General features: G+C 43.8%; 3 protein-coding genes across 4 annotated transcripts; 1 reads left to right on the forward strand and 2 right to left on the reverse strand.

Annotated features, from left to right (window-relative positions):
* Nucleotides 1–41,323: 41,323 nt before the first annotated feature.
* LOC142095292 (uncharacterized) lies at nucleotides 41,324–100,715 on the reverse strand. The gene is made up of 4 exons (XM_075178249.1): nucleotides 100,637–100,715; nucleotides 93,674–93,778; nucleotides 48,724–48,894; nucleotides 41,324–45,069 (listed from the first exon to the last, which is right to left on the reverse strand). The coding sequence occupies exons 3-4, from the start codon at nucleotides 48,869–48,871 to the stop codon at nucleotides 42,128–42,130; spliced, it is 3,090 nt and encodes a 1,029-aa protein (XP_075034350.1). The 5' UTR covers nucleotides 48,872–48,894; nucleotides 93,674–93,778; nucleotides 100,637–100,715; the 3' UTR covers nucleotides 41,324–42,127.
* Nucleotides 100,716–118,074: 17,359 nt separating this feature from the next.
* On the forward strand, nucleotides 118,075–119,102 carry LOC142095506 (uncharacterized). The gene is made up of 2 exons (XM_075178451.1): nucleotides 118,075–118,687; nucleotides 118,759–119,102. Exons 1-2 carry the CDS (start codon nucleotides 118,075–118,077, stop codon nucleotides 119,100–119,102), a joined length of 957 nt encoding a protein of 318 aa, XP_075034552.1.
* Nucleotides 119,103–133,094: 13,992 nt separating this feature from the next.
* On the reverse strand, nucleotides 133,095–138,722 carry LOC142160590 (uncharacterized). Of its 2 annotated transcripts, none has more exons than XM_075215460.1 (2): nucleotides 138,605–138,722; nucleotides 133,095–134,677 (listed from the first exon to the last, which is right to left on the reverse strand). In XM_075215460.1, exons 1-2 carry the CDS (start codon nucleotides 138,687–138,689, stop codon nucleotides 133,176–133,178), a joined length of 1,587 nt encoding a protein of 528 aa, XP_075071561.1. In that variant the 5' UTR covers nucleotides 138,690–138,722; the 3' UTR covers nucleotides 133,095–133,175. The 2 variants fall into 2 exon arrangements, with proteins under 2 accessions (XP_075071561.1, XP_075071562.1); XM_075215461.1 differs by having other exon boundaries at nucleotides 138,598–138,695.
* Nucleotides 138,723–144,179: the final 5,457 nt, after the last annotated feature.

Below are 144,179 nucleotides of genomic sequence, written 5' to 3' on the forward strand. Positions count from 1 at the left end.
ATCACCAGGTGGTAGGCTTACCAGAGCAATGTAGATGGTAATAGGGTACTCTGGTAGCTGGGTGATCACGGACCAGGAAGCAGCAGATGATGAGATGCTCAGGAAAGTCTATGACTAGCAGCACTGGTAATATGGAGGTAATAGTACACGAGGAACTGTAGGACAAGGACACGTGAAGGTAGTCAGTGGTCTGCGGTAGCAAGTTGTACCACTGCTATAGTGAGGAGGAATGTCCAACAGAAACGAGGAGGTGATGAGAGTCAGCGGTCTGCAGATAGCAAGTTGTACCGCTGTCTGAGTGAAGGAATGGAATCCAAGCGGAGGTATCCGGGGAGTCAGTGGTCTGCGATAGCAAGTTGTACCACTGCTATGTGAGAGGATACTGGAACAGGTGATACTGGAAACAGGGATCAGTGGTCTGCTACTAGAAAGTTGTACCACTGAATATATATGTGAGGAGGTGCACGGGGAGAGACTGCAACACAGGATATACACAGGCACCTTATACACGATCCACAGTAACATGCACAATATATATATAAATGACTGAACAGGTCTGCAAATATAGAAAGTCTCTTGAAGTAGTCCAGCACAAGTTAACACAGTCAATGATGGCAATAGACTCAGCGGATAGCAGACTCCAGAGGAGAACCAACACAGTCCAGCAAGATATGCAATACACCAGCACAGTCAATGAGAAGTATGCATACCGTGGTTCAGAAGCAGGCAGTCAGATAGGAGTGCAGCGATACCTGAGCGGCAGGAGGCCGGCTGGATGAGAAGTCCCAGGATAGATGAGGCAGCGGTCTAGTAGGTGCAGCGCACAGGAGGTAAGTAGACCAACAGGGACACGAATCCACAGGAATCAGTAACACGTGGAACTGGACTCAAGGAGGACCCAGGAGAGTGGAGATGATCCAGCAGAGGAGAAGTTGATAAGATATAAATCCAATGCTGACAGGAGGGTAGACCAGCGGGACACGTGAAGGCGTGGAGAGCGGATCAGCAGTAGATGGGTGATAGCGCGGTCAGCAGCAGCAGGACTCTGTGGTACACGGAGGTAACCAGTAGCAACCAATAGTTGTCAGTAGCGATGGAACACAGGAGAGCAGAGTCGACCAGGAGCTGTTGATCACGGAGAGTAGCAAATGGCAATGAGAGCAGCAGTCTCGAGGAACCACAGGAGAGCTGAGAAGAGACTGCAGTGCACAGGGGCAGCGGATAGGAATCAGCTAACTTGTCACGATGATGAACACAGGCGAGTTGCAAGCTGGAGGCTGTAATGCACAGAGACAGCGGATAGGAATCAGCTAACAGTCACAATGATGAACACAGGCGAGTTGCAAGCTGGAGGCTGTAGTGCACGGAGGCAGCGGACAGAAATCAGCTAACAGTCACGATGATGAACACAGGCGAGTTGCAGGCTGGAGGCTGTAGTGCACGGAGGCAGCGGATAGGAATCAGCTCACAGACTTGATGAGGAACAGGTGAGTGGATGTGAAGTAAAGGCTGGAGTGCACGGAGGCAGCGGGTAGGAACCAGCAAACAGTCACAATGAAATATAATAGCGTGATGTGGTTTAGAGGACTGTAGTGCACGGAGGCAGCGGATAGGAATCAGCAAACAGTCACAATGATATATAATAGCGTTGAAGTGGTTTGGAAGACTGTAGTGCACGGAGGCAGCGGATAGGAATCAGCAAACAGTCACGATGATACAGTTGATGGTAGAAGTGGTATGGGAACCACAGTAGTAGAAGTGGTTTGGAAACCACAAAGGTAGAAGTGGTTTGGAAACCACAGGAATCAGCAGCGCTGAAAACACGAGGAATACAGGAACACCTTCAGAGACTCATAGGGAATGAGACTCCAAGATCAGGCAACGTGGTGTTGACCACAGGTGCTTAATATAGGGAGTGTTGCCTGATCTGCCAATTGAGTTAAAGGGACATACACTGAAGTATAGGAAAGGGCTGCGCATGCGCAGACCCTCAGGATGGAGGACGGCCACGGTTCCTAAATGTCCGGGAAGAGGCACTCACAGTACGGTGAGTGACAGCCACACAGTAACAACCCCCTGCTGGGCCTTTGGCCAGAGTAGGCATGCCACTTCATCACAAAACTTCGTTAGCACTTCCTGCTATCAGACTCCTTTGCACATAGGATTAAGAGGAAAATAACTGAAGATAGAGCCCTCTGTGCTATAAAATACTATCTGCAACAAGGAGGTCATAACAGCTATACAGCATAATTTACGGATATACTTCACAGTTCTGCTGCAAATGATTTAGGAGCTCTATATAAAGCTCCTTCCCTTTCAAATGTTACATTTATTAAGATACACTAATACTATTATTATTTAATAATTGTATGACGTCACGCCCGATATATTCAGTGAAATGCGTCAGGGGAGAGGTGGATGCTGGGTCCGGGCGCCACCGGATTGGTAAGGAAACAGAAGAAAAGATAGAAGAAAGAAGGCCAAGTATGGTAAGTAAAGAAAGGGGAGGTGAAATGGTGATAGGAAACAGCAATGGAGGAGAAAAAGAATGAAGGAGGGGGCAGTGTGAGGATGAAGAGAGGCAGCATGTGGATGAAGGAGGGCACAGAGTGTGTGTGTGGATGAAGGAGGGCACAGAGTGTGTGGATGAAGGAGGGCACAGAGTGTGTGGATGAAGGAGGGCACAGAGTGTGTGGATGAAAGAGGGCACAGAGTGTGTGGATGAAGGAGGGCACAGAGTGTGTGGATGAAGGAGGGCACAGAGTGTGTGGATGAAGGAGGGCACAGAGTGTGTGGATGAAGGAGGGCACAGAGTGTGTGGATGAAAGAGGGCACAGAGTGTGTGGATGAAGGAGGGCACAGAGTGTGTGGATGAAGGAGGGCACAGAGTGTGTGGATGAAGGAGGGCACAGAGTGTGTGGATGAAGGAGGGCACAGAGTGTGTGTGTGGATGAAGGAGGGCACAGAGTGTGTGGATGAAGGAGGGCACAGAGTGTGTGGATGAAGGAGGGCACAGAGTGTGTGGATGAAGGAGGGCACAGAGTGTGTGGATGAAGGAGGGCACAGAGTGTGTGGATGAAGGAGGGCACAGAGTGTGTGGATGAAGGAGGGCACAGAGTGTGTGGATGAAGGAGGGCACAGAGTGTGTGGATGAAGGAGGGCACAGAGTGTGTGGATGAAGGAGGGCACAGAGTGTGTGTGTGGATGAAGGAGGGCACAGAGTGTGTGGATGAAGGAGGGCACAGAGTGTGTGGATGAAGGAGGGCACAGAGTGTGTGGATGAAGGAGGGCACAGAGTGTGTGGATGAAGGAGGGCACAGAGTGTGTGGATGAAAGAGGGCACAGAGTGTGTGGATGAAGAGGGGCACAGAGTGTGTGGATGAAGAGGGGCACAGAGTGTGTGGACGAAGGAGAGCACAGAGTGTGTGGATGAAGGAGGGCACAGAGTGTGTGGATGAAGGAGGGCACAGAGTGTGTGGATGAAGGAGGGCACAGAGTGTGTGGATGAAGGAGGGCACAGAGTGTGTGTGTGGATGAAGGAGGGCACAGAGTGTGTGGATGAAGGAGGGCACAGAGTGTGTGGATGAAGGAAGGCACAGAGTGTGTGGATGAAGGAAGGCACAGAGTGTGTGGATGAAGGAGGGCACAGAGTGTGTGGATAAAGGAGGGCACAGAGTGTGTGGATGAAGGCGGGCACAGAGTGTGTGGATGAAAGAGGGCACAGAGTGTGTGTGTGGATGAAGGAGGACACAGTGTGATCGTGAATGGGCACAGTGTGATTTTTGTACATGTTGTTGTTTTATTTTGTTTGATCTTATTCCTCTTAATATTAGCTGTAAATTATTCTTTGACAGAAATATAATTGAAAAAATATATAAAAATATTCTTTTCCCTTGGATTTATGTGTATTATTTTTGCAAACAACTTACTAAGTATGTCTGTCCTGACCTAAATACTTATTACATTATTTTGACCCAACTACTTATAAAACAGGACTGCTCAGTAATTATTTTGGAGGGGTGCCTTGAATAAATTATGGGGACTCTAAGTGTGCCACGAACTGAAAAAGTTTGGGAACCACTGGCGTAGTATATAAAGAATGCAGTGTATATAAAGAGTGCATAGTCTGGGCCCCATCCCTTAGATCAGGACAAAGTCTTGCCCCACTAGAATCAGAACAGTTGGCAGATTGTTCTGCTCTCTTCTAACTATTCTTTCAGCGTTCACTACCTGCTGCTGATGTCGTAAGATTAGTTGCTGTCTGGACCCTGGAATGTTGGGGTCCTGTTTGGAAAAATGGATAGGTACATTAAATATGGAAAGCCTCGCAATGAGGACACACTCTAGCCCCCTCCCCCAACCAGTCTCAATGTTAAATCAATAACTCTCACGTTTAATAACTAGACTTCGCTCCCTGCAAACAGCCCTGACATAAAATAACAGTATTCACATTTACCAAATAAACGTATTCCCCCCAAATACATTAATTAATAGTATTTACATTTAATAAATACACATACCCACCCCTCCAAGCAGCCCAGACAATAATTAGTATTTGCATAAATAACTAAAACACTAAATATAACCCTTCTCCCCAAACTGAGCCACACATTACATTATTAGACTCAAAACCACCCAACATTAAATTATCCTATAGGCCCACCATCACCCAACCAATAAATTAATATGTCCTGCAAAGTATTAAATAGCCCATGACCCCCACCTAATTTACATTGAAATCACCCACCCACCCTCTCCCCACACTGACCTGCTTTCTTTCCAGCACTGCAGAGTCTTCTGTCTCCTTCTCTTGCTGCCTGCACAAATGGGACAGCTCACATGTCCTGTGGTACATACCTCATGTGTGATGAGGTCAGCAGGGGAGGAACAGATCATTAGGATCTGTGGCCACAAGTAATAGGATGTCTGTATACATCAGAGTTTTATGGTGTGAACAATAGATGGTTTAAGTTTTAATTTTCGTAATGATGGGCTTTATAGATGCTTTGTAGCTCTTTACTGATCATCTCTTCTCCGTTATTTGTTCTCTCCAAAACAACCTCCCTCGCCTTTTTCATAACACCACCCCCTATCCTTGCTTCTCTGATTGAAGCCTGTTAACCTGTTCTCTTGATCTAATTATTGAACATACAAAATGTAAAGAAAAATTAAAAAATGGCACAACTTGTGTTATCTCCTGTTCATGGCACACAGCCAAATACAAATAACATAAATCATATATCAATCTAATGAAATTTAATGTTGATAGAATTACAGATTCTATTAAATTTATCTATATTACTCTAATAATTCAAATCTACCTGTGTCCACCACTGGTGATAGATTTACAAGTACACATATGTTTTTCCACAGAGAGACGCCAAGAGGAATTTTAGACCCCGGTACAGCAATTTCTTGAGGTGCCCTCCATAGTTGACCTTAGTATTGACTTGTGTGCGCCCCGTAAAAAAGGTGTGAAAAGCACTCGACCACCACCCTACAGCAAAAAACTTGCATTGCTGCGCACACCATTGGCAGAAGTGTAGTGCCCGCTCACAGGAGTGTGACATATCTCCCGACAGGCAGAACAGAAGTTGTGAGTTTCAGGACAGCGGGACAGTGCCCTAAAAGCACTACATACGTAGTGGAAGGTATGTATATGTTATAATGAAACAGACAAATATTAAAAAATAATGTTTCAAAGAAAGACAAATATTGAAAACACACACAAAACACATATACAAGCAGAGGGGCACCTTGTCTCAGAATAGTTATACTTAACCTGTGTATCCGCATACTATTACTACCCTTAGTGAGAATATACTGTGCCACCCCAACCTTGGCTCCATGGGAATTACCTTTGCTGCAGATCAGGGGTTGGCTAAAATCTAGTCAAGCCCAGGTACGCCAGTTGTGCATTTAGAGAGATAGCTATAGATATTATATATATATTATTATTAGTAATGGAACCAACAAATAAACGGTCAGATTATGCCACACAGTGGTGGCCCCAAACATTGTGCCACACAGTAGTGCCCCCAAACATTGTGCCACACAGTAGTGCCCCCAAACATTGTGCCACACAGTAGTGCCCCCAAACAATATTATGCCACACAGTAATGCTGAAGTTCAGTTTATGCCACATTGTTCAATTTATGCCACAGTCCATATTATGCCACACAGTAGTGTCCCCAAACAATAATATGCAACATGGTACTGCCCCCAAATTATATTATGCCACACAGTAGTGCCCCAGTTCAATTTAATGTCCTCTCCTCATCCCTCTCCTCTCATCCCTCATTGTTACAATGACAGGCTGCCGCTGTGCTAACCTGTGGCCAAAAACAACAATGGCTGGCTCCTGAGTCTTTTGTTCTGCTCCTCTGAGCGGCAGCTCCTCCTCCGTGGGCGGGTCTTCTTCTCCGTTACATGTCATTGCCGGCAACAAGGTGCAGAGAGCCACGTCTCAGCTCTCTATTTAAAATCGCTCAGGACTAACGGTCTTCTGCTGCCCCCAGGGCTGGTGCAAGGATTCTCGGAGCCCTAGCAAAGCTTCAACTTTCCACCCACAATACTCACTTCCCAGCCCCTCACACATTTGAGTTTTGTAAAGTAAAAATTATAACTCTTACCTCCTCCTTGCTGACTGTCTGGCAAGGTTGTAGTTCAGATGCACGGATGTCTGATGCAGAATGCTGTCCAAACTCTACTGCTGCCCAGGAGCAAAAGCAGGATTTCTAGAGAGAAAGTTTTTCAAGATTTTGAAACAAAGCAATAAGAAAGCTTGTCACAATAAGACAGCAACAGACACTTTTTTTGATAATTTGCGCGGTGGCTAAGTGGTTAGCACTTCTGCCTCACAGCACTGGGGTCATGAGTTCAATTCCCGACCATGGCCTTATCTGTGTGGCGTTTGTATGTTCTCCCCGTGTTTGTGTGGGTTTCCTCCGGGTGTTCCGGTTTCCTCCCACACTCCAAAAACATACTAGTAGGTTAATTGGCTGCTATCAAAATTGACGCTAGTCTCTGTGTGTGTGTGTATGTTAGGGAATTTAGACTGTAAGCTCCAATGGGGCAGGGACTGATGTGAGTGAGTTCTCTGTACAGCGCTGCAGAATTAGTGGCGATATATAAATAAATGGTGATGATGATACCTTGTCATTATGACACCATCATATCCAAATATGTCACCAGTGTACCTGCATATGCCCTTCACTGTATCAGGTGTCCCCACATGCCACCTAGTGTTACAGAAAATGCCCTCTATGGCTCCACAATCTACCCATGTAACTTTATAATGCCCCCACATAATTCCACAATGTCCCAAATGGTTCCATAATGCCCCCATATTTCTCCATAATGCACCAATATATCTATGCCCCAATATCGTTCCATAATACCCCCTATGACTGAAATAGCTGCATAATGTAATTAATTCAGTAATATTATACAATTATATGCCCTCTCAGCCAGGTACTTAACTAACACGCAAAGAAAAAATGACTGCGTTGGCATTTGGATAGTACTGAGGAGTATAATAAGTACTCAACAGATGAAAAAGTTAGATTAAAAAAATAGTTACCTACTAGTGCAGGATATTAAGTAAAAAAATATTTTATTAATATATACAAATTATGGTTAGAACCATATTTATCAACCAATTTAAAATCTCCACATTTGATTGGAGCAAAGTTTATGTGCAATCAAAGTAGCTTCAACAGCAAGAAAATACTTTGTGTTATTGCAACAGGGCAGAACATACTAAATACAACTCCTCTTTAATTTTTAACGGCATATAGAGTTATATAATATATTTTAGGAGTTTAAGGAGAAAAGGCAGTTTATATGAAGTGAACAAAATTATTGTATTATTCCTCCAGGTTACTTGTGTTCTGGCTTTTTTAGAAGGACGTATGCCTCACCACCTAACTTATTGTTCGCCAATCAGAGATCTCTCTGGGTGAAGAGAAAAAAATTCTTACTTGCTGTAAACTTTTATAGAGGTATTTAAGTTTAATCCATTGCTGGTATTTGAAGATTGTCCACAGATCTTTTGATTGAAACTTGAAAATATGCTCAGTGTGGAGATAAATAAAACCTTGACATGTTTCTGTGTGTGTAGCACTTTCATCAGAAGGTGAAAAGGAGAATGTCCAATCCAAATTTAGACAGGTCGTAACCAATCAGTGATAATACATTATTAGACAAAGCATCTAATGCATACAAAAGACTGTGATAGAAGTGCTTAAAATATAAATGATATAGAATAAAGTTTAAACTTATTAAATAAATGTATCTATGGCGCTGACTTAAAAAATAATCATAATTTATATTAATACATAAATGAATTGATCTAATAAAGTAACTTTATATTTAGTGTAATAGTGATTACAACACAAGTTGAATATATGTTATACCACGCTGTATCTTTAAATCCCGTTCTTCAGCTCGGAGTTTATCCTGATTATTTTTCCAGCTTTCCTAACAGAAAGTCGGGGCCCTGGAATTTGACTGTTGCTTGAACATATTGCTGAGATTCAATATTGGCAACTCAGTATTTAATTTACATTCACTTTATATTTTATTTACTGTAAGTAAACAACATACTTGTTGCGACCCCTGGTGTCACATGTTAACTACTTGTTACCTGAAGCTGATTGTTTCCACCTGGAACACCCTTATCGGTCTAGGTAAGGCCATGGACACACTTATTGATCTACCCTAGATGTTGGGTCATAACGCCACCTTCCTTTAAACCTAGGATCAAGTATGGTTCCAAAAATGTAATGATCAAATTTCAAGATGCTGCAAACCCTTAGTACCTGGCGAAGTGAATAAAGAACTTGATCCACAAGGCCAAAATACTTTGCTGAATCGCCAACTTTCATCTTCTCCTTCAATTTCACAAGCGACTTTTCCAGCAGTTTGATTAGGGGTATGACTTGTCTCAGGCTAGCAGTGTCTGAGCTCACTTCATTTGTTACAATTTGAAAGGGTTTCAGTAACTTGCATAAAACTGTAAGGATTCTCCATTATGCTACCTCTCCCAAACTCATGGTTTGCTGTGTAGGCCTTGATGAATTGTTGCTGTTCCTCTAGTCGCTGAAGAATATAAAGTGTGGAATTCCACTTTGTTACTACCTTTTGCTTCAGTTGGTGTCATGGCAGATGACATTCTTCTGCAGCCGCTGCAATGTTCTACATGCGGTGGCGGAATGTCTAAAATGGCCAGAAATTTTATGGGCCACAAACAGCATCTCCTGCACTAACCTCTAATTTTTTAAGAATTTCTACACCATCAAATTGACTGTGTGCAAAGCAAGGTACGTGGTGAAATTCATCAATTTGTAAGGCACACACAATGTTTTCTCCATTATCGGCAATGAGGAATCCTGAGGAGAGCCATTTTGCTATCACATTTCTGACTTTTTCCAAAAGATTGACACCAGTTTCTTTGTGAAACCAGCGATATACAGAGTAGCTTGCCTGTGAATGACCTGGCAGTTAGTGCTAGGTCTACTATGCAGAAAGGATGAGGAGGATGATGGTGAAGCTACTGGTGCTGCTGCTGATGGCGATACACCTACCCAGAGGGCTGTCACGGTCATATAGTCTTTGTTGTGACCAGACCCGCTTGTCCACATATCCTTAGTTAATTGGACTGTCAGTACAATGGCATTTTCTAGGGACTGAATGACTTTGTGCTGACCCTCACAAACAACCTTCTTTAAATATAGATTTCACTGAATGACCCTTTCAATATATAAAAGTATTGAAAAATAAAAAAGATTAGAAGAAAATAATACAGCCTTTTTGGGGGGCGTGTAACTGCTGCTGAATCACACACGCAAACACTGTTCTCTTCTAAATTGTTTCAGTTGTCACTCTTCCACACAAGATTACTTTCACTAGAAAAACTTTCAAGTTTAAAAGAAAGAAATTAGATTCTGCTGCTACTAGTCTGATAGCAAAAGCACTGTTTTTGTCAAAGAATTTACTAGTTAGTTCAGAATGATACCTATCTAACTCAGTCTGTACATACTGTCTAGTATTATTATATATATGCAATGCATTAGCAACAACCAGTAGCCACTAGTCCATGTAAAGTGTATTCAAGATAGAAATTAAAAGCAATTGATCAGCAAACTATTGTAGCTGACTATACTCTAGAGAACTGCATTACAATAACCTCCCCCGTACATGCTGTCTCTTCTAAACTGGCACTGAAGAAAATGAGAGAGGACTTATATATATATATATGCAGCGCGTTTGTAAAAGAGATTGCCGGAAATTACGTATCGCCTCGTTTTGAGATCCGACTTTGGCGGGAGAAGCCGGGCCACAACGTGTTTTTTCTTCAATCCCCAACGTCGCATTTGGTTGGATTTCAATTAATCCAAACCACTCATCTCTAATACATAAATATAGGATATGAGGGAGACACCACACACAGTACACCAGGTACATAGCATTATTCTCACACCCAGATGTATAGGGTGTATATGTATATACAGGATATGAGGGAGACACCACACACAGTACATTAGGTACGTAGTATTATCCTCACACCCAGATGTATAGGGTGTATATGTATATACAGGATATGAGGGAGACACCACACACAGGGCACCAGATACATAGTATTATCCTCACACCCAGATGTATAGGGTGTATATGTATATACAGGATATGAGGGAGACACCACATACAGTACACCAGGTACATAGCATTATCCTCACACCCAGATGTATAGGGTGTATATGTATATACAGGATATGAGGGAGACACCACACACAGTACACCAGGTACATAGTATTATCCTCACACCCAGATGTATAGGGTGTATATGTATATACAGGATATGAGGGAGGGAGACACCACATACAGTACACCAGGTACATAGCATTATCCTCACACCCAGATGTATAGGGTGTATATGTATATACAGGATATGAGGGAGACACCACACACAGTACACCAGGTACATAGTATTATCCTCACCTCCCAGTGACAGAGGGCATTAGGTTGTATCTGGCATAGAAGCCAGTATGACATTTATGGATCAGTAAGAGGGGACATTATAGTATAATATGTTAGGAAGAAACTATATGACACCCCTGAAATAATACAGTCACTTTCAGCCTACCTGAGAGTCCAGAGATATGTGCAGACAGCTACGACTGATAATAATAATGTCCGTAACAGAATTAGAGGGTGGAAATAACATGAAGAATGTAGATTGCAGCAGTTTCACTTTCGCTTTCTCCCTCCCCCTCAGAGGATGTGACCAGCGACTCCCACCCTTATATTATTATCCCAAACAACAATCACTGGAGAAACACAGGATGGGAGGTTTTTTTTATCATCATCAACATCATGATTTATTTATTTATATAGCGCCACTAATTCCACAGCGCTGTACAGAGAACTCACTGACCTTCGTTAACGTTCTGTTTTGGGGCATTTGTGTGTTATCAAAAATAAAGTATAATGATTAAAATACATAGAAACCATTTGTTTAGGTTTCTATTGAAAGTCATTATTGCAAGTACATTGATAAATACTGCTACATGTGTTTTTGAATCATGCAATTTGGAACAATCAGTCATGTAAATGTTATTGTTCAGGATATGTTTAAATAAACGTTGTTCTATCCCGTGTATTGAATAGCAGAAGACCATTTACTCTATGAAATTTAATCTATCATTCACTGATCTGCTCTCAGTAGTAAAATAAATGATCTTTTCTGTAGTACAGTAAACTAATAGATTCATTACCTGTGGATAATGGTGTGGGACATCTATATAGTAATCTGTAGAGGGAAATAAGAAGCAATCTAAGTATATATATATATATATACTGTTAGGTAACAAACACTGTGCTGTAAAGTGTGATCCGTTATTATAATCTACAAGTTAACCCGTGCATGATACTCATGCATTCTAGTCAAATCAAGCTACTTAAGGTGTTAAAAAGGTTCTTGTCATGCATTTGGGCCTAGCCCAGGCCTCCTCAGGGGAAGAGCGTTACTTCCCGACGTAAGCGCCCTTTTTTAACGTGGTTTTGTCCACATGTCACCACCTCATCATTTTTCTCCATCACCTCATCCTTCATCTTTATCGCCACATCTATCCAGATGTCTATCCAGACACAGGGATCTCTCTCAGCGGTCCTGAGTATCACAGTCCTCTCACTCTGTCACCCCCGGCAACCACCAACCACTCCCCACTGTCACCCCCGGCAACCACCAACCACTCCCCACTGTCACCCCCGGCAACCACCAACCACTCCCAACTGTCACGCCCGGCAACCACCAACCACTCCCAATTGTCACTTCTCCTTCAAGAAATATATATATATTTTTTTTAAATCTTTATAAACACTTTTAACAATTAACAAATTAAATTAACAAATTAAAAACATCTTAGTATACCAAATCTCAGCCCTTTCTGAGTTTTTTTTCCACACACACTAAGAATTTAGTAGGTCAGTGTATAACTCCGCCCAGCAGGTGGCGCTGCAGCAAATTTCAGCCCTTTCTGAGTTTTTTTTCCCACACACACTAAGAATTTAGTAGGTCCCCTCAGTGACTCTCAACCTGTCATCCGTGCCCACCCTCTTGGGCCATAGTTACCTGCCTATACTCACTTTTCCCCTCCCTCCCTCTCTTTCATGCTGTGCCTGAGCCCCCAGAGTTATAGTGCTTACTGTTACTTGTACTGTGCTGTTTCACCTTGTACTGTGCCATTGTTTGTCCTTGTACGGCGCTACGGATACTTTGTGGTGCCCTATAAATAAAAATAATAATAATAAAAAAATAATAATATTAATCATATTAGCATGTGTGGTGATACATTGGATTCTATTCTGTTTACTAAAAAAAAAATGTAAAACAAACTTTTTAGAAAATAATGATAAATCCTTTTCCCACTCAAACCTGTCAAGGTACCTTGTTGGTGACAAAGATAGATCTCTACCCAAAATTTTGATATGTAAGGGACTCAAAATTCTTTCTGTGAGGTTGATTATCCTTAAAGTCTTCTAATAACGTGTTCCTGTTGTTCTTCCGTTGGTATTGAGGGGGCTTCCTGTCCCTCCATCTGCATCCTTTTTCTTATTCTTAAGTCTCTACCCCACCCCCATTTTGGTCTATGTCTATTCTTCCCCACCACCTTGATTTTTTGGACCTCTCCCTAAAAAAATCAGTCATTAGGGATTGGTCTCCCCTACTTCTAGGTGAATGATCTATAGTATCACCTTCAGAAGATTCCATTTCTAATGTACAGTATGCTGATGTTATTTTTTTAAATTTAGTGGTATCCCATTTGAATACCTTATTTTGGGTATAATCATGTTGATCACGGATGAATTTCCTACAATTCTTTTCAATTATAAATTTCTCAAACTGATCTGATTCATGTTCCAGTTCGTCATAGGACTTCTGCAATCTTTCTAGCCCTTCAAACTCCTAAAGTTATTCACTGATGTGACATATGTCCTCAATATATTTCTCTAGCAATAAGTTATCATATCTCATTAAGATGATGTTGCCCATTATTTTTTAAGTTCCTCATTAAAAAGTTTGAAGGCCGGATATAACCTTGGTCTGAGTCCTCTTGGAATAATTTTTTGTTTAAGGTAATTACTAAACATTGTTTTGTTCCAAAAGAACTTAATCTGTTTGAACAGAATATTTTTTAATTACATTAGATATTGAGACCAGTCCTTTAATGTACTGTTTTATCAAAAACATCTGATAAAAAATCAGCATCAGTATTGCCTTACCACCTCTCTTGTATTTTTGATAATTCACCACTTACGCTAAATGAGGTTTGATTTTTTCCTTTCTGTCCATTTGAAATGTAATTATTTCTCAATAAACCCGTGCTGGTGTGTAAAGTAGTGACAAAGGACCACTGGCATAAAGTTGCATGTCATTGGCTCCGTATGAAATTTCTAATCGATTTAATGACATAAAACATATATAAGAATTATAAGGGGGTTGCACCCACACATTAATTAACATTCATACAGAGAGAAAAAGAAAGAAATATGTGTCTTACAGGGCACTCAATGGCTTTTGAATCGTTCTATACATTGAAATTACCAATTGTATTGATATGCATTAAAAGGTGGAAGATTCTTATATTAACGCTACTATAGTTATGTTTTCTAGAAAAAATGTTAAAAAAGAAAATGTTAGAATTTATTGACCTTGATATGTGAAGTGTTAAAATGGCAGCTAATTGCTGTCAGGCCACATCACTACATTCAATAATATATGTAAAAATTGCTTGAACCACCTATATTATCTCATTCTTTTATTCAATATTACACAACTTGTGGGTTTATTTCATCATCATCAACATTTCTTTATACAGCGCCAGCAAATTCCGTAGCGCTTTACAATTGGGAACAAACATTAATAAAACAATACTGGGTAATACATACAGACAGAGAGGTAAGATAACCCTTCTCACAAGCTTACAATCCATGGGACAATGGGAGTTTGAAACACAAGGGCATGTGCTACATCATATTGCACAATGGACCAGCTAGAATGTAAAGGTAAAAAGTATTTAGTGGGCTTTGTGATCAGTCATACAGCAATGTTGGTCAAAAAGTGGTTTTCTTGTGTTAGCAGTGTAGAGGGTGGTAATAGGGTAACCTAGGGCTGTTAAGATGCTGGTTGAGGAATATTATAAGCTTGTCTGAAAAGGTGGGTTTTCAGAGAACGCATGAAGGTTTGAAGACTAGAGGAAATTCTTATTGTGCGTGGGAGGGAATTCCACAAAGTGGGTGCAGCCTGAAAAAGTCCTGTAACCAGTAATAGGAGGATGTTATGAGAGTGGAAGAGAGAGACTCAGATCTTTTGCAGAACGGAGGTGTCGAGTTGGGAGATATTTTGAGACAAGTGAGGAGATGTATGTCGGTGAGAATTTGTTGACGGCTTTGTATGCTAGTAGAAGAATTTTATATTGGATTCGTTAAAAAACAGGCAGCCAATGTAGAGACTGACAGAGTGGCTCAGCAGAGAAAGAATGGTTTGCAAGGAAAATCAATCTAGCCGCTGCGTGCAAAATAGAATTTAAGGGTTCAAGTCTGATTTTGTGAAGACCAGTAAGAAGGGAATTGCAATATTTGATGCGGGAGATGCTGAGTGCATGAATTAAGGTTATTGCGGTGTCTTGTGTCAGATATGTGCAAATTCTGGAAATGTTCTTTAGATGTATTTAACATGATTTAGATATAGAGTCGATGTGGGGAATAAACGATAGTTGTGAGTCAAGGATTACACCTAGGTAACGTGCTTGCGGGGTGGGATTTATGGTCATGTTGTCAACAGAAATAGAAATGTCAGGCAGGAAGCTTCTGTTTTTGGGTGGGAATATTATTAATTCAGTTTTTGAATGATTGAATTTGAGTTGGCGAGAAGACATCCAAGATGAAATGGCAGAAAGACAGTCAGTAACACGAGACAACACAGATGGTGAGAGATCAGGAGAGGATAGATAGATCTGTGTATCATCCGCATAGAGATGATACTGAAATCCAAAGGAGCTTATTAGTTTTCCAAGAGAAGTGGTGTAGATAGAGAATAGCAGAGGACCTAGGACTGAGCCTTGTGGTCTCCAAATGATAAAGGAAGCGGAGCAGAGGTGGATCCAGAGAAATTAACACTGAAATAGAGATTAGATAGGTAGGATGAGAACCAGGGGCCTGATTCATTAAGGATCTTAAATGAAGAGGATTCTTATTTCAGTCTCCTGGACAAAACCATGTTACAATGCAAGGGGTGCAAATGAGTGTTCTGTTTTGCACATAACTTAAATACTGCCTGTTTTTTCATGTAGCACACACATATCAACTTTAAATTTCAGTGTACAAATAAGCTATCAAGTATTTGTGTGCTACATGAAAAAACAGCCAGTATTTAACTTATGTGCAAAACAGAACACTCATTTGCACCCCTTGCATTGTAACATGGTTTTGTCCAGGAGACTGAAATAAGAATCCTCTTCATTTAAGATCCTTAATGAATCAGGCCCACGGATAGGACAGTGCCTTCAAGACCTAGGATTTGTTGCGTTTGTATGAAGAGAGTGTGGTCAACAGTGTCAAATGCAGCAGAGAGATCCAGGAGAATTAGAATAGAGTAATGGCCTTCAGTTTTTGCTGTGATCAAACTATTGACAACTTTGGTCAGCGCCGTCTCTGTGGAGTGTTGAGAGCGAAAGCCTGACTGAAGAGAATACAATAGGTTGTTTGCTGTAAGAAAGTGTGTGAGGCGAGTGTAGGCAATTCTCTGGAGAAGCTTGGAGGGGCATGGGAGCTGGGAGATGGGGCGGTAATTTGAGAGATATTTTGGGTCAGATTTTTGTTTTTTCAAAATAGGAGTAATCACTGCATGCTTGAATAGTGATGGAAAAATACCAGTAGAGAGAGCGAGATTACAGATTTTAGTTAGAGGGGGAATGAGCACAGGAGACAGGGACCTACTAATTTGTGAGGGAATAGGATCAAGAGGACAGGAGGTAGAGTAGGAAGATGAGAAGAGAGTAGAAACTTCCTCTTCATTTGTGGGATCAAATGAAGGGAGAGTGTCAGAGGGTGCTACAAAGGAATTTAGGTGATTGCTAGTCTAGGGAGATGATACCAATTCAAGTCTAATCTTATCTATTTTGTCCTTGAAATAGGAAGCAAGATCCTGGGCACAGATGGTAGTTGAAGAGATTTAAATGTGTTAAAAATGCGTTTGGGGTTAGAAGCCTGAGCATAGATGAGAGATTGGAAGTAGGTTTGTTTTGCAGTGTCCAGAGCATTTCTGTAGGAGTGGTAGATATCAGTATATGTGATGAAATCATTAGTGGTGCAAGATTTACGCCAGTGACGTTCTGCTTTACGAGAAAGTTTTAGTAGAGTTCGTGTTACTGTAGTGTGCCACGGTTGGCAACGAATTCTACGCGAAGTATTTAGTGTCGCTGGAGCCACTTGATCAAAGGCAGTTACTAGGGTTTGTTAAAAATGGGGTACTGCCCGATCAGGGGAGGAGAATGTAGAAATTGGGGAGAGAAGGTGTTGAAGAGAGGTGGAAAACTGTTGAAAATAAATAGAGTTAATATTTCTGCGGGTACGAGAAGGTTTGGAAGAGTTTCACAGCGACAAAGGTAAAGAACTGGGGGTGAGTGAGTAGCTAATAAGGTGATGATCTGAGAGGGGGAAAGGAGTGTTAAGGAAATCAGAAACTGAGCATAGTCTAGAGAACACAAGATCAAGACAGTGGTCATCCTGATGAGTAGCAGATTCAATCCACTGGGAGAGGTCAAGTGTGGAGGTTAGAGAGAGTAGTTTGGAAGCAGCATTAGAACGTGGATTAGCAATAGGGATGTTGAAATTACTCATGATGATGGTGGGGATATCAGTAGATAAGAAGTGAGGGAGCCATGCAGAGAAGTGTTCAAGAAATTGCTGGTGAGGTCCAGGGGGGCAATAGATCACAGCAGCACGCATAAAGAATGGGTTAAAATCCTAACAGTATGTACTTATTTCTTTTAATTCTTGACATTAACAATAAGCTGTCTTCCCACCATGTGTGTAATATCTAAATTATTGAGCAATAATTGGTTTCATGGATTAGATTATGTTCTGATATACATTAGTTTATACTACACATCCCCTCCAATTTTACTCTGCAAGCAGGAAATCAAAAGTCTGTTTTTCTGCTACATAGCGTTAACATTATTTCCCCTGCAAAATTTCCCTTATATATGAGGCTGTCTAGTTGTATGTCAATTAGTTTCTCTATTGCACGTCCCCTGCAAAAGCCTCTATCTATGATGGACTAATGCTCTATTCCTAAGCTGTACTTCATTGGCACTGATTGTATGAGAGTAATCCAAAAGCCATAGAGTGCCCTGTAAGACACTTATTTCTTTCTTTTTCTCCCTGTATATATATATATATATATATATATATATATATATATATATATATATATATATATATATCAGTATTGCATTTTATAAGATGCATGTATCTTTTGAGCCAGCTGGTCAGATTGAAATCAAGTACAAACAATAAAATTGATGATGTCTACTTAAGGCTACATAGAGGACATACATGTGATATGCCAGGTTACACATGCAAATGTAGATTTGACAACCATGATTAAAACACTGAGCTTTCCACAGTTTTCTCACTCATTTATATTATTTGTAATAAAATTTACAATTTTATTGTGTGTTAGTTATTTAGTTCTATTATAATACAAGGATTGGTAACCCTTCACGGGTTCCTGACCCCCCTTTTGCACCCACAATATAAAGGAGTATATTATTTTTAGTTAGGATTGCCTCCCACAGGTACTTTCTTTTCTTTTGAGGTTTTATATGCTATATATACTACAGGGAGAGCACCCTAGCAAGGTTAAAATTTGCCTTCATATCGGTGTATCAGTTATGATAAAATATTGTCTGTCTGTCTGTGTGGGTGTGTTAGGGAATTTAGACTGTAAGCCCCAATGGGGCAGGGACTGATGTGAATAAGTTCTCTGTACAGCGCTGTGGAATCAGTGGCACTATATAAATAAATGTTGATGATGATGATGATGAATATTGAAATATGATATTAAAGCACATTAAGAAGTGGGTTTCAAGTATACAACTTTTGGTGCGGAGGGTCTATACATGTGCAGTTTCATGTTTAAGGGCTGCTCATGCGATGTCAGCAGGACTCGTAGAAACACAGATAAGTTTACGTTTATTTTGCTTTGCTATGTTGAAGTTATTTAAGTGAGACATCAAACTGCTTTATTAAAGCCTCTGACCGGACTGTAATATTGCTATTGAGATGTGTTGTAACAGTGTCTGAAGGAAAAGTTTATTCCAACCAAATCTGCTGTATTTAAAGTTATCTGCTATCTAGAGAGCAATCATGTTATCACAAGAGTCTGTTTATATTGCATCAGAAGTTTGATTATATTGTGAAACTGCCTAAAATGGTTCCTGAAGATAGAGTTGCTAGTTGTCTAACCGTACAGTTGTTGGGAGAGATCTGCTTAGTTCATTAGATGGATTGCTAAGCAGACACAGTTCTTTACAGTGGAAATTGTTTATTAAGCAGAATTGTTGTTTACAATGAGCTCGGGAGTCACACATGCCTCAAGTTGTTTACTGATTTCATCTTGTACAAGTAAATAAACTTCATGTGGATTACAATTTACCTCTTTGAGTTCTCTCTATCATAAAGTGACCCTAGTCTGCAGTCATTTCCTCTAAATAATCTAACCTGAACAAACTGGATTAATCCTAGTTGCATCTCCACTGATTTTTGTGTGATAAGTATAATCTGTATATATGAACTAAAAGTCTATTGTGATTCATTTGTCTAGATAATCTGCTGAAGCATGTAGTGTAATGGTCTAATTAACTCATTATCAACCAATTGTCTCCCAAAGTATTTATCCAATGAAATTCATTTCACTGAAGCACAGTGTCTAAATTTTAAAGTGAGATATATTTTTTCAGTGAGCTATTTTTTCTGGTGATTTATTTTTGAATATTAGTGATATTGTGGAAACAAGATTTCTAAAATGTTATTTATTTTGTGACATGTTCAATAATATTGTATTTTGATGGTATTGCTTCCCTACACTACAGCTACTTATCTGCCACTGTGGTTAACCTTATGCCACAATCAAAGAGAATAAACCCACGAGTTTATGCAGGTTTAGCCCTGTGTTCCTTGTTTTATTCCAAAACAATTGTGTGCACCTCTGCCTCTCTACTATACCACCGGGCCTGTAGTATCCTTCATTACACTACTGAACATTTCACACAGGTGGCAGGACATTAAGCAACACCTTAAAGACAAAATCTGAGAGATTCGCAAACATGGGAGGGGGGGACAGGTGGTGCTCCGATGGTTTCTTTGGACTTCTCTGGATTCTCAGCATTGGCCTGAAACTGGTGCAGGATGTGGGACCATTAGACACTGGTGAGAGACATCCACAATTCACACAACAATCCCTTCAGCATTGATTTTAATGTGGTGACTAAATAAATATTGCTACACTAGTAAATGTTTGTGTAAAATATGTAACACTGTTTTATGTAATTAAGTGATCGTACATGTGAAGTTATCAATTTCAAATTATGCTATCAAAACCTTATCAAGGTACCTAATCATTTTATGAACACTACAGCAGTTATTTTGTATTATACATAAAACATTGTCAAGCAGGGCCTGATTAATGGTTCAGGCCATCCTAGAAAACACACTCATAGGGGGAGATTCAATGGCAGGCGATGTGCCATGCAGTGATATCCAGTTGTGCACATTGCCAGCCAATACAGTAAGAAACTTCACTAATTTTTCTGTCCATGTCTATGGGGTAAGAGGGAACATGAACCGAGATTCCTGCCATAACATTGGTGCAGAGATACATCGCTGAATTGAATGGCCCCCCCATAGGGTCCCTGTTTCCACGCCAGGCTAATATGCTCCATGTAAATACGAGCCCTTCTTTAGTTTTCCTGCTTCCTTTACCCCCCATCAATTTTTATGTTTTCGTGTTCTGGAAACTCATCTCCACTTGGCTTTTTAAATTGGTCACTACAATTTTGCACAGCTGGTTATCCAAGAGCCCTAGTCAGCCTATTGGATCACTAGGCCCTGTGGTAAAGTTTACTATGTATTTTCTGTGATTATTCCTTGGAAAATATCTAATTAAAATAGATGCATATATAAAATTGCAGTTTATGCATATCGCCAATCCATTTGGGCGTTTTCGTTTTCTCTATATTACCTCATATATATACATATGAAAGAGTGTATACATTTCAAATGTGAAATTATTAATGTGTGGAATAAAGTTTACTTGTAAACTAATCTACATATATGATGCTAAATGTTGGATAGATTAGATTAGAATGTTTATGACGAATGTAGAAGCCATGTCATGGACTAAAACATATATGATTTCAATTTTAATTTTTTTTTAGGTTCCATTATGTGAGCTGTACATGGTGAGGATCCCAGTGACGGTGGAGGTCAACCCCGAGCCAAAGAACCACATGACAGTGATGGTGATCAAGCGGTGCCTCAGGTCAGCCCAAGAACTGCAGCTCTATCTCTTGAGAGGGAATCCATGAACCTCATACAACAACTCATGAGCCAGATGAATGTGCCCAGTAACAACTTACAGAATACAATGAATGAGATATGTCACCACCTAAATGAAATGAAAGAGTCTAAGATCAAAATGCAAATTACTTTTGAAAAATTGTGTGGGGCAATAATTTGTTATTTGGAGAAGCAGATTGGTGTGATACCAGCCCCCGTGTCACCTGCTGCTTCGGGGAACCTGAGCAGGCAGATCCAGAGGCTGTACCATGCGGTGGTAGTCATATATTCAGTGGTGAAACTTCAGACAGAAGAAATCCCGATGTGAAAAGCCCGAATTTGAAAATAAAAATAATCCCAATACATGACATGAAGAAAATCTAGACAAACCTGTAATGTCGACATAGATAATGTCGCCATCTTTAAAATACCTAAACATGAAATGCAAACCCATAAAAATCCCGACATGTGAATAATGTTTGCAACCATTTAACGCGACTTAACATCCTGCCACCGTGTCTAACTCATTATTGTAAAGTAAATGACAATCCAATAATAATTAATATAGATTACATGAGTACATCTATTAAATTCTTATAACTCGTACAAACTTTGAAAGAAAGTCAAATTTAATCATGTAGATTACCAATAATAGAACACTTTTACACCCCATAGTGTTTTCAGTTTTTAAAGTATAAATAAGTCCCATTCTGTCATTAGCTCTGTTAAAATACTACGATGCCATCAGGAAAATATGGATGTATTTAAACCATCCTATGTGAGTAAGAGGATTTGTATAATATTGATACTTATTCGCGCCTCACATCAGCCCTAATAACATCTCTTTGCTGGTTGTTGTGGTGTCTTTGCTGATTTCCGAATCTCCTGTCTGCAGAGACCTGTTTCCTGATTCCGGTTTTATCGTGATGGGCTTGTTTTCAGCCTCAACTGCTTTTTTAAAAGCAATCCTTTTACTACTTTATTTCTTAAAATATATAAATTAGACAGTATACCTGGGATGCGTAGGAGGTGTGTTTTCCCACAGGAGCAGATAGAGGAAGAGCTACTTCTAGTGATGAAGAAGTGGACCAGAACTGTATTGTCCCTGAACCTTTCACAGTAGCTGCAACACCTGCATCACCTGCCATTCTGCAGGAGGAGAAGGAAGAGGACATGGAGGACAAGGAGCAAACTGAAGAAGACGATCCAGAAGAGGGTTCCAGCACTGCACACAAAGGACCGCCATTTACTGAGGCAGAAAGCAAAGTTTTCTTTTCACAGATACCGATTTGTCATAAAGGGCTCACCGTGTATGTTCCCATAACTTCACATCAACCTTAAAATATAAACATTTGCATGCAAATAAACACACGGAGACATGTATATCATTTATTAAAAAATGTCAGAACTTTTATTATTAGGATTTTATATTAAACTAAACCTATGAAAGGGCACTGCGGAGCAGCTCTCAAGCTGATAACACTAGATCTCTTTGGGGACTGGCGCAAACCGCCGTAAGTCCGCAAACCATGGGGAACAAATCCCTACATAACTTGCGCTGAGTTGGAGTCAGAGTGACTGCCCCTTTCAAACTTACGCTGCCCTCCCTCACGCGAGCTGAACAGGGACCCTCCTCCCCGAAGGACCAAAAGGAGTTACTGGTGCCTCTAAGGGGGCAGTGACCTACGACCAACTACCTGTGCGCCCACTAATCAGCCGCTGAACGCAGTGCCTTCCTACCACAACGTTAACACAAAAATACTAAATTGAGGAGTGGGTGGGTGGGATCTCGTGCTTCAAAGTGATGCAGAGCAGGAAGTACAGCCTGCTATATTCAATCAAGGTCCCTCCCACGGGAGCAACCATTGGTCGGTCCCCACCCTTTGTTAACCCCTTAAGGTAAGTGTTCAGCTTGCTATAAACCCTGTCGCCCTTTAAGTGCGTTCATCCTAAAAGCCTCACTTGTCATTATTGACACCCACTGTTATAAGTATTTTTAAAAATTGCCATTCTCCTTATTAAAATGATAATTGAAGAACTCTTATTAAAAGTCACCTATGTAGCAATACAATGATAGCTGTCATCTTATGCCTGTGTATTTTGTAGTCCATTAAATGTTGATGTCTCCATTCAGTTTTTAACTCCATTGTAATATGTAATATTATATATAAAGCCAATTTCATTTTTACATCTACTTTTTAAATAGTTCATTATTTTTTTGTTTAGACCTTTTTCTTTTCATAATGGGCAAATGTATTGGTATATAACTAAGGTGACACATATTTTTTTTACTGGTTATTCATGTTTAAATGAAAATGCTGAATTATTGTTATGGACTTTATCAACCAATTAAATTCATATTAAAATGCCGTGTATTGAATTAATATTTGTTTATGCTGATTTCTACATGTATTCTTATTTACATATTTGATCCTTGTATAATATTCATATTTCCTAATTTAAGTTATTGGGAGTTCATGAACAAATCTTAGTTCCAACGTGTCTCAAAAAAAGCCACCATGTGAGAATGAAGATATGGAAATCGATTTCCAAAGCGGCTACAGTGGTACATGGCACCTTTAGGAGTAAGGAGACATGTAAGAAGAGATTCTGGGATTGCAGGAAGCTCACCAAGGAGAAGATAGCCAAGTCAGCAAGATTGTCCGGCTGTAAAAATCGACCCAAGATCCAATTGAAGGGATTGCAGGAGAAGCTGAGGTATCATCTGACCACATCTGATGAAGATTCATCGCCTGTCAAAACCCACAAAAGACCTTCCAAATCTCATGGTAAGATTTGTAATTATGTTTTCATACAATAACTATATATATATATATATATATATATATATATATATATATATGTTTTCATACAATAACTAGCCATAAACCCACCTCAAACTGTAATCCAAGACTAGCCATAAACCCAGTTCAAACTCTAAACCAAGCCTAACCATAAACCCACCTTAAACTATGAACCAAGCCTAGCCATAAATCTGACTCAAGATCTCCTCTGAGTTATACAAGTTTTTTATTTTTCTGGCAATTGTCTGAAAAGGACATGTGTTTTGAGATGGTCCTAATTTCTTCAAATATGTAGTTAAGTAGGGTATAATATTTTCAATTTATATTCCCATATGGTAAGTTTCCATAAAAGGTTGTTATCACTTTTTGGACTTGTAATAGTGTCTTTTATATATGTTTGAAAATATTACTTTCTTATTTAAGAATAGTAGTTCCACTCCCTGCACACAGGGTTGTTACACCCTTTAATAATGTCTAGTACAATACTCAAAGTATACTAATTACTTCTAGTTTACTAATACTCAGCGCTTTCTGGTTAGAGTTAGTCTCTCCATATAACCTGCAGTCAGTATGTGTGATATGATTGGTAATGCCATCTTGTGTATATCGGGTACTATATATGCACTTCTGAAACAAGTGTCTGATGGTGAATACTGTTGTGCAAGATGTGAGCGAGTTACTCATCTGGAAGCCCAGATTCGGGTTCTATGGACTCAGTGTAGAAGGAGGTGGAGACATGGGAGAGCAGGATCCTAAGGTAGGTATCTGGGTCACGGTTAGAAGGGGTAGAGAAAGTATATCAGGGAGATCAGTCCTAATTTAACACATGCTTATAAAAATGGTAAATTAGCTAGTAGTGTGAATGTTGCTTTAGAAGTAGCATTGCTGCAGGCTGATACGTCCATCTAGTTAAGATAGTAACAAGATTGTAGTGGAATTTATTCGGTCAGAAGTTATCAAAAGACCGTAAATGTTGAACGCTTTGCTGTCCCCTAGGTAAACAGCAAAGGTATATTGTGGATCGGATGAATAGATTGATGGGAAAGGGTGGTACAGTTGTCATAGTATATATTGGTACCAATTAAAAAGTTGGAGTTAAATGTAGTCATCAAAAACTATTTCATAGAATTAGACTTAAATAGAAAGTAAGGATCTGCACGATAGCATTACATGAAATACACCCTGTGCCATACACTGTGCCGGAAATCAGTGGGAGTTTAAGAAGATGAATAAATGGCTGAGAAGATGGCATAGGAAGGAGGGATTTGGGAGATATATTATAACTTCTCTCTCAGCTACAGGCTCTACACTAAGGATGAACTTCTCCTTGATGGGGAAGATGCAGATGTAATGGGGGAGAAGGGAGTTAGACAGCTAGAGGAGGTATTCAATTAGGCAACAGGGGCAGGGTGAAGGTAGAAGCTGGTTACAAGATGGGAGCAGGCCCAGTCTACAGAAATGGGGGAAAGTGGACAGAAGGTTTACAATATTTAGAAGGTGCATAATATTTAAAGTGTGAAATGTCTGGTATTAAATGTTGGAGTCTTCCAAACAAAACAGGAGAACTAGAGTGAATGATGTTGGAGGATAATGATGAAATAGTTGGTATATCTGAGATGTGGCTGGATGATATTCATTACTGGTCAGTGAATTTAGAAGGTTCTGACATGTTAATACAGGATGGGAAAATATGTAAAAACCTGTACAAGACCTGCTCAGTAGGAGGACATCTTTGAAGACTGTGACAATGCAGAGTCTTTATGGATAAATATACATGGAGAAAAAGATACCGGTAAAATGCAGACTGGGATTTGTTATATGTCACCTATTATAATTGATTTGCTAAAATTCTATTTTTATTGCAAAGCTAAGAGGGAAGCAAAGAATAATGTGGATACTAGGGGATTCTATAGATGATAACGCAGTTTGTCCGGCTGGTGGTACATGCAGTCTATTCTCATCATCATCAACATTTATTTATATAGCGCCAGCAGATTCCGTAGCGCTTTACTATTCTCCCATCCTTTAAGACACAGCCACATTTATGCACTTTAAAGCAAAGAAAAAAGAGAAGAGGTAAATATAGAGTAGAACGAAAACAACACTTTGAGAACAGTGCATTGATCTCTTTCCACTGAGGCTATTTTCACCCCTATGCTGACCCTATTTTGGCCTGGTCACATTCCAAGATCAATATCAGTAATATGTTTATGCAGAGCCCACATAAAGTATCCCTTGAGGTTTTTTTCCAGAAAACTTTGAATTTGCAGAAAAAACATTAGTCTGCTTATACACTATATGGACAAAAGTATTTGGCCACACATGTTAATTATTGCATTGAGCTGTTTCAATCAGACCTGTTGCCAGAGGTGTATAAAATCAAGCACCTAGCCATGCAGTCTCCATTTACAAACATTTGTGATACAAAAAGGGTCATCCTGAAGAGCTCAGTGACGTCAAGCTGTAGTACTGTGATAGATGTCACCTTTGCAATAAGACGGTTCGTGAAATTTCATCCCTGCTGGATATTCCACGGTCAACTGTAAGTGATATGATTAGAAAGTAGAAGCGTTTAGGAACAACAGCAACTTGAACAGCCACGAAGCGGTAGACCACGAGAAATCACAGTGCTGGGTCAACGACTGCTGAGGCGCATAGGGCATAAAAGTTGACAACGCTCTGCTGATACCATAGCTGAAGAGTTCTGAACTTCCACTGACATCAATTTAAGCACAAAAACGGAGAAGCAGGAGCTTATATGGCCGAGCAGCTGCATGCAGCCTCACATCACCAAGACCAATGCAAGCGTCAGATGGAGTGGTGTAAAGCACACTGACACTGGTCTGTGGAGCAGTGGAAACATGTTCTGTGGAGTGACGAATCACGATTCTGCGCATGACTGTCAGAGTCTGGGTTTGGCAGATGCTGGTACAACGCAACCTGTCTGACTGCATTATGCCAACTGTGAAGTTTGGTGGAGGAGGGATAATGGTATGGGACTGTTTTTCAGGGTTTGGGCTAGGCCCCTTATCTCCAGTGAAGGGCAATCGTAATGCTTCAGCGCACCAAGTCATTTTGTACAATGCTATGCTTCCAACTTTGTGACAACAGTTTGGGGAACGGCCTTTTCTACTGCAACATGACTGTGCCCCAGTGCACAAAGCAAGGACTACAAGGACATGGTTTGATGAGTTTGGTGTGGAAGAACTTGACTGGCCACACAGAGCCCTGACCTCAACCCCATCGTACACCTTTGGGATGAACTGGAACGGAGACTGCGAGCCAGGCCTGCTCGTCCAACATCAGTGTCTGACCACATAAATGCTCTACAGAATGAATGGGCACAAATTCCCACAGAAACACTCCAACATCTTGTGGAGCCTTCCAAGGAAAGTGGAAGCTGTTACCGCTGCAAAAGGGGGACCAACTCCATATTAAAGTATATGTATTTGATAATATTGTCATTACAGTCCCTGCTGCTGTAATGGTCAAACATCCAAATACTTTTGACCATATAGTGTATCTCCTGGCACAGCAAATACAATCTATCCAAAATGGACAAAAATGTGTTTTGTTTTATTTTTTAAAATGATTTTTTTTTTGAAACACCACCAGTTCTTGCTTTGGCATCAATCCTTCATCTCATTAACCCCTTCATCTCCTCCACTCGCTCTCTCCCTTGCCTCATCTGGCTCCCCTTGTGCCTGTTCTGTTTTCCCTCCCTTAGGATGTAAGCTCACTTGAGCAGGGCCCTCTTCCCTCCTGTCTCCTCACCTGTTCTTCGGCTCCCTGTTTATTGCTTTAACCTGCCTGGAGTTCCTGAAGTACTGGTATCTCTGTTTATTGTTCTGTACTGTTATACCCTGTATAGTGTACTGTTTGTATGGTGTACGGCGCTGTGGAAATCTTGTGGCGCCTAACAAATAAAGGATAATAATAATAATAATCCACCTTTCCGAAAAATCAAAAGCAGGATTCTACGCATTTTCATAATAAAACCATTTATTGCTAATTTGCAATGTCTTGAATGAAATGCATCAAATAATATATGTAGCCCAAGAACACTTATCATTTTGAAACTTATACCACATACAGCATCAAGCCCTGAGTTTATTGAAGGCAGGATGGGGGTACAGGAATGGTGAATATTACCTTTTTTAATCTTTGAAGCCCAGTAGTGCAGAGGACTAGTGGGACTTAGTGATTCCGCTCATCATTAGCACAGAATGGGTTAAAGAATAAACTCTTCGGTTTTACATAAGAACCATACTCAGGAAACAGCAAACAGGATGTGTAGCAGATGGTTGCAGCACTACATGTAAACTTACATTATAAGAGTTATACAAGAGAACTGAATGTGTGTTCATTTCAAGGTCAAAACCTATTTAAAAAATACCTTCTTACAATATCAGGAAAGGAAAGCAAAAAAATGAGTAACTTTGAACTTTGGCAAAACCATGTTGTATTACTGGGGAAGGGAGATTTAAAATGTGATGGCAGATTTATAGTTGGGGTAGCACATATTCTAGATCAACTTTAAAGTCAGTGTACAAATAAAGTTATCAAGTATTTGTGTGTTACATGAAAAAGCAGCCAGTATTTAGCTTATGTGCAAAATAATAAACTAATATGCATCCCTTGTATTGTAACATGGTTTTGTCCAGGAGAAAACTTACTCCTTTTTTTGCCTTACTTTCCTTAATGAATCAGACTACAGCTATGTTATCGTATCCCGTCTTGGTATAAAAGTGTTTCTTCAATTAAGAATCTAAAACTTACAATGTTTAATACAAGCAGAATATATTGTGATGTATATATACTAATTCCTGCACCTATCAATTAAAATGTAACAGGTACGGTGAAGCCTTGCGTTGCATATATATGTATTTAAGCTTAATGCAATGGTCATTGTGCATTAAAACTCTACTTCTCTAACAGTTTCTATAATAACAAATTTAGGATTGTGGCCTTAATAATAGCCATTGACAAACACTGAAAATAATACAGTGAATAACATATTTCACAAAAATAGCAATCATGATGAGAAAAGAATAAAACAACATCAATCCATCATTGGTATTTAAATTGAAACAGTAAAAACATGTAAAAATAAAATAATTAATCATGGAAAATACTGTTACTCAATTAAATAGGAAGGCGAGTAACAAAAAATAAACATCTATGGTTTTGGTGTGTTGACTTGATATATAGGAGAACCCAAAGAGTATCTAGATAACACGGAATTCTGTGCTAGTGGTAAAGTTTTCAGTGAATTTATCAATTTCATTCAAACGGCTGTGTGTCCCTTCACCTCAGCTCTACAGGGGACGTACTGTGGAGTGAAGAATGAGAGGCACACTGGATGTAAGTTAAACTGGATGTGATGTGTGCTGGATGTGAGATGTGCTGGATGTGATGTGTGCTGGATGTGAGATGTGCTGGATGTGATGTGTGCTGGATGTGAGATGTGCTGGATGTGAGATGTGCTGGATGTGAGATGTGCTGGATGTGATGTGTGCTGGATGTGAGAGGTGCTGGATGTGAGATGTGCTGGATGTGATGTGCTGGATGTGATGTGTGCTGGATGTGAGGTGTGCTGGATGTGAGATGTGCTGGATGTGAGGTGTGCTGGATGTGAGATGTGCTGGATGTGAGGTGTGCTGGATGTGATGTGTGCTGGATGTGATGTGTGCTGGATGTGAGATGTGCTGGATGTGAGATGTGCTGGATGTGATGTGTGCTGGATGTGAGATGTGCTGGATGTGAGATGTGCTGGATGTGAGGTGTGCTGGATGTGAGGTGTGCTGGATGTGAGATGTGCTGGATGTGAGATGTGCTGGATGTGAGATGTGCTGGATGTGATGTGCTGGATGTGAGGTGTGCTGGATGTGATGTGTGCTGGATGTGAGATGTGCTGGATGTGAGGTGTGCTGGATGTGAGATGTGCTGGATGTGAGATGCGCTGGATGTGAGATGTGCTGGATGTGAGATGTGAGGTGTGCTGGATGTGAGGTGTGCTGGATGTGAGATGTGCTGGATGTGAGATGTGCTGGATGTGAGATGTGCAGGATGTGAGATGTGCTGGATTTGATGTGTGCTGGATGTGAGAAGTGCTGGATGTGAGAAGTGCTGGATGTGAGGTGTGCTGGATGTGAGGAGAGCTGGATGTGAGAAGAGCTAGCTGTGAGGAGAGCTGGATGTGAGGAGAGACGGATGTGAGGTGTGCTGGATGTGAGGAGTGCTGGATGTGAGATGTGCTGGATGTGATGTGTGCTGGATGTGAGGAGAGCTGGATGTGATGTGTGCTGGATGTGAGGAGAGCTGGATGTGAGATGAGCTGGATGTGAGATGTGCTGGATTTGAGGATCGCTGGATGTGAGGAGAGACGGATGTGAGATGTGCTGGATGTGACATGTGCTGGATGTGAGATGTGCTGGATGTGAGATGGGCTGGATGTGAGGAGTGCTGGATGTGAGATGGGCTGGATGTGAGAATTGCTGGATGTGACATGTGCTGGATGTAAGGTGTGCTGGATGTGAGGTGTGCTGGATGTGAGATGTGCTGGATGTGGGATGTGCTGGATGTGAGATGTGCTGGATGTGAGGTGTGCTGGATGTGAGGTGTGCTGGATGTCAGATGCGCTGGATCTGAGGTGTGCTGGATGTGAGCTGTGCTGGATGTGAGATGTGCTGGATGTGACATGTGCTGGATGTGAGATGTGCAGGATGTGAGATGTGCTGGATGTGAGATGTGCAGGATGTGAGATGTGCTGGATGTGAGATGTGCTGGATGTGAGGTGTGCTGGATGTGAGATGTGCTGGATGTGAGATGTGCTGGATGTGAGATGTGCTGGATGTGAGATGTGCTGGATGTGAGATGTGCTGGATGTGAGGTGTGCTGGATGTGACATGTGCTGGATGTGAGGTGTGCTGGATGTGAGATGTGCTGGATGTGAGGTTTGCTGAAATTGAGTTGTGCTGGATGTGAGATGTGCTGGATGTGAGATGTGCTGGATGTGAGATGTGCTGGATGTGAGGTGTGCTGGATGTGACATGTGCTGGATGTGAGGTGTGCTGGATGTGAGATGTGCTGGATGTGAGATTTGCTGAAATTGAGAGGTGCTGGATGTGAGATGTGCTGGATGTGAGATGTGCTGGATGTGAGATGTGCTGGATGTGAGATGTGCTGGATGTGAGATGTGCTGGATGTGAGGAGAGCTGGATGTGAGATGTGCTGGATGTGAGATGTGCTGGATGTGAGATGTGCTGGATGTGAGGTGTGCTGGATGTGAGGTGTGCTGGATGTGAGATGTGCTGGATGTGAGGTGTGCTGGATGTGAGGTGTGCTATGTGAGGTTTGCTGGATGTGATGAGTGCTGGATGTGAGGTGTGAAGGATGTGAGGTGCGCTGGATGTGAGGTGCGCTGGATGTGAGGTGTGCTGGATGTGATGTGTGCTGGATGTGAGATGTGCTGGATGTGAGGAGTGCTGGATGAGAGGTGTGCTGGATATGAGGTGTGCTGGATGTGAGGTGTGCTGGATGTGAGATGTGCTGGATGTGAGATGTGCTGGATGTGAGATGTACTGGATGTGAGGTGTGCTGGATGTGAGATGTGCTGGATGTGAGATGTGCTGGATGTGAGGAGAGCTGGATGTGAGGTGTGCTGGATGTGATGTGTGCTGGATGTGAGATGTGCTGGATGTGAGATGTGCTGGATGTGAGATGTGCTGGATGTGAGAAGTGCTGGATGTGATGTGTGCTGGATGTGAGATGTGCTGGATGTGAGGTGTGCTGGATGTGAGATGTGCTGGATGTGATGTGTGCTGGATGTGAGATGTGCTGGATGTGAGGTGTGCTGGATGTGAGATGTGCTGGATGTGAGGTGTGCTGGATGTGAGATGTGCTGGATGTGATGAGAGCTGGATGTAAGGTGTGCTGGATGTGAGATGTGCTGGATGTGAGATGTGCAGGATGTGAGATGTGCTGGATGTGAGATGTGCTGGATGTGATGTGTGCTGGATGTGAGATGTGCTGGATGTGAGATGTGCTGGATGTGAGGTGTGCTGGATGTGTGAAGTGCTGGATGTGAGGTGCGCTGGATGTGAGATGTGCTGGATGTGAGATGTGCTGGATGTGATGTGTGCTGGATGTGAGATGTGCTGGATGTGAGATGTGCTGGATGTGAGGAGAGCTGGATGTGAGGTGTGCTGGATGTGAGATGTGCTGGATGTGAGGTGTGCAGGATGTGAGATGTGCTGGATGTGATGTGTGCTGGATGTGAGATGTGCTGGATGTGAGATGTGCTGGATGTGAGATGTGCTGGATGTGAGAAGTGCTGGATGTGAGATGTACTGGATGTGAGGTGTGCTGGATGTGAGATGTGCTGAATGTGAGATGTGCTGGATGTGATGTGTGCTGGATGTGAGATGTGCTGGATGTGAGGAGAGCTGGATGTGACATGTGCTGGATGTGAGGTCCGCTGGATGTGAGATGTGCTGGATGTGAGATGTGCTGGATGTGAGGAGAGCTGGATGTGAGATGTGCTGGATGTGAGATGTGCTGGATGTGAGAAGTGCTGGATGTGAGATGTGCTGGATGTGAGATGTGCTGGATGTGAGATGTGCTGGATGTGAGAAGTGCTGGATGTGAGATGTGCTGGATGTGAGGAGAGCTGGATGTGACATGTGCTGGATGTGAGGTCCGCTGGATGTGAGATGTGCTGGATGTGAGATGTGCTGGATGTGAGGAGAGCTGGATGTGAGGTGTGCTGGATGTGAGATGTGCTGGATGTGAGATGTGCTGGATGTGAGATGTGCTGGATGTGATGTGTGCTGTATGTGAGATGTGCTGGATGTGAGATGTGCTGGATGTGAGATGTGCTGGATGTGAGGTGTGCTGGATGTGAGATGTGCTGGATGTGAGATGTGCTGGATGTGAGGTGTGCTGGATGTGACATGTGCTGGATGTGAGGTGTGCTGGATGTGAGAAGTGCTGGAAGTGAGGCGTGCTGGATGTGAGAAGTGCTGGATGTGAGGTGTGCTGGATGTGAGAAGTGCTGGATGTAAGGTCCGCTGCATGTGAGATGTGCTGGATGTGAGATGTGCTGGATGTGAGATGTGCTGGATGTGAGGTGTGCTGGATGTGAGATGTGCTGGATGTGAGATGCGCTGGATGTGAGAAGTGCTGGATGTGAGATGCGCTGGATGTGAGATGTGCTGGATGTGAGATGTGCTGGATGTGAGATGTGCTGGATGTGAGATGTGCTGGATGTGAGATGCGCTGGATGTGAGGTGTGCTGGATGTGAGGAGTGCTGGATGTGAGTTGTGCTGGATGTGAGATGTGCTGGATGTGAGATGTGCTGGATGTGAGGTGTGATGGATGTGAGATGCGCTGGATGTGAGGAGTGCTGGATGTGAGGTGTGCTGGATGTGAGATGTGCTGGATGTGAGATGCGCTGGATGTGAGATGTGCTGGATGTGAGGTGTGCTGGATGTGAGATGTGCTGGATGTGAGATGCGCTGGATGTGAGATGTGCAGGATGTGAGATGTGCTGGATGTGAGATGTGCTGGATGTGAGATGTGCTGGATGTGAGGTGAGCTGGATGTGAGATGTGCTGGATGTGAGATGTGCTGGATGTGAGGTGTGCTGGATGTGAGGTGTGATGGATGTGAGATGCGCTGGATGTGAGGAGCGCTGGATGTGAGATGTGCTGGATGTGAGATGTGCTGGATGTGAGATGCGCTGGATGTGAGGTGTGCAGGATGTGAGATGTGCTGGATGTGAGGTGTGCAGGATGTGAGATGCGCTGGATGTGAGGTGTGCTGGATGTGAGATGCGCTGGATGTGAGGAGCGCTGGATGTGAGATGTGCTGGATGTGAGATGTGCTGGATGTGATGTGTGCTGGATGTGAGATGCGCTGGATGTGAGGTGTGCTGGATGTGAGATGTGCTGGATGTGAGGTGTGCTGGATGTGAGATGTGCTGGATGTGAGGTGTGCTGGATGTGAGATGTGCTGGATGTGAGATGTGCTGGATGTGAGATGTGCTGGATGTGAGGAGAGCTGGATGTGAGATGTGCTGGATGTGAGGAGCGCTGGATGTGAGATGTGCTGGATGTGAGATGCACTGGATGTGAGGTGTGCTGGATGTGAGATGCGCTGGATGTGAGGTGTGCTGGATGTGAGATGTGCTGGATGTGAGGTGTGCTGGATGTGAGATGTGCTGGATGTGAGGTGTGCTGGATGTGAGGTGTGCTGGATGTGAGATGCGCTGGATGTGAGATGTGCTGGATGTGAGATGTGAGGTGTGCTGGATGTGAGGTGTGATGGATGTGAGATGCGCTGGATGTGAGGAGTGCTGGATGTGAGGTGTGCTGGATGTGAGATGTGCTGGATGTGAGATGCGCTGGATGTGAGATGTGCTGGATGTGAGGTGTGCTGGATGTGAGATGTGCTGGATGTGAGATGCGCTGGATGTGAGATGTGCAGGATGTGAGATGTGCTGGATGTGAGATGTGCTGGATGTGAGATGTGCTGGATGTGAGGTGAGCTGGATGTGAGATGTGCTGGATGTGAGATGTGCTGGATGTGAGGTGTGCTGGATGTGAGGTGTGATGGATGTGAGATGCGCTGGATGTGAGGAGCGCTGGATGTGAGATGTGCTGGATGTGAGATGTGCTGGATGTGAGATGCGCTGGATGTGAGGTGTGCAGGATGTGAGATGCGCTGGATGTGAGGTGTGCTGGATGTGAGATGCGCTGGATGTGAGGAGCGCTGGATGTGAGGTGTGCTGGATGTGAGATGCGCTGGATGTGAGGTGTGCAGGATGTGAGATGCGCTGGATGTGAGGTGTGCTGGATGTGAGATGCGCTGGATGTGAGGAGCGCTGGATGTGAGGTGTGCTGGATGTGAGATGCGCTGGATGTGAGGAGCGCTGGATGTGAGATGTGCTGGATGTGAGATGTGCTGGATGTGAGATGTGCTGGATGTGAGGTGTGCTGGATGTGAGATGTGCTGGATGTGAGGTGTGCTGGATGTGAGATGCGCTGGATGTGAGGAGCGCTGGATGTGAGGTGTGCTGGATGTGAGATGCGCTGGATGTGAGGAGCGCTGGATGTGAGATGTGCTGGATGTGAGGTGTGCTGGATGTGAGGTGCTGGATGTGAGATGTGCTGGATGTGAGGTGTGCTGGATGTGAGGTGCTGGATGTGAGATGTGCTGGATGTGAGATGTGCTGGATGAGAGGTGTGCTGGATGTGAGATGTGCTGGATGAGAGGTGTGCTGGATGTGAGGTGTGCTGGATGTGAGATGTGCTGGATGAGAGATGTGCTGGATGAGAGGTGTGCTGGATGTGAGGTGTGCTGGATGTGAGGTGTGCTGGATGTTAGATGTGCTGGATGTGAGATGTGCTGGATGTGAGATGTGCTGGATGTGAGGTGTGCTGGATGTGAGGTGCTGGATGTGAGGTGTGCTGGATGTGAGGTGTGCTGGATGTGAGATGCGCTGGATGTGAGGAGCGCTGGATGTGAGATGTGCTGGATGTGAGATGTGCTGGATGTGAGATGTGCTGGATGTGAGGTGTGCTGGATGTGAGATGTGCTGGATGTGAGATGTGCTGGATGTGAGGAGAGCTGGATGTGAGGTGTGCTGGATGTGAGATGTGCTGGATGTGAGGTGTGCAGGATGTGAGATGTGCTGGATGTGAGATGTGCTGGATGTGATGTGTGCTGGATGTGAGATGTGCTGGATGTGAGATGTGCTGGATGTGAGATGTGCTGGATGTGAGAAGTGCTGGATGTGAGGTGTGCTGGATGTGAGATGTGCTGAATGTGAGATGTGCTGGATGTGAGGAGAGCTGGATGTGACATGTGCTGGATGTGAGGTGTGCTGGATGTGAGAAGTGCTGGATGTGAGGCGTGCTGGATGTGAGAAGTGCTGGATGTGAGAAGCGCTGGATGTGAGATGTGCTGGATGTGAGATGTGCTGGATGTGAGATGCGCTGGATGTGATGTGTGCTGGATGTGAGATGTGCTGGATGTGAGAAGTGCTGGATGTGAGATGTGCTGGATGTGAGGAGAGCTGGATGTGAGATGTGCTGGATGTGAGATGTGCTGGATGTGAGGTGTGCTGGATGTGACATGTGCTGGATGTGAGATGTGCTGGATGTGAGGTCCGCTGGATGTGAGATGTGCTGGATGTGAGATGTGCTGGATGTGAGGAGAGCTGGATGTGAGATGTGCTGGATGTGATGTGTGCTGTATGTGAGATGTGCTGGATGTGAGATGTGCTGGATGTGAGATGTGCTGGATGTGAGGTGTGCTGGATGTGAGATGTGCTGGATGTGAGATGTGCTGGATGTGAGGTGTGCTGGATGTGACATGTGCTGGATGTGAGGTGTGCTGGATGTGAGAAGTGCTGGAAGTGAGGCGTGCTGGATGTGAGAAGTGCTGGATGTGAGGTGTGCTGGATGTGAGAAGTGCTGGATGTAAGGTCCGCTGCATGTGAGATGTGCTGGATGTGAGATGTGCTGGATGTGAGGAGAGCTGGATGTGAGATGTGCTGGATGTGAGATGTGCTGGATGTGAGATGTGCTGGATGTGAGATGTGCTGGATGTGATGAGAGCTGGATGTAAGGTGTGCTGGATGTGAGATGTGCTGGATGTGAGATGTGCAGGATGTGAGATGTGCTGGATGTGAGATGTGCTGGATGTGAGATGTGCTGGATGTGAGATGTGCTGGATGTGAGATGCGCTGGATGTGAGGTGTGCTGGATGTGAGGAGTGCTGGATGTGAGGTGTGCTGGATGTGAGATGTGCTGGATGTGAGATGTGCTGGATGTGAGGTGTGATGGATGTGAGATGCGCTGGATGTGAGGAGCGCTGGATGTGAGATGTGCTGGATGTGAGATGTGCTGGATGTGAGATGCGCTGGATGTGAGGTGTGCAGGATGTGAGATGTGTTGGATGTGAGGTGTGCAGGATGTGAGATGCGCTGGATGTGAGGTGTGCTGGATGTGAGATGCGCTGCATGTGAGGAGCGCTGGATGTGAGATGTGCTGGATGTGAGATGTGCTGGATGTGATGTGTGCTGGATGTGAGATGCGCTGGATGTGAGGTGTGCTGGATGTGAGATGTGCTGGATGTGAGGTGTGCTGGATGTGAGATGTGCTGGATGTGAGGTGTGCTGGATGTGAGATGTGCTGGATGTGAGATGTGCTGGATGTGAGATGTGCTGGATGTGAGGAGAGCTGGATGTGAGATGTGCTGGATGTGAGGAGCGCTGGATGTGAGATGTGCTGGATGTGAGATGCACTGGATGTGAGGTGTGCTGGATGTGAGATGCGCTGGATGTGAGGTGTGCTGGATGTGAGATGCGCTGGATGTGAGGTGTGCTGGATGTGAGATGTGCTGGATGTGAGGTGTGCTGGATGTGAGGTGTGCTGGATGTGAGATGCGCTGGATGTGAGATGTGCTGGATGTGAGATGTGAGGTGTGCTGGATGTGAGGTGTGATGGATGTGAGATGCGCTGGATGTGAGGAGTGCTGGATGTGAGGTGTGCTGGATGTGAGATGTGCTGGATGTGAGATGCGCTGGATGTGAGATGTGCTGGATGTGAGGTGTGCTGGATGTGAGATGTGCTGGATGTGAGATGCGCTGGATGTGAGATGTGCAGGATGTGAGATGTGCTGGATGTGAGATGTGCTGGATGTGAGATGTGCTGGATGTGAGGTGAGCTGGATGTGAGATGTGCTGGATGTGAGATGTGCTGGATGTGAGGTGTGCTGGATGTGAGGTGTGATGGATGTGAGATGCGCTGGATGTGAGGAGCGCTGGATGTGAGATGTGCTGGATGTGAGATGTGCTGGATGTGAGATGCGCTGGATGTGAGGTGTGCAGGATGTGAGATGCGCTGGATGTGAGGTGTGCTGGATGTGAGATGCGCTGGATGTGAGGAGCGCTGGATGTGAGGTGTGCTGGATGTGAGATGCGCTGGATGTGAGGTGTGCAGGATGTGAGATGCGCTGGATGTGAGGTGTGCTGGATGTGAGATGCGCTGGATGTGAGGAGCGCTGGATGTGAGGTGTGCTGGATGTGAGATGCGCTGGATGTGAGGAGCGCTGGATGTGAGATGTGCTGGATGTGAGATGTGCTGGATGTGAGATGTGCTGGATGTGAGGTGTGCTGGATGTGAGATGTGCTGGATGTGAGGTGTGCTGGATGTGAGATGCGCTGGATGTGAGGAGCGCTGGATGTGAGGTGTGCTGGATGTGAGATGCGCTGGATGTGAGGAGCGCTGGATGTGAGATGTGCTGGATGTGAGGTGTGCTGGATGTGAGGTGCTGGATGTGAGATGTGCTGGATGTGAGGTGTGCTGGATGTGAGGTGCTGGATGTGAGATGTGCTGGATGTGACATGTGCTGGATGAGAGGTGTGCTGGATGTGAGATGTGCTGGATGAGAGGTGTGCTGGATGTGAGGTGTGCTGGATGTGAGATGTGCTGGATGAGAGATGTGCTGGATGAGAGGTGTGCTGGATGTGAGGTGTGCTGGATGTGAGGTGTGCTGGATGTTAGATGTGCTGGATGTGAGATGTGCTGGATGTGAGATGTGCTGGATGTGAGGTGTGCTGGATGTGAGGTGTGCTGGATGTGAGATGTGCTGGATGTGAGGTGCTGGATGTGAGATGTGCTGGATGTGAGGTGTGCTGGATGTGAGGTGCGCTGGATGTGAGATGTGCTGGATGTGAGATGCGCTGGATGTGAGGTGTGCTGGATGTGAGGTGTGCTGGATGTGAGGTGTGCTGGATGTGAGATGTGCTGGATGTGAGGTGTGCTGGATGTGAGATGTGCTGGATGTGAGATGTGCTGGATGTGAGATGTGCTGGATGTGAGATGTGCTGGATGTGAGATGCGCTGGATGTGAGGTGTGCTGGATGTGAGATGTGCTGGATGTGAGATGTGCTGGATGTGAGATGTGCTGGATGTGAGGTGTGCTGGATGTGAGATGTGCTGGATGTGAGGTGTGCTGGATGTGAGGTGTGCTGGATGTGAGGTGTGCAGGATGTGAGATGTGCTGGATGTGAGATGTGCTGGATGTGAGATGTGCTGGATGTGAGATGTGCTGGATGTGAGGTGTGCTGGATGTGAGGTGCTGGATGTGAGATGTGCTGGATGTGAGGTGTGCTGGATGTGAGGTGCTGGATGTGAGATGTGCTGGATGTGAGATGTGCTGGATGTGAGATGTGCTGGATGTGAGGTGTGCTGGATGTGAGGTGTGCTGGATGTGAGATGTGCTGGATGTGAGATGTGCTGGATGTGAGGTGTGCTGGATGTGAGGTGTGCTGGATGTGAGGTGTGCTGGATGTGAGGTGCTGGATGTGAGGTGTGCTTGATGTGAGGTGTGCTGGATGTGAGGTGTGCTGGATGTGAGATGTGCTGGATGTGAGGTGCTGGATGTGAGGTGTGCAGGATGTGAGATGCGCTGGATGTGAGGTGTGCAGGATGTGAGATGTGCTGGATGTGAGATGTACTGGATGTGAGATGCGCTGGATGTGAGATGTGCTGGATGTGAGGTGTGCTGGATTTGAGATGTGCTGGATGTGAGATGTGCTGGATGTGAGATGTGCTGGATGTGAGATGCGCTGGATGTGAGGTGTGCAGGATGTGAGATGCGCTGGATGTGAGGTGTGCAGGATGTGAGATGTGCTGGATGTGAGATGTGCTGGATGTGAGGTGCGCTGGATGTGAGGTGTGCAGGATGTGAGATGTGCTGGATGTGAGATGTGCTGGATGTGAGATGTGCTGGATGTGAGATGTGCTGGATGTGAGATGCGCTGGATGTGAGGTGTGCAGGATGTGAGATGCGCTGGATGTGAGGTGTGCTGGATGTGAGATGTGCTGGATGTGAGATGTGCTGGATGTGAGGTGTGCTGGATGTGAGGTGTGCTGGATGTGAGGTGTGCTGGATGTGAGGTGCTGGATGTGAGGTGTGCTTGATGTGAGGTGTGCTGGATGTGAGGTGTGCAGGTTGTGATGTGCTGGATGTGAGGTGTGCTGGATGTGAGGTGTGCAGGATGTGAGGTGTGCAGGATGTGAGATGTGCTGGATGTGAGATGTGCTGGATGTGAGGAGAGCTGGATGTGAGATGTGCTGGATGTGAGATGTGCTGGATGTGAGGTGTGCAGGATGTGAGATGTGCTGGATGTGAGATGTGCTGGATGTGAGATGTGCTGGATGTGAGATGTGCTGGATGTGAGATGCGCTGGATGTGAGGTGTGCAGGATGTGAGATGCGCTGGATGTGAGGTGTGCAGGATGTGAGATGTGCTGGATGTGAGATGTGCTGGATGTGAGATGTGCTGGATGTGAGATGCGCTGGATGTGAGATGTGCTGGATGTGAGATGTGCTGGATGTGAGATGTGCTGGATGTGAGGTGCTGGATGTGAGATGTGCTGGATGTGAGATGTGCTGGATGTGAGATGCGCTGGATGTGAGGTGTGCTGGATGTGAGGTGCTGGATGTGAGATGTGCTGGATGTGAGGTGTGCTGGATGTGAGATGCTGGATGTGAGATGTGCTGGATGTGAGGTGCTGGATGTGAGATGTGCTGGATGTGAGGTGTGCTGGATGTGAGATGTGCTGGATGTGAGATGTGCTGGATGTGAGGTGTGCAGGATGTGAGATGTGCTGGATGTGAGGTGTGCTGGATGTGAGGTGTGCTGGATGTGAGGTGTGCTGGATGTGAGGTGTGCTGGATGTGAGATGTGCTGGATGTGAGATGTGCTGGATGTGAGATGTGCTGGATGTGAGGTGTGCAGGATGTGAGATGTGCTGGATGTGAGGTGTGCTGGATGTGAGGTGTGCTGGATGTGAGGTGTGCTGGATGTGAGATGTGCTGGATGTGAGATGTGCTGGATGTGAGATGTGCTGGATGTGAGATGTGCTGGATGTGAGGTGTGCTGGATGTGAGATGTGCTGGATGTGAGGTGTGCTGGATGTGAGATGTGCTGGATGTGAGATGTGCTGGATGTGAGATGTGCTGGATGTGAGATGTGCTGGATGTGAGATGTGCTGGATGTGAGATGTGCTGGATGTGAGGTGTGCTGGATGTGAGGTGTGCTGGATGTGAGGTGTGCTGGATGTGAGGAGAGCTGGATGTGAGATGTGCTGGATGTGAGATGTGCTGGATGTGAGATGTGCTGGATGTGAGGTGTGTGCTGGATGTGAGGTGTGCTGGATGTGAGATGTGCTGGATGTGAGGTGTGCTGGATGTGAGATGTGCTGGATGTGAGATGTGCTGGATGTGAGGTGTGTGCTGGATGTGAGGTGCTGCATGTGAGGTGTGCTGGATGTGAGGTGTGCTGGATGTGAGGTGTGCAGGATGTGAGGTGCTGGATGTGAGATGCGCTGGATGTGAGACTTACTGGATGTGAGCTTTAGACTCTTCTGCGCTATCTCTTGTTTGTACCATATTGAAGTGAGTGTATGTTACTTTTTATTGTGGTTGAAGAAGGAATATACCACATTCTTTAGATTTTTTGCAGTGCTCAGAAGATAATTTTTGGGAATATTTCCCTGATCATCAGGTAGCACCACCTCTCCTTTCTGAATTTTCTCTAACAAATCAGCACCTTTTCTGACCTCCTTCAGTGACTTGATTCTCTCCTGATATCCTGGTTTGGCTTCTTGTTCCTCACTCTGTATCATCAGATCAATGTATTCTGTGGTTGACAGCGGGTTTGGTCTTAGAGCGATTTCACGGAGACGCTTCAGACTCTGAGAAGAATTGTTAATAAGAACGTATACTGCATCTTTCACATTACGATAATCCACGTTTAGTTTTTTGGCCAAATTTTCTACAGTCATCACCTCTCCAGAAGCTGCTTCATATTTTTTTTTCAGCTCTTCATAAGTTCTTTTCTCTTTTTTAGTCACATAATCCCACTTATATTTTTGATTGAAATGAACATTCCAGACACATTTACCTGGACATTGTATACAGGATCCATCACGCATAGCAGCACACCCATGCTTGTCTTTGTCATCAGGAATCATACAGGGATAGTGACATGTAAAGTGACATTGTTGGCAGTTTGTTATGAAGTCACCTGATATCTCTTCCTGTACTGGAACAGTTATCTCTACCTCATACTCAAAGTCTTTATTTGCAGCCATACGATCCTTGTTCTGCTTCACAGCTTCTTATGTATTTCTTATTTCATCCAGTTTCATTAGTGCAAGCTTTATATGTGTCTGTAAAGTTTGCACAGTAATCTCAAGCAGTTTCCGTTCCCTGGGAACTTCTTTGGTCAACTTCAGACTTTTGGTTTCTATTTTACTCAGATGGATGAAAAATGTTTTCATACTGTGCGCTCCCAAGTTCCAGAACATTTCAGTAAAACTCACATTACTGCCTTGATTGTTGGCAAATAGAGCTGAATTGTTGAACTTGAAGTGAATGGGGTCACCATTACTGTCCAGAGGGCAGGGGATGTCAGCATCTTTAATAGCCTCTAGTACTGGAGGTCTCGCACCATCTGAGAAGTTGATAAGAATAAATATGTTGTCTTTGATATCTTTTCCAAAGATAGAAAATACAGAATTAAAAATATATCTTTGGGTGTGTGTCAAACGAGCCAAAGAAGATTGAACTACAAAGCACACAGCATCGATCTGATCAATACCATTGTCAGCTGTAAAAAATGTATGAATGTCCGCTGTGATCTTCTTGTCGTGTTCTATTCCTCTGGTGTCTCCAAATCCTGGTGTATCTATCAAGGTGAGGGAATAAGGGATTTGGTACCCACTTTCATAATTCATCTTGTAGGCTGTAACTACAGAGGTTTGGCTGTGAGCTTGAGATTTATTTGTAACCTTGTGTACAAGTTTGTACCTAAGGTTATCTTTCCATTCCACACCCAAGATGTAGTTGGCCATTCCATTGATCAGTGTTGTTTTTCCTGTTCCTGTAGATCCTAATAATAGAATCACTTTATTGGGCATCTGAAGGTTTTCTTCTCCCAAGCTGTACTTACGATATCCAGAATCACACAGACATGTTTTCAGCTGATAGACAGAAGGTTTTCCTTTTTCCTTTTCTTTTCTTAGCATACTATTATCTTTGAGTTGATGTTTCAGATTAGTGTTTTTTTCTTTTTTTGTCATAACTACAATCTTATCACTTGGAGCACTGATCCCACAGTCACCACAAATGGCAGAGACACGTATACTGTAGGATGTCATGGGATTTAGCCCCTCAATTGAACATTTTTCTACTTTCTTTCCTGATCTATTTTCCAACCATTCCCCTGCTTGCTTTTCCTCTTTGAATTCAACTTTATAGTCCTGTATTGTTGCTCCATCTCCAATTATAGTCGGTTCCTTGATGTGTAGTATAAGAGATGATGGTTCAGCAGTGACTTGTGTGACTTCAGGTGGACTAGTGGGAAGGGTTCTCTCATCTTCTGTAACATCACTGGCTGCACTGAGTCCTGGTTTACACACTGCAGAGTATCTGAACTGATACTTTGTATTAGGTCTTAATCCTGTAATTGTGATCTTCTCATTGTTATCCTTTGTTATACAAGTGGTCCAGGTCTCCTCCTCAGCAGATCTATACTGTATGTTGTATCCTTCTATGAACTCTTTCCCATAGTCTGCAGGATTGATGATGAGATCCATACTATCATGGGTCCTACCGCTGATAACTGGAAGATTAGGTTTAGTTGGTGGCTCAAATGTTGTACTCACCAAATCCCCATCTTCATACAGATAGATAGAAACTCCAGGATTACGTTGGTCTGGGACAGATGAGATAATGAATAGGGTCTCTTCCAGGGATACATTGACTTCAGCAATTTCTTGAAACGCTCTCACACATTTCCTGGCCCTTTTAGAGACATCTTTGTTGTTGAACCATTGTGAGATCTTTTTACTTTCATAGACAGTTTGTTTAGGAGTTTGGAGCCAATCGCATATATCAGATAGATATGTATCCTCTTCATTTAATGATGTAAAATTATAACACACGACATATTCAATCATTGGGTCAAAAATTAGTCTATTTATTTCACTCTCAGATGGTAATATGTTTATATTGGGCAGCACTTTCAGATAAGAACTCACAATGTTCATCTCCTGTTGTTTTCTGCTCAAAAACTTTGTAATATGGAGATTATCAAATGGAGATTGTTTTATTTTAAGTAAAATGTCTCCAAGTGCAGCTTCCTCTAATCCCCCCCCACGAATAGAGGGTAAGGTTTGTGCAAGTTGCTTCTGAAATGTGAGTGTAAATTGCTCACACTGCTCTCTGAACTGGATGATGTTACTCTTGATGTCTGGAAAGGTCTCTCCAGCCGGATGTTTCATCAGATCATTACACTGTATGGTAACGTCTACCATTTGCTGTATCACCTTTTCTGTCTTGAATACAAGATTTGCACTAATTTCTCGAACCAGCTGGGCAGCTTTACTGTCCAGTTTGCTCAGTGGATACAGCCAGACTTTCACAGGTACGGCCTTCTCCCCATTCTCTCCTAGTAGATTCGGGAGATCAGTATAAATTTTTATGGCATCTTCATAAGTGACCGGATTTCTCTCCAGAGCAAAGTCTCCATGAAACTTACAGCTAAATTTTCTAACATCTTCCTTATCTTTATCATTCATGTTCAGTTCTCCTTCTTCTTCAATTGAAACTATTTTTTCAATAATGACCTGGAGATTTCCTTGTATATCCTGTTTTTTTTCTGATATAGACACCTCACGATCAAATATAAAGAAAGCCTGAGCACCATATAAAATCCCAGTGACCACATGAGTGGCCGTCTCTTTGTCAATCACATCATGGTAAGTCATGTTCTGGACTCCTAGATGGTCCATACTCAGCTGGTCAAACCTTGTAGTTCTTGAGTATTTTAGAGTGACTCTGACTTGGTTGTTAGATGTCTTGGTGTCATTAAGGTAACTTGCAGATCCATCAACTTCTATCAGACCAGAGATGAAACTGGCTTTCAAAGATCCTGTCATATTTAGAGCTGATGATTTATCAGAAACAGTGTCTGAAGATATAAATTCAAATGATGTCTTTGGTTTAGGTGTTGATGCCACATTATCTCTCAATGCTTGTTGGTCCCACAAAGTGACACCTGTATAATAACAAAATATATACAGTACCGTCATCCATGCTAAACAATTCAATGGTGTCCTATGTATTGTATAATATATTTTGTATTACAATTTATCAAACAAAAACAGTTGCTAGTAAGAACAAGCTATATCTATACCAGTGCACTACGACAGAGGAAAAAGAACATAAATAAAGATAGAGGATGAAAGAAATGGGAAATATAGATAAAGATAGAAAGAAAGGGCGATTGCATGTTAAAAAGAGGAGGGATAAGTCCAGTACTAGATCAGAAGAGGCTGAAATTGAGTTTGGGAATTGGAGTAATAAGAAGAGAATTGAGGAATTGTAAGAGGAGGAGGAGGAGAGCGACAGAGACACTTCTTGCTCTGTGACAGTAACCTTCTTTGCTTTACTGAAACCTGGCTCTCCGATTCTGACACTACTTCCCCCGCTGCCCTCTCCGATGGTGGCCTCTCCTTCACCCACTCCACCAGGCCTGGTGCCCGCCCAGGCGGTGGAGTGGGCCTCCTCCACCTGTACTTTTCGTGTCATTCCCCCTGAACCCTCCCTCTCCTTCTCCTCCTTTGAAGCCCACTCCACCCGCCTCTTCTACCCCATCCACCTCCGCGTCACTGTCATCTACCGCCCCCCTGGCCCCACCTCCCTCTTCCTTGACAACTTTGCTAGCTGGCTTCCTCACCACCTCTCCTCCAACCTCCCCTCGATCATTCTCGATGACTTTAACTTCCCCATCGACAACCCCACTGACCCTGCTTCCAGCAAACTGCTCACCCTCTCTTCCTCCCTTGGTCTCACCCAATGGACCTCCTCCGCTACCCACTGCCTTGGTCACTCCCTTGATCTTGTCTTCTCCTACCTATGTAGTCTCTCCGACTTCTCCATCTCTCCCTTCCTCTATCCGACCACCATCTCCTCTCCTTCTCTCTCTCCTCTTCTCCTGCTCCCCTCCCCCTGCCCAAACCTACTCTGTCCATACGCAACTTCGACGCTCTTGACCCTGCCTCTCTGTCCTCCTCTCTCGATACCCTCCTTTCTCCCCTTTCCTCCCAGGCCTGCCCCAACCAGGCAGTCTCCCTCTACAATCACACCCTCACCTCCGCTCTGGACGCGGTCGCCCCTGCCCACTCCGTCCACCCCCGCTGCTCCAAACCCTAACCCTGGCACTCAAAATTTACCTGCTTCCTCCAAAAATGCTCCTGTACCGCCGAACGTCACTGGAGAAAATCCCGCTCCCTGGCTGACTTCCTCCACTTTAAATTCATCCTTTCATCCTACAGCTCTGCCCTCTCACTCGCTAAACAATCTTTCTTTAAATCCCTCATCTCTTCCCAGTCCTCTAACCCCCGCCGCCTCTTCGCCACCTTCAGCACTCTCCTGGCCCCCTCCCCTCCCCCCCTCCCTCCTCCCTGACTGCCTCCGATTTCGCCTCCTTCTTCTCCTCTAAAATCGAGGCCATCCGACTTGAAATCTCCTCCTCCACTCTCTCTTCCACCCCTCCCACTCTTCCCCCCCCAACCAACTTCCCCTCCACTCCTTTCGCCCCACCACCGGCGAGGAAGTCCACTCTCTCATTTCATCCTCCCCCCCACTACCTGTACCCTGGATCCCATCCCCTCCCACCTTCTTTGCTCCCTTTCCCCCACCACCTGCTCCCACCTCGCTCACCTCTTTAATCTCTCCCTCTCCTCTAGCATCTTCCCCTCCTCCTTCAAACATGCTCTCGTATCCCCCATTCTTAAGAAACCTAATCTCGACCCCACTTCTCTCTCGAACTATTGCCCCATATCTCTTCTCCCCTTTGCCTCCAAAATTCTCGAGAGGCTCGTCTGCAGCCGTCTCACCTCCTACCTTTCTGAACACTCCCTCCTTAATCCTCTCCAGTCTGGTTTCCGCCCCCTCCACTCCACTGAAACTGCCCTGGCTAAAGTCACCAATGACCTCCTCTCTGCTAAAGCCAGGGGCCACTTCTCCCTTCTCATCCTCCTTGACCTCTCTGCAGCCTTCGACATCATTGACCACCCCCTCCTCCTTCACACCCTCCAGTCTTTCGGCCTCTCCGGCCCAGTCCTGTCCTGGTTCACCTCTTACCTTACTCACCGATCCTTCTCTGTCACCACCTCTGGGTCTCTCTCCCCCCCGTCCAGTTGGGGTCCCTCAGGGCTCTGTTCTGGGACCCTTACTCTTCTCTCTATACACCTCCAACCTGGGTGAACTCATCAGCTCCTTCGGCTTCAGCTACCACCTTTACGCTGACGACACTCAACTATACCTCTCCTCTCCTGATCTCTCTCCCTCCCTCCTCTCTAGGGTGTCCGCCTGCCTCTCTCCCATCTTCTCTTGGATGTCCTCTCGATTCCTCAAACTCAACCTCGCCAAAACTGAGCTCATAGTTTTTCCTCCCTCTCATACCTCATCCACTTCTGACCTCTCCATCACTGTCGACAACACCTCTATCTCCCCTGTCCCCCAACTTGGCTGCCTTGGTGTCATCCTCGACCCCTCTCTCTCCTTTGGCCCCCACATCCTCTCTCTTGCTAAATCCTGCCACTTCCAGCTGCGTAACATTGCTCGCAAACGGCCCTTCCTCTCCCAAGATGCCACCAAATGCCTTATCCACTCTCTGATCATCTCCCGCCTGGACTACTGCAACCTCCTCCTCACTGGCCTCCCCCACTCTCATCTCACTCCCCTTTGATCTGTTCTTAACGCTGCCACTAGGCTTATTTTCCTTTCTCGTCGCTCCTCTTCTGTCTCCCCCTTCTACCTAGCCCTTAACTGGCTCCCATTCCCCTTCAGAATCCTCTTTAAGCTCCTCACACTCACCTACAAGGCCCTCGCCAACTCCACTGCGCCCTACATCTCCACCCTCCTCTCTATTCATGCTCCATCCCGCCCTCTCCGTTCTGCCTCTGACCGTCGCCTCTCTTCCCCCCTTATAACCTCCTCCCACGCGCGTATCCAAGACTTCGCCCGCGCTGCCCCCCTCCACTGGAACAAGCTCCCTCCCTCCATCAGAACTTCCCCTAATCTGTCCAGTTTCAAACGGGCCCTAAAAACCCACCCTTTTCTTAAAGACTTTCAGTCTCCCACTTAACTTCCTACCTTATCTTCTGCCTCCGTCTCTCTACTCTCCCTCAATCCCCTGCGTCTCTCTGTCTGTCCACCCCTCCCCTTAGATTGTATGCTCCTCTGAGCAGGGCCATCTCTCCTCCTGTTTCCACCACTTCTAACTCTGCTCTCCAGCTACTTAGCCCTCCTCCTCGAGGGTCCTCCACCCCACGTCCACTCTCGCTCCCTCCTCCCCCCTGGGGGTCTCCCTGTCTTCCGCGCCCTCCTTCTTGGGCCCCGTCGTTTGCGGATCCTCCCTCCCCCTTCCCCGCCCTCTCTAGCTGTGCAGTGAGCTTACTGAGTTACTGTGTTTACTGTACTGTGCTGTCTCCCATTGTATTGTAATTCGTTTGTTCCTGTACGGCGGTACGGACACCTTGTGGCGCCTTATAAATAAAAATTAATAATAATAATAATAATAATACCAGGTATATAGTGAGGAAGATAATTTATCCATATACTCAACTCATTAAGAAGAACAGAAAATCAAGGATTTGGGACATGTAATATTGACTAGCAAGCATAAATTATACAGTATATTTACCTGGGATGATCTTATCGCTACAACAATCATACAGCATCCCAAGAGAGAACGGGCGTCCTAGAGCCGGCATTTCCATGGTCATTGTGTTCACTGTTCCATGTGACCGCCCAGAGCCAATAATCCTTGACTGATTGAATGTCAGATCCATAATCTGTTCAGGAAGCTAGACACCTATAATATAAAATCCCATTCATCAGGTACACACTGACATTAAAAAACAATTATTTGAAATATTTCAAAAGATATATAAGAGCATCATATGGTCTAGTCTTGGTGGGCTGCAAATTACGTTGTGTAATAGAGATTTGAGGACTGAGTAGGAAGTAGGGACTGTTTAGAAGGGATGATCTTTTGTTCTACGTAGCTGCTCAGACCTTTAACTGTATAGACTACATTATTTAAATGGCAGCAATCTGAGTCCATGGTACTGCAGAAGCTGGACCTAACCACAGCATGTGACGTCACATCTGTTGTGTGTAAGGAATGTGTACATTAGGGGGTAAACGTATTATGGTCCAGTTTTTTCATCTCGCCGGAAATCGGCGGGTTTACAGCTAAAATTTAAAGCGGCACTGGCTTGTAAAGGCAAACTTGCCTTTACAAGCCAGCGCCGCTTTAAATTTTAGCTGTAAACTCGCCGATTTCCGGCGAGATGAAAAAACTGGACCATAATACATTTACCCCTAGGACTTTGGTCTTAATGATTGCAGTTTTTGGGGCAGAGCTTGAACCTGAGAAGCCTCAGCCTGCTGAAAGATTTTTTTTCTTGTTAGAGTTTTATGGGTTTTAGTAAAGAATAAGTTATTATATATTGGAAACTTCAATTCATCCATAGATGTATCTATATGTGTATGTGGTTTAATCTGTGTGTGTATTTATATCGACTCTAGTCTTGGGGGTGCCCCAGGCAACACCCAACCCTCCCCCTGCACCCCCATCATCGCTGGTTACCTTACCAGGAGGGAGTGACATCCTCTCCTAGGAACATCGACATGGGGAACCAGCAGCCAGCGTTCCATGTGTGAGTGTTGTTGGAGTATTTAACACACCGAATGAGTGAAATGATGTCACTCATTCTGCGCTTTAGGTGCCCCCTGACTATCTGAGCTCTACGCAACCCCCAAGGTCATCAAATTGTACATGTATGAGTCACTGTATAAACAATGTCACACACATACAGAGCAGAGTGTATCAGTGGCTTTTGATGGTTGGAGGTCTGTAATAGTGGGTGCATTGCTGCAGTAACAAGAGTGCTCGCTCATTGTCAGAGGTTCTGTGTCTCGTGCCACTGAGGATCATTTATAGGGAAAGTGATGCGTGTCTATTACTGTAAATTTATTATTCTTTATAAAAAATACATTTTTAAAACACCTAAGCATGAATGTCGTACATTCAAAAGCGTAGTCACATGGTACTTTACAACCGGTCACGGTAAATATTGGAGCTACCAGCTAAAATCATGATAAGTACCCTACCATATCACTTTTTCTAAAAGCTTTTGAATATTTTTATGATTTCATTATTTTTGCTAATGCAGTCCTGATATAAGTATTTTGCATATATATGTGACACCTCCAAGTGGTGTTTTAGTACACCACGCACCCCAGTGACTACAAGCAGGGGTCACCGGGGCGGCGCGTCAGATGTTTGCGGTAAGAGCTGTGGCTCAGACTGGTTGCTATGATGACAACCTAGCCCAGTCTGCTAGTGAAAGAGAGAGAAGAAAGAGAGGCTGTCAGCAAGGGGGGTTTGGAGAGGATTAAGGCAGAGAAAAGTGTGGGGAGACAGAAGGAGAAATTAAGACACAGTGAGAGAGAAACATTGAGACACAGAGACCAGAAAAGTGCTGTGACAGCTGGGGATCTGGGACTAAAGAAGGAGGAAGTCCCAGGTTCCCCCGGTATTGTCTGGGAGCGCAAGCGCATTGGCTGCACAAGGGCAAGTAACGTGTGCCCTGAATAAGGGGAGAGTCCCCAGAGCAGAGACCCCAGGAGAGATGAGGGGATTGCTGCAGGTGACAGCATGCATACACTGAGGGAGGTAAGAGCAGAGACCCCTGGAGAGAAGGGGGATTGCTGCAAGTGGCAGCATGCAGACACTAAGGGATGTAAGAGCAGAGACCCCTGGAGAGAAGGGGGATTGCTGCAAGTGGCAGCATGCAGACACTAAGGGATGTAAGACCAGAGACCCCTGGAGAGAAGGGGGAATTGCTGCAGGTGACAGCATGCAGACACTAAGGGAGGTAAGAGCAGAGACCCCTGGAGAGAAGAGGGGATTGCTGCAGGTGGCAGCATGCAGACACCAAGGGATGAAAGAGCAGAGACCCCTGGAGAGAAGGAAGATTGCTGCAGGTGGCAGCATGCAGACACTAAGGGATGAAAGACCAGAGACCCCTGGAGAGAAGGGGAGAATTGCTGCAAGTGGCAGCATGCAGACACTAAGGGATGTAAGAGCGGAGACCCCTGGAGAGAAGGGGAGAATTGCTGCAAGTGGCAGCATGCAGACACTAAGGGATGTTAGAGCGGAGACCCCTGGAGATGAGGGGATTGCTGCAGGTGGCAGCATGCAGACACTAAGGGATGTAAGAAGAGAGACCCCTGGAGAGAAGGGGAGAATTGCTGCAAGTGGCAGCATGCAGACACTAAGGGATGTAAGAGCGGAGACCCCTGGAGAGAAGGGGGATTGCTGCAAGTGGCAGCATGCAGACACTAAGGGATGTAAGAGCAGAGACCCCTGGAGAGAAGGGGGATTACTGCAGGTGGCATCATGCAGACACTAAGGGATGAAAGAGCAGAGACCGCTGGAGAGAAGGGGGATTGCTGCAGGTGGCAGCATGCAGACACTAAGGGATGTAAGAGCGGAGACCCCTGGAGAGAAGGGGGAATTGCTGCAAGTGGCAGCATGCAGACACTAAGGGATGTAAGACCAGAGACCCCTGGAGAGAAGGGGAGAATTGCTGCAAGTGGCAGCATGCAGACACTAAGGGATGTAAGACCAGAGACCCCTGGAGAGAAGGGGAGAATTGCTGCAAGTGGCAGCATGCAGACACTAAGGGATGTAACGGCAGAGACCCCTGGAGAGTAGGTTATAGCAAAGAGAGGCAGTTGTGGAGTTGTGGGAAACCCAGGAGGACATAGAGAGAACAATAGAGAAGAATGCTATATCCCAAGGGATTTTACCCCTGCTTGCAAAGCTGAGAACTACACAGAAAGATTCAGATCTACAGGTGTGTGTTGGAGATAAACTACACTATGAATCCTGCATGTGTGTACTGGAAACAGACAGAGGCTGAACTGTGAGTGGCTGTGGAACTACTGTGACCAGGAGAACCTGGTGTGTACTGTGATAACACCAGCGGTGTAAGAACTGTGCAGGAGGAGTAAGGAGATGTACATGCAACAATATTCATATTGCTCGTTAAGAACTGCTGGAGAGAGTAACGAGCTGTATATATATTTCTGTATTGCTGCGACCACTATGATTATTGTGCTGGAGGAAGAGGAGTGTAAATAAAGAGTTCAGTTTCTCATAGAGATGGTCTGGTGGTCAAATTATACTGATGTTTATTGCACCACACAGAGACATCACCTGTGTCCAATTACCTACAAAGAGACACTTGCATGTGCAGGGACCCCCTGGTCATTTACACCCATGTCCATCAGCTAGCCTGGGCTGGAGAAAGCGATGCACTGCCTGACCTGTGCACCTCACACTACACACTGTGAAAAGGGGTTATATATATATATATATATATAGATGAACGCATAACAATTTTTTGGGTTTTTTGTCGGCTGAGCTGTTCCTGTATTAGACTGTCGATGTTTATACAATTCAGAGATCATCTACTGTTCACTTTACATTATGGAGAGTATTCTAGCTACAATTATACAATACAGAGAGTATCTTAGTGATCACTATACAATACATAAAGCATTATAGTGACCGCTATACAATACAGAGAGTGTCATAACCGCTGCACAAGTTGCTTTGACAAGGGAGTGAAAAGCCTTATTTGATAAGAGAAACTTACTATACATTCATAGGCAAAAGGTTTGAGAATGACACAAGTATTATTTTTCACAAAGTCTGCTGCCTCAATTTTTATGATGGCAATTTGCATATACTCCAGAATGTCATGAAGAGTGATCAGATGAATTGCAATTAATTTCAAAGTTCCTTTTTCCCATGACAATGAACTTTTTCCCAAAAACAACATTTCCACTGCATTTCAGCCCTGCCACAAAAGGACCAGCTGACATCAGGTCAGTGATTCTCTTGTTAACACAGGTGAGAGTGTTGACAAGGACAATGCTGGAGATCACTCTGTCATGCTGTTTGAGTTTGAATAACAAACTGGAAGCTTTAAAAGGAGGGTGGTGTTTGAAATCATCATCATCATCACCATTTATGTATATAGCGCTGTACAGAGAACTCATTCACATCAGTCCCTGCCCCATTGGAGCTTACAGTCTAAATTCTCTAATATAGACACACATAAACAGATAGAGAGACTAGGGTCAATTTTGATAGCAGCCAATTAACCTACCAGTATGTTTTTGGAGTGTGGGAGGAAACACGAAGAAAACCCACGCAAACACAGTGAGAACACACAAACTCCACACAGATAAGGCCATGGATGGTAAATGAACTCAAGACCCCAGCACTATGAGGCAGAAGTGCTAACCACTAAGCCACCGTGCTGCAAATCATTGTTCTTCCCCTGTTAACTATGGATATCTGTAAGGAAATACATGCAGTCATCATTTCTTTGCACAAAAAGGGCTTCACAGGCAAGGATATTGCTGCCTGTAAGATTGCACCTAAATCAACCATTTATCGGATCATCAAGAACTTCAAGGAGAATGGTTCAATAGTTGTGGAGAAGGCTTTAGGGAGCCCAGGAATGTCCAGAAAGCGCCAGAACCATCTCCTAAAGTTGATTCAGCTGCAGGATCGGGGCACCACCAGTGCCGAGCTTGTTCAGGAATGGCAGCAGGCAGGTGTGAGTGCATCTGCACGCACAGTGAGGCAAAGACTTTTGGAGGATGGCCTGGTGTCAAGAAGGTCAGCAAAGAAGCCACTTCTCTCCAGGAAAAACATCAGGGACAGATTGATATTCTGCAAAAGGTACAGGGATTGGACTGCTGAGGACTGGGGTAAAGTCATTTTCTCTGATGAATCCACTTTCAGATTCTTTGGAGCTTCTGGATAAACACTTGTCCAGAGAAGGAATGGTGAGCGCTACCATCAGTCCTGTGTCATGCCAACAGTAAATCATCCTGAGAACATTCATATGTGGGATTGCTTCTCAGCCAAGGGAGTGGGCTTACTCACAATTTTACCTAAGAACACAGCGATGAATAAAGTATGATACCAAAACATCCTCCAAGAACAACTTCTCCCAACCATCCAATAACAGTTTGGTGATAAACAATGCCTTTTCCAGCATGATGGAGCACCTTGCCGTAAGGCAAAAGTGATAACTAAGGGATCAAAACATCGACATTTTCGGTTCATGTCCAGGAAGCTCCCCGTCCTTAATCCCATTGAGAACTTGTGGTCAATCCTCAAGAGGCGGGGGGACAAACAAAAACCCACAAATTCTGACAAACTCCAAGCACTGATTAGACAAGAATGGGCGGCCATCAGTCAGTATGTGGCCCAGAAGTTGATTGACAGCATGCCAGGGCGAATTGCAGAGGTCTTCAAAAAGAAGGGTCAACACTGCAAATATTGACTCTTTGCATAAACTTAATGTAATTGTCAATAGAAGCCTTTGACACTTATGAAATGTTTGTAATTTTACTTCAGTATACCATAGACACATCTGACAATAAGGTCTAAAAACACTGAAGCAGCAAACTGTGTGAAAACCAATACTTGTGTCCAGGGCCGGATTAACCAAAGGGCTTTATGGGCTACAGCCCAGGGGCCCTGAGCAGCTGGGGGCCCTAGAGATTTTAAAATGTTTTTTTTTGTTTTTTTTAAAAAACGTCAGCTTTTTCTTCATCGGGTTGGGGGCCAGGGGCGGATTAGCCATCCATACACTGCCTCATGTGTTTTCCGTACATTTTTTTTATAATTTGTTTTCCGGCGGCGCGGGGGATGGTGGTGGGTGATAGGCGAATCTCTCGTATTTGGTTTGACCTGAAGGGGCGGATCCGGCAGTGACGCTGTCCTGGCAGCGAATAAGGAGGCTGCCTGTCACAGATAGGGGACTGCAGAGGCTCTCGCGTGACTTCCTTAGCTTCAGCCCAGACGGATGCCTCCTGCTTCATGAAGCTGAGCAGCGCCAGCACAGGTAAGTAGTTAGCAAACGAATCAAAAAAGTGCGTGATAGTGACAGTGAGGGTGTGTGTTGATGTTCCCTGGCTTTTTAAAATGTTATGTTATGATATTTAATGGTCACTTTCTATATAGTGAAATAGGAAACCCATGCATAAAATAACACAAGCATAGAAGCTTGGTCGGATTAGATAGATTGCAGGGTATACTGATTTTATTGTTACCCATGAACTATTTTGGTTAAACAGCTCAGACATTTTTGGAACACTGATGGTAAAGAGTAAATAGACCGGTGTGACAGCCATTTGGGGAAGTGACAACCACCACAAGGAGGGAAAAGTCAGAGGAAAAGCACAAGGATATATATATATATATATATATATATATATATATATATATATACATATATATACATACATACACAGTAGATATATATATATATATATATATATATATATATATATATATATATTGCACTTGACCTGTTATCCAGAAATACAAGTGAGCTTTGTGAATATATTCTCTTCCGCAGGCCTTAGAGCCATGAAACACACTGGGATTGTACTTGGTTAGGGTTAGGCAGATTCATTTGAAGTTGAGGTTCATTCATTTACAGTTTAGTGGTTCCATGGGGGAGCTTTGAGTAGGTTAGAGCATAGGGGTAGGCTAAAAGGAGGTAGGAATAGGTTAGAGTTAGGTTGTGATGAGGTAGGAGAAGGTTAGGTTTAAGATGTGGTGGAAAAATTAGGGTTAGATTGTGAGAAGGTAGACATGCCCAATACGATATTACTGAGGGGGGCCCCAATATCGGACTGGGCATAAATTGCTTGACAAATGGGGGCCTCACAGAATCCCAAGCCCAGGGGCCTACAATGTCTTAATCCAGCCCTGCTTGTGTCATTCTCAAAACTTTTGGCCATGACTGTAGAAAGCTGTCAGTGAAATACCAATCCTCCGCCTTGGCAGCCCTAGCTGACAGAGTAAGGAGTCATGGCTACAGATGAGCAATGATGTCAACAAGGGAATAGGCAGGTGTTATAAAAGCCTGACTCCACAGTTGCCAGATTTAATGATCCTTGCTGCCTCTGATACCCTGGTAAATCCAATGCCTGTAATCATTGAATCCAGTACTGCATAGATAGCCACAAATTTTAATTTCTGAATCACTCTGGTGTCAGGTTTTATGAACACTTTTGACTTTGCACCATTCATTCTACTTGCTGTTCTGCTGAATTGGACTCTGTCTATACCACAGTCTGCATTTTTACTTTCTGATCACAGCTTGGACATTGAAGTGTTTTCAACTAGTCTGCATCTGAAACCTGGTTCATTCCACAGCCTATGTATGGACTGGTGCTCATTATCTTGTATATGAACTTGCTTATAACCACAGCTGTATTGCCTGAAGCATGCTATTATATTCCATGGGGCCAATTCAATTTGGACATGTTATTCTAGGAATAACGTGGCGCTAATGTTATTACCGGTAATCAGGTAATTTTAACCCGGATTACTGCGAGCAAAAATCTGAGTTAAAATTACCGTACTATGGTAATACTGCACACTATTACTGTAGTAAGGGTAATAGTGCACTGGCCACGTTATTCATAGAATAACGCGGCCAAATTGAGTCTGGCGCTATTTGTTCATGGGCGTCCCAGTCTGCATCCTTGCCATGCTCATTATCCTGCATATTATTAGTAACTCTGCATAAGGTCTTGTGCTGTTCAACCTGACCTGCATTATATTGTATCTTCTACTATACCAGTGTTATTGAATTATATATCTATTGGGGCTTCAGCCATTAGGATCCTGTCCAGGAAAAGACTACCGTGACAGAGAGCATTCTAGTGATGCTATACAATACAGAGAGCATCCTGACAATATAGTGACTATTGTAGTGTCTGCCATATGATGCTGAGCTATGGTCATACTAAAGAGAGAAAAGTCTAATGACCGCTGTACAATACAAAGAGCATTCTAGTGACTACAATATAAGACAGGAACATTGTAGTGACCGCCGTACAATGCACAGAACATTCTAGTTACAACTATATTATGTAGAAAGCATTTTAGTGACTTCAATGCAATATATATAGCAGAATACAATACAATACAATACAGAAAGCATTATTTTGACCACACAGTTGCTAGAATGCTTTCTGCATTGTATTTTGGACACATGAATGCCCTCTCAGCCATGGGTAGTTGTAGGTCTACAAACGCCAGTGTACCCAGGCAGTTTATGGCTGCTAGAGTTTGATGGGACCAATAGTCACACACGTTGAAATACAACTTTTTTTATTTATTTACCATTTTTACATTACTATTCTAATCAACCACCATCCATGGGTGTTGGGAAAAGCCCCAGTGCTATCAGCACAGGACTAATTTTTTCCTGAGGGGGTAAACACATTTTTTTGATGGGCCAGATTCCCAAAGGAACAGAATGGGAAAGTCCCACTATGACAGGGGGAGCTAAAATTGTGGATTTCTCAGCCCAGCTAGTTATGCCTGGTGGTGGTTGCATCTTTTATGTGGGGCCCCGTACTGTTTGTCCCCCCTGTCAGGCGTCGTCCCCGCACTCACCATCGGTGACAGAGGTGGATGCCTTCCTCTGTCGGCAGCTCACCCCATTGCTAGGCAATAGGACGCTTCCTCCTTCTGCTGGGTCTCGCATTGCCACGTGCATGTGCAGTTCGCTCGCATCTCCATTGCTAGGCAACGGGACGCTTCTCTGCCCTTCCTGTCGGCGATCAGCTGTTCTGACTGCCGATCCCACTGCCACTAATCAGGGAGTTGGCTCCTCTATTTAAACCTGCCTCTTACACTAATTAGGTGCCAGAGTATCTAGGCCTTCCTATACTCCCTGCTCTCTGACTGACCTCCTGTACCGACCCGGCTTCCTCTAGTTCTGTTTCTGGATCTCCCTTTGGCCTGACTGCTCCTGCTGTATCTGACCTTTGGCTTGCTGACTCCAAATTGCCTTCTACTTTAATACCACATTTGCCCGAATGGTTTGACCTCTGCCTGCACCACCACGTCTGTTCACCATCCACTCCGTTGGAAAAGACATGGGGCGTGTTTTGGCTCTGCGCCTCCTAGCTTAGCAGCGCACATATCAGCAAGTGGACTTCAGTCCCTTTGTGACACATTAGCTGCACTGAGTCCAGGCTATGACCACTAGTTTTATTTTTTAAACACTGTAAAGATTTGTACTGCTGATCATGAAAATCATCATCATGGAGTTTTGCACCAGGGATCGAGCACCTACAAGAGATATGTCTGGAAATAGATGTATCTAAAGCTGCTGCCTCAGACTTCTACTCAGTAAAACTAAGTGAAATTTTGTTCTTGGAAGTTCATACGCACAACTCTAAGAGCAGGTAAATATAGAGGACGTAACAGAGGTGCAGAGATACCCTTCATTTCACTTACTGCACAGTCCTCTATATATGATGTGCAGACCATGATGTGTTGGGTGTAGACCCATACGCATAGCTTAAAATATGCAAATTTGTCAGTATATAGATCTCTCAGTTGCACCTTTCCGCTTGTAGAGGCGGAAAGGGGGATGAAAAAGGTGTGCAAACACAGATCAAGTACCGTTAGGGCATGTTCACATAAGTGCAAACTGAGGCACCGAGATGGAGACACGAATACGCCTGTCAGTAGTCGTATCATTTGCAGGTGCAGATACACACTGATGATGGTCACCAACACTAGCTAGCCGCTTCTGATTGACTGGTTGTGGATTGACTTCTGAAGCTTTCTTCATTGACTGCCTATATGATATGATTTTGTGGGTATATTTTAGAATACATTTTTTGCTAGCTTTACTTGTACACGAGAAGGAAGAATGTCTGCTGTATTATAGAGTTTTATTTATTTTTGTAAATCAATCCTATCAAAACAAATGACTTTGTTGGCTGTAAATATATTTGGGTAAAAGTACGCCTGATGTATTATGGTGATTATGCTAATGGTGCAGAGCTGAATAACCGCTCCTTACGGAGCTGCGCCTTGAGTGACAGGTAAGTGGCCTGTCAGCTTCTATTTAATACAGAGCGGCATTGCTATGATTGCCCAGAGTATGGCAAAGCTGCTCTGTATTGAATAGTATTAATTTCATTCAAGCTCATTTCACAAAAGTTGTTATCCCATTTGCTGTGCACTAAAGTACAGTAATATTTCGCCCAGCATTTGTGTCGTTCCTTTTGTTTTTGCAATAATAATTTTTATTAACATTTGTAATAACTGGGTACAAAATAAACACTAAAGTGTGGGGGGAGGGGGGGTAATAGGGTAGGGAAAAAGGCAGTACATATAAATACAAACAGAAGTTGCAAATCACAGTAAATTCACATATTGAAAACCATTAGGAATATACATTGGGAAAACAATCTCCAAGGACTACTAAGAAGAGAGAAATATTCGGGACGTTGGGAGAGACTGAGGTTTTGGAGACATATTGAATCCAAGCAAACCACTTCATGTGGGGAGAAGAAGCAGTGGAAGCATACGGCACTACCATGGTCTCCATATCGCAACTTAACTGGACTGTAATTATCCTAGCAGTGGGTGGCAGAGTGGAAGTTCTCCATGCCTGGGCTTTCACCGCACGAGTAACTATAAAAATGTGGCTTATAACATAGAGATATCCTTGTGGGGGGAAAAAGTGTAAAAGTGCTACCTCCAGAGTTATAAGGAACAGGAGTTTGAGTGATCTTTGATATTAAGGTAAAAACCTCGGACCAGAGGGTTTGTACAACCGGACAGCTCCATAAAATATGAAAGATGTCACCTATCTCCCCACGCTCTCTCCAGCAGGCCCTGGTCTGACTTGGCCAAATCTTATGAAGTCTATCTGGGGTCATATAGAGCCTGTGGAGTAGTTTGTATTGCATCTCCGTGTGATTCAAACACCTCGACATCCGATGGGCATTTTGATAAATAGTGTCCCATTGAGTCAGATCAAAAACCTGAACAAGATCTCTCTCCCATAGTTTGGGAAGAGGATTTTACCTATTGGTTTCTTAAGTTGAGGTGAGTGTACCAAAAGTAGATGGCCGCCTTGTTAATCCCAGTTGTCAGTCTGGCATAGAGGAGGGCTGGGGGGTGTTGTAGGGAAAGATGCTGCATGCGTAAGGAGGTTAACCAATGTCGGACTTGAAGGTACTTATAAAAGTCTTGGTTTGGGATCTAGCAAATGTGAGAAGGATAATAAAGACCGGTCAGAATGAAGCGTTTTGTGGTATTCTAGAGGTAATACCTCTAGAATACCACACGGACAGGTTTATATTAGGCATAAATTTAGCTAAGGCAAGTAGGGAGAGATTGGAAGTGGGGAGAGTGGCAAGGTCCATTGTCTTTAGAGTCTTGTCCCAAATTAGGGGAGGGTCTCTCGTGAGACGGGGTAGGTCAGACTGTGGGGGCCGCCAGGACTTAGGAATCCACAGGAGGTCAGCCAATGAAAATGTATGGTTAAGGCCTCTCTCGAGATCAGCCCACAGTTTATCTAGATCAGGGAGAGACCAATATCATAGCTGTGCTAATATGGCCGCTTCCTGATGATTAGCTATATCGGGGAAGGCTAGACCTCCTGGTTTTTTTGGACGAGACATAGTAGAGTGGGCAAGTTTAGGTGGTTTGCCCTTTCAGACATAGGAGGTAATTACGAGGCAAAGCTTATCCATATAGGACTTGTGGAGAGAAAAAGGAAGTGTCCTAAATAGGTACATCATTTTGGGTAAGAGAGACATTTTAAACACAGCAATTCTGTCCAGCCAGGAGATCTCGTGACACTGCCACGATTTTGCTAGTGTTCAAATGTATCAATAGAGGAATATAATTAGCCTCGAGCAAGTCTATTTGGGGAGTAATCATAATCCCTGGATATGACATAGAAGAGGTTCTCCAAGAGTATGGGAAGGTTGCCTTCAGGTACACCAGGAGAGTGTCCTATATGTTAATAGGGAGGGCGCCTGTTTTGGACGTGCTTAATTTGTAATAAGAAGCCCATCTATATTGCTGTAGCAAATCGTGTTCAGATTGGTAGCGAGGTCTTCGGACTAGTGACATATAGCAAAATGTTGTCTGCAAAAAGACATCATTTGTGGATACTCGAGGCTAGGGTAATGTCCGGGAGCTGAGGATGTTGACTAATTCGCTCGGCCAGAGGTTCAATAGCTAGGAGGAAAATGAGGGACGAAAGAGGGCAACATTGTCTGGTACCATTGGAAATTGTGAACTTATCTGATGTATATATAAAGCTAATATAGAATTGAGTATTTCACCACTGAATCCAAACAGGCAAGGACCCCAGTCATATAGCCCCAATGTAGCCTGTTATAGACCTTCTCCCGGTCCAATTACATAATTAATGATTCATAATGGACTTTGATTGCTTGCTCGATAATATTGATAGTTTTACGTGTATTATTAGATGCTTGGCGTCCGAGGACAAAGCCAACCTGATCCGGGTGGATCAAAGACGGAATATGAGGACTAAGACTATTAGCGATCCGTTTAGCTTAAATTTTTATGTCTGAATTGAGATGGGCAATTGGTGTATAGTTCTGGCAGAGGGTTGGGTCCTTAGCCGGTTTAGGTATTGTTACAATTTGGGACTCCAACATTTCAGGAGGGAAACTCCCTTGTTGGGTACTAGCGTTAAATAATTGTTCAAAGAGTGGGGTAAGCTCAGTCTGAAACATAGAATAGAAGTTGTTGATAAATCCATTAAGTTAGATAAGGATTTAATAACATACATAATCTCAGATTGTGTTCAAGGGGCATTCAAGGCTATTTTGGAATCAGAGTCCAGAGTCCAGAGAAGGTAAATTTAGCTCACTTAAAAAGTTCTTAATCAGGGCAGGGGTGGAGTGGATCACAGTCGCAGAGATTGTACAATTTGGAATGGTAGGCCGCAAATTTATTAGCTATAACTCGGGGGTTAGAGATTCTGGCTCCTGAATCTTCAACCAATTATTTAATACGATTTTGGGCACTTTGACCTCGCAACTTTCTGGCAAGCAATCTCCCCGCTCTGTTTCCTGATACATAATATTTATGACGAAGTCTACTTAACGCTTGCTGAGTATGGGCAAGTAATAGTTTATGTAATTGACTTCTAATTTGGGTTATATGGGACTTAAGGTCTCCAGAGGAATGAGTTTCATTAAGGGACAGTTCCGCCTCCAACTTCGCTTGGTAGCTAAGAGACACACATTTGAGTCTAGCTCCAATCTGAATGGCTGATCCATGCATGACAGCTTTGAGCGTACACCGGCAGTTAAAGATGGACGTGTGCCCCGGTGAGTTAGTAGCAATGTACATATCAAGCATCTCTTTAAGAGCAATCTTCACTTCCAGTAGCATCAGAAGATATGGGGACATTCGCCATGAACCGGGGGGATCACCTGATGGGGGAACCGCCAAGTCCAAACCACAGGGGCATGGTCGGACCACGATATCGGGAGGATCTCAACTGATTTAGTATTCTGTAGATACCATTTAACTGACAGTATCAGATAAATTTTAGAATAAGAGTTAAGCACCGAGCAGTAGTACGTATATTTGCGTTTCAGCGGGGCTTGGGTCCTCCAGACATAGTAAAGTCTGAAGGATCTGTCTTGTTTGGGGTCTGCTACAATGTTAAAGTCTCCCATGAAAATAAGGGTGCCCTGTTTGTGTTTATCAATAAGGCGTAAAGTGGATCTAAGAAAGGAGACTTGCCACGAATTGGGTGCATATAACGATATAATCGTAACTAGTTTGCCATCAAGTGATCCTATCACAATGAAATATCTACCATTTTTATCTTCAATAGTAAAGCTAAGAGTAAAGTTAGATTTGGAGCTAAACAAAAGAACCAACCCATTTTGTTTAAAAGGAGCATTGGTAGCAAAGCACAGTGGAAAGCTATTGTTTTTAAAAATAGGGGGAGCTTTGGCCAAAAAATGCATCTCTTGTACTGCTACAACATCAGCTTTTTGCTTGTGAAAAAATGATAGCGCTAACCGCCGTTTAGCAGGGGAGTTCAAACCCCTCACTTTTAATGATAAGAACTTGACCATTTGAGCTTAGTGTAGAACCTCGGAAGCAAAGTGGATACAGTGAAGTTAAGATGAAGGATGATGTACATGCCTAAATGGGGAGGGTGACCAAGGGAAGGAGGGGAGGAATAGTAGGGGGAAAGAGGAGACAGGAAAAGAATATAGACATAAATAACTGCAGTCCTGGGGTTAAAGTAGTTTCTGTAGGGGGAATCGTCTAGCAAAATCAGTAACTGTGAGGACATGGCCGTAATTTGGGGGTACCCGCCCATACATATAACACAACTAGGTAAAAAACATCTCCCCTGTAAAGTCAACATGTCAAGAAACATAGAAAATTTTAAGTAACTTCAAGATGTTATACAAGGTAAAATAAAATGAAATAAAAAAGGGAGAGGTCAGTGTGTCCTGATGACTGTGTATTATGAGGAGGGGAGAGGTCAGTGTGTCCTGATGTCTGTGTATTAGCAGGAGGGGAGAGGTCAGTGTGTCCTGATGTCTGTGTATTAGCAGGAGGGGAGAGGTCAGTGTGTCCTGATGTCTGTGTATTAGGAGGAGGGGAGAGGTCAGTGTGTCCTGATGTCTGTGAATTAGGAGGAGGGGGGAGGTCAGTGTGTCCTGATGACTGTGTATTATGAGGAGGGGAGAGGTCAGTGTGTCCTGATGTCTGTGTATTAGCAGGAGGGGAGAGGTCAGTGTGTCCTGATGACTGTGTATTAGGAGGAGGGGAGAGGTCAGTGTGTCCTGATGTCTGTGTATTAGCAGGAGGGGAGAGGTCAGTGTGTCCTGATGTCTGTGTATTAGGAGGAGGGGAGAGGTCAGTGTGTCCTGATGTCTGTGTATTAGGAGGAGGGAGAGGTCATTGTGTCCTGATGTCTGTGTATTAGGAGGAGGGGAGAGGTCATTGTGTCCTGATGACTGTGTATTAGGAGGAGGGGAGAGGTCAGTGTGTCCTGATGACTGTGTATTAGGAGGAGGGGAGAGGTCAGTGTGTCCTGATGTCTGTGTATTAGGAGGAGGGGAGAGGTCAGTGTGTCCTGGTGTCTGTGTATTAGGAGGAGGGAGAGGTCAGTGTGTCCTGATGTCTGTGTATTAGCAGGAGGGGAGAGGTCAGTGTGTCCTGATGTCTGTGTATTAGGAGGAGGGGAGAGGTCAGTGTGTCCTGATGTCTGTGTATTAGGAGGAGGGGGGAGGTCATTGTGTCCTGATGTCTGTGTATTAGGAGGAGGGGAGAGGTCATTGTGTCCTGATGACTGTGTATTAGGAGGAGGGGAGAGGTCAGTGTGTCCTGATGACTGTGTATTAGGAGGAGGGGAGAGGTTAGTGTGTCCTGATGACTGTGTATTAGGAGGAGGGGGGAGGTCATTGTGTCCTGATGTCTGTGTATTAGCAGGAGGGGAGAGGTCAGTGTGTCCTGATGACTGTGTATTAGCAGGAGGGGAGAGGTCAGTGTGTCCTGATGTCTGTGTATTAGGAGGAGGGGGGAGGTCAGTGTGTCCTGATGACTGTGTATTAGGAGGAGGGGAGAGGTCAGTGTGTCCTGATGTCTGTGAATTAGGAGGAGGGGGGAGGTCATTGTGTCCTGATGTCTGTGTATTAGCAGGAGGGGAGAGGTCAGTGTGTCCTGATGACTGTGTATTAGCAGGAGGGGAGAGGTCAGTGTGTCCTGATGTCTGTGTATTAGGAGGAGGGGAGAGGTCAGTGTGTCCTGATGTCTGTGTATTAGGAGGAGGGGAGAGGTCGGTGTGTCCTGATGTCTGTGTATTAGGAGGAGGGGAGAGGTCAGTGTGTCCTGATGTCTGTGTATTAGGAGGGGAGAGGTCGGTGTGTCCTGATGTCTGTGTTGTAGGAGGAGGGGAGAGGTCATTGTGTCCTGATGACTGTGTATTAGGAGGAGGGGAGAGGTCAGTGTGTCCTGATGTCTGTGTATTAGGAGGAGGGGAGAGGTCACTGTGTCCTGATGTCTGTGTATTAGGAGGAGGGGAGAGGTCGGTGTGTCCTGATGTCTGTGTATTAGGAGGAGGGGAGAGGTCAGTGTGTCCTGATGTCTGTGTATTAGGAGGAGGGAGAGGTCGGTGTGTCCTGGTGTCTGTGTATTAGGAGGAGGGGAGAGGTCAGTGTGTCCTGATGACTGTGTATTAGGAGGAGGGGAGAGGTCAGTGTGTCCTGATGTCTGTGTATTAGCAGGAGGGGAGAGGTCAGTGTGTCCTGATGACTGTGTATTAGGAGGAGGGGAGAGGTCGGTGTGTCCTGATGTCTGTGTATTAGGAGGAGGGGAGAGGTCAGTGTGTCCTGATGTCTGTGTATTAGGAGGAGGGGAGAGGTCAGTGTGTCCTGATGTCTGTGTATTAGGAGGAGGGGGGAGGTCATTGTGTCCTGATGTCTGTGTATTAGGAGGAGGGGAGAGGTCAGTGTGTCCTGATGTCTGTGTATTAGGAGGAGGGGGGAGGTCATTGTGTCCTGATGTCTGTGTATTAGGAGGAGGGGGGAGGTCATTGTGTCCTGATGTCTGTGTATTAGGAGGAGGGGAGAGGTCGGTGTGTCCTGATGTCTGTGTATTAGGAGGAGGGGGGAGGTCATTGTGTCCTGATGTCTGTGTATTAGGAGGAGGGAGAGGTCAGTGTGTCCTGATGACTGTGTATTAGGAGGAGAGGAGAGGTCAGTGTGTCCTGATGACTGTGTATTAGCAGGAGGGGAGAGGTCAGTGTGTCCTGATGTCTGTGTATTAGGAGGAGGGGGGAGGTCATTGTGTCCTGATGTCTGTGTATTAGGAGGAGGGAGAGGTCAGTGTGTCCTGATGACTGTGTATTAGCAGGAGGGGAGAGGTCAGTGTGTCCTGATGACTGTGTATTAGGAGGAGGGGAGAGGTCAGTGTGTCCTGATGTCTGTGTATTAGGAGGAGGGGAGAGGTCAGTGTGACCTGATGTCTGTGTATTAGGAGGAGGGGGGAGGTCAGTGTGACCTGATGTCTGTGTATTAGGAGGAGGGGAGAGGTCAGTGTGTCCTGATGTCTGTGTTGTAGGAGGAGGGGAGAGGTCGGTGTGTCCTGATGTCTGTGTATTAGGAGGAGGGAGAGGTCAGTGTGTCCTGATGACTGTGTATTATGAGGAGGGGAGAGGTCAGTGTGTCCTGATGTCTGTGTATTAGGAGGAGGGGAGAGGTCATTGTGTCCTGATGACTGTGTATTAGGAGGAGGGGAGAGGTCAGTGTGTCCTGATGTCTGTGTATTAGGAGGGGGAGGAGAGGTCAGTGTGTCCTGATGACTGTGTATTAGGAGGAGGGGAGAGGTCAGTGTGTCCTGATGCCTGTGTATTAGGAGGAGGGGAGAGGTCGGTGTGTCCTGATGTCTGTGTATTAGGAGGAGGGGGGAGGTCAGTGTGTCCTGATGTCTGTGTATTAGGAGGAGGGGAGAGGTCAGTGTGTCCTGATGCCTGTGTATTAGGAGGAGGGAGAGGTCAGTGTGTACTGATGTCTGTGTATTAGGAGGAGGGGAGAGGTCAGTGTGTCCTGATGTGTGTGTATTAGGAGGAGGGGGGAGGTCAGTGTGTCCTGATGTCTGTGTATTAGGAGGAGGGGAGAGGTCAGTGTGTCCTGATGCCTGTGTATTAGGAGGAGGGGAGAGGTCGGTGTATCCTGATGTCTGTGTATTAGGAGGAGGGAGAGGTCAGTGTGTCCTGATGACTGTGTATTAGGAGGAGGGAGAGGTCAGTGTGTACTGATGTCTGTGTATTAGGAGGAGGGGAGAGGTCAGTGTGTCCTGATGACTGTGTATTAGGAGGAGGGAGAGGTCAGTGTGTCCTGATGACTGTGTATTAGGAGGAGGGGAGAGGTCGGTGTGTCCTGATGTCTGTGTATTAGGAGGAGGGAGAGGTCAGTGTGTCCTGATGACTGTGTATTAGGAGGAGGGGAGAGGTCAGTGTGTCCTGATGTCTGTGTATTAGGAGGAGGGGAGAGGTCAGTGTGTACTGATGTCTGTGTATTATGAGGAGGGGAGAGATCAGTGTGTCCTGATGACTGTGTATTAGGAGGAGGGAGAGGTCGGTGTGTCCTGGTGTCTGTGTATTAGGAGGAGGAGAGAGGTCGGTGTGTCCTGATGACTGTGTATTAGGAGGAGGGGAGAGATCAGTGTGTCCTGATGACTGTGTATTAGGAGGAGGGAGAGGTCGGTGTGTCCTGGTGTCTGTGTATTAGGAGGAGGAGAGAGGTCGGTGTGTCCTGATGACTGTGTATTAGGAGGAGGGAGAGGTCAGTGTGTCACTTCAGTCTCCTCCTGCCGTCTCGGACGTCTCCATGAGGACCGGGACATCACCTCCTGTATTCGGCCCAACTGTTGCCAGGACAACGTCTGGATGCCGAATTGACAGCCATCGCGCCCCAGCAACACAGAGCAGCCTGGCGCGTGCCTCCAAGCCTGCGGGCTAATTAAGCTGTCCATTAATGATCACGGCCTGGGGGTGATTTCAGAACAAAGCCCTGATTGGCTACCATCAGTTTTTGATTCTTAGCCTTCCTGCTGGATATAGTGTGGACTGTCTGTTTGCTGACCTGCTGCTGTCCTGTTCCTGCTTTGTCCCAGGTATCCTCTGGATACTCTGCCCTTTTACTGTTGGACCTCCTGTCGTGACCGTTTTGCTCTGTTCTTGGATTCTGCTGTCGTGCTGTTGACCCTGACCCTTTGGCATGTTATTTGACTATTCTACTTGCTTCTGACTCCTGACCTCAGCTTACGTCTGACAATCCGTTACCATCTACTCAGCCTCCTCTGGCCCTGCCACTGCGGTGTTGTTAACAAACTTAAACTACGCTAAGAGTTAAGTCCTGGGGGCATCCGAGTACCTGTGAGCACATAAAGCTCTACGGCTGCTATAGGTGAAGACCTCTTCCATCAGTTCTGTAAGTTCGTTATCAGACCGGCAGCCTAAAAAATATCCACATCTTTTGAGGTATAATATACTTTTTCATATCGAAAAGTACAATAAAAAGAAGAAAGAAGCCCTTTCACCACTGAGGCTTTGCTGCCCCTGTGCTGAGCCTATTTGGCACTTTTTGGGCTGGTCACATTCCAACATCAATATTTGTCATTTATTTATGCCGTACTCACACACATTATGCCTTGTTTTTTTCAGAAGACTGAATTGTCAGAAACTACCACTAGTTTGCTTATACCTCCTCACACGGTAAAAAAAACTAATTTGCTTTGGTTTTTTAAATTGCAGGACAGTGAAATAAAAGCAAATGTGTGTAAATTTTCTCTAAACATCACCAACAAATACTTTGTGGTTCTTGCTTTGACAACAAATCATCTTTCCAAATGGCAAAAAGCAGAATACTACACATAGGGGAAATTCTATAAACAAAAATACAAGCAATGTGTCTCCGGAACGAAGCGGAGACAGCTTGCGCGTAATTTTTTGGTGAAATATCCGCAGATTTTTACCGTAGTACCTGTTCCTGAGAACATTGCGGCTAATTGAATTCCCCCCATAGGTTTTTAAAATAAAATCTGAATTTGATTACAATGCATTTTTTTATTAGTTTGAATGAAATGTACAATATGTCTAGTAATAATATGGGTAGCCCAACAAGGCACATCATTATGAACACTAAACCAGCTAACGCATTAAACGAGGGCAGTACTAAGTTTATTGAAGCAAAGATGAGGGAGATCTGGGCATTTTAACTCTATAGGCAACATGTCCAATTTTTCAAACCCGCAGCTTGATAAATTTACCACCTTATTTACCTGAACTGGCAGTTCTGATAAGCTGATCCAACTCCTGTTACTGGGAAACAAAGGATTGGCAGCTATGCATAGTTATAAATGTATTATAATGTTTATCAGACACTGTATCCTGGGTTACGTGTGTGTGTGTGTGTGTTACGTGTGTGTGTTACGTGTGTGTGTGTGTGTGTGTGTGTGTGTGTGTGTCTGTGCATCTGCACATTAGTGAGCTTACATTCTAGGTGGAAGAGGGCACCACTGAAACAAGAGGAGCGAGTGTGGCTTAGAGTGGAGATTGGGACAGATGTGAGGGTGTGTTAGTGTGAATAGTATCATCAGGGATAAGGTAAGATTGAAATAGAGATGGGTGTTTAGAAAACATCTAAGGTTCTTAAACTACAATTTTTCTCTGCCCCTGTCTTGAGACAGGGGCAGAGAAAGCATAAGCACAGCAGAGGAAAGGAACAACAGGATGGGACAACAATAACCAGCAATGTGTGCTGGGAGTGACAGGTATATATAAGGGAAATGAGAACACACCCAGGTGCATGAGATAATTGGAGAACGGGTTAACCCCTAATGCAAACATGAAAGGCACGATAGCAGCACCTCTGGTGATCAGAGGTACTGCTGCAAAAACACACTAATAAAGTCAAATAGTCCAGGTGGCAGGAGCTGCCAGGCAAAGCAGTATGCACTGCAAGGGGCTTGCAGTCAGATCCTGACACCATGACATTGGGAAAGGAGGGTGGATGTATTTCACTCTTGCACAGTGGGGAATCCTTTCAGAGCTGTGCAAGGTGCTGAAACCATTTGAAGTTGTGACGTGTGAAGTGAGTGCAGATTCTGCTAGCTTGAGCCAAGTCATTCCTTTAATTAGACTATTGGAAAAGCAGCTTGAGAAACTGAAGGAGGAGATGAAAACAAGCAATTCCGCAAAGTATGTTGGCCTTGTATATCAAGTACTTAATTCGCTTCACAATGATCCTCGAGTTATTAAGATCTTGAACTCGGATCAGTACGTTTTGGCCACTGTGCTTGATCCAAGGTTTAAGACCTACATTGAGTCTTTGGTTCAAAATGAACGAGATTTGAACTTTTGCAAGGAACTATTGCTCAGCAAGTTGTCCGCTGAACTGGGCCTTGGCTTGACGACGTGTCCTCCTTCAGTTTCTCAAGCAGCTGCTGCTCGTAAAAATTAAATTTTCCAAAAAGAAGCAGGGAAGACGCAGGGGGCAGACCAGAGCAGTTTAACATCTGGGCTGGTTTGAAGAATTTTTCCAAAAAATGTGTTACCTTGCCCATAACTCCATCCAATATGAGTATAACCATGCAAAGGATGGTGGAGGATTATTTTCAAGAGGTAATTGATATGGAAATGTCAGACAGTCCCTTTCCTTACTAGGTGGAAAAGCGTGCCATTTGGAAACCCATGTACAAACTTGCTTTGCAATACCTAAGCTGCCCACCCTCCAGTGTGTACTCTGAACGAGTATTCAGCACAGCCGGGAACTTAGTCAGTGATCACCGTAGAAGGATACTTCCCAAAAATGTGGAGAAAGTTATGTTTATAAAAATGAACTACATCTTCCACGAGGAAGGCCTTCACCATCCAAGACATCCAAGCACTGACTGTTCTCTAATGGCGGATTCAAGCGGCGATTTATAAGATAGTCGATGATGATGTACACACTGATGAGGGTGAGGATGAAGCTCCAGATGATGATGATAACATGTTTTTAAAACTTTCTATTTAAGTGTAGGGTGTAATCTACCCCCAAAGAGGAAAGGGACTTGGGGCATTTCTATATCACGTACCGTCTTGAAAGGCTGCTATTTTGGCAATTTCTCATTATGGGTAGGGTGTCATACACAGACTGACCCCAAACTGGCTTTGTCATTTCAATTAATATTGTACAGTCTATAACGGCTGACTTTTTTAAAATTTTCTACAAGTGGAGGGGGGGCCTAGAGAGAAAGAAACCAAACTGGCTTTCTCCATTTCAATTAATATTGTACAGTCTATAACGGATGAATTTTTTTGTATTTTCTACAAGTGGAGGGGGGGCCTATAGAGACAGAAACCAAACTGTCTTTGTCCATTTCTTTAGATATTTAACTATAAGTGTAGCGTGTAATATACACCCAAAGACGATGGCTGCATTGCCAATATGCATAGATGGAGAGGAAGACAATCTGGTTTGTGTGTAGAATTAATGAAGGCCTACCAGGAATTAAACTGTTTTTTTGATAATTTATTAGCTTTACAATTACATTACTTATCCAAGAAACAGGTGGAGCACTAAATTTGGTTATTTTATGCCCCAAAACATTGATTTTTAAACAAAATAGCAAAACAAAACTAAACAAAACCAAAACCAAAATACGCAATAGTGTTTTGGCAAAACCAAAATCCAGATCCAAAACCAAAACCAAAACACGGGGGTCAGTAAGCATCTCTAGTTTATACTTTGAACGGAGAGTCCGACTGTATGAGATATAACACAGCAGTGTAACAGACTGCTTTTAATCATCTATCTAACCGGAAAATGTTCCACTCCTAACCCGTAGGTTAAAATTATATGAGTGGCTTGTAGCACTCCTAGATCACAGATTTATGTTCTGTAAAATATCTTTAGATCATTCATTTAGAGTGCTTTATGCTCTGAACAGAAAGTTTGACTTATGTAAGATATAACAGGGTACAGGGTCCGAGGATGATTCTATGTGTTGCAAAGGGGTCAGAGGATGGCTCTATGTATTGTGCAGGGGTCTGAGGATGGCTCTATGTATTGTGCAGGGGTCAGAGGAAGGCTCTATGTATTGTGCAGGGGTCAGAGGATGGATCTATGCATTGTGCAGGGTCAGAGGATGGCTCTCTGTGTTGTGCAGGGTCAAAGGATGGCTCTCTGTGTTGTGCAGGGGTCAGAGGATGGCTCTCTGTGTTGTGCAGGGGTCAGAGGAAGGCTCTCTGTGTTGTGCAGGGGTCAGAAGATGACTCTATGTATTGTGCAGGGGTCAGATGATGGCTCTCTGTGTTGTGCAGGCGTCAGAGGATGGCTCTCTGCTGTGCAGGGGTCAGAGGATGGCTCTCTGTGTTGTGCAGGGGTCAGAGGATGGCTCTCTGTGTTGTGCAGGGGTCAGAGGATGGATCTATGTATTGTGCAGGGGTCAGAGGAAGGCTCTATGTATTGTGCAGGGGTCAGAGGATGGATCTATGCATTGTGCAGGGTCAGAGGATGGCTCTCTGTGTTGTCAGGGTCAAAGGATGGCTCTCTGTGTTGTGCAGGGGTCAGAGGATGGCTCTCTGTGTTGTGCAGGGGTCAGAGGATGGATCTATGTATTGTGTAGGGGTCAGAAGATGACTCTATGTATTGTGCAGGGGTCAGATGATGGCTCTCTGTGTTGTGCAGGCGTCAGAGGATGGCTCTCTGCTGTGCAGGGGTCAGAGGATGGCTCTCTGTGTTGTGCAGGGGTCAGAGGATGGCTCTCTGTGTTGTGCAGGGGTCAGAGGATGGCTCTCTGTGTTGTGCAGGGGTCAGAGGAAGGCTCTCTGTGTTGTGCAGGGGTCAGAGGATGGCTCTCTGTGTTGTGCAGGGGTCAGAGGATGGCTCTATATATTGTGCAGGGGTCAGAGGATGGCTCTATGTATTGTGCAGGGGTCAGAGGATGGCTCTCTGTGTTGTGCAGGCGTCAGTGGATGGCTCTCTGTGTTGTGCAGGAGTCAGTGGATGGCTCTCTGTGTTGTGCAGGGGTCAGAGGATGGCTCTCTGTATTGTGCAGGGGTCAGAGGATGGCTCTCTGTGTTTTGCAGGGATCAGAGGATGGCTCTCTGTATTGTGCAAGGGTCAAAGGATGGCTCTCTGTATGGTACAGGGCCAGATGATGGCTCTCTGTATTGTACAGGATCAAATGATGGCTCTCTGTGTTGTGCAGGGTCAGAGGATGGCTCTCGGTGTTGTGCAGGGGTCAGATGATGGCTCTATGTATAGTGCAGGGGTCAGAAGATGACACTATGTATTGTGCAGGGTTCAGAGGATGGCTCTATGTATTGTGCAGGGGTCAGAGGATAGTTCTCTGTATTGTGCAGGGGTCAGAGGATGGCTCTATGTATAGTGCAGGGGTCAGAGGATGGCTCTATGTATAGTGCAGGGGTCAGAGGATGGCTCTCTGTGTTGTGCAGGGGTCAGAGGATGGCTCTCTGTATTGTGCAGGGGTCAGAGGATGGCTCTCTGTGTTGTGCAGGGGTCAGAGAATGGCTCTCTGTGTTGTGCAGGCGTCAGTGGATGGCTCTCTGTATTGTGCAAGGGTCAAAGGATGGCTCTCTGTATTGTACAGGGTCAGATGATGGCTCTATGTATTGTGCAGGGGCCAGAGGATGGCTCTCTGTGTTGTGCAGGGTCAGAGGATGGCTCTCTGTGTTGTGGAGTACTCACTAGAAAGTATTCTGTATTGTGCAGGCATCACTAGACAGCTCTCATTATTGGGCAATTGTCACTAGAAGGTTCTATTCATTATACAGGGATCACCAGATTGTTTGCTGGAGTCACCAGAAGGTTCCCCATCTTATTAATATTGTGGAGGAGTCACCAGAAGGTATTCTGTAGTCAGTACGCAGCACTGGATAACTCTCTGTATTGTGCATGGGTCACTAGAAGGTTCTGTGGTTGTGCTGGGGTTAGATCATGGATTTATGTATTGTGCAGGTGTCACTGGAAATCTCTACGTGTTGTGGTTGGGTCACTAGAAGCTTCTCCATATTGTGTAGGAGTCACTAGAAGATTCTCTGTTTTGTACAACAGTCAGAGAAGGTACTTTGTATTGTGCAGTGCCATGAAAAGGCTCTCTGTATTGTTGAAAGTTCAGAGAAAGGCTTTCTGTTTTGTGCAAAGGTTACTGGGCAGGTCTCTGTGTTGTCCAAGGGCCAGAGGATGGCTGCCTGTGTTGTGCAGGGGTCAGAGGATAGGTCTATGTATTTCGCAGGGGTCAGAGGAAGGCTCTATGTATTGCGCAGGGGTCAGAGGATGGCTCTCTGTATTGCGCAGGGTTCAGAGGATAGGTCTAAGTATTGCGCACGGGTCAGAGGATGGCTCTCTGTGCTTTGCATGGCCAGAGAATGGCTCCTTGTGTTGTATATGGATAAGTGAAGGCGCTACCTATTGTGCAGCTGTCAGATGAAGATTTTGTTTATTATGGGATTCTCTATCATGTGAAGGGGTCGCTAGAAGATTTGTGTGGTGCAGGTTTCACTAAAAGTCTCTTTTTTGCTCAGAGATCAGAGAAGGCTTTTTGAATTGTGAAGTTGTCACTGGCGGAGCAGAGGTTGGAATGTGAGAGAGTAGCTGGTATGCTGGGTGGTATGTGAGGGAAAAGCTGGTAGACATGGGGTAATGTGAGCGAAAAGCTGTTGGTTATGGGGTGGCATGTGATAGAATAGCTGATGTGCAGGGCAGATATTAGAAGCTTATGGTCAGGGAGTGGCATGTGAGAGACAATCTAGTTGATAGGTGGTGGCATATAAAAAGTAGCTGGTCAGCAAGGGCCCATATGTGTGAAAGGCTGATGAGCAGGAGATGGCATGTGAGAAAAGTGGGTGTCATGTGAGAGAACCTGGTTGGCAATGGGAGGGGCATGTAATAATTTAGGGGGCAGGGTGGCATGTGATAGAGAATTGTTGGTGGGCAGAGAGTGGATGATTTCACATTTAGATACATAGAATTTGAAAATTATAAATATTTTCAAAAAACTATAAAATTCCATAGACAAAAAAACTTACAGTTTAACATGTCCGATTAAGGTTCCTTACACACCATCTAAAATTTAAGAACACTTTTGAAACTCTTCCACTCAAACTCCAAAAAGCAATGAAATTACGATGATTAAGGCAGGAACCTTAATGGACGTGTTACTTGCGCAATACAGACATGGTGCCATCACATCCTGCGGTTAGCTGCAGATTCAGCACTATCATGGAGTGAGATTACTGTCACTCACACAATACAGACATGGTGGCATCACATCCTGCGGTTAGCTGCAGATTCAGCACCATCATGGAGTGAGATTACTGTCACTCACACAATACAGACATGGTATGTCATCACATCCTGCGGTTAGCTGCAGATTCAGCACTATCATGGAGTGAGATTACTGTCACTCACACAATACAGACATGGTGTCATCACATCCTGTGGTTAGCTGCAGATTCAGCACTATCATGGAGTCAGATTGCTGACACTCACAAAATGGTGGATCTGCCAATTCACAGATTTGTGTGTTCACTGGAATACACACATACAGTACTATTACATTTTCTTAGTTTAGCTTTATTGTAGTTTAGGGCCTGGGTGTCTTAGAAAGAGACATTAGAGCAACGTCATAAAAAAGTAGAACTACAAAATTACATTACAGTTAAATTACATTAAAATGGTGTATAAGCTCCTGCTTAGCTTGGTTTTCAATGAGCAATGTTTGCCATTTCATTCTTTTACAAGTTCTAAGCTTTTTTTCGGCTTGAGTTCTATTAACACCACTTTCCAATCTGTGGATGCATTTTTTTAATGCCCTTGGGTTACTGTATGATGATCCTTGTTCACAAGGCTTCCGCTGAATCGCTCCTGAGATCTCTAAAACATGGACAGCGGACGCTGAACAATATCATGCAGAATTCAGGTGCTGGTACACTGACAACAAGTGGAATGATCAAGCTCTTCGAAGCCAGTTTCGTCCTAGTTTATACGATCAGATTAAGGATTCTCTGGTGCAGTATCCCTCTCCTACTTTGTTTGAGAATCTTATGCAGCTTGCTATTAAGATTGATAGGTGAAATGAGGAGAGAAAGGTGGCGAAGGAATCACCATCATCCTATACACCCTTGGCCTCCTTTCCCATACTGATGGAACCCATGCAGCTAAGGGCATACTGTCTTTCTCTGGAAGAAAGATCTAGAAGACGTTACCCGGGCCTTTCTCTGTACTGTGGCAACAAGGGTCACCTTCGTATCTCTTTCCGTTCCTGAAACCAAGACTGTGGAGAGCTTTGTAGAGGTGAATCTAAAGCTTTATTTGACCTTCTAAATCCTGAGCCAGAGCCTTTTTTGTGGCCAAAAAAGACGGGAGTCTGCGGCCATGTTTAGACTTTCGTGGTCTCATCAAGATCACCGTATAAAACACCTATCCGTTTACTCTCATTTCTGTCCTCTTCAACCAACTCAAGGAAACTGCAATCTTTTCTAATATTGATCTCCGCGGTGCTTACAATCTTATCTGCATACGAGATGGCGACGAGTGGAAGACCGCTTTTATCACCCACTCTGGCCATTATGAATATCTGGCCATGTGCCAGCTGTCTTCCAAAGACAATGTTCTTTGTGACTTCCTGGGCAAGTTCGTTGTAGTATACTTGGAAGACATTCTGATCTATTCCCAGTCTCTGGCGCAACATCGTCTCCATGTCAGAGAGATGCTTCAAAAACTTAGAGAATGTGAATTCGAAGTCAAGAAGGTCTCCGCCCTGCATTATGTCATTTCCTCTGGTGGCTTCTCTACGGACCCAAGCAAAGTCCAAGCCATCCTGGACTGGATGCTCCCTACCAATCTGAAGGCCAGCCAGAGCTTTTTGGGTTTTGCTAATTATTAAATAAGATTTATCCATTCCTTCTATGATTTGGTGGCCTCGATTACTGCCCTTTACTTCCTTCAAGGCCTTTATTATGATTATTATTATCGTAGATTTGTAAGGTGCCACAGTGCTCTGCAGCACCGTATAGTAGGGAAAACAGGACATACATAAAACACTGACATACAAGGCAGACAAAATAAATGCATACATGAAAACAAAGTATAGGGAGGACCCTGCTCATTAGAGAGTTTACATTCTAAGTGGAAGAGGGCACAACTGAAATAAGAGGAGCGAGTGTGGCTTAGAGTGGAGATTGGGACAGATGTGAGGGTGTGTTAGTGTGAATAGTATCATTAGGGATGAGGTAAGTTTGAAAAAGAGATGGGTTTTTAGAGAACATCTAAGGCCCTTAAACTAGCCTTTTTCTCTGCCCCTGTCTTGAGACATCCTAACCCTTAGTTAACTTTTGTGGTCGAAGTGGATACTTTCGATGTTGATACAGATGCCAAACTATCCCAGAAGGACTTCATCCTGGTCCTTATTTCTCCCATAAATTTTCTTCTGCGGAAGCTAATTATGACGTGGGCAACCAAGAACTTCTGGCTATAAAGTGGGCTTTTGAAGAATGGCGTCACTGGCTAGAGGGGACTATTCATACCATTCCTGTTCTCAACGATCATAAGAACATGTTATATATCAAGTCGGCCAAGAAGTTGAATTCTAGACAGGCATGCTGGGCTCTATTCTTCAACTGCTTCAGATTTATCATCACCTTCAGACCCGCCTCTAAAATCACCAAAGCTAATTCTCTGTCTAATAGCTTCATCTCTCACCTTCTTCCTGCCACTGAACCTCTGTCGATTAAGCCACCTTCATCCATACTCACTGGGCTGGTTCAAGATCTGGATTCAACTCTCCACCAGCATCAGAACCTGGCTGTTCCAGAAATCCCTGCAGGCAAATTACTTTTTCTCGGTCATCTAAGAAAAGCAGTTCTTTCTGAGTCTCATGTTAGTAGGAACTCCGGACATCCTGGTATCTCCAAGACTATTGAGATTCTTTCCCGTCCAGTATGGTGGCATTCATTTTCTGTGGATCCAAGGGAATTTGTTCTCTCATGGAATGCGCTAGGAACAAGTCTTCTAGAAATTGTCCCTCAAGTCTATTGATGCCCTTTGTGACAAGCCTATCAAAATGGACACTGGACTCCATTTTGTAGTTTTTGTACTTGTGACTGGATCACTTACAAGTAACTTATGGTATAAATTTATTTAAAGGAAATAGCGCAGGGCGCTTAGTTATATAATTGCAAATGTACTTATTTTTGATATTGTGGGTGTTTTGGTAAAAGCAATCTTTATTTCTCAGACCAGGGGAAGAAATTTGTTTCTTGTTTAACCTTACGAAGAAAATGCATTATTTCTGAAGGTATAAATCTTCTGATACAATAAATCTTTGTGGATCGAAGTCTTTTGTGTATTGTGATGTGGGGAAATGGCTTGTTTGGGGTCTGTACCTTTCTTTGGGAATGTGTATTCTGTGACTGTCTGAAGAAAGGATTCACGTTAATTAGACGCTTTGACTTGCTAGTAGATTAACTGCCTCTGAAATAAGATGCAGGAAATCACAGCAAGGTTTTAGGATATCACAGATAAGTGTAAATATTGTCAGCTTTGCATTGCAGGTAAAACCATGTTTTGGTAAACAGATTACATCCTGATTCTAAAATAGCTCAGACATCGAGGGGGCTGGCTTACCAAGTGAGGCTGTGGACAAATGTGTATAAAAACAGTGTTTTGTATTAAAAGTTGTTCTTCTGATGTCATCTGAGCTTAGCACTGGTACCTCCAATCAGTGTGACTGCAAATAAACATCACTTGCTTCAAAGACCTGCTTGAAAATATCTTCCATGCTGAAAATCCTGTGACCTGCAGATTAGACCCAAAATCGAATCCGTTCCCGGCTGTTTCTGAGGTTTGAACCTAAGCTTTTCCAGTACCACCGCTCTGCCTGCTACCTGCAGCTCTGGTCAGTGTGATAGGCCAGGGGGGATCCATCCACAGCAACCCTGATCCATAGTAAGAGGTCCGGAGTACCAGTCCAGGTACACCAGTAATGGGGTACACTCGCAGCGTCAGTTACCCAGAAGAAACCCGGTACTTGATGTCCAGTGGTGGCATCATTGTAAGTCCCTCCTACTGCGGTTAGAGGGCACATTTGGGATAACGGAAGGGAATGGTTGCAAAGTAAACCCAGCCGGTTCCCAGCAACAACAGAAAGGGTGGCATAGGTGGTCCATCCTGTCACAGTACTTTTATGTTTGTGTGGCAAAAAGTTTATCTAACTAAGGCAGAGCTGAGACATCTCCACATATTTTGCTAGTGTGTTGTCTCAGATGCTTACTGCACATGTGCAGGACTCTATTCTTCTTATCAGTAATGTACCAATAAAGAGTCTGAAAATCATGTTTATACCCTAAAATATAAGTGAGTTCCGGGACGTTTGTCTTCTGATTATAAAAGCTGGAATGGAGACAGACAGGTTTCAGCCTCATGACCAGACCTGACTGCAGAATGTGTCAGAGTTTATCCTGATTATTTTTCCAGCTTTCCTAACAGAAAGGCCGGGCCCTGGAATTTGACTGTTGCTTGAACATATTGCTGAGATTCAATATTGGCAGCTAAGTATTTAATTTACTTCCAATTTATATTTTATTGATTGTAAATAAACAATACACTTGTTGCAAACCCCGATGTCCCGTGTTATTAACTACTTGTAACCCGAATCTGATTGTTTCCACATGGAACATTAATTTAGTGCAGCGTTACAAAGGGTTAATCTGTGACAATGTCGTTCTTTCAGAAGTTGCTTAAGAAGAACAGGGGTCAAGAAGAGTATCCAGCATAGTTTGTTAGTTCTGGGTTATGTCAAATTGTAATGCAGGAAGCTGTAAAATGCATTCAGCCTGTTAGATGTGAAATTTCTTGTACAACTTTGCAAAATGTTGATTTGTCTGTTTATTCAAGGAGGGAGGCTGATCAGTCGCCCATGGTGTTAAGTTTGACAGCACAATGCATCAGAGAGTTAGACTCTCAGTTGCAGGCTGTGAAATCTGAGCCGAACTCCACACAGGAGCAAAATGCAGTTTTGCAAAACCTGTGTGAGAATGCAGGAAACAGACACACACACAATGCAGAGGTAATTCCAAACCTACTTTGTAAATCCTGTAAACAAAAAACAGAGATGAAGAAGGAGAAGGGAGATGAAACCCTCTTGTGTGAGAACTTTAGTTGGAAAACAAGATTGGAATCATATACAATCTTTTGTGGTAGATTCATCAGATGAGAATTTACAGAGGGAGCTGCTGGACAGTTATTCTCTATAGTCAATCAACATAGAAAGAAGGATTTGGAGTTGAGTAATGCAGGGTTGGCAACTTCTGTCCCTGAGACTACATATACAAGTTATGTTTGGGCATCGGATCAGTTACACAGTCTGTCTTTATATGTGGAGGGCAAGAGATACCAAAGGTGTGGCATTATCTCTTACATTTGATACATGATTCTATAGCTCAGGTGTATGATCAGCCAGACTATTTGATGCAGAGAGAACCATGGCACAATTTAGCTGGGACAATACAAAGATTGAGAGAACTGAAATATTTATCTGGTTGTGAAAGGATGGAAGTGGAGACAAATGCAATGGGATTCTCAGTGCGGGTGGTATGGGTGGGTCCTGATCTTTCTAAATGTACCCCTCGCATGGTAAAACCATACTTTCCAACTTGCTGAAGACTTGCTCCGAGAGCTTGCCGGGGGAGGTGGGCGTGATGGGGGCGGGGCTCCAAAATTTGCGCCATTTTGGCCATTTTGCCGCAATTCACAGTGAATCGCGGCGTTTTGGACCTAAATTAAATTCTAAATTATCTAATTCTAATTAAAAAATCTAAATTCTGCCAGATGCGGGAGATTGCCACACTCTCCCGGGAGTCCGTGAGACTCTCGCAAAATGCGGGAGTCTCCCGGACATTCCGGGAGAGTTGGCAAGTGTGGGTAAAACACCTATTGTTAACAGTCCCGTTGCATTTGAAAGCCACTCTGTTTGGAGTATTATCTCAAATGCAGATAAAACTGTATTTTACTTAAGTTCAACCCTCAGTCAATTAGCAGCTTTAGAGGATGCAGAAAAGAAAACAAGACCTGTACAACAAAATTCAATAACAGGACAGAAAGGACACAAGGAGGGGCACCCCGATACAAAGTGCTTAGGAAACAAATGTTTTTAGATTTACTAAATACTGGTACACTTAAAGAACAGATAGACAGGATTTCCAAAGCAGAAGTGTTTAAAAAGTGGAAGGCATTGCAGGAGAGTAAGAAAGGAAAGGGCGTGGGTTCAGTTCAGTCCAAGCACACAGCTAAGAGTGATGTGGATGAGGTATTGCTTGAGCAAGCCATTCCATCAGCACCTCCCCCTCCATGCCCCTCACCTTTTGAAGGTGCAAGAGCAGCATTACACAACATGGGATGGGACACAAGACAGGAACAGTCTACTTTGACAACAGCTTGGAAAGTCCCCAAGTCTCTCCCATGATGGGAAGATGGGTCTTTGGGACATCACCCACCAAGGGAGGTGATTAAATATGATTGTGACAGGATGGACCGCCTATGCCACCCTGTCTGTTTTGTTGCTGGGCACCAGCTGGGTTAACTTTGCCACAGTTCACTTTATTTATCCCAAATGCGCCCCTCTAGGTGCAGTAGGAGGGGCTTATAATGCTCCCACCACTGGACTCCTTAGCGGCATCCAGAACCGCATCCTTGTGGGTAACTCTCGCTGCTAGTGTACCCCTTTGCTGGTACACTTGGGCTGGTACCCCTGACCTCTTGCCTTTAGGTCAAGGATGCTGTGGATGATTCCCCCCGGCTTATCACACTGGCCAGAGCTGCAGGTAACAGGCAAAGCATTGGCACAGGAAAGCTGGGTCCAAACCTCAGAACAGCCGGAGAATGGATTAGATTTGTTCTAATCTGTGGTCACAGGAATTACAGCAGGGAAATAGGGGTGTGCATCGGACACTTTTCGTGTTTTGGGTTCTGATTAACTTGAGGTTTTGGGTTCGAATGGGTTTTGCCAAAACGCCCCACTCAAGGTTTTGGTTCTGATTTTTGGTTTTGGGTTCTGATTTTTTTTTTAAAAAGCATAAAAAGTGATAAAATCCAGATTTCTGGATTTGTTTCACTCCTACGCTATTATTAACCTCAATAACATTAATTTCCACAAATTTCCAGTCTATTCTGAACACCACACACCTCACAATATTGTTTTTAGGCCAAAAGGTTGCACCGAGGTAGCTGGATGACTAAGGTAAGCGACACAAGTGGGCGGCACAAACACGTGGCCCATCTAGGAGTGCCGCTGCAGTGGCAGACAGGATGGCAGTTTGAAAAACTAGGCCCCAAAGAGCACATAACTCCAAAAAAAGAGGTGCAAGATGGAATTGTCCTTGGGCCCTCCCACCCACCCTTATGTTGGGGAAATAGGACATGTGCACTTTAACAAACCAATCATTTCAGCGACAGGGCCTACCAAACTACTATGGCTGAAATGATTGGTTTGTTTGGGCCCCCACACAAAAAAGCAATTCATCTCTCCCTGTACAAAGTGAACTGGCTCTACTGAGGCAAGATGTCATCCTCATCCTCATCCTCAGATTCCTCGCCCCCTTCAGTGTGTACTTCCTCATCCTCACACATTATCAATTCGTCCGCGCTGGACACCACAATCACAGGTCCCTCTGTAGTCTCTGGAGGGCAGTGCTGGTCTTGATTGAAGAATTGATAATTCATTTTTATGAACATCATCTTCTCAACATTTTGCGGAAGCAACCTCCTTCGCCGCTCACTGACCAGGTTCCCCGCTGCACTAAAAACTCTTTCGGAGTACACACTGGAGGGGGGACAACTCAGGTAAAATAGAGCCAGTTTGTACAGGGGCTTCCAAACTGCCTTTGTTTCCTGCCAGTAAAAATAAGGACTGTCTGACATGTCTACTTGGATGGTGTCAGCAAAGTAATCCTCCACCATTTTTTCAATGGTGACAGCATCCAATGCAGCGACAGTAGACATGTCTGCAATGGTTGGCAGGTCCTTCAGTCCGGACCAGATGTTTTCAGCATCCCCGCCAGCTGGTCGTTTATGAAATCTCAGCTGTTTCCTCGCAGCCACAGGTGTGGAAGAAAATGAAGGAGGAGCTGTTGGCATGTCACAGTCCTCTTCAGAGGACAATCTCCTGATTAGCAGGTCTTTGCACCGCTGTAGACTTGTGTCCGCCGGATACAGAGACACAACATACGCTTTAAACCGAGGATCGAGCACGGTGGCCAGAATGTATTCCTCTGACTTTAAAAGAGTGACCACCCTCGGATCCTGGCAAAGCGTACAAAGGGCTTCATCCACAAGAGCTACATGCTTTGTGGAATCGCAATGCTTTACCAGCTCCTCCCTTACTTTCTCCAGCTGCTTCTGCAACAGCCTGATCAGGGGAATCACCTGACTCAAGCTGGCAGTGTCGGAACTGACATCTCGTGTGGCAAGTTCAAACGGCTGGAGAACCTTGCACAACACGGAAATCAGTCTCCACTGCGCTTGACTCAGGCGCATCCCCACTCCTTTTCCTATGTCGTAGGTGGCTGTGTAGGCTTGAATGGCCTTTTGCTGCTCCTCCATCCTCTGCAGCATATAGAGGGTGGAGTTCCAGCGCGTCACAACCTCTTGTTTGAGGTGATGGCAGGGCAGGTTCAGGCTTTTCTGATGTTGCTCGAGTCTGCGGTAGGCAGTGGCAGAATGCCGAAAGTGTCCAGCAATTTTGCGGGCCACCGCAAGCATATCCTGCACACGCCTGTCACTTTTCAGGTAATGCTGCACCACCAAATTTATTGTGTGGGCAAAACATGGCACGTGCTGGAAATTGCCCATATGTAATGCCCGCACAATGTTACTGGCGTTGTCCGACACCACAAATCCCCAGGAGAGTGTAAGTGGAGTAAGCAACTGCGAGATAATTTCCCTTAGTTTCTCTAAGAGGTTGTCAGCGTTGTGCCTCTTACTGAAACCGGTGATACACAACGTTGCCTGCCTTGGAACGAGCAGGCGTTTCGGAGATGCTGCTACTGATGCTGCTGCTGCTGTTGCTGCGGAAGGCGATGCATCTACCCAGTGGGCTCTCACAGTCATATAGTCCTTAGTTTGCCCTGAACCACTTGTCCACATGTCCGTGGTTAAGGTGCCAGTGGGTACAACCGCATTTTTCAGGGCACTGAGGACACTTTTTCATACTTCTCTGTACATCCTGGGTATCGCCTGCCTAGTGAAGTGGAATCTAGACGGGATTTGGTACCGGGGACACAATACCTCCATCAACCTTCTAAATCCCACTCCACTGATGGCGGACACCGGACGCACGTCTAACACCAACATAGCTGTTAAGGCCGCAGTTATCCGCTTTGCCATAGGATGACTACTGTCGTACTTCGTGCTCATGGCAAACGACTGTTGTACGGTCAATTGTTTAGTGAAAGACATAGCGGTCTTACGACTTCCCCTCTGGGAAGATGACCGACTACCAGCAGCAACAGCAGCAGTGGCAGTAGTAGGCGTACTGCTGCAGGATCCTCCGGAAGAATCCCGGATTGAAGAGGACTCAGTCATGCCGGTGACATGGCATGCAGGACTATCTCTGATCGAGATTGTGGAGGAAATTGACGAGGAGGGTGTTGCTGGTGTGGATACAACAGGACCAAGGGATTTAGGTGTCCCTGGACTACTGACGGTCCTAGCCACAGTTCCTGAACTAAACACTGAATTATGAAGGTTCTTCAGGTGATGTATAAGGGAGGATGTCCCTAGGTGGCCAAGATCCTTACCCCTGCTTATTTGAGCTTTACATAAGGTACATATGGCAATACATTTGTTGTCCGGATTGGGATAGAAATAATTCCAGACCGAAGAGGTGGATTTCTTGGTCTTCTGGCCAGGCATGACGATGTGCTTTTTCATCCCATGGACAACAACTGTTTTTTCCCCTGGTGCCTCATTTAAGATAACCACATCAGCATCCTCCTCGTCAAGTTCCTCCTCAGCGCCAGCTACATCAATATCCTCCTCCCGGCGTACAACATTGACACCTTCATTAGCCAAATCTGTAACTGCACTGTGGGTGATCCTTCCAGCATATGCAGAGGAAGGAGCCCTCTCTTCCCGTACAGTGATGGGAAGGTCAGGTTTTGCAGCCACCAACACCCTTGGACTCGCCTTGGGTATTTGTGATGCCATGTCTTTAGAAGGCAGAGTTGTTTGCTGTGTTTTTGATGACAGCTTAACTCTTAAATTTTTTATAGGGGGGGAGGAGGAGGGCTTAGATCCTTGGGTGAAGCTGAACCACTAGTCATGAACACGGGCCAGGGCCTAAGCCGTTCCTTGCCACTCCGTGTCGTAAATGGCATATTGGCAAGTTTACGTTTCTCCTCAGATGATTATAATTTATTTTTTTTGCTAATTTTAGTGAACTTTGGCTTTTTGGATTTTACATGCCCTCTACTAGGAGTTTGGGCATCGGCCTTGGCAGACGACATTGATGGCATTTCATCGTCTATGTCATGACTAGTGGCAGCAGCTTCAGCATTAGGAGGAAGTGGTTTTTGATCTTTCCCTACTTTATCCTCCAAATTTTTGTACTCCATTATATGCAGCACAAGAGAGCGTACCCCTAAACCACACACACATGGCAAAGGCTTTAAAAATTATATGTAGTTAGATTGAACGTAGTTAGATTGCAGTACCAATTTTTTTTAGACTGCAGGAACAGTGAACGTAGTTAGATTGCAGTACCAATTTTTTTTGACTGCAGGAACAGTGAACGTAGTTAGATTGCAGTACCAATTTTTTTTAGACTGCAGGAACAGTGAACGTTGATATATAGCAGTACCTATGGACTTAGCAGGACAGAGCACAGGACACAGCACCACTGGACTCAGCAGGACAGAGCACAGGACAAAGCACCACTGGACTCAGCAGGACAGGACACAGCACCACTGCACTAACCAGGACAGAACAACAGGAATGACCAGGACAGAGGACACCATTAAAACACACCCTCCCGCTTCCCTGATCAATGACCAAGTGAAGAAGTAACTCTGTTACTCGGTGACTTGTATGCTTCCTGGCTCCTGATTCCTTGTGGATCTCTGTGACTCCTCTGTTCCAGTCCTGATTCCTGTGTACCAATTCTGCTTGTGTGACCATTCTGATTTTCCTGCCTCTAGTGTACCGACCCGGCTTGCTGACTCTTCTCCATTGTTATCTTGTGCCCCTGACCTGGCTTGTTTGACGTGGCTTCTGTCTCCTGTCTTGTACCTCTGCCGCCTGTCTGTGTACCGAATATGGAAATTCCTCACGCCGAGTCTGCCCCCTGATTCAGTACTGCGTTTGCCCAATTGTGTACCAGTCCTGGCTGTCCGACTACGTTTCCTACTTGCTCACTCCTCCGCTAATATTACATCTTGAGGTGGACCAGAGGGACGCGACCTGCGGGCTCCCGATAGCTAAACCCATTCCGCCATGCGGCGGTTCTTGGTGAACACCGGGAAGTTCGTTAGACTCCATGCCTCTGGTACGCCAGTGTCAATCGAGATTAGCATCAAGATCCAGCTACTCCATTACATACAATAAGTTATTTATAAGTGATCCAGCCACAATGATATTTGTACACTGAAAGCCAAAGATCACCACCCTTATGTAAACTGCAAGATCAAGTGGGGAAAAGAAGAGTCAGTGGCTACATGTACAGCATTATTGGACACAGGAGCTGAAGCATCAATGTTTCATAGATCACACTTACCTAGCAATAACATTCGTTGGGTAGCAGTAAAAGGTTTACTAGGTACGCAGACATGGTCTGCCAGGATCCACTGTAAAAAGCAGACTGGACTTAGTCCATGGATCAATGCTGAGGTGTTGGTCTCTGTGTTACCAGGCAATATAATCGGGATGGTTATCCTGAGGGGGCAATTGATAGATACCCCAAGTGGACATTATATGTTTGGCTGCTCTATAAAAGCCTTCACAATTTCTGCAATGAAACCTGTAGTCAGAGGGGATGCTACATGGGAACCAGTTTACATTCCACCACCAGCGGCACTAGAAAACCTCAAGCAATGTTGCAAACTTTGCAAGTACTGAAAAAGAGTTACCTCAACTCTAGATAGACGGAGGACCAGTGCAAGTGGCTGAAGCATATGCTGTACTTTCAGAAGAACAGTTGAAATATGCTTGGATAACAGATGGCTCAGCCATATTGACAGTCAATTGCTGCAGTTGGACAGCAGCAACCTACCAAACACAGACACAAGAGATTATTTATGAGTCAGGAGAAGGAGGTTCCAGTCAGTATGCAGAACTCAAAGCTGTACTGATGATAGTGGATGAAACAGATGGCTTAGTAATAATCTACACAAATAGCTGGACAGTATTCCAAGGTCTGACAACTAGGATGCCAACAAAACAACTAGAAAGTCCATGCCAAAGTGATCTGGGGAGGATCCAAGGTGTGGACTGAAGTATGGAATCAATGTAATCAGACAAGTGTCAGTGGGCCATATAAATGTCCACAGTGGATTTGAAGGAAATTAAGTAGCTGATGCATTGGTCCAAGTAAGAACAATAGAACTGTCAAATGACCCAGTTAATTGCAAGAGAGATTGTGGAGAAGTGTGAAACATGTAAATTCTTGAATTACATGAAGAAATTGACTGGGGATGTTGGTTCCATATACAGAGTAGAAAGAGTTGAACAAGTATGGCAAATTTACTTCATTGGACCACTACCAACAGGCAGATGAGGAGTGAAATATTGCTGTAGTGCAGTAGACATTTACTCAGGTGTTCTAGTAGTGAGACCTTCTGTCCACGGAGATCAAGAAGCTACAATCAAATTGCTGGAAGATCTGACAGATGATTATGGAGTGTCCAAAGAGATCCAATCAGACAATGTAACTCATTTCATTGGCTAGCAAGTCAATTAATGGGCAGCTGATCAGGAGTGTACTGGTTGTACCACATTCCCTATTATCCACAAGCAGCAGGCCTAATTGAACGGATGAATTGGCTCCTGAAGGACCAGATTAGAAAGAGAACACCCATGCATACTTTGAGGAGATGGGACAAGGTCCTTCAGGATGAACTATGCACTTCAGGAGGCACTATGTTTGTTGAATGAAAGATCAGTGGGAGGGGACATATCATCCTTAGAAAGATTGACTCCTCCAATTCCTAGGCCTCCACATGCTGTAATCATACGTACAAAGAGACATTTAGATGTCAGTCGACAACATTTTACTTTTATTTGCATTTTACAGAAACATATGGTGCAGATATGCCTTCATGTGAATATAGGGATAAAGGGGTGGTTGGTTTGGTTTTTGCTACAGGTATATTACAAGTGGAGGACAGTAAGGTTCTGTATTTCATCCCTATGCACAAAATACTGAAATCATGTGAATGAGAAGATAGAGCTGAACAGGATGAGGCAGGGTTATAAGAGGGAAAGCCTATAGGCTCTTTAAATTGCACATCTTTCAAGAAATTGAATACTCAATACCTGGTGGGAAGGTTTGGATGCTCCCTACAGGACAGCAGACAGAAAACTTGAAGGGAGAAATTGTGGCTCAAGGTTTAGGACAGACTGTTCCCTTTCGTTATCCCAAATGCGCCCTCTTGCCGCAGTAGGAGGGGCTTACACAAGCTGCCACCACTGGACTCCTTACCGGCATCCAGTACCGGGTTTCTTCTGGGTAACTGACGCTGCTAGCGGGTCTCCTTGCTGGTGTACCTGGCTGGTAACTCCGGACCTCTTACTACGGATCCGGGTTGCTGTGGATGGTCCCTCCTGGCCTATCACACTGACCAGGGCTGCTGGGTAGCAGGCAGAGTGGTGGTACTGGAAAAGCTTGGGTCCAAACCTCAGAAACAGCCGGCGAACGGATTATATTTAGGGTCTAATCTGTAGATCACAGGAATACAGGAATATTAAAGATGTTTTTCAAGCAGGTCTTGAAGCAAGATGTTTATTTGCTCACACTGGTACCTCAAACCATCAGGTCAGATGTTGAAATCAGAAGAACACATTTCAAGATACAAGTCAGTGCATTTATACATTTCAGACACATGCTATTTTTATCATCAGAATATACTACATTTACACAAACATGAATTTACATGCATTGCAAAGCTAACAAAATTTGCGCTTATCTATGAAATTCATTCTGGACAACAGGCCACACAGTAACAACCCCCTGCTGGCCCTTTGGCCAGAGCAGGCATGCCACTTCATCACAAAACTTCGTTAGCACTTCCTGCTATCAGACTCCTTTGCACATAGGATTAAGAGGAAAATAACTGAAGATAGAGCCCTCTGTGCTATAAAATACTATCTGCAACAAGGAGGTCATAACAGCTATACAGCATAATTTACGGATATACTTCACAGTTCTGCTGCAAATGATTTAGGAGCTCTATATAAAGCTCCTTCCCTTTCAAATGTTACATTTTTTAAGATACACTAATACTATTATTATTTAATAATTGTATGACGTCACGCCCGATATATTCAGTGAAATGCGACAGGAGAGAGGTGGATGCTGGGTCCGGGCGCCACCGGATTGGTAAGGAAACATAAGAAAAGATAGAAGAAAGAAGGCCAAGTATGGTAAGTAAAGAAAGGGGAGGTGAAATTGTGATAGGAAACAGCAATGGAGGAGAAAAAGAATGAAGGAGGGGCAGTGTGAGGATGAAGAGAGGCAGCATGTGGATGAAGGAGGGCACAGAGTGTGTGTGTGGATGAAGGAGGGCACAGAGTGTGTGGATGAAGGAGGGCACAGAGTGTGTGGATGAAAGAGGGCACAGAGTGTGTGTGTGGAAGAAGGAGGACACAGTGTGATCGTGAATGGGCACGGTGTGATTTTTGTACATGTTGTTGTTTTATTTTGTTTGATCTTATTCCTCTTAATATTAGCTGTAAATTATTCTTTGACAGAAATATAATTGAAAAAAATATATTAAAATATTCTTTTCCCTTGGATTTATGTGTATTATTTTTGCAAACAACTTACTAAGTATGTCTGTCCTGACCTAAATACTTATTACATTATTTTGACCCAACTACTTATAAAACAGGACTGCTCAGTAATTATTTTGGAGGGGTGCCTTGAATAAATTATGGGGACTCTAAGTGTGCCACGAACTGAAAAAGTTTGGGAACCACTGGCGTAGTATATAAAGAATGCAGTGTATATAAAGAGTGCATAGTCTGGGCCCCATCCCTTAGATCAGGACAAAGTCTTGCCCCACTAGAATCAGAACAGTTGGCAGATTGTTCTGCTCTCTTCTAACTATTCTTTCAGCGTTCACTACCTGCTGCTGATGTCGTAAGATTAGTTGCTGTCTGGACCCTGGAATGTTGGGGTCCTGTTTGGAAAAATGGATAGGTACATTAAATATGGAAAGCCTCGCAATGAGGACACACTCTAGCCCCCTCCCCCAACCAGTCTCAATGTTAAATCAATAACTCTCACGTTTAATAACTAGACTTCGCTCCCTGCAAACAGCCCTGACATAAAATAACAGTATTCACATTTACCAAATAAACGTATTCCCCCCAAATACATTAATTAATAGTATTTACATTTAATAAATACACATACCCACCCCTCCAAGCAGCCCAGACAGTAATTAGTATTTGCATAAATAACTAAAACACTAAATATAACCCTTCTCCCCAAACTGAGCCACACATTACATTATTAGACTCAAAACCACCCAACATTAAATTATCCTATAGGCCCACCATCACCCAGAGCCGTAACGAGGGTGGTGCCGGCGGTGCCATCGCCCAGGGCGCAAGCCCAAGGGGGTGCAACAGCCGCCCGCTACCTTCCCCTCTGTGCAGGACCAGATTTACCAGCGATCCGAGAAGCAGACTTCCAGTTCCAACACACCCTGTGCATAAGTCTTCACTTCCTATCAGAAACTGATATGCGCATGCTGGCTGCCTGCTCTGCACGTTAGCTGCCCCTATAATCCCGCCCCCTGCTGTCACCGGTGACTGTGTGGTTATCAGTGCAGCGCTCAGCGTTGCCTTCTGACAGGCTGCAACGGGACTTTCTCTGCACGATGGCCCACGCGCTGCCTGGGCTGTTACAACAGAGAAGTCAGTGCTCGGGCATTTTGTTTGGAAGCTCAGGCCCGCCCCCACCTCTTCCACTTCTCAGGTGAGCTGCCACTGAGCACTTATACTCCTTCCCTGTTTCCTGGATTGGTGTCCCCTGACTCCTTCCTTTATTCAAACAATAAAGCATTTTATTTATTTTTTTATCTTATTGTTTTTGCTATCCTGAGAATAACAGAATGGGTATTCTGTAAGTACAAGCACCATTATTACATAGGCTTTTTCATGGAAAAATGTGGAAACCCCCATGTAGAAACCCTGCGTTTGCCTCTGTGGCTTCGTCACTAAGCAAGTGTTCAGATTAGAGGCCACTCTCACCTCTTAGGCAAGAGAAGTGCAGTGTAGTCTGTGGCTCTATTATTAACTAATATCAGGTCAGTAATGTCAGGTACACAGTGGTATAGGTACGTAGAACATCTGCAATTCAATGTAGAACATACAAATCATTACATAGCCATGTACATAATCATGTGTGTGTGTGGGCGCAGGCATTGTATTTGTATTGTGTGTGTGGGGGGTGGGGGCCAGCGTGTTTGTATTGTGTGTGGGTAACACAGGCAGACAGAGGTAAACCTGTGGTTTGTATTATGTAGCATACAATGATTGGTGGTTTTGAAAGACCCAAAACACGTTCTGTTTTGAGCAATGTGCATTTCAATTGGCTCATTAAAAAGCGAGATTGTGCCTTGTTTGTATTTCATTGTATAAGATGGGATATACTGAGCGCAGGCTTAATTCTTCTCTGTTTTTGCCTCAAAATATTATATATGTTGTCTTGGCAGATGTTAAATTAACCGGTTGTTAATTTATTTGCATCCCACCACTGTGTTTGTGTGTGTGTATATAGATATATATATCATGTATTTGCAAATATGTGTAGCAGAATTCTTTCAGTGAAGTGCTAGCCACACCCCCACATTAGGTTGGCCACACCCACTTGGCAAATGTCACTCCCACTTCGATGGGGGGCGCCGGTGCCCTGTCTCGCCCAGGGCACTGAAATGTCTAGTTACGGCACTGCCATCACCCAACCAAAAAATTAATATGTCCTGCAAAGTATTAAATAGCCCATGACCCCCACCTAATTTACATTGAAATCACCCACCCACCCTCTCCCCACACTGACCTGCTTTCTTTCCAGCACTGCAGAGTCTTCTGTCTCCTTCTCTTGCTGCCTGCACAAATGGGACAGCTCACATGTCCTGTGGTACATACCTCATGTGTGATGAGGTCAGCAGGGGAGGAACAGATCATTAGGATCCGTGGCCACAAGTAATAGGATGTCTGTATACATCAGAGTTTTATGGTGTGAACAATAGATGGTTTAAGTTTTAATTTTCGTAATGATGGGCTTTATAGATGCTTTGTAGCTCTTTACTGATCATCTCTTCTCCGTTATTTGTTCTCTCCAAAACAACCTCCCTCGCCTTTTTCATAACACCACCCCCTATCCTTGCTTCTCTGATTGAAGCCTGTTAACCTGTTCTCTTGATCTAATTATTGAACATACAAAATGTAAAGAAAAATTAAAAAATGGCACAACTTGTGTTATCTCCTGTTCATGGCACACAGCCAAATACAAATAACATAAATCATATATCAATCTAATGAAATTTAATGTTGATAGAATTACAGATTCTATTAAATTTATCTATATTACTCTAATAATTCAAATCTACCTGTGTCCACCACTGGTGATAGATTTACAAGTACACATATGTTTTTCCACAGAGAGACGCCAAGAGGAATTTTAGACCCCGGTACAGCAATTTCTTGAGGTGCCCTCCATAGTTGACCTTAGTATTGGCTTGTGTGCGCCCCGTAAAAAAGGTGTGAAAAGCACTCGACCACCACCCTACAGCAAAAAACTTGCATTGCTGCGCACACCATTGGCAGAAGTGTAGTGCCCGCTCACAGGAGTGTGACATATCTCCCGACAGGCAGAACAGAAGTTGTGAGTTTCAGGACAGCGGGACAGTGCCCTAAAAGCACTACATACGTAGTGGAAGGTATGTATATGTTATAATGAAACAGACAAATATTAAAAAATAATGTTTCAAAGAAAGACAAATATTGAAAACACACACAAAACACATATACAAGCAGAGGGGCACCTTGTCTCAGAATAGTTATACTTAACCTGTGTATCCGCATACTATTACTACCCTTAGTGAGAATATACTGTGCCACCCCAACCTTGGCTCCATGGGAATTACCTTTGCTGCAGATCAGGGGTTGGCTAAAATCTAGTCAAGCCCAGGTACGCCAGTTGTGCATTTAGAGAGATAGCTATAGATATTATATATATATTATTATTAGTAATGGAACCAACAAATAAACGGTCAGATTATGCCACACAGTGGTGGCCCCAAACATTGTGCCACACAGTAGTGCCCCCAAACATTGTGCCACACAGTAGTGCCCCCAAACATTGTGCCACACAGTAGTGCCCCCAAACAATATTATGCCACACAGTAATGCTGAAGTTCAGTTTATGCCACATTGTTCAATTTATGCCACAGTCCATATTATGCCACACAGTAGTGTCCCCAAACAATAATATGCAACATGGTACTGCCCCCAAATTATATTATGCCACACAGTAGTGCCCCAGTTCAATTTAATGTCCTCTCCTCATCCCTCTCCTCTCATCCCTCATTGTTACAATGACAGGCTGCCGCTGTACTAACCTGTGGCCAAAAACAACAATGGCTGGCTCCTGAGTCTTTTGTTCTGCTCCTCTGAGCGGCAGCTCCTCCTCTGTGGGCGGGTCTTCTTCCACGTTACATGTCATTGCCGGCAACAAGGTGCAGAGAGCCACGTCTCAGCTCTCTATATAAAATCGCTCAGGACTAACGGTCTTCTGCTGCCCCCAGGGCTGGTGCAAGGATTCTCGGAGCCCTAGCAAAGCTTCAACTTTCCACCCACAATACTCACTTCCCAGCCCCTCACACATTTGAGTTTTGTAAAGTAAAAATTATAACTCTTACCTCCTCCTTGCTGACTGTCTGGCAAGGTTGTAGTTCAGATGCACGGATGTCTGATGCAGAATGCTGTCCAAACTCTACTGCTGCCCAGGAGCAAAAGCAGGATTTCTAGAGAGAAAGTTTTTCAAGATTTTGAAACAAAGCAATAAGAAAGCTTGTCACAATAAGACAGCAACAGACACATTTTTTGATAATTTGCGCGGTGGCTAAGTGGTTAGCACTTCTGCCTCACAGCACTGGGGTCATGAGTTCAATTCCCGACCATGGCCTTATCTGTGTGGCGTTTGTATGTTCTCCCCGTGTTTGTGTGGGTTTCCTCCGGGTGTTCCGGTTTCCTCCCACACTCCAAAAACATACTAGTAGGTTAATTGGCTGCTATCAAAATTGACGCTAGTCTCTGTGTGTGTGTGTATGTTAGGGAATTTAGACTGTAAGCTCCAATGGGGCAGGGACTGATGTGAGTGAGTTCTCTGTACAGCGCTGCAGAATTAGTGGCGATATATAAATAAATGGTGATGATGATACCTTGTCATTATGACACCATCATATCCAAATATGTCACCAGTGTACCTGCATATGCCCTTCACTGTATCAGGTGTCCCCACATGCCACCTAGTGTCACAGAAAATGCCCCCTATGGCTCCACAATCTACCCATGTAACTTTATAATGCCCCCACATAATTCCACAATGTCCCAAATGGTTCCATAATGCCCCCATATTTCTCCATAATGCACCAATATATCTATGCCCCAATATCGTTCCATAATACCCCCTATGACTGAAATAGCTGCATAATGTAATTAATTCAGTAATATTATACAATTATATGCCCTCTCAGCCAGGTACTTAACTAACACGCAAAGAAAAAATGACTGCGTTGGCATTTGGATAGTACTGAGGAGTATAATAAGTACTCAACAGATGAAAAAGTTAGATTAAAAAAATAGTTACCTACTAGTGCAGGATATTAAGTAAAAAATTATTTTATTAATATATACAAATTATGGTTAGAACCATATTTATCAACCAATTTAAAATCTCCACATTTGATTGGAGCAAAGTTTATGTGAAATCAAAGTAGCTTCAACAGCAAGAAAATACTTTGTGTTATTGCAACAGGGCAGAACATACTAAATACAACTCCTCTTTAATTTTTAACGGCATATAGAGTTATATAATATATTTTAGGAGTTTAAGGAGAAAAGGCAGTTTATATGAAGTGAACAAAATTATTGTATTATTCCTCCAGGTTACTTGTGTTCTGGCTTTTTTAGAAGGACGTGTGCCTCACCACCTAACTTATTGTTCGCCAATCAGAGATCTCTCTGGGTGAAGAGAAAAAAATTCTTACTTGCTGTAAACTTTTATAGAGGTATTTAAGTTTAATCCATTGCTGGTATTTGAAGATTGTCCACAGATCTTTTGATTGAAACTTGAAAATATGCTCAGTGTGGAGATAAATAAAACCTTGACATGTTTCTGTGTGTGTAGCACTTTCATCAGAAGGTGAAAAGGAGAATGTCCAATCCAAATTTAGACAGGTCGTAACCAATCAGTGATAATACATTATTAGACAAAGCATCTAATGCATACAAAAGACTGTGATAGAAGTGCTTAAAATATAAATGATATAGAATAAAGTTTAAACTTATTAAATAAATGTATCTATGGCGCTGACTTAAAAAATAATCATAATTTATATTAATACATAAATGAATTGATCTAATAAAGTAACTTTATATTTAGTGTAATAGTGATTACAACACAAGTTGAATATATGTTATACCACGCTGTATCTTTAAATCCCGTTCTTCAGCTCGGAGTTTATCCTGATTATTTTTCCAGCTTTCCTAACAGAAAGTCGGGGCCCTGGAATTTGACTGTTGCTTGAACATATTGCTGAGATTCAATATTGGCAGCTCAGTATTTAATTTACATTCACTTTATATTTTATTTACTGTAAGTAAACAACATACTTGTTGCGACCCCTGGGGTCACATGTTAACTACTTGTTACCTGAAGCTGATTGTTTCCACCTGGAACACCCTTATCGGTCTAGGTAAGGCCATGGACACACTTATTGATCTACCCTAGATGTTGGGTCATAACGCCACCTTCCTTTAAACCTAGGATCAAGTATGGTTCCAAAAATGTAATGATCAAATTTCAAGATGCTGCAAACCCTTAGTACCTGGCGAAGTGAATAAAGAACTTGATCCACAAGGCCAAAATACTTTGCTGAATCGCCAACTTTCATCTTCTCCTTCAATTTCACAAGCGACTTTTCCAGCAGTTTGATTAGGGGTATGACTTGTCTCAGGCTAGCAGTGTCTGAGCTCACTTCATTTGTTACAATTTGAAAGGGTTTCAGTAGCTTGCATAAAACTGTAAGGATTCTCCAATATGCTCCCTCTCCCAATCTCATGGTTTGCTGTGTAGGCCTTGATGGCTTGTTGCTGTTCCTCTAGTCGCTGAAGAATATAAAGTGTGGAATTCCACTTTGTTACTACCTTTTGCTTCAGTTGGTGTCATGGCAGATGACATTCTTCTGCAGCCGCTGCAATGTTCTACATGCGGTGGCGGAATGTCTAAAATGGCCAGAAATTTTATGGGCCACAAACAGCATCTCTTGCACTAACCTCTAATTTTTTAAGAATTTCTACACCATCAAATTGACTGTGTGCAAAGCAAGGTACGTGGTGAAATTCATCAATTTGTAAGGCACACACAATGTTTTCTCCATTATCGGCAACGAGGAATCCTGAGGAGAGTCTTAGCAGGGTGAGCCATTTTGCTATCACATTCCTGAGTTTTTCCAAAAGATTGACACCAGTTTCTTTGTGAAACCAACGATATACAGAGTAGCTTACCTGTGAATGACCTGGCAGTTAGTGCTAGGTCTACTATGCAGAAAGGATGAGGAGGATGATGGTGAAGCTACTGGTGCTGCTGCTGATGGTGATACACCTACCCAGAGGGCTGTCACGGTCATATAGTCTTTGTTGTGACCAGACCCGCTGGTCCACATATCCTTAGTTAATTGGACTGTCAGTACAATGGCATTTTCTAGGGACTGAATGACTTTGTGCTGACCCTCACAAACAACCTTCTTTAAATATAGATTTCACTGAATGACCCTTTCAATATATAAAAGTATTGAAAAATAAAAAAGATTAGAAGAAAATAATACAGCCTTTTTGGGGGGCGTGTAACTGCTGCTCAATCACACACGCAAACACTGTTCTCTTCTAAATTGTTTCAGTTGTCACTCTTCCACACAAGATTACTTTCACTAGAAAAACTTTCAAGTTTAAAAGAAAGAAATTAGATTCTGCTGCTAATAGTCTGATAGCAAAAGCACTGTTTTTGTCAAAGAATTTACTAGTTAGTTCAGAATGATATCTATCTAACTCAGTCTGTACATACTGTCTAGTATTATTATATATATGCAATGCATTAGCAACAACCAGTAGCCACTAGTCCATGTAAAGTGTATTTAAGATAGAAATTAAAAGCAATTGATCAGCAAACTATTGTAGCTGACTATACTCTAGAGAACTGCATTACAATAACCTCCCCCGTACACGCTGTCTCTTCTAAACTGGCACTGAAGAAAATGAGAGAGGACTTATATATATATATATGCAGCGCGTTTGTAAAAGAGATTGCCGGAAATTACGTATCGCCTCGTTTTGAGATCCGACTTTGGCGGGAGAAGCCGAGCCACAACGTGTTTTTTCTTCAATCCCCAACGTCGCATTTGGTTGGATTTCAATTAATCCAAACCACTCATCTCTAATACATAAATATAGGATATGAGGGAGACACCACACACAGTACACCAGGTACATAGCATTATCCTCACACCCAGATGTATAGGGTGTATATATATATATACAGGATATGAGGGAGACACCACACACAGTACATCAGGTACATAGCATTATCCTCACACCCAGATGTATAGGGTGTATATGTATATACAGGATATGAGGGAGACACCACATACAGTACATCAGGTACATGGTATTATCCTCACACCCAGATGTATAGGGTGTATATGTATATACAGGATATGAGGGAGACACCACACACAGTACACCAGGTACATAGCATTATCCTCACACCCAGATATATAGGGTGTATATGTATATACAGGATATGAGGGAGACACCACATACAGTACATCAGGTACATGGTATTATCCTCACACCCAGATGTATAGGGTGTATATGTATATACAGGATATGAGGAAGACACCACACACAGTACACCAGGTACATAGCATTATCCTCACACCCAGATATATAGGGTGTATATGTATATACAGGATATGAGGGAGACACCACATACAGTACACCAGGTACATAGCATTATCCTCACACCCAGATGTATAGGGTGTATATGTATATACAGGATATGAGGGAGGGAGACACCACATACAATGCACCAGGTACATAGTATTATCCTCACACCCAGATGTATAGGGTGTATATGTATATACAGGATATGAGGGAGACACCACATACAGTACACCAGGTACATAGCATTATCCTCACACCCAGATGTATAGGGTGTATATGTATATACAGGATATGAGGGAGACACCACACACAGTACATTAGGTACGTAGTATTATCCTCCCACCCAGATGTATAGGATGTATATGTATATACAGGATATGAGGGAGACACCACACACAGTACATCAGGTACATAGTATTATCCTCACACCCAGGTGTATAGGGTGTATATGTATATACAGGATATGAGGGAGACACCACACACAGTACACCAGGTACATAGCATTATCCTCACACCCAGATGTATAGGGTGTATATGTATATACAGGATATGAGGGAGACACCACACACAGTACACCAGGTACATAGCATTATCCTCACACCCAGATGTATAGGGTGTATATGTATATGTATATACAGGATATGAGGGAGACACCACACACAGTACACCAGATACATAGCATTATTCTCACACCCAGATGTATAGGGTGTATATGTATATACAGGATATGAGGGAGACACCACACACAGTACACCAGGTACATAGTATTATCCTCACACCCAGATGTATAGGGTGTATATGTATATACAGGATATGAGGGAGACACCACATACAGTACACCAGGTACATAGCATTATCCTCACACCCAGATGTATAGGGTGTATATGTATATACAGGATATGAGGGAGACACCACATACAGTACACCAGGTACATAGTATTATCCTAACACCCAGATGTATAGGGTGTATATGTATATACAGGATATGAGGGAGACACCACACACAGTACATCAGGTACATAGCATTATCCTCACACCCAGATGTATAGGGTGTATATGTATATACAGGATATGAGGGAGACACCACATACAGTACACCAGGTACATAGCATTATCCTCACACCCAGATATATAGGGTGTATATGTATATACAGGATATGAGGGAGACACCACATACAGTGCACCAGGTACATAGTATTATCCTAACACCCAGATGTATAGGGTGTATATGTATATACAGGATATGAGGGAGACACCACACACAGTACATCAGGTACATAGCATTATCCTCACACCCAGATGTATAGGGTGTATATGTATATACAGGATATGAGGGAGGGAGACACCACATACAGTGCACCAGGTACATAGTATTATCCTCACACCCAGATGTATAGGGTGTATATGTATATACAGGATATGAGGGAGACACCACATACAGTGCACCAGGTACATAGCATTATCCTCACACCCAGATGTATAGGGTGTATATGTATATACAGGATATGAGGGAGACACCACACACAGTACATCAGGTACATAGCATTATTCTCACACCCAGATGTATAGGGTGTATATGTATATACAGGATATGAGGGAGGGAGACACCACATACAGTACATCAGGTACATGGTATTATCCTCACACCCAGATGTATAGGGTGTATATGTATATACAGGATATGAGGGAGACACCACATACAGTGCACCAGGTACATAGCATTATTCTCACACCCAGATGTATAGGGTGTATATGTATATACAGGATATGAGGGAGGGAGACACCACATACAGTACATCAGGTACATGGTATTATCCTCACACCCAGATGTATAGGGTGTATATGTATATACAGGATATGAGGGAGGGAGACACCACATACAGTACATCAGGTACATAGTATTATCCTCACACCCAGATGTATAGGGTGTATATGTATATACAGGATATGAGGGAGACACCACACACAATACACCAGGTACATAGCATTATCCTCACACCCAGATGTATAGGGTGTATATGTATATACAGGATATGAGGGAGACACCACACATAGTACACCAGGTACATAGCATTATCCTCACACCCAGATGTATAGGGTGTATATGTATAGACAGAATATGAGGGAGACACCACACACAGTACACCAGGTACATAGTATTATCCTCACACCCAGATGTATAGGGTGTATATGTATATACAGGATATGAGGGAGACACCACATACAGTGCATGAGGTACATAGTATTATCCTCACACTCAGATGTATAGGGTGTATATGTATATATACAGGATATGAGGGAGACACCACACACAGTACACCGGGTACATAGCATTATCCTCACACCCAGATGTATAGGGTGTATATGTATATACAGGATATGAGGGAGACACCACACACAGTACACCAGGTACATAGTATTATCCTCACACCCAGATGTATAGGGTGTATATGTATAGACAGAATATGAGGGAGACACCACATACAGTGCACCAGGTACATAGTATTATCCTCACCTCCCAGTGACAGAGGGCATTAGGTTGTATCTGGCATAGAAGCCAGTATGACATTTATGGATCAGTAAGAGGGGACATTATAGTATAATATGTTAGGAAGAAACTATATGACACCCCTGAAATAATACAGTCACTTTCAGCCTACCTGAGAGTCCAGAGATATGTGCAGACAGCTACGACTGGTAATAATAATGTCCGTAAAAGAATTAGAGGGTGGAAATAACATGAAGAATGTAGATTGCAGCAGTTTCACTTTCGCTTTCTCCCTCCCCCTCAGAGGATGTGACCAGGAACTCCCACCCTTATATTATTATCCCAAACAACAATCACTGGAGATATTCTCGCAGAAACACAGGATGGGAGGTTTTTTTTATCATCATCAACATCATGATTTATTTATTTATATAGCGCCACTAATTCCACAGCGCTGTACAGAGAACTCACTGACCTTCGTTAACGTTCTGTTTTGGGGCATTTGTGTGTTATCAAAAATAAAGTATAATGATTAAAATACATAGAAACCATTTGTTTAGGTTTCTATAGAAAGTCATTATTGCAAGTACATTGATAAATACTGCTACATGTGTTTTTGAATCATGCAATTTGGAACAATCAGTCATGTAAATGTTATTGTTCAGGATATGTTTAAATAAACGTTGTTCTATCCCGTGTATTGAATAGCAGAAGACCATTTACTCTATGAAATTTAATCTATCATTCACTGATCTGCTCTCAGTAGTAAAATAAATGATCTTTTCTGTAGTACAGTAAACTAATAGATTCATTACCTGTGGATAATGGTGTGGGACATCTATATAGTAATCTGTAGAGGGAAATAAGAAGCAATCTAAGTGTATATATATATATATATATATATATATATATATATATATATATATATATATATAGCACTGTTAGGTAACAAACACTGTGCTGTAAAGTGTGATCCGTTATTATAATCTACAAGTTAACCCGTGCATGATACTCATGCATTCTAGTCAAATCAAGCTACTTAAGGTGTTAAAAAGGTTCTTGTCATGCATTTGGAGCTAGCCCAGGCCTCCTCAGGGGAAGAGCGTTACTTCCCGACGTAAGCGCCCTTTTTTAACGTGGTTTTGTCCACATGTCACCACCTCATCATTTTTCTCCATCACCTCATCCTTCATCTTTATCGCCACATCTATCCAGATGTCTATCCAGACACAGGGATCTCTCTCAGCGGTCCTGAGTATCACAGTCCTCTCACTCTGTCACCCCCGGCAACCACCAACCACTCCCTACTGTCACCCCCGGCAACCACCAACCACTCCCAATTGTCACTTCTCCTTCAAGAAATATATATATTTTTTTTTAAAATCTTTATAAACACTTTTAACAATTAACAAATTAAATTAACAAATTAAAAACATCTTAGTATACCAAATCTCAGCCCTTTCTGAGTTTTTTTTCCACACACACTAAGAATTTAGTAGGTCAGTGTATAACTCCGCCCAGCAGTTGGCGCTGCAGCAAATTTCAGCCCTTTCTGAGTTTTTTTTCCCACACACACTAAGAATTTAGTAGGTCAGTGTATAACTTCGCCCAGCAGGTGGCGCTGCAGCTTGAGGTTTTTTTTTCCACACACAGACACACACCACTAGGCTTTTATATAGTAGATTATCTGCAAGGAGACAGCAGCCAGAGCCTCTGCAGCTTGTAATGAAATGATACACAGAACACTGTCCAGTAATGGCTGCCCCCATATGACAGTACTCCAATGGTGCAGGATCCTGTCACCCCATCTGGTTTTGGATCTGGATTAACTTTGTGTATTGTTTTGGCAAAACCGGACTTGCGTGTTTTGGGTTTGGTTTTGGATCCCTATATTTTTTTCTGAAATCCCTATATTTTTTGCTAAAATCACATAATTTTGTTTTTTTTTGGTTCCCACATTATTATTAACCTCAACTAATTTCCAGTCATTTGCAGTCAATTTTGACCACCTCACAGGTCACAATATTATTTTCATACACTTTCGGTCAAAGACTGGAGCGACCTGGCTGGATGCTAAGCGACAGAGCAATGACACAAACACACGGCAGTTCCTACCACATCTAGGAAACAGTACCACACAGCAGTGGCAGAAAAGAAAAATGGTGCAAGATGGAATTGGCCTTGGGCCCTCCCACGACCCTTATTTTGGATCTTAAAAAGGACATGCACACTTTAACAAACGAAGCACTTCAACCACAAAAGTGGCAAAACAAGGTAACAATGGGCTTAAGGCACCTAAGGTAACAGTGCTGTTAATGAACTCTACTGTGGCAAGATGTTGTCATCATCCTCAGCCTCATCCTCACCCTCATCAGTGTGTACATCATCCTCACACATTATTAATTCATCACCGCTGGAATCCACGATTACAGAAGTCTCAGTATTTTGATGTAATTGGCAGGAAAGGCCTTCCTCATGGAAATTGTAGTTCATTTTTATGAACATCATCTTTTTCACATTTTGAGGAAGTAGCCTCCTACGCCGACCGCTGACAAGGTACCCGGCTGTGCTGAAAACTCTTTCCGAGTACACACTGGAGGGTGGGCAGCTTAGGTATTGAAAAGCGAGTTGGTATATGGGTCTCGATATTGCCTTTATTTCTTCCCAATATGTAAAGGGACTGTCTGTCGTTTCTGTTTCTATGTTGTCGTTAAAACAATCCTCCACCATCCTTTGGATGTTGATAGTTGGATCAGGTGGAGTTACGGCAGAGGAGTCATGGTTTTTGGACAATTCTTTTACACCAGACCAGATGTCAAAATGTTGTGCTGAGTCATCTGCATCATCCCTGGGTCTCTTGGAAAAAGATCTGAGTCAGTTGGAAACAAAGAGAAGACATAGCTCTTAAACTGAGGATCAAGCACAGTCGCTAAAATGTAGTGATCCGATTTCAAGATTTTGATAACTCTTGGATCCTGGCGAAGCCAATAAAGTACTTGATCTAGAAGTCTTCAATACTTAGCGTAATTGCTTTGTTTCATCTATTCCTTCAGTTTCTCAAGCTGCTTTTCAAAAAATCTAATTAAGGGAATCACTTGGCTCAAGCTAACAGTGTCTGACCTCACTCCACAGGTGACTACTTTGAATGTTTTCAACACCTTGCACAACACAGAAAGTATTCTCCACTGCGCTTGAGTAAAACACATGCCCCCTCCTTTCCCAATTTCAAGGATTGTGGAGTAAGCGTGGATGGGTTTTCATTGTTCCTTCATACTCAGAAGCATATACAGGGTGGAATTCCACCTTGTTACCACCTCTTGCTTCAGTCGGTGGCATTAAATTGCTCTTGTAGCTGCTGCAATCTCCTACATGCTGTTGCCAAATGCTGGAAATGTCCAGATATTTTACGGGCCACAGACAGCATCTCCTGCATGACACTGTCATTTTTTAAAAAGCTCTGCACCACCAAGTTTACTGTGTGAGCAAAACAGGGAATGTGATGGAATTCACCCAGCTGTAATGCTCTCACAATATTGGTGGCAATATCAGAAATGACATCTCCTGAGGAGAGGTGTAGTGCGAGTGATTGGTGCCGTAAACACCGACACTCTTTAATCCTACAGGGTTATTCCTATAGGGAACCGAGCGAAGAATTAAAAAGAACTACTTACTAGTAAAAAAGACAGTCAGTAAATCCGAAGACAGGAGATCGCGACTGTTGGAAATGACGTCACTTACAGACGCGACTTGCAAAGTTCTGAATTTCAAGCGGCATAGCATGGACCCAGGTACGTATTACCTTTACATTAGTAGTGAGGGGTAGGGGTAGGGTTCTTAACCCTAACTCCTAACCCCTACTCCTACCCCTAACTGGTAATGTAAAGGTAATACGTACCTGGCTCCATGCTATGCCGCTTGAAATTCAGAGCTTTGCAAGTCGCGTCTGTAAGTGACGTCATTTACAACAATCGCGATCTCCTGTCTTCGGATTTACACTATGTCATTTTACTAGAAAGTAATTATTTTTTCTTGGTCGCTCTGTTAAGTATAGGAATAATTCTGTAGGATTAAAGAGTGTCTGTGTTTACAGCACCGATTACAGGATTACAACCGCTGAGGCGAGTCCAAACAGGATAAGCCATATTGCAATGACATCTCTTAGTTTTTGTAACAGATTGTCAGCTGTATGAAGCCGATGATACACAGAGTAGCTGCCTTGGAAAATATGACGTACTTGGGTACATGCTGCTGCTGTTGCTGCTGGTGAAAGCGAATCACCAACCCAGTGGGTTGGTCACAATCATATAATCTTTAGGTTGCCCAGTTCCACTTGTCTCCATATCTGTGGTTAAGTGTACCATGGGTAGAATGGCATTTTGTAGCCCAATAATTACATTTTTACGAACCTTCTGGTAAAGGTGAGGAATAACTTTTCTAGTGAAATGGTGTCGTGATGGAATTTGGTAACAGCGACACAAGACCTCATGTAACTTTCTAAAACCAGCTGCATTAATAGTGGATATTGGACACAGATCTAATACTAGCATAGTCACCATGGTGTCTGTGATTCGCTTTGCAACTGACAGCTTTCATACTTGCTTCCTCTTGCAAAGGATTGTTTAACAGTCAATTGTTGTAAACTACTAGTATTCTTCTTCTTGGTCTGCTTCTGGGATGAAGATTCACTCCCAGCAACAGCAGTGGGACTAACATTCAAGAATTCTTCTGAGGAATCCAGGATAGTGGAGGAGTCATCCAACCTTAGCAACTTGGATGCAGGACCAACTTCAATCACTACTGAGGATATTGATGATGATGGTGTTGAGGGTGTAGATTGCAGGGGTCGGGATCTAGCTGAGAGAAGGGACCTAGCTGATGTTGGACTGCTTGTTGTTATATTTTAGCATAAGTTTCTGATTTTACCAACAGCTTGCCATGAACTCGCTTCAAATGGCGTAACATGGATGAGGTTCCTAGATGGTCAAGGTCCCAACCTCTACTGACTGTGGCTTTACAAATGCTACAAATGGCTAGACATTTGTTGTCAGAATTTGGGTAAAAATAATTCCACACATAAGAGGTGGATTTTTTGGTCCTTATGCCCAGGCATGACAATGGCCTTCTTCTTATCACGTGCAAGAACTGCTTCCACTGGTGCATGACTTACACAAACAACATCATCCTCATCAACATCCTTATTAAAGCCCTCGTCAGCTACATAAACATCCCCCACATCCTGTTGCATTTCCAAAGTGGCATCCTCAATTTGTGTATCACTGGTTACACTTGGGCTGCTCATGCACACATCTGCAGAAATGCAGAAAGGGACCTTCTTATCGGTACACTATCACAAAGGTCAGGCTTACACATAGCATTCATGGATAGACTCTCCTTTGTGTCATTTCAGAATCTGAACATACATTTTCCTCTAATGCCTTACTGTTTTCTTCCAGCTCTGCTTTTACACGTAAAAGTATTTGTGCACCATTTTTGGAGTCCGAATGACAAGGTCTTGCTTGGTCACGACTGACCTTACAAGAAGATGCCTCAGTGACAGTTCCAGAACTAGCACTCATAGAGAAAGGTGAAAGCCTCATTCTTTATGCCACTGTGTGTGTAGAATGGCAAGTTGGCAATTTTATTTTTTCCTGCAGATAACTTTGACTGGATTACAGGTCTTTTTTTCTTTACCAAGGTAAAAGGTGTTTTTTTACATTTTAGTTTCTCTGACTTATAAACAGTAGGCACAGCAGCTGCTTGGTGCTCCTGGTCTTCCCTGTACTTAATCCATTTTGATAACACAGTACAATGTGACTGCAGATGTAGACACAGACTGTCAGCCAAATTATTTCTATTTCAGTAATGACAATTAGCAATGGAGCAATGGAGCTCTCCTGTTTGTGTGTGAGCTATATAACACAGTACAATGTGACTGCAGATTTAGAAGACCAAACCTGCCAGCACTATTATTTATATTTCAGCAATGACAATTAGCAATGGAGCAATGGAGCTCTCCTGTTTGTGTGTGAGCTATAAAACACAGTACAATGTGACTGCAGATTTAGAAGACCAAACCTGCCAGTACTATTATTTATATTTCAGCAATGACAATTAGCAATGGAGCAATGGAGCTCTCCTGAATGTCTCTGGAGACTTTGAAGAACACTGCTACCCCACTTCTTTCTATTCTACCTATGACGCTGCTCAACTGCACTAGAGACTGCCAAGAACCATGCTACCCCTTCTGTGTCCCTCTGTGAAATGGCGCTGGATCGCCGGGGGGGAACGGTACTTATGGAATCCAAAACTCGAGAGATCCGATGACGTAACGGAAATGTTTTGCCTCGATTTCAATTCCGAGGGCACGCGAAAGTACCGAGCTGGCTTGGCTCAGGTCTCAGGTCTGTGAAGTTCAGGTAGGCTTGGTTCTCGGGGAACCGAGCCTGAGCATCTCTAGTTTTTATTGCACCGTGAGGACCTAGGTCTGGAAAATGCCTCACAGGAAAACTCTTTTATTATGCCCGATCAAAAGGACAATCAAAAGGGAATGTTTGAGAGCTGATACTCCCACGGTTATCACTTGAGATTTTCAGTTTGACCTAGACCAAAAAAATGACATTTCACTGCATTGTGGAAACAGTTTAAGAAGAAGGTGTGCTGGAGAGGGGGCAGTTGTGACTAAAGGTGCTGGAGAGGGGGCATGTGTGACTAAATGTGCTGGAGAGGGGGCATATGTGACTAAAGGTGCTGGGCAGAGAGGTGACATGTGTGACTAAAGGTGCTGGGCAGAGGGGACATGTGTGACTAAAGGTGCTGGGCATAGAGAGGGACATGTGTGACTAAAGGTGCTGAGCAGAGAGAGGGACATGTATGACTAAAGGTACTGGGCAGAGAGGGGGCATGTGTGACTAAAGGTCCTGGGCAGAGGGGGACATGTGTGACTAAAGGTGCCGGGCAGAGGGGACATGTGTGACTAAAGGTGCTGGGCAGAGAGGGGACATGTGTGACTAAAGGTGCTGGGCAGAGAGGTGACATGTGTGACTAAAGGTCCTGGGCAGAGGGGGACATGTGTGACTAAAGGTCCTGGGCAGAGGGGGACATGTGTGACTAAAGGTGCCGGGTAGAGGGGACATGTGTGACTAAAGGTGCTGGGCAGAGAGGTGACATGTGTGACTAAAGGTGCTGGGCAGAGAGGTGACATGTGTGACTAAATGTCCTGGGCAGAGGGGACATGTGTGACTAAAGGTGCTGGGCAGAGAGGGGACATGTGTGACTAAAGGTGCTGGGCAGAGAGGGGACATGTGTGACTAAAGGTGCTGGGCATAGAGAGGGACATGTGTGACTAAAGGTGCTGGGCAGAAAGGGGACATGTGTGACTAAAGGTGTCGGGCAGAGGGGACATGTGTGACTAAAGGTGCCGGGCAGAGGGGACATGTGTGACTAAAGGTGCCGGGCAGAGGGGACATGTGTGACTAAAGGTGCTAGGCAGAGAGGGGACATGTGTGACTAAAGGTGCCGGGCAGAGAGGGGACATGTGTGACTAAAGGTGCTGGGCAGAGGGGACATGTGTGACTAAAGGTGCCGGGCAGAGAGGGGACATGTGTGACTAAAGGTGCTGGGCAGAGGGGACATGTGTGACTAAAGGTGCTGGGCAGAGAGGGGACATGTGTGTGCTCCAATGAGGGTACCTTTATTCAAATATGGTGGACCTGTCCCAAATTGACAAACTTCTGGGCCGAGATTAAACAGCTGATCTAATCGGTACTCCAGGTAACGATACCATTAGAACCCACATTTTTCCGCTTGCCCTTGGGGGCGCCCACGGTGACTCAACACCAGAATACGCTGGCCAGACATTTCTTGTTGGCAGTCACCTGCCAAATCGCAGCAGACTGGAGGCAGCAGTCTCCTCCATCACTCCAGGCCGTTATCAACAGAGTCTGGCAGGTCCAGCGCCTAGAATACATGACCAGCATTATCAATAGGACATCCAGATCGTTCACTAAGGCTCATTGGCACATGGCTCTCATTTTTTCAGGCTTATTCCCCTTTCACTTGACACTTGACACTATACTTCCTTTTGTCCGTCCTTCTTCCTTAAATACCTCTCCCTTTCTACTTTTTCTTCTCTGCTATGATCTAGTCTCTCTTTTCCACTCTCTGCGTCATGCCCTTCTTTTTCGTGGAATTTCGCTCTCTCTTTCACATCGTTAAACAATTTCCTGGTCAATCTCTTTATACGTAACTTGACCCATCTGCTTCGATTTCTCACGATAATACGCTGCTTGTATCTCATGTTTTCATTGATGTGTACATGCTCGTTTTCATTGCATATTGGTGATTTTGTTATTTGACCTTGCAAAAATAAAAATTTAAAAAAAAATTACAGTGGAAGAAGGTGTAGTGTTTATAAAGGAATAAGTGAGATAGCAATTTGAGAAATTGGAGCTTCAATAAAAGTAGGTAACTGTGATAATATATAAAAGTTTTATGAAATGTTAGGAGCACCCTGTTCCATTATAATAACCAAAATGGCGCCTGTTTTACAGATGCTATGAACCAACAGGCCAGCTTGATTGAATAAAACCAAAAGAGACCACAGCATAAACTGATTTCAAGCAGTGTCTAAGGTGGGGAAATTGCATTGTCATAGAACATGATTCTTTGCACTGTGGTAGAAACTTGTGTTCGGTTTCTTTGTTCAACATAGTTAAAATACTTTTCCTTTCCTCATATAGATACCATCATCATATCTGATTACAGTTTAGAAGGAGAGAAGGATGCAACACGCAGCAATATTTGTGGTCCTTCCGGTGATGGGAAGGGTGTTTTTCGAGAGAATGGAAAAGCTGAACGAATATTTTACAGAATTAAGGGCGAGCATCAATGATGTTAAGAAAAAGTTCAAGAAACTTGAATAAAATTTCCTTGAATTATTTCAAGTATACAAGAAATTTATGTCAGAGTACCCAGGTTAAATGTTATCTATAAGTGGTGGAATTTTTTTTTGCTATGTCCATTTCTATGGATATTGTTCAAACATAAATGTGTTGGAGTACAAAAGTGTGGTTTCTTTGGTGCACTAAATAAATATAATTATATATATTGATATATACAGTATATATATATATATATATATATATATATATATATATATATACATACAATAAAGTCATAAGTATGCAACACGTTGAATGCACATGTATGGTTTTATCCATAACACATCTATAGAATACATAGCTATGTGCTTTTCTTATAGACTCGATGGACACAGGTGTATAATTTTGCAAGCAGACATATCCAATACACATCTATAGAATACATAGCTATGTGCTTTTCTTATAGACTCGATGGACACAGGTGTATAATTTTGCAAGCAGACATATCCGGTTGAGTACGGCTGCACGATGGCGAGAAATCCAACAACGAAAAAACCTAAAAGAAAAAATGATTTTATGATAAAACAACAGCAATATTGACAGACTTACCTGAAAAACACCTCTGTAGATATCCGATGGCAGCAGAAGGCTACATACAAATTCAAAGAGAAGAATTGACTGAAATAGCACTCCAGGTATTGACATGAATTCATAAAGTATATTAGTACATAAATTTTATTTGTATCAATTAAAAAGGTATTATATATATATATTCAACCTCAAAAAAGTAAGAGCGAAATATTAAAAAAAAATGTTGAAAGGAAAAGGAATTAAAATTGAATGACCCAGTAGTAAGATTCGATCTTATAGGCTTATTATCTCAAGAAGGTTCCCTAATAGTGTACCTCCTAATTTAGTGAATGGGACTCATATGTCCTATATTATCAAAGCCAGTGATAATTATATGTATAATTATAAGTAAATAGCTCAAAGGCTATCTGCAGATAGTCCAAATAAGATTATCATAGTATTATTAAGGTTCAGAATACAATGATTTATGGATATATTGTCTGATTAGCAACTCTGTTGCACTGATAAACACAGAAAATGATATCTCTTACAAAGCCCTTATATATATATGGGCTCTGGAGTACCTTTGTATACAATGGTTTGTAGATATATTATCTGATTAGCAACTTTGTTGCACTAATAATCCAAACACGGACAATTATATCTCTTACAATGCTCGTATATATATATATGGACTCTAGATGGCAGCAGTGCTCAGTGTTTTTCACGACTTAAGTAAACACTGAATTATGTTTTTAATCGAATGAGGTACATAAAACGAGACCAAATTGTTTTTTTTATGTATATCTGTTCAAAGATGGCTATATGTAATATACATTCGTGTTAGTAACATATCTTTATTAGCCATTAACATATGGTTGTCTGCTTGTATTAGTGGACAATATAAGCTAAAGGATGTGATTTGATCATCTTTGGAGTTGGTAATATATTCTTACTCCTTTCCCATTATATATAGTCGCCTGCTTATTTATAGGTAAAGATTTAAGGAAATCAGTGCAGGCTGTCCAATCAGACGTACAGAAAGCTATTGGCTCACTAAGGGCGGAGGTTCAGGACCTCGGGAATAGGACAGATCATTTGGAAACTAAAATGGATGAAGCTGCTTCTTCCCACAAGGACACGGTGACTGACATGCAACAATTAAAACAAGATAAGCTTCATATGCAGGAGCAACAAGAAGATCAAGAGAACAGGGCCAGGCGTAATAACCTACGCATCAGGGGTATCCCTGAGGAGGTGGATCAATCCCTTCTAGACCAATATCTTAAAAGACTCTTTGCCGGCCTAGCTCCTGCTACCCCAGAGGATCAGCTTCTCTTGGACAGGACCTATAGAGCTTTCCGCCCTCGCTCTCAAGAGTCCTCTCAACCTCGGGATGTCATCCTCCGTTGTCATTATTCTACCACCAAGGAAGCAATCCTGCGGGAATCTCGTAAGACCGACTCAATTACGTTTGAGGATGAATCCTTGCAGATTTTCCAGGACATTGCTCCACTTACACTTCTCAAGAGGCGTGAATTGAAACCGGCGACATCTATTCTCAGAGACAATATCATTCGCTATCGATGGGGCTTTCCGTTTCGCCTTTTGGTTTGGCATAATAATAAGCTTCATTCTGCCCGTTCAATGATGGAAGCAGTTCAGCTCCTTGGGACTCTGGGACTTCCGGCTCCGTCTTCTCCTTCTCTCCCGGCGGCATCGGGATCGCAGTCCGGCTCTACGGGATCCGCCCCTGCCTCTCGGAAGCTTCCAACTAAAGAGTGGTCGACTGTTACAAGAACCGTTAAACCACCTGTTACTGTTCCACCGCCTTGATATGTTCTCTGTGTTTCCTTGTTTTCTTTTTGTTTCTCGTTCCTCTTCTCTACATGACTGATCGCTGGTTTTCGGTATTCCTCATGTAGATTGGGAGGCAGTAGGGGCCATTGGCCCCAGTTATTGGGTTAATCTGTTTGTTAACTTTCTGTGTAATTATGATATAGTATTATTTTCTAATTGTTTCATTATGCTACTCTTCTACTGCCCTTAGTTCATTTTTTATATGTGTGGCCGCTTTTCTGACTTTGGGTAGTGGTTTGACCTTCTTCCCTCACGACATTCCTTTCCCATGTAGCTTGTTTTATTGCTTCTCTGACCCTGGCTGGGAGGTAGTGTGGGTATCCACACTTTTTAGTTCGTTCTCCCAGGCCTATTTGTTCCTGGCCATGTTCCCATGATGGGTATTTTGCCCTTGTCCGGCCCTCCCCTGCCACTGCCCCGTACCTTCCCTGGCCGGCTTCATGGACCAGGTTTGCCCTCACACGTTGGCCCTGTCCACTACCCTACTCCCCTCTTTTCCTTCTCCTTTCCTTCCTCTCCCTTTCTACTTCAGGCACTTCTTTATACTTTCTGTCCTTATTGCATTTGGATTTCTTGGGATTTTATGACCCTAGCTTTAAAGGCGTACGGCTTCACGGCTGAATTTCTGACCGGAGTATCTGCCCTCTATAACTCTCCCTCAGTTAGGGTCCCGGTTAATGGATCTCTTTCCGACCCTCTCTTCCTCTCCAACGGGATGAGGCAGGGCTGCCCCCTTTCGCCCTTAATCTTTGCACTAGTGATAGAACCCTTGGCGGCGATGATCAGACAGTCAACGTCGATCTCAGGTGTGACAGTGGGACCGCAGGAATTCAAGGTGGCTCTCTTCGCAGATGACATACTTCTTTCTCTGACGAATCCTCAGGAGTCTTTACCCGCCTTATATAAACTTATCGATGAATATGGCCTCCTGTCTGGCTACAAAATTAACCTTGTTAAATCTGAGGCCATGCTCCTCCACGCTTCCCCTTCCCTTAGGTCCAGTTTACAGACTAATTTTGCACTACGCTGGCAGGTAAATAAGATAAAATATCTTGGAGTTTATATCACCTCGTCCTATGAGAGATTGTATCGGGAAAACTCCCCCCCCTTCTGTCAAAAATCAAACAGTTCCTGGAGACTTGGAAGAGCTATATCATATCGTGGCTGGGGAGGATTATTGCTATTAAGATGAACTTGATCCCTAAACTTCTATATCTTTTCCAGACTCTCCCTGTGAGGGTTCCCGACTCTGTGTTTAGGGATTTGCATTTCTCATCTCTAAAGTTTATATGGTGTGCCAAGCCCCCTAGAATTTCGATAGCAGTGCTTAAGAAGCCCAGGGCCCGGGGAGGCAGGGGTTTTCCAGACATTAAATTTTACTATTTAGCATCCCATTTGACCCAGGTGGCGGTAACTTATGCGCCTTATCAGTCCATAGGTTGGGTGGACCTGGAGACCTACTATGTTGGGATCCCCTCCATGGCATCACTCTGGGGTTTGGCTAATATAGATAGACCACTAGCGGCCTCCTCTCTTCAATCTCTTAAATTCTGTTTATCCCTCTGGGACTCATGCCGGGTCAAGTATAAATTGTCCTCCCCTATTTCACCTCTGACTCCCCTTTGGAGCAACCCACACTTCCCTCCTGGGAATTCAACCCAGCAATTTAAACTCTGGATAAAGGCGGGATTACGGGTGATTTCGGACCTGGTGGTTAATCAAACTTGGGCTTCTATGTCAGAACTTTATCATAATTTTGAACCGTTTCGTCCGCTCTTTTTTAAGTACTTCCAGGTTCGGCACTTCGCCATGTCTTTGCCCCCCCATGAGGCTCTTCGGACCCCGACCTCTTTTGAGTACATGTGTTTACACTCACCTCTCACTAAAGGGATGATCTCCCAGATCTATAATTGGCTCATAGATTATACCTTCGATACTCCAGGCCGACATGAGCGGGAATGGGAAAACGACTTGGTTCCTCCAGTCCAGACGACTTATGTTGGGAGGAGGTCAGGAAGGGAGGGGATTGCCAAGAGCTCGATCTCTACATTGATTAAGGAAACTGCTTATAAAGTGTACTATAGGTGGTACTATACTCCCGATAAGTTGTCTCGAATGTTTCCTACGGCCACTCCGAGCTGCTGGCGGGAATGTGGCCAGAGAGGTACGATGCTACATATATGGTGGACCTGCCCTCGCATAGTTCCTTTCTGGAACATGGTTCTTACACTCATAAACTCTGTGTCAGAACAACAGTTAAGTAAGGATCCCTGGTCATTCCTTCTCTCTCGCCCTATACCCGATGAGAGCGCACCTTCTAACAAGCTTATCTCCCATATTCTGGCAGCCGCTAAATCCCTAATAGCAAAGCACTGGAAAGACCCTAGGGCTCCCTCTATGCAGGAGTTACGGTCATACATAGGGCATGTCGCAAGCATGGAGATTATAACGTGCTACCTTCATGATAAATCATATAACTTCGATAAGGTCTGGGCCCCGTGGTACTTACTAGAAAGCCGTAGCTGCCTATCCAATATGACTCCTTCTCCTGTAGATGGAACATAACTCTTGGGCCGCCTCTGGACCCCCCCCCCCCCCCAGGCTGGACATGGTGCGCGGAGGGTGAGTAATGTCTGTATGCTACTTCTCTTTCGGGTAGTCATGGTAACTGTGTGTCCCAGCTTTTCTTAGCAATGTTCCAAAAGTTGTGTCCAGCCAATCATACTTATTCATCAACCAAACATCATCTGTATAACATTTATTAGAACACAGGCACTTAACTAATGAACATACATAAGTATAAGAATACATAAACTGGCTTCAGAGAAAATCTAAAACAAAAATTCAGATTTCCATTTTAAGGGATCTGACATGATTTTAGAACCACTTGTAAGTGAGTGTGAGATTGACACCTCAGTTTCAGCGAGAGCAGGGACTAAGCAGTATAGATTACAGGGTTAAATCTTGTAGAAGAAATATCTTAAACCTTTCATTTTCAGTTGTAAAAGTGACCTTTACCACGTTTTGCTGTAATAACTCATTTTATAACTTGTTTTGGCTAATTTTGCTGAAAACCTGCTCACAATATTTGCTGAACAACCGACTCATCCTAAATTAGTTATTCTATATGGTGACAATGCTATAAGAAAATTAATCACGCTGTTTTTCATGTAACGCTTCATAGATAATAAAAAAAGTGCTGTGTCGGCCAGCTGACGAGCTCGACAGGTATGTTCTCCTTTGGCGATATTCAATCTCAATGGGGATTACCTGATGGAGAGATCTGGAGGTATCTTCACTTTAAACATTTCTTGACATCTGGGCTCCCTAGAATATCACTAGAGATGTGATAAAATACGAGTCATTATGCTGTATGTCTTCTTACACCCCACATCAGCTCTCTACCATATATAAGTTACTTGTGGAAAATCTCTTTAGTTCTCTACTGAAGTTTACTAAGGACGGGGAGATTGATCTTGGATCTATGGTAAAAGATTCTGATTGACATGCAATTTTTCAGATAACTCATGTATGTTCAACCAGTGTTTAAATTTTGGAAACTTAATATAAAGTTCTCACTAGGTGGTACAGATGTCCCACACACTTATCTGAAATATATCAAGGAGTTCCTGATTCCTGTTGGCAATGTAATCTAGCTCCTGGCACTCCATTACATTTATGGTGGGACTGTTCCCTGTTACGTCCTTCTGGACTCATTTTGGCTCCTTAATAAAACAAACATGCCCTTGTCAGACTTTAAGAAATCCCTCCTGAAATTTCTCATATCAGCAACTAAAACAGTCATCCCGGTCCATTGGAGATGTACCTCACCCCCTATAATTCAGGAATGGTTTAGAAGATTGGAATTCTACAGGTCAATGGATAATATGCTTCTCTCAGCAGATGATAAAACTGAAATATATTACACCATTTGGGGTCCATGGTTGGAGTTTATTGATTCTCCTGAATATGTATCTATATCTTTATCCCCACCAGGTTAAATAGAATTTAATATAGTTTTAATATCCACAGAACTCGTCATTTAGAACCTTTGGTTAATAGAGAAATTTTTCCTGAATCTTAAACAATTAAGCTGCTTCCCTTTCTTTTCTCCTGATCGCTCCCCCTTTTACTCTCCCAATCCCTATCTGTCCATATATTTTATGTTGTTGTTTTGTCATTTTTGTGAATATTTGAGAAAATCTAATATACATGCTCCTTTTATGACCTAAATCTAGTCCACTTTTGTATATATGAGGAGACAACAAGTTTACTCTGTTAGTTCTGTAAAACCCAATAAAAATAATTACATAATAAAAGAAAGAAAAAAAAATGCTGTATCCTGAAAGCAATTTTCACTTTCTTATTCTTTATGCACAGACAATTGCAGACTACCTGCCCTGTATACAATTCTCAATACCTGTCCTAATTTTGTATTTATAAAACACTGCACAGCACCCCTTCTATTGACCTGTATGGTGTAAATACTTTTTCACCTCTTTATGGACAACGTACCTGAGACTCCAAGTACAAGACATTCAAGTTCTTATTTAGCATTAAGAGTAGTGCAAAAAGAAGGAGTCCATTATTCTACCTGCAGGGAATATACTGGCTGTTTTTCTACGTAGCACACAAACAATGGGCAGCTTTACTTTTATACTGCAATTTAGTTGAGTTAGGCCATTACCCCCAGCCATACATATTAAATTTGCCTCCTCCCCTCCACGTCCCTGCAGCTCAACATGGTTTTTGACAGGGTGTAAATGTATTAACTGTAAATGTGAACCACTAAGTCCACATACCTGCTACAGTCAGACTGGTGAATGCTGGTGGAGATGTTGGGGAGATGCCAACATTTAAGCAACACTCAGTTCCATACTGCACCCTGTATTGTAATCTGTAGAACTGAGCAAATATAATGGAAGATAGCAAACAAACACCCACATTGTAAAGGGCACAGCATTTAGATAGTTATCTGTGCCGTATCTATCTATAGAATTCACTGTTTGCACAGATTGTTTTATGGAATTGAGTTTTTAAGACCACTGATACCACTTCCAGATTTCCGCACCTGCAATATCCTGGGATTTTCAAGCTGGGTTTTTGCTGTGTCACAGAGGGTCCCAGCTCAGAGACCCCGTTCACACTGCACCTTGAACCCAGGACACCATGTTAACACTGAACACAGTTCTGCCCGGGAATTTTCACTGACACATTTCGTACAGAGCCTCGACCCGAGTCGTTGGGGCTGGCCCCTGTAATTACACGGGTTTTTGAGGCAGTGTGAATGGGGTATAAATGTGGGGTCAGTGTGCAGCATCTATATATACCCTCAGCTAGCCAAATACAAGCCATCAACTGTAATGTCATATTTATGGCTTTAGGTAGTCCCCCTTGATGTGTTGTTAAGTAGACTTGTTGAAATGAAGAGTACGATGCATGGAAAAAAAATGCTAAAATATCTATTCTTCTGCCAAGTTCCTGAAATTTTTGCAGATATATTTTAGGAGGAATTCATGACTCTTGTGTCCCACACTTATAAATTTCCTGGGAAAGAATCATGCTTCTTAGGAACATGAGAAAGGAGATACGTAATAAAGGTACATTGTGATTATACAACTAGACGCTGTCAATATTGGCAGTCATTGTGACCAGAATGATTTAACCTGACATTTTGTTTTATAAAGGGGGCCCAGGCTGCACCCCTCTAGGGATTCTTATATTCCTATGTTCTCCCTTTTTCTCTGCTATTAAAGTGAAAGTAATTGATTGTCCCGTCCAGCTGCTTAAAGAGAAAATAAATAAATGTATTAATACAACATTAGTTTAAATATGGCATTATGCAGGCACAGCCAACATTAGCTTGTGAGTTTCAATACTGAATTCTCTGACTATAGTAAATCAGACTGAAGTTTTGTACTATTTGAATAATGGGATCAGTTCACACAAATACATAAGTAATTACGGGTTTATAGAATGTTCTAAAAAGAAGTTAATTATAATATGAAATAAGTTCTGTCTCGATGGATGAAATGGTGTCTTTGTTTTGGTCCGTCAGTGAATGTTGATATTTGGATCTTTAGTCAATTAATCACAGGTAAATATTTAATAGAAATATTACAATTATGTTAAGGGCAGAGTAGCGTGAAATCCTCAACTTCTAGAACCGCTTCACGAGATGTTCACCTTTCTGGGAGACTAGTTCAGCCAAACATTGCGTTTCACATCGAAGATGCCACACAGGAGACAGACCATTCTGTTGCTCTGAATGTGGGAGATGTTTTAAACATAACTCTAAGCTATGTTAACACACCAGATAATTCACACAGGACAGAAACCGCATTCATGCTCCAGCTGTGGGAAGGGTTTTATTTCTAATGCTGATCTTGTCAGACACCTGATAAGTCACACAGAGGAGAAACCCTATTTTTGCTCTAAATGTGGGAATTGTTTCAAACATAAATGTAACCTCATTAAACACCAGATGATTCATGTAGAAGAAAAACAATATAAATGTGCTGAGTGTGGGAAATGTTTTGGCAGTAACGCAGCACGTTTTAAACACCAGAAGATTCACACAGGAGAAACACCATTTTCTTGCTCTGAATGTGGGAAATCCTTTATTAATAAGGGGCATCTTATTAGGCACCAGAGAATTCACACAGGAGAGAGACGGTACTTATGCGTTGAATGTGGGAAACGGTTTGTTAATAAATCCCATCTTATTAGGCACAATAAAATCCACACAGGGGAGAAATTGTGCTCATGCAGTGAATGTGGAAAAGGTTTTATCTGCAATTCGACTCTTGTTATACATAAAAGAGTTCACACGGGGGAGCAGCATCAGTGCACTGAATGTGGGAATTGTTTTCTCAGTTATCAAAATCTAGTTATCCATGAGAAAATTCACTCCGGTGTTGTGTAAATTGTGGAAAATGCTTTAACAGTAGCTCAAAGCTTGCTGTGCATATGAAAGGTCACACAGGAGATAAGCGGTTTTCTTGTCCTGAATGCAAGAAATGTTTCTTTAGGAATTCACAACTTATTACTCATCAGAGACATCACACAGGTGAAAAACCATATCCTTGCTCTGAATGTGGGAAATGTTTTGTGACCAAACCGAACCTTGCTAAACACCTGAAAATTCACACAGGTGAGAGACCACATTGTTGCCCTGAGTGCAGAAAATGTTTCTTTTCTAAAAAGAAGCTTGTTGAACACCAGAAATTTCACAATGGGGAGAAACCATATTTGTGCCCTGAATGTGGGAAATGTTTTTGCCAAAATTCAACTCTAGTTAGACATCAGAGAATTCACACAGAAAAGTAACCTATTCCTACTCGCACTAAATATGTGCAGTGTAGAGAAAACATATTTACATGCACAAAATGTGGGAAGTGTTTTACAAGGAAAGACAATCTTTCAGGTAGAATTACTTTTTTGTTTCTATATGAATATGTAGTAGAGATGGATCACCATTAGGCAACCAAGGCTCTTGTCTAGAGTCCATACTAGTCACCCTTTTTTATGTGTGTGTTTTTGTTTTTTTGGACAAACTGGGTAGGGGTATATTACCTATGGCCCAACGGGGCCTTAATCAGATTCTGATATGTAGCATAAGGCCAGAAGTTTTTCTGAACTTATTACAAGTTTACTTGTAGGCAAAACAACATAGAGCACCCCAAGTGATGAATGTATTGAGAGACAAAGATTTCAAGTATTATTTATGACCTTGCTTATTAATTTTAATAAAAATTAAGCAGAAGATGCTCGTATGCCTTGTAGCCTCATAGCTAGAGGGTTTTTCCTTCAGTGTTACGAACTCTATCACAGTAGGTAGGATAGAATAACCTCTCACAGGGAGACAGGACCTGTTTCTTGCATTTTTTTTAGTGCACAGAATCAAATATATAATTTGGTCCTTGGCAATTGCAAAAAAAAAAAGCTTAAAAACTTGCCCTCAAAGAAAATGTCTGGCAGCCAAAACTTAAAGCAGATATAAGAAAAAAATTAAAGAATATATTTATTTTGTAAATAAGGTGATCTGGTAACATTCTCCAGAACTCCTATCTAGATAAAGTGCGGTTTTACGGTGAATGTGCTATGTCCATATCATGCAGAACTTCAATATGTATTAATAAGATGCTATAAGTATGGCCATATCCCCATACACGTAGCAAAATATTGCATCGTGGATGCATTCACCAATATTATGCCTTATTTTTTCTTTTTCATTTTTGTTGTTATTTCAACATGCTTTTGAATGTATTTTATTTTATTGCTGGTAATTATTTTGAGGGGGGATAAGGGTAAAGGTGTTTGGCATTGCTGGGAATTTATAATCTTGAATATTAGTTTGTGTCCATCATGGATACAGGTTTTGTTTATTTATGGTGTGAAAATAAATAAGACTAGGGGGTAAATGTATCAAGCTGCGAGTTTACGTCAAATTTGAAAATTGGAGATGTTGCCTTTAGCAACCAATCAGATTCTAGCTGTCATTTTGTAGAATGTACTAAATAAATAACTAGAATCTGGTTACTATAGGCAACATCTCAACTTTTCAAACCTGAGCTCCTCCACCTTAGCCGATACAGATTAGATAATTACTATATAACTGCAGTACACAACTACTAAAGAGAGAGAGAGAAACAGGTTTGTGACTGAATACTGTGTTGGGTGCTACACCATTAAAGTACACAAGTGATGTTAAAGTATGTATACAGTCCAGTAAATTATATCTGTATAAACAGTGACTGCCGATGTCATCACTTCAGTATTCATTAGGGGCCTCATTCATTAAGGATCTTAACTTGAGAAACTTCTTATTTCAGTCTCCTGGACAAAACCATGTTACAATGCAAGGGTGCAAATTAGGATTTTGTTTTGCACATAAGTTAAATACTGACTGTTTTTTCATGTAGCACACAAATACTTGATAGCTTATTTGTAGACTGAAATTTAAAGTTGATATTTGTGTGCTACATGAAAAAAACAGTCTGTATTTAACTTATGTGCAAAACAAAATCCTAATCCCCTTGCATTGTAACATGGTTTTGTCCAGGAGACTGAAATAAGAAGTTTCTCAAGTTAAGATCCTTAATGAATCAGGCCCTAGAAAACCAAGCTACAACAATAGAAGTATTGTATGAATGACACATTGCCAATCAAATAAGAAACGTAATGGAAACAGCCTGAGATTCCGCATCATATCCGGGAATAAAGAGCAATTCATTTTAAACGTCTCTGTTGCAGTATCATTTGCAGAAGACACAATTTGAAGATTTAGTTCTGATTTGCTTGGTGCTCCCATGTGTTCTACATGGGGATTCAATCCATATATTTCATATGCGCTCAAATTTTCAGAACACAGTCCTGTTAGTATATACAAATCGTCAGGGCCGGTGCTAGGGTCCACGGTGCCCTAGGCATTTTTAAAAAAGCGCCCCCCCCCCACAAAAATCGCCTCCTCCCTCCTCTCCTTACCTTGTCTCACCACCGCCGCCTCTCTGCTCCGTCTCCAATCACTGACACTAGTAGTAAGTGGAGGGGAGGAGACGGAGCAGAGAGGCGGCGGTGGTGACAAAATAGCCTCTTCCCCCCCTCTCCGTCCATCTGATGCTGTGCGGCGGCCGTGACAGGTATGGTCAGCGGTCGCCGCACAGTTTTAAAGTATTTTAGAATTCTGTGGCGCCCTCCAGAGCCCGGTGCCCTAGGCAAGTGCCTAACCTTGCCTAATGGGAGCGCCGGGCCTGCAAATCGTTCATGTCCCACCCAATCATTTACTAGAATTATCAACTCTCGAAATTTGGAGCCATGTTCTCGCCATGCAATTAATTATACACTTTCTAGTTGTTCTACTTACCAAATCTTTTAACATTATCCCCAGCAGGCTGTCAAGTGGACAGAGACATCAGTTCTGAAACATCAGTTCTGTTATTAATATATTGTGGCTTCTATCCAAATTCTTTTGTATTACGGTGTCAGAATGTCCCGAATACGCCTCCACATTTGTAGCAGTTTGAATTTTGTCTTCCTCCAAATCTTAATAATCGTAAACCCTGCGTAATATGTCATTGAATTTAAGGAAATTGAACGAAGTGGACTAAAATGCTACACAGTAGGCCTTCTAAACCTCACTGGAACTATAAATGTGTATTACTGAAAACAGACAGTGTTGCCAATATTTATTTGTACTACTATAATGGGGGAAACGGGTGGGGGTGGGGGTGGGGGGGTAGGACAGTTAGGGTATAGTGTTACCGCAGGAGCCCATGTTGGTATCTTTCACCTGTGCCTGGAATTGGGGAGTTGTTGAAATGAAACCAATTGTCCAAGGTCTAGTGGAGTTTAGTTATTGTGTAGTTTAGTAGGGGTGTGATGTATTCCTTAAAGAAAATATTCTATATAGGATTTAGCAATGCTGTTCTTGTGGATGGGAGATTTTTTTTTCCACTTTTTAGCTATAAGAAAATTAGATACATTACAAATATGCATTATAAATTAAAGATAATAATAATAATAAATAACCAATTGTCAGTGGCTTTGCTCAGGGATGTCAAGAGTTTGTAGAAAAGGAGTGTTAGAGGGGCGATAGGCACCCGGATTTCAGAAATCTGCTGTATGGTGCTGCTCCAGAACTGTCGGATGATAGGGCACTCCCACCCAATGTGAAGACATTTCACCACCATTTCTCCACCGCAGGTTGGATGAGAGGTGATGGATGCAGTGTATCCCGACAGGGATCATGAACCAACTTGAGTATTTTTTAAATGATTTCTCCCCTATACCCACAGCGATCAAAGCTTTAGTCACTGATTTTCTAATGTAGACCATCCATTGTCCAATGATATTTCCAGGTTTCTCTCCCAAGCTTTTTCATGAGGTTCTTGTAGGGCTGGTTCAGGCACCAGCGAGGAGTGATATGATCGATATTGTGCCCTTACAAAGGAGATGTTTTTTATTTTTTTAAAGGGGGTGGTTTTCTGAGAGTTTGAACACATTTGGGAACGGATTAAGCTGCAGGTTTGCAAGTATTGGAAGTGTAAAGAGAGGGAGGTGATGTTTTTCTTGCACATATCCAGAAACTTCTGACCGTAGAGGATCCAGGGAAGGATAAAGGTTGAGTCTTCTCAGGAGGCTCCTGACTTCTTCTAGGTTTCTGATGGTATGCTGTCTCCCTTGCACCTCCACCACCAGCCAAAAGGTGAAACTCCATCTATATTTGTAACCTTGGTCACAGAGGGTGAGGGTAACTTCTCTTGAGATCTTTTGACAATTGGAGTAGGGGCGAGATCGTGAAAGACTTGGAGCTTAGAACCTTCAAAGATGGTAAAATTGGTTGAGAGCAATTTCAGAATGATGTCCGTGTCTTTGGGTTTGGGCCTAATGGCCCTATGTGCTCTTTAGATTTGGATAGAGATGGAACCAACTTTGTAGAAAAAAGTACTAGGTAGAATTCAAGTTTCTTTTTTAAGATCTTGCATAGAGCACTGCTGAAGGTAATTATAGTAACGTGGAGATTTCTTTTACAAATTGCAAGCCAAAACCTATGTATAATAAGCTAACATCTTTGTATCCAGTATCAGACAATTCACCCTAATGAACAATAATGAGAGTGTCTCTGCTGAGGAATGCTCAACGCTCTGGGATACCACACTATGGTGAATTTCTCTAACTCAGTGGAGTGTATATAAAGAAGAACCCACACTTGTGACAGCTATTTCTCACTGTCTCACCGTTACATTATAGTCTGAACACCAGATGGCAGCAGTACGTCACAAAGTTTTATAAAATGTAGCAAACTGTGGGATAGAGTTGTGCAATAGATTTATTTAACACCACAGTAACTGATAAAGCAGTTTGATTAAGTGGATATTTAGCAGGTCTCCTGCTTTTCTTTTTTGGTAGACCTCCCTTTTTTTAAAAAAAGATGGCTGTCTTGACATGTGTTAGTCCTAGTGGATCAAGCTTCACAGTGAGGAACTCCCGACGTCTTAGTGATTACTGGATACAGCTAGTCCCCTCAATAAGAGTAGTGGGTAAAGAAGTCTTCTGGGCCAGTAGCATAGTGGAGTGAGGGTGATCGCTGCAGCTACAAGGTACTGACCTAATGAATAGGCTATTACTAAGTACCAACTGACAGGGGGCCCAGACTACTGCTAAGTATCTGTTTTCCAAACAGGACCCCAGCATTTAAGTGTCTGGCAATACATCAAGGGGAGAAAAAGTAAAACAGGACAATACACAGAAGAAAGGAGCTGAGCGCAGGGGATGAACAGATGGGGTAGTGGAGAAGAGAGGGGAGAAAAAAGAGAGTAAAAAACACGTGAAAGGTGCAGGAAGAGCAGAAGGAGAAGAACATGAGAAGAAGAGCAGAAGAGGGGGGGAGGAAAGGAGCAAAGGGGACCGTCAGCGAGGAAGGGTTGGAACAGGCGAGGAGCCAGTCAGATATCAGGGAAGAGGAACAGATCAACCTCTTGCCTTGATTGTCTGTTCACACTGACAGACAGGGAGCTTATCCAGTCGGTTCAGGAGGCTGATCCGTGCTGACAGCTGCAGGACATTTAATAGGGTGGCTGTTCCATGATTACTTGCCAGCCACAAGGAAGGACCCAAATGTCCAGACCAGGGTGTCCCTCCCTGTAAAGAGCAAGATGCTGGAAGAAGGCACAGGCTGCTCTTCATCCACAAGTAACAGTCTGCTCTCAATTTTGTTTTCTTTTACACCACATTTACTAATCGTCCACCTTCTGTCCTGGAACAAGTGTTTAAATCAGGCCTGTCCAACCTGCGGCCCTCCAGATGTTGTGAAACTACAAGTCCCAGCATGCCCTTCCAGCTATCAACAGGTTGTCTACTGGCAAAGCATGCTGGGGCTTGTAGTTTCACAACACCTGGAGGGCCGCAGGTTGGATAGGCCTGGTTTAAATGGTGATGTCCCAAGCGTGCTATGACATTTACATGACAGGCACTGAAATGTCACAAGACAGAAAATGTGTTATTCTGCTCACGGGAGCAGGATTCCACCATAGACTTGTCAGGCAGTTTTTCTCGAATGACTCATTTTGAGAAAATATAAAACATTTGTGTTGCATATTTCTTAACAGAAGATCACTAATATAAATATATCCGGGTGACCATAAATGGCAAATAGCTCTAGCTTCATGTCTGCATTCAGAACTGAGATCGTCTCAACTTATTAATTTAGTTGCCTTCGGTGCCCTCTCTCCAGTTACCATGCAACCTTTTTAATACTGAAAAGGGTCTGTCCAGTGTCTTAGAACACAATATCTGTTCTCTCCAGTAAATTACATTTATAATACAAGAAAAAACCTGCCGATTGCCATGTCTATGATCTACAAGTCTACTGAGATCCTCTTCCACCAATGCCAGTAAGTGGCCGGTGAGTAGACAGGGAAGTAATATCTAGCCAGATGTAGGTGGTGGGGATTTCCGTGTACTGTTACTGGATATGATTGCTGTACCAGCATTGGAGCTGTTTTACCATCCTGACAACTGCTAATAAACAGCTAAATGGTTCAGCATACCTGTGTCCGATTCCTGTGAATGGTGTACTTTCTCACGAGATAGATATATATATATATATATATATATATATATATATATATATATATATATATATATATATATATATATATATATATGTATGAGGATTTTTGTACTTATGTTAAATCTCTTTCTCCGAGTCCATCTGGGGGACACTGCTACAATGGGGTTGTCTGAGGGCGCTTGGAGTTGGCACCTAAATAGTTTAGAACTACACTTGCTGCTGACTCCTCCCCTCAGCAAGCCCACAAACTTCAGTAATACTAAAGTTCCAAGAATGGACACAACAATGTAACTAAACAAACCAACAGCTAAATGGGGGGAATGCAGTGTCCCTCAGATGGACTCGGATAAAGAGATTTAACGTAAGTACAAAAATCCTCTTTTCTACATCATCCACTCTGGTGGACACTGCTACAATGGGGACCTTCTAAAGTAGGCCCTTAAGCGCGGGAATAACCTAGTCTACTGGCTTGCAAAACATTCCTGCCAAAATTGGCATCCGAAGACGCAAAATTGTTAAACTTGTAAAAACGAGTAAAAGTATGAACAGAGGACCAGGTAGCTACCCTACACAGTTGATCCACAGAAGCTCCATGATGAGCAGCCCAGAATGCCCCCACCGCACATGTTGAATACGCCATGAGAACCCTAGGCACAGGACGATTCATACTGATATAGGCATGTCTAATCTCAGATTTAATCCAGCGAGCAATTGTTTGTTTGGTAGCTGGCCATCCTCGTTTCGAAGAATCGTAAAGCTTTAACTACATCCAGACCAGAAGATGCAGGAGTAGAAGAAGACCTGAAGAAGACATTTCTTCACGAAAGGCCGGCACCACAATGTCTTGATTAATATGGAAACTAGAAACCACTTTAAGCAAAAAAGAAGGAACGCTCCTGAGGACAGCTCTGTCCTCATGGAAAACTAAATTAGGATCCCTACAAGACAAGGCTCCTAATTCCGATACCCTTCTAACAGAAGCGATGGCCAAAGGGAAAACCACCTTCCATGTCATAAATCTGATATCAGCCGATTGTAGAGGTTTAAATGCAGGACGCTGAAGAACATCAAGGACTAGATTCAATTCCCATGGAGATAACGGAGGGACATGGGTGTCACGGATCAATGTAGAAATACAGCTAAGGAGCCATGGATAGGTGAAAAAACAAACAATGTTTATTGCTGGAGAGTATGAACAGTTGATGACATAATAGCTTGCAGAATTTACCAGATATACAGCAGTTGCAGGTAAATGGGAGGTGAGGAAATATTCCAGGCAGCATGCACAGGGAAATGCACAGATAAGTCCCAGGTTCACATAAGGAACAGGTCAGCAGGTTGTATGTTGAAATAGATCTCCAGCAGCATAAATCCAGGAGCACAAACAGGAGGAAGTGACCACAGAGAATAACCTCAGGATGTGACAACAGGATGGGACAACAATAACCAGCAATGACTGCTGGGCGGAACAGGTATATATAAGGGAAATGAGAACACACCCAGGTGCATGGGATAATTAGAGAAAGTGTTAACCCCTAATGCAAACATGAAAGGCAAGATAGCAGCACCTCTGGTGATCAGAGGTACTGCAGCAAATACACACTTATAAAGTCAAAAGGCAGGAGCTGCCAGGCAAAGTAGCATGTAATGCATAACCTTGCAGGCAGATCCTGACAGTGGGGAGGCTGAATATGCAGCACTCCCTGTAGAAATGCACAAACATCCGGTAAAGAGGCCAAACGTTGTTGAAAGAAAAAAGAGAGGGCCGAGACTTGCACCTTTAGAGAATTTGACCTAAGACCTGTTTCCAGACCATCCTGGAGAAAGGCTAGAAACCGGGGCAGACTGAAAAGTGCTGGGTCACAACACCTCTTTTCACACCATTGTATGTAAATCTTTCACACCCTACGATATATTTTAGCAGATACTGGCTTACGAGCTTTCATTAAGGTATCCACCACTCTCAAAGAGAAACCTCTTGATCTCCAGAGACTGGCCTCAGTAGCCATGCCATTAAAGCCAATCGAGTTAAGTCCTGATAATGAAAAGGACCTTGACTGAGAAGATTGTGTCTGAGTGGAACAGGCCAACCTTTTCCTACCGCCATACGTAATATGTCTGCAAACCAAACTCACCTTGGCCAGTTTGGCGCCACTAGTACTACCGAATGACGTCCTACTCTGACTCTTTGTAGCACCCGAGGAATCATTTGGATTGAGGGAAATAGATATCCCAGTCCGAAATCCCACTTTATTGACATCATATCCACCGCTGCCGCCAGATGGTCCCTGGTTCTTGCGCAAAACCTTGGTACCTGATGGTTGTATCTGGATGCCATTAAATCCAGGTCTGAAAGGCCCCATCTTTGAACCAGTTGTTGAAAGACCTGCAGATGTAATGACCATTCCCCCAGAAGAATTGCATGCCTGCTTAGATAATCCGCCTCCCAGTTTTCCACTCCTGGACAGAAAACCGCGGATATCGCTGGAACCCAGGTCTCTGCCCAAGACAGGATCTGTTCCGCTATCTGCATTGCACCCGTACTTCTTGTTCCTCCCTGACGATTCACGTACGCCACTGCCGTGGCGTTGTCTGACTGCAGACGAACTGGCTTTCCCTTCAGGAAGGATTGTGCTCCTTGAAGGCCTAGCAACATTGCTCGCAATTCTAGAATATTGATCGGAAAAAGAGTCTCCCTGATGGACCAGAGTCCCTGCAGCCGAAGATGGAGGACCACTGCTCCCCAACCTTGCAAACTGGCATCTGTAATCACTACGATCCATTCCACTAGAGCAAAGGACTTTCCTACTCGCAGATGGTCCAGAATGAGCCACCAACCCAGAGAATCGCAAGACTTTCTGGAGAGGTGAATCACTTGAGACTCCAAATGCTTTGGAAACCCTGACCATTGATTCAGAATATCCCACTGGAAGGCATGTGAATGGAACTGACTGTAGGGAAGAGTCTCGAATGCTGATACCATCAGTCCTAAACCCGCATCCCAAACTTCATTAAGGGGCGAGGATGATTCCGAAGCAGGCGGACAGAGTTCTGAATGAAACAAATTTTCTTCTCTGGGAGAAAGACATTCTGTAGGGTCGTGTCCATTAGAAGTCCTAAAAACATCATTCTTTGCGACGGCTGTAGAAACGACTTTGGATAATTGACTATCCAGCCGTGCCACTGCAGGAAACTCAGGGCGAGGGTCAGGTGTTGAGATAAGATCACCTGTGAGGGAGCTTTGATGAGTAAATCGTCCAGGTATGGAACAATATTCACTCCCTGGGCATGCAAACCTGCTGCCATGACTTTCGTGAACACTCTGGGAGCAGTTGAAAGACCGAAGGGAAGAGCCCGAAATTGAAAATGCGAATTCCTTACTGTGAAACAAAGGAGGGATTGATGTCCATCCCAAATTGGAACATGTAGATATGCGTCCCGAATGTCTATAGATGCTAGAAACTCCAAGGGTACCAATTCATAAATCACCGATCGAATTGACTCCATACGGAATTTTGTTACTCGAAGATGAGTATTGAGATTCTTGAGGTTTAAGATCGGTCAAAATGATCTGTCTTGTTTGGGCACCAAAAACAGGTTTGAGTAAAACCCTTTTCCCTTCTGGTTTTCCGGGGCTCTGCAAATGAACCCAGTGGAAAGAAGAGAGGTGACTGATTGAAGCATCGACCTTCTTTTGATGCAATCGCGAGGTAATTGGGTTTGGAAAATTTTTTGAGGAGAAGGACCCATAATATCCAAAAAATAACCTCTGGATATTATCCCCAATATCCAAATATCCTTGGTGGAAGCCACCCATTGGTCCCTGAACAAACGAAGGCGACCCCCACCCCTGCAGCCGCTAGGAGGGGGGGATCCCTTCATGCGGAAGATTTATCTGAGGATTTGGAAGATGGACGCCTCTTAGAATAGGAGCCCCTTCCTTTCTGAGAAAATCCCCTGTTAGAGAGAGGCCTTACCCTACTGGAGGATTGCCCCCTTGAGACTGAATTCCCACGAAAGGACTGACGAAAGGAACCAAAACGTGAAGTCCTGGGCTTAGATGCATTAACCGGCAGAAAAGAGCTTTTACCTCCTGTAGTTTGAGTGATCATATTATCCAATTCAGGACCGAAGAGAACGGACCCTGAAAATGGAAAAGCCTCTAAAGATCTTTTAGACTCCAGGTCAGTATTCCATGAACGAAGCCACAGCACTCTCCTGGCCACAACTGCCGAAGCAGACACCGAGGAAGAAATGGAAGCAGAATTTTGGGTTGCCTCATAGAGGTAACCAGAAGCTTCCTTAAGGTGAAGAGCCAAGGGGAGCAATTCTGAATCTTGTAATCCAGAAGCTAATTGATCAGCCCAAGACTCTGGCCACCCACGCGGATGCGAACAAAGGCCTAAAGGACGTGCCATCCTCCAAGAAAATGCTTCTTAAAAATTCCTCTAACCTACGATCTGTAGGATCCTGAAGGACCGCTGCGCCAGGAATCTGCAGAGTAGTATGACGGGCTAGTCTAGCAACTGGAGTATCAACTTTGGTTAGTTGTTCCCAACGAGATGCCTTCTGTTCCTGTAGAGGATAAAGCACAGAATACCGGCGAGGCAAGGTATTCTTTTTATCCGGTTGTTTCCACGCTGATTCAGCAATTTCTGTAAGCTCCGCTGAAGACGGGAAACAAACAGTCTTAGGTCTGTTTCGCTTAAGCAATCCCTTGGCAGGAAGGGCTTTTTCCGCCTCCATTTGGTCAAGGGTCTGACGAACCGCTAAGACTAAATCCTGAATCCCCTGGTTCCTGGAATTATCTTCCAAGTCACCTAGTTGTACAGAATCTGAATCTTCCCCTATTTCGCCTTCCTCACCAGATGACCCCTGATTCAGACAGCAACAGAGGATGAGAAAGACGAGCATGTTTTGCCCTAGGGTCTGAACGTGAGGAAGAATCTAAGAAACTGGTCAAACGGTCTAAACGCTTCCCCAGAGCGGAAGACCAAGCATGTTCAGGTTGCAAATTCTGAGATTCAGAGGGCTTGGATTGAGATAAATCGCGCCCTGTATCATCCACGGCATTAACCACATCTGCAGAAGTAGCCGAAGCAGAACCAGGGTTTACATTTAATGAAGCGGAGCTAGATTCTGCTTGTTTATTGATCATTTGGGCGAGTAAAGAAACAGACTGTGCCAGAGAGGAAACCCCTGCAGGCTCCTCCACTACGGCGGAAGGACCAACCTTGGGCTGCACGCCTTGGACTCCTCCTTCACACTGCGCACAAACAGCCTCCTTGTCCAACTGTCCCCCTGGCAATTTACCCGAACATTTAGAGCAGGTAAAATATTTAACACGGGCACTCTTTCCCTTATCCGACATTGTGACACACAATCCTTCCAAAGGGATATTATTTTCTTCAATTAAAACAATATCTCTTAATTTAGCACTTTTCTATTTTTATTTTTAAAAAAATAGAAGAAAAACTGAGAATAGAGATGCCCAGTAAACTATGTCATTCTTTCCCCTAACATAGGAAATAATGTCAATTTACCAACTTTTCGTCAGATTATCCAGCCCCAACTCTAACAATAGCTGAGGGAGGAAAGGGAATAACTAGCCCCTGAGGGAATTAACCGCTTAACTCGTAGATATTTGTAATTATTTCAACAAAATTTCTAGCAGTATAAAAGCAGTTAGACTTATATATCCATAAATAAATATACATATGTGTGAAATACATATGTCCCCTATGGGGTACTTAGCGTAAATAAAGTGGTTGAAGCCTGAGGATCACAAGGGGAAAAGCCAGCAGCAGCTCACAGTGTGCCTCCAAACGACCTTTTCCGTTATGCAGGAAAGGGCGCGAAGATTCCCCACTCTGGACGTCTCACTGACAGGGGGACAGTCTTGATTACTACTCCCTGACTATATATGGCTTTTCACCACCATTAGAGTCTCCGTGACTGAGCTGTTCACCCCTACCAGACTCTGCTGTATCGGGTGACTGCCTCCAGCGCTGCCCAGGCTTAGAGATATCCAAGTTCCCCTTCCGCCTCAGCGGGGAACTTGGTATCTCCCAACTGTCAGATCCCCAGACGGAGTGCGGCGCTCTCTGCCTGTGGCAGCGCCGGACCCGTCGAGACTGAATAGTGACAGCCGCTTAGCGCTGTCACTATCAATGATATTGTAAATGACTTCTTCCTGTCTTCTTTTTTCTTCCCTTTTTTTTTTTAATAAAAAACATTCAAAATTTTCCAGAGGAGAAAAATGTTAACAACATTTATCCCCACCTACACTATCAATACATAACAATATCTATCAATAAATAACTAAGAAAACAAAAACATCTATTACTTCACAGCAAGTACTGCTAAGCAGTATCAAACACAGCCCAACTCCTTGAGCACTTAAACATAACATATCTTTAAAGACTTTACTTTTGGTATGCATATATTATATGCATAAGGTGTTGGCGATTTGAAGTGTGTATAACCGTATATAGCACTGTGCAAACAAGCTATTAAGCTTCAATATCTGGTACGCATATTGCACATTAAGGTGTTGGTGCTTTAGAGTGGTGATCACTCCTTGTTTTCTTATCCTATTCACTTACCTTTGGGCAAACTCTGTTACCTTACATTATTACTCCAGTTTATACACGTGGAGAGTGTTATCTCTGGGTTTGCGGAACAGTCACTGTAATTGTATCTCTTGAAATACAGTATTATACTATTCGGCGCCCCATCCCTTCTGTTTTGCTATATATATATATAATATATATATATATATATATATATATATACACACACACACATACATATATCACACATACATACTGTGTGGTAGACACTAAGTAGTATTCAGCCTAAGTACATGTTACGTTTCTCAAGATGGCATCGTTAAGTGACGCTGGCCAGGCGAAGAGATTAGTAGAGCCAAGCATAGCTGTGGAACAAACCGAGCGAATCCATAATATATCGTCTGAGTGCGCCTACGGTTCTTCTTTGATAGGGTAGTGGCTAGCTATAGAACAATGGTGTCACCAACTTGAAGTAATGGCAAAGGTTTCACTGAACTATTGGCAAAGTGAAAAGCCCTAAACCGTATTTGTCATCCAAAAGTCTACATTATGTGTGTATACGTCATGTGCTTTCAGGGTCTGCAGATCCTAGGAAGGTTTTGTGTCTTTATCTTAGTGATTGCTATCCCAGATAACAGCTCCTTTCCCTTTATAGCATATACATACATACATACATGGGTTCAGTAAGCTCTACATCTGTGTTAGATCTATGACATTACTCTTGCATCCTGACATACGCTTAGGAGGATCTTGTTCCTTCAAGTCAAATCATGGTGAGAATCATGTTATATCCAATCAGACCAAGGAAATGAAAACCTATAAAAAACCTAAAAAAAAAAATCTATAAAAAAAATCAAGTGGGCAATACCCTCCAGAGTCTCTAGAAATAATTTAAGTGTGGGCAGTAATCTCCAACATTATTCAGTATTATTGCAAAGTATCACACTGCTCCCACCCAGCTAATTCTTAATGTCACCCAGCTGGCAAAATTTTGTGGGGAGAACATTGATTAATAATTAACCTATACAAAATAATAAATAGCTGGCGATATAAAAGAAATGTAGTTTGCACTAAGTTCTGTTAATTCATGATAGGTCTACTTATAAACAGTTTGTTAGACCAAGTGCAGATAAGGATTACACGATATGTATAAAAACAATAAAACACTCTACCACATTAGTGAATGGTAATTTATTACATCTCCTTAAACTGTCCAGTCCTTCCAAAACAATTCCTAACTTCAAACAAGGCTATTACCTATTTTTCGGAATTTTGATGTGACAGATTGATTTGTGGACTAGAACCTTTGTCACATTCGGAAATGAATGGTCTAATTTTTGAATGGATTCTTCGATGTTTATCCAGATGCGCACGGTGGCTGAAACGCTTCCCGCAATCAGAACATGGAAATGGCTTCTCTCCTGTGTGGACCCTCTCGTGCGCAATGAGATTGGCCTTGAGATTGAAGCTTTTGCCACATTCAGCGCACAGAAAAGGCTTCAATTCCTTGTGAATCCGCTCGTGAACAAGAAGATTGGACTTGGCTGTAAAGCCTTTTCCACATTCGGAACATACGAAGGGTTTTACTTCTTTGTGAGTCCTCTCGTGTATGATAAGGTTGGACTTGATAGTGTAACCTTTCCCGCATTCAGAACATACAAAGGGTTTCACGTCTTTGTGAATCCTCTCGTGGACGACGAGACTTGACTTGAGTGTGAAGCTTTTTCCACAGTCGGAACACACAAAGAGTTTCAACCCACTGTGAATTTTCTGGTGCCGAGCCAAATCTGATCTGTATGTGAAACATTTACCACATTCGGAACAAGAAAATGGTTTCTCCCCTGTGTGGGTTCTTTGATGGGTGACAAGGGACTGGCTGTGCCGGAAAGATTTATCACACACCATACAGGAAAATGGTTTCTCACCTGTGTGCACTCTCTTATGTCTGACAAGGCTTGATTTGAAGGTGAAACACTGGTCGCATTCGGAACAAGAAAATGGTTTCTCTCCTCTATGAGTCCGTTCATGGGCAACGAGGCAAGATTTTTTTGTGAAAACTTTCCCACATTCGCAAATCAGGTTCTTTCCCATGTGAACCGTCTGATGCCTGTCAAGAGCCGATTGACTAAAGAATCTTTTTTGACATTCAGAGCAATTGTATGTCCTGTATGCATTATGTGAGGTCAACTGTGCATTACTATTTCCTGTACAGTTCTCCTCGGTATTAGAAGTATCATTAACAGTGTCCGAGAGATTTTCTTCTTCACCAGAGACCGATTCCTCCTTAATATGGAGAATTGTAAATTCTGTGTCTTCATGAACGTCAGTGTCTGTAAGGTTTCCTTCTTCACAGAAGACTGATTCCTCCTTAATATTAAAAGATTTAAATGGTGTATTAATGTCTGCGCCTGTGAGGTTTCCTTGATTAAATGAAAAAGATACTTCTTTAATATGAGTAGGGGTATGATCTGTAGGTGTATAAATATTGGAGTCTGTGAGGTTTCTTCCCTCACATGAGACCGATTCCTCCTTAATATCAGAAGATGCATGTCCATCCTTTATAGATCCTGTGGGTTTAATCATTTCATTTAAATGTCCTTTATTAAGGATTATTGAGGCCCTAGCTTGACATATTTCAAATTCTTCTTTCATATCTGGTAGTGAATTTATAATCTGATTACTGGCACTATTATTTGTCTCTTCATTTACACTGCTTGGGCTACGAGTTCTAGTAGATCGGTTTCTGTTCTTTGGTCCACCTGAAAATGAACATGCAATAAACAAAGATAAAACATTTTCAAGAAAACGTTAGAAATAATATGATTCTTCATTAACTAGCATCTAGATATATCGGTCAATCCCACAGTATCCACATCACAGTGGAGCCGGATTTGAATACCAGGGCTTAACATTGAAGTTAACATTAGCGGCCTATGAAACCGAATTTAGGATTGACTATTGTCTTGTAACTAGGGATGTAAATATGGAAAACCCTTTAAGGAAGTGACATGGAATGCAATTGGAAGACGTTAAGATTACAAGCAAAGCGACATAAGCTACAAATAACAAAGAATCTTTGTTTAATATGGCTGAGACATTTACATGAGTGTGACAGTGAAAAGGAATTTAAGAAGAATGGACTACAGAAGCGTGGTTCAGCTGAACAAAATGCACTGCTCTGGTTGTGTTAAGTCTCTTATAAAAGTGATTTAACCACTTAGGCCCCTCTATTCAAGTTGGACATATGTGCGTATACATCTGTATCTAGATTTGTGTGTACCTTAGACTTGTGAATTTAGCCCTGAAGGGGCATTATTTGGGCAGGTGAGTATAGTACAGTAAGGGACTGTTCAGGTAGGTGTAGCACGCCCCTCTGGAGACTCGAACTAATGAGGTGTTGACGCATCTCCAGACACCCTTCTTAGGAGGAATATCTTGTGCGGATACCAGAGACCAGATGTGAAGATACTTGATGTTGACAATGGCACCAGCAGCACTATCTAGCTCAGGCCTGTCCAACCTGCGGCCCTCCAGGTGTTGTGAAACTACAAGTCCCAGCAGGCCCTTCCAGATATCAACTGGTTGTCTACTGGCAAAGCATGCTGGGGCTTGTAGTTTCACAACATCTGGAGGGCCGCAAGTTGGACAGGCCTGATCTAGCTGCTTGTGATTGGCTGTTGGTGTATTGACAGCTCCAGCTAATAGAAATTAATTTGTTAGCATTGCAGCCATAGTGTATCAAGTCGTGGGTGTCCATTCGCATTATTTGTCATTTCCATTTGTAATACAGCAGGAAAGAAGTTACTCAACAGATTTTTAAAGTGGTAATGAACTTGATTGTGGCTGGATCCCTTATAAATTACTTATTCTATAAATATATTTAAAATATTAGCACAGGGCACCAATTTATAATTGCAAATGTACTCATTTTTTATACTGTTTATTACAAATGTACTGATTTTTGAGGTATTGATTTCTGAGATAGTATGTCATGTTTGGGTTTTGTAACCGTCCTATAGGAAACCCCAAGTAAGCATAACTGTCTGGAGACAGGTAATCTTATGTTACTTAGACCTTTTTATTGCTGAGTGACCAACACGTCTGCTGAGCCTGAAAGCACAGTCGGGGGTAATTAGAGTAGCTGGTAGACATTATATGTGTGTAATACTCAGAATGTAATTCAATTTTGCAAGTTAAATTGCGTTAAAAGCAAGACTAGAGAAATGTTATATCCTGATGGTAAACATTCAATATAAAACCTCAGACGTTGTGGTGCCGCTAGCAGCAATGTAAACAGGTGTTAAACCCCTCCAGGCTGATTTATGTGCAGGCTGCATGTAGCACCTGGATTGGTTAGAGTTGTAGGAGGCTGGATTACCTCCTGATAGGGTATCTGTGTAAATCTGTATAAAAGGAGGACTGTTTGACCATGTAATGTAGTATTATTATTCTATCTGTACCTTTCTGGATATCACTAGTACCATAAACTAGTGTAACTGTTCTTATCAGGACACTTGAGTTAATAAAATATTACTGCTTTAAAATGCTTTGAAGCCTACCTACCTGCTGTAATTACTGTAACCTACAGATTAGACCAATCTAATCCGTTATCCGGCTGTTCTGAGTTTTGGACCCAGCATCCAGTACCAACGCTCTGCCCGCTACCCTGCAGCTTTGGCCAGTGTGATAGGCCAGGGGGAACCATCCACAGCAACCCTGATCTAAAGGAAGAGGTCAGGTGTACCAGCCCAGGAGCCCAGTGAGGGGGTATACTAGCAGTGGGAGTTACCCAGAAGGAACGCAGTTCTAAGCGCCGCTAAGGAGCCTAGTGGGGGAAGCAGTCTCCTTCTACTGCGATGCAGGGGGCACGATTTGGGATAAAGTAAAGGGGCAGTGGCAAGGCAAGCCCAGCCGGTCCCCAACAAACACACAGACAGGGCGGCATAGGAGGTCCATCCTGTCACGTAACTTGCACACTTATTATTAAAACTGTTAAGATACTATTTTCTATTGTTCATATAACACCACATAACCTTATTTTCTATATGAATGGGATAATAGATTAAGAAAAAAAAAAAAGAAAATTGGTGCTGGGCAACCATTAATCCAAAAATGAACATTAGCAGTAAGAGTCACAGCTGTAGTGCTATGTCCTTAACGAAAGAGATCATTGAAAAAATGATACAGCGCTGACCGAGATATAATCACTAAATTGAAATTAAACAATCCTAATTGGATTATCGTTTTCGTTTTTTAGTAACCACTCTGGTGTTACTTGTTTTTAGGATTGTTTAATTTTAACTTAGTGATTACTTCTCAGTCAGCGCTGTATCGATTTTTTTTAAATGAATGGACGAATGCAGCTTTCAAGCAGAGGGGGCAGAGTGTGTGGAGATGAAGGGGGCACAGAGTGTGTGGAGATGAAGGGGGCGCAGAGTGTGTGGAGATGAAGGGGGCGCAGAGTGTGTGGAGATGAAGGGGGCACAGAGTGTGTGGAGATGAAGGGGGCACAGAGTGTGTGGAGATGAAGGGGGCACAGAGTGTGCGGAGATGAAGGGGGCACAGAGTGTGCGGAGATGAAGGGGGCACAGAGTGTGCGGAGATGAAGGGGGCACAGAGTGTGCGGAGATGAAGGGGGCACAGAGTGTGCGGAGATGAAGGGGGCACAGAGTGTGCGGAGATGAAGGGGGCGCAGAGTGTGCGGAGATGAAGGGGGCGCAGAGTGTGCGGAGATGAAGGAGGGCGCAGAGTGTGCGGATGCAGAGGGGGCGCAGAGTGTGCGGATGCAGAGGGGGCGCAGAGTGTGTGGAGATGAAGGGGGCACAGAGTGTGTGGAGATGAAGGGGGCACAGAGTGTGTTGAGATGAAGGGGGCACAGAGTGTGTGGAGATGAAGGGGGCACAGTGTTTGTTAGCTGTAAATTATTCTTTGACAGAAATATAATTGAAAAAATATAAATAAAAATATTCTTTTCCCTTGGATTTATGTGTATTATTTTTGCATACAACTAAAAAGGTATTTCTGTCCTGACCTAAATACTTATTACGGTTTTTTTGACTACTTATAAAACGGGACTGCTCGATAATTATTTTGGAAGGGTGCCTTGAAAATATTATGGAGACTCTAAGGGTGCCGCGAACTGCAAAAGTTTGGGAACCACTGCTTTAGACTATAGTTTCATAAACTTATCCACTGGTACCAGCAATGGGATAAGAATCAAAGTATATGATGTCGAATTCATTAGTTGACAGAACTTAAAGAGACTTTAACAAACTCTGAATCAATTTGAATTCCAACTAGACCCCGGAATAGAATGAGCTACGCCATGATGGAGACTCTAAAGTTTTTGCTGATATAAATTTCCTCTAATACTTTGTAGAAGAGACACTACAGAGAAAAGTGGGTATCACTGGACTAGTTATCAGGCTAAGCCAGTTTGTATAAACATCTATACTGCGGTTGATGAAACTACCAGTTGCTCAAAGCGTATTGCTGAGAAGACAGTTATAATTGTCAACTCACATCCAAAAAGGTTCCAGGTTTCCTGTGGACACTGAGATGAAAGTTACTCACTACAAACCCTGGATGTACTGGTCTCTGTGAGATCTTCAATGTGACACTGAAGACCATCTTAACAAGAAGAGTCTACACATTTTCTTTCAAGGTATAGAGTAAGTACCTCTTACCTGGTGATGTGAGGCCCTGGTCATTTTCCATCATCACGTCCTTGTACAGATCCTTGTGTCCTTTTAAACGCTCTGAATCCTGCATGGAGAGACAGACAGTGACAATCTCACACCTTATAGGAACCTGACACACACAATGGTCATCACCCAGACACATCCCCTGGTGTTACTGTATAATGTCCCATTCCCAGCAGTCACCTCTCCACCTCTCAGCAGCTCAATGATCTTGTTGGTCAGTTCCAGGATCTTCTGGTCATTGTCTCTCTCATGTATCAGTGAGTGAGGTGGAGGCACCGTGATGGGGCTCTGGGTCCTGCTCAATCCTCCTGACACACAGGGATGGCTGCTGGGTGTCTCACTATCACCAAACTTCTTTAAAACAATACATTCCTACATATTGAGAGACACTAATAAATATCACTGTGCAGAGAGATAGACACATTACATACAAATATGTCTCTTCCTAGGCACAACTTCATCATGAAGTACAACAAATTAATTTCCCCAGAAGGTCTTAGGAATTTGGAGAACGAGAGCCACAGCCATGTGACTAAGGAGTAATACCATGATGGGTATGTTTCTGAGGCCACATACTTGTTGTCCATCTTGGGATTACTTAATTGAATGATACCAGCAGAAGATTCACCAGTTTTGTTATAAGATGGCATCATCGGAGACCCATACTTTCCTATTTATGCAAGTGCCCCGGGAAAAGCAATCTCAGCCTAGTTTTGTGGCTTTGTTAATCTGCCTGAAAACACACATGGTGAAAAGACTGAAACGTAACCTAAAATATAGCCTGTTAGCACATTAGGAGCCCCATTATATTCATCATAATTCCAGTTTCAAGTTCAACTTTTTTGATTACATTGGTCGAAGAGTGCCTAGATGTCCGTCCCATTATAAGATGAGATGCAACCTCAGGCATCCCTGACAATTAAGACCTTTTGCTGTAAGGAAAAAGTTTCTGCGCCCTCTACATCCCTTTATCCAAGTTTACATTAACTTGTGGGGCAAAATGTTGCTGCAAAAGTATGTACTCATTCATGTAATCTATACTTGGAAAGGAACCCTCCAGTTGGACGGTGGAAACTTTTGTATCTCCACAGATGCCATCACATTGGCTGACAAGTCCATGCACCTTCCTGTAAAACTGGATGCATTTAGGCATGTGGTGTGGCAATGGAGCAAACCACTAGGGCAGTGTGTCATGCCCTCAACAAAATGGTCTTAAGATCTTTCAGGGACTGATTTTTGTTTTTCCAAATTTAAGCTTAGCCACATCAATTCCCCCAAAATACAGCAGCGTGGTCTACATGCTATTCTTAAAAAAAGCCATTTTATGCTGCTGGTTGTCTCAAGTCTTGTGGTGGTCACTCCTGAGACAATACTGTCCTTGAGCTAAAAAATGGAATAAAAAAAACACACTCCAGGTTTCTATCTTTCACCACCACTAGATCCAGGTTTCTATCTTTCACCACCACTAGATCCTGGATAAGTTATCTGGATCTGCAATATATGGGGGTTTATCAGCCTGGTCAAGAGACTGCCCAAGAAGTACCTAGGAACCCTTCACAAGTATCGCTGCAATGATAGGTAACTGTGTAGAAAGTTAATGTGAAGTACCCTAAACCATCGCAAGACAAATCCCTCCATCCCTCTGGAATAACACATTCCCCTCCATCCCTCTGGAATAACACATTCCCCTCCATCCCTCTGGAATAACGCATTCCCCTCCATCCCTCTGGAATAACGCATTCCCCTCCATCCCTCTGGAATAACGCATTCCCCTCCATCCCTCTGGAATAACGCATTCCCCTCCATCCCTCTGGAATAACGCATTCCCCTCCAACCCTCTGGAATAACGCATTCCCCTCCATCCCTCTGGAATAACGCATTCCCCTCCATCCCTCTGGAATAACGCATTCCCCTCCATCCCTCTGGAATAACGCATTCCCCTCCATCCCTCTAGAATAACGCAATCCCCCTCCAACCCTCTAGAATAACGCATTCTCCTCCAACCCTCTGGAATAACGCATTCCCCTCCAACCCTCTGGAATAACGCATTCCCCTCCATCCCTCTGGAATAACGCATTCCCCTCCATCCCCTCTGGAAAAACGCATTCCCCTCCATCCCCTCTGGAATAACGCATTCCCCTCCATCCCTCTGGAATAACGCATTCCCCTCCATCCCTCTGGAATAACGCATTCCCCTCCATCCCTCTGCAATAACGCATTCCCCTCCATCCCTCTGCAATAACGCATTCCCCTCCATCCCTCTGCAATAACGCATTCCCCTCCATCCCTCTGCAATAACGCATTCCCCTCCATCCCCTCTGTAATAACGCATTCCCCTCCATCCCCTCTGTAATAACGCATTCCCCTCCATCCCCTCTGGAATAACGCATTCCCCTCCATCCCCTCTGGAATAACGCATTCCCCTCCATCCCCTCTGGAATAACGCATTCCCCTCCATCCCCTCTGGAATAACGCATTCCCCTCCATCCCCTCTGGAATAACGCATTCCCCTCCATCCCCTCTGGAATAACGCATTCCCCTCCATCCCCTCTGGAATAACGCATTCCCCTCCATCCCCTCTGGAATAACGCATTCCCCTCCATCCCCTCTGGAATAACGCATTCCCCTCCATCCCCTCTGGAATAACGCATTCCCCTCCATCCCCTCTGGAATAACGCATTCCCCTCCATCCCCTCTGGAATAACGCATTCCCCTCCATCCCCTCTGGAATAACGCATTCCCCTCCATCCCCTCTGGAATAACGCATTCCCCTCCATCCCCTCTGGAATAACGCATTCCCCTCCATCCCCTCTGGAATAACGCATTCCCCTCCATCCCTCTGGAATAACGCCTTCCCCTCCATCCCTCTGGAATAACGCATTCCCCTCCATCCCTCTGGAATAACGCATTCCCCTCCATCCCTCTGGAATAACGCATTCCCCTCCATCCCCTCTGGAATAACGCATTCCCCTCCATCCCCTCTGGAATAACGCATTCCCCTCCATCCCCTCTGGAATAACGCATTCCCCTCCATCCCCTCTGGAATAACGCATTCCCCTCCATCACTCTGCAATAACGCATTCCCCTCCATCCCTCTGTAATAACACATTCCCCTCCATCCCTCTGTAATAATGCATTCCCCCCCATCCTCCCCATACTGTCCCTCTCTTCAGTCATCAGACTTTCCCAGAATCCCTCACCTGTCCAATTAGCAGGTAGATGATCTCCAGGGTAAGGTTCAATATCCTCTCAGTCACGTGACTGTTCTCCTTCTCCATACCGCACTACAAACACATGAGCTTTATGAAACGGGCTTTGGAGTACTGCAACCTGTAAATAAAAGATGGAAAAATTACAAGGAGCATAAAAAAAACAATGTTCACTGTTACACATAAGACATCATCCTCAATGAGATTCAGAATATTATGACATCACTGCCAGCATCACCCTCCCCTCTTCCCCAGTGATGTCACACTGCCAGCATCACCCCCCCCCCTCCCCAGTGACATCACCCTGCCAGCATCACCCACCCTCTCCCAGTGACGTCACACTGCCAGCATCACCGCCCCCCCTCCATAGTGACATGACACTGCCAGCATCACCCCCCCCCTCCCCAGTGACATCACACTGCCAGCAACACCCACCCTCTCCCAGTGACAACACACTGCCAGCATCACCCACCCTCTCCCAGTGACGTCACACTGCCAGCATCACCCACCCTCCCCCAGTGACGTCACACTGCCAGCATCACCCCCACCTTCCCCAGTGACGTCACACTGCCAGCATCACCCCCCTTCCCCAGTGACGTCACACTGCCAGCATCACCCCCCTCCCTCCCCAGTGACATCACACTGCCAGCATCACCCCCCCCTCCATAGTGACATCACACTGCTAGCATCACCCCCCCTCCCCAGTTACGTCACACTGCCAGCATTACCCCCCTCCCCAGTGATGTCACACTGCCAGCATCACCCCCCTTCTCCAGTGACGTCACACTGCCAGCATTACCACCCTCCCCAAGTAACGTCACAATGCCAGCATCACCCACCCTCCCCCAGTGACGTCACACTGCCAGCATTACCACCCTCCCCAAGTAACGTCACAATGCCAGCATCACCCACCCTCCCCCAATGACGTCACACTGCCAGCATCACCCACCCTCCCCCAGTGACGTCACACTGCCAGCATCACCCCCACCTTCCCCAGTGACGTCACACTGCCAGCATCACCCCCCCCTCCCGTGACATCACACTGCCAGCATCACCCCCCCCCTCCATAGTTACATCACACTGCCAGCATCACCCCCCTCCCCCAGTGACGTCACACTGCCAGCATCACCCCACCCTCCCCCACTGACACTGCCAGAATCACCCCCCCCTCCCCCACTGACACTGCCAGCATCACCCCCCCCTCCCCCACTGACACTGCCAGCATCACCCCCCCTCCCCCACTGACACTGCCAGCATCACCCCCCCTCCCCCTGTGATGTCACACTGCCAGCATCAATCCCCCTCCTCAGTGACGTCACACTGCCAGCATCATCACCCACCCTCCCCACTGACACTGCCAGCATCACCCCCCCTCCCCCACTGACACTGCCAGCATCACCCCCCCTCCCCCAGTGATGTTACACTGCCATCAGCCCCCCTCTCCCAGTGACATCACACTGCCAGCATCAATCCCCCTCCTCAGTGACGTCACACTGTCAGCATCATCACCCACCCTCCCCACTGACACTGCCAGCATCACCCCCCCCTCCCCCACTGACACTGCCAGCATCACTCCCCCTCCCCCAGTGATGTTACACTGCCAGCATCAGCCCCCCTCCCCCAGTGACATCACACTGCCAGCATCAATCCCCCTCCTCAGTGACGTCACACTGCCAGCATCACCCCCCTTCCCCAGTGACGTCACACTGCCAGCATCACCCCCCTCCCCCAGTGATATCACACTGCCAGCATCACCCCCCCTCCCCCAGTGACATCACACTGCCAGCATCAGCCCCCCTCCCCCAGTGACATCACACTGCCAGCATCAATCCCCCTCCTCAGTGACATCACACTGCCAGCATCACCCCCCTTCCCGTGACATCACACTGCCAGCATCACCCCCCCCTCCCCCACTGATACTGCCAGCATTACCCCCCCTCCCCCACTGCCAGCATCACCCCCTTTCTACCCCAGTGACGTCACACTGCCAGCATCAATCCCCCTCCCCAGTGACATCACACTGCTAGCATCACCCCCCCTCCCCCAGTGACATCACACTGCTAGCATCACCCCCTTTCCCCCAGTGATGTCACACTGCCAGCATCAGCCCCCCTCCCCAGTGACATCACACTGCTAGCATCACCCCCCCTCCCCCAGTGATGTCACACTGCCAGCATCACCCCCCCTCCCCCAGTGACATCACACTGCCAGCATCAGCCCCCCTCCCCCAGTGACATCACACTGCCAGCATCACCCCCCCCTCCCCCAGTGACATCACACTGCTAGCATCACCCCCTTTCCCCCAGTGATGTCACACTGCCAGCATCAGCCCCCCTCCCCAGTGACAT

The sequence above is a fragment of the Mixophyes fleayi genome, chromosome 6 (assembly GCF_038048845.1).
Source record: "Mixophyes fleayi isolate aMixFle1 chromosome 6, aMixFle1.hap1, whole genome shotgun sequence".
NCBI lineage: Eukaryota > Metazoa > Chordata > Amphibia > Anura > Limnodynastidae > Mixophyes > Mixophyes fleayi.

Excerpts from the sequence above, each read along its gene's own strand:
- LOC142160590 (XM_075215460.1), bottom strand. The coding sequence starts at position 138,689 with ATGCAGGATTCAGAGCGTTTAAAAGGACACAAGGATCTGTACAAGGAC. Across the intron at positions 134,678-138,604 it reads CCAGGGCCTCACATCACCAG|GTGGACCAAAGAACAGAAAC; the intron begins GTAAGAGGTACT and ends GTTCATTTTCAG.
- LOC142095292 (XM_075178249.1), bottom strand. The coding sequence starts at position 48,871 with ATGGATCTGACATTCAATCAGTCAAGGATTATTGGCTCTGGGCGGTCA. Across the intron at positions 45,070-48,723 it reads TAGCGATAAGATCATCCCAG|GTGTCACTTTGTGGGACCAA; the intron begins GTAAATATACTG and ends GTTATTATACAG.
- LOC142095506 (XM_075178451.1), top strand. The coding sequence starts at position 118,075 with ATGTTAACACACCAGATAATTCACACAGGACAGAAACCGCATTCATGC. Across the intron at positions 118,688-118,758 it reads CCATGAGAAAATTCACTCCG|GAGATAAGCGGTTTTCTTGT; the intron begins GTGTTGTGTAAA and ends AAGGTCACACAG.